The sequence below is a fragment of the Centroberyx affinis genome, unplaced genomic scaffold (genome assembly GCF_046629955.1).
Source record: "Centroberyx affinis isolate AG114_WGS23_722 - 3 ecotype Tasmania unplaced genomic scaffold, CSIRO-AGI_Caff_v1 ptg000254l_1, whole genome shotgun sequence".
NCBI classification, from domain to species: domain Eukaryota; kingdom Metazoa; phylum Chordata; class Actinopteri; order Beryciformes; family Berycidae; genus Centroberyx; species Centroberyx affinis.
Window position 1 is genome coordinate 1 of NW_027278936.1, and position 139989 is coordinate 139989.

The window sequence follows — 139989 nt, forward strand, 5'->3', positions numbered from 1 at the left end:
TCGCTGTTTTAAAAGCCTTGTAACTCCGTGCAACTTTAATGCTTTGTTTGAAGGATTACCTGCTCCTGTATGGGTTGAGAAATTTCTACAAGCCTTTCAAAACCCCACTGGATAAAATCTAAAATGCATTGTCATCAAGCTAAAAACAAGGGTGTTTTCTTAGTTCCTGAAAAGTTGACATTTTGAGAATACAAGGTTTTCACTCGAGAGTGATGATATGTCATTTTGGAACTCCACAAATATGCACAGCACACGTGTATATGTGCCATCCTCAGCCTTTCCTATTCTCTGGATGCAATCTAACAGTGTTTTACAGCACACACACACACACACACACACACACACACACATACATGTGCCTCTCTATGCCTGGTCAAAAGCAACAGACAAGGCAGATCCCAGATACGGTACACACAACTACAACACAAAGGACTCACATCCCATGAAAGACTTGTTAAACACTGAATCAAAGCTGCGCTGTCTCTGTCTGAGAAAATGGCCAGTAAGGATAATCCAACATGAGGAATGTCCAGCCTCCTCAGAATTGAGCCGAATCCAAGTTCGCTGTTCTTTTTATTATTTTATTTGTGATTTTTTTTTTTTTTTTTTTTTTTTTTTGCAGCATCTCTCCTGAGTAAAAGGGAATGGTGCTCACTGTTCTCAATTCAAGTATTGAGTGCTTCTGCAGTCTGACTCCATGTTAACACTGGATGTAATGAAGTATGTGAGTCTGGGACTACACATGTTCACGGCTCACAGTACGGCTATGTTATACAGGAGGTCTGGGAAGTGTAGTTTTTAAACCATAGAAGAATTTTAGAAGGGATTGAAGAATTTTTTTTTAAGATATATACGTATTTTGGAGGAAGGTTACATGAAATCAAAACTGACTCAGATTAAAACATTGAAGGGGAATATTCTGAAGACAGATTACACCATCTGTTCCTTTTGAAAGTGACTTTTTATGCCAAGTTCTATGTTCACACACGCACATACACACACACACACACACACTCAGATAAACACACAAATACAAACTTGCATACATTCACCTTACTGATGAATACATGAACTTGACACGCATGCATCCAAACCGAGCTGTGATCCTCTTTCTTCATCTACGGTTCAAGGAGTGTATGAGCAGAAAGAGTTAGATGATATAAATAGTGTATACTTATATATTCTTTTACTCTGTGATAACATTGTGGCGATTTGCTGCAGTGGAAGAGATTCACTTTAAAGTTTTGACATATAAATTATTGGAATGTGATACGTTTTATTTTCTTTTACTTGATGAACATGATATGAAAGTGTACAGTATATTCACGCGTATTTATGCTAGAAGTGTAAAAAGGAGAGGACCACACATATTGCTATGCATTAAGCTTTGAACATCCACCGCTACATACAGCGTACATAGCTTGTTTCCCTTTGGCCGTCAGAAAATAGCTGCAGTTCTCTCACAGCTAAAACTCAAGCCGCCCCCCAGACATCATGTTTCAAAAAGCCAGTTAACGGTAGCAGTCATTACGGTTATACTGTACTGAGCTTCTGTGTGTGAGCAGCCCGCTTCTCACAGTGGTGTATGCAGTTGTAAAAATGCAAAGGTAATGTCTGCATTTCCTGATTGTACACTTTTCCTTCACAGTGGATATGAGCACCGAGGTTCAGATGCTTTTGCAACTGTAAGATGGAGATTACAGATAAGAAATGTGTATGATGCAAACTGGCAGGGATTTAAAGCACAATTTAAAGCACAATTACATGACAATCTGAACAGAACAAAACCCTGCTGCTTAGTTTATAAGCACTGAAGTTGGTAGCTAGTAACAGCGATGTCCCCCAAACTTGGCCAAAGTTTTTGCAGGACTACTGAATAGCTATTTACTGTTTCCCACCTGCTAACACACTGCCTAATTTACAACATCAGATAGTTTCACAAGTGGGGAAAAAAAAAAACATGCAGTTGTGAATTCTCCGGGCTTCTCCACATTTCAAATAGCTGATCAGGTACTTCAGTCCCACATTTCACACAAATAGCATCTTGTGGTCAAGTGCCAAATGTAGACAAATTTAAAAAACACAGTATTGTATCCATTTATACTGTACAATTGTTATCTGTCGAACAAAAAAACCTTTGTCACTGTATCATTTTGTAGATTTTGTATTGTTACTTGCATTATGTGTTCCATGTAGGATGTCCATTTTGTTATTCAAATAAAGACAAAATGGAAAAATGGCCGATTGTGTTATTGATAATTCTTTTCAGACAATGGAGCATCTTAAGCGGTGGTTCTCAACATGGGGTCCGGGGACCACCAGTGGTCCTTGAGGGGGTTCCTGGGGGTCCCCAGCAAATTGATGAATTGTTACATTTTAGCATTATTTCATTTATTTCAGAAGTTAACACAACTAGAGAAGGTATAAGAATCTATTTTGATCATAGTTTAACTGTTATCTCTCTAGCTACAATATAGATAGTCATGGAATTCTGGACAAAATCATATCTAACAACAGAAATACTCTCAAATGGGGGTCCATGTGGACTAAATTAGGGGTCCTTGATATGAAAAAGGTTGAGAATCACTGATCTAAAGTAGTGTTAGAGACATGATTTTACCAAAGATGATGTCTGTGTATGTTCAAATCTTTATTCAGTTTTCAACACAGCCAAACAGAGAGGAGATCTAAGCAAGCAACCAACCAACAAGTGCTTAACCCCTCAGACGTTGTTTACAGTCTGTCTGAATGATACTATTTCATGTAAGACCCTACATATATACGCTGGCACTTAGGTTATTTGTTGACATGCAAATGTTACAACATAGCTGAAAGTGGAGATTGGGCACTGGAGATATACGAGTAGGTTCACAGAGGGACTTAACTTTTGAATAAACGCTACAGGATACGTCACTGAAATGTAAATAACTTGAGACGCCTCGATAAATCGCTAAAGAAATGCAAAACGTTGTCATTAAAAGCATTAATAAATAACACAGCTAACAAAAGACATAAACAAAGACGGGCATGCAAAGAAGCTGCTAAACTGAAACCGAGGACCTTTTAACACATTCCAGCTAATTCAAGATGCTATGTACACCAGGCGTTTAATGGAGCTACTCCTGACTGTTATTTGGCAAAAACACAAGTCTGTACAGAATGAGATTAAAAGTACAAATTCTTTTATACAGTAAAAATATTCAGCAGTAAGTGGAAGGGGATGGATCTGTGGTCCCATCAGTTTGCTACAACGAGGAAGTGAATATGACCAGTTCATCAGAATTTAACTGTCCAACATCTTTTCATTTTTCTCCTCCTCTTCCTCCTGGACAGAAAATCCGGCTCGCTTCATATTGTAACAGTGTCGGAGAGGGAGCGCGCGTCCTCATGCTAAGTCAGATCCAGTAAATTTGCCATCAGAGCCACGGCGGAACACCACCAACGCACTATCCCCCAATACAGTCAATCAGCTAATCAGCCGATCAATAGCGGTCCCATAGATTATCAGCCAACCGGCAGTCACGGGGACTCTTGAATCTTAAGTCAATGAGATTCTGCCCGTCCTTCAGCTCAGCCAATGAGCGGTCAGATCTCCGTGAGCGTGATCTTGTAGGCGTCTGCGTAGCTCTCGATGTTGAGGATGAAGGTGTCTTCGTTGGAGTAATGCTCGATGATGTTGTCATCCATGTTCACCAGTATCCTGCCACAAAACAGAGGGAGTAGAAGATGTAAATGATGCGTCGAGGTTCATATATAATGTAGAACGCTTTTTCCTTAAGGCCTTCTTCATCCGGACAAACAGACCACATGTTAGACTCTTATTTCTTATTCTTTCCTCCCATATAAGTCATCAAGTTCTTCTAAAATCGTTTAACTTGCCTCTAATAAAAAAAGGAAAATCTGAAATATTTGTCTTGCAGAAATCACATTTTTCCTTCCTTTATCAAAACACTTTCACAAAACACTGTTGAGGGAAAGAAAACAAGCTCTTGCTCACTCACCCTTTTTTACTTTTCTTGTATACTTTGGCTATCCTCTCCGTGGGCACGCCATATTTCTCTGATATCTATGAAGAACAAATGACACCAAGTATGTGAATACGTGCTGCAGTTTTAACAAGCGTAACATTGCTCATTCCCATGTGCTGACAACACACACACACACACACTTGAAATCGCTCTCACATACAGAGACACAAACACAAACACTTGAGCTGATTACTCACAGCATCCATCAGGCCTCTGAGTGTGGGAGACTTGAGCATCAGAGCGTCGAAGACCTCGTCTGTCTCCTTCCTCACATACAGCAGCACTGCGGAGACACACAGGGATTAGCCTTGACCCGCCGTGACTGTTAGCTATCATTAAATACAATTTTTACGCCTTTATTTGGAAAGCGTACGGCGTAGCAGTTAAGAGAGAGATGTGAACATTAGCTGCACTTCGGTGTCAATTAGACTGTCTGGCCTTTCTTCACCTTGCTCTTCTCTGTTACACATGAACGTTCTCGGGCACAAGGGCTTTTGTCACTTTCATTGTCTGGCCGCTGTGGCTTTGATCCTTGTGCTCCTAAATATCGGTTGCTTATAATGCTGGCAATCTAGGAATTTAAAGTAATAATCCATGACATTTTTATAGAAATAAATTCCCATCTTGCTGCTACTCTCTATCACTGATTGATATAACACAGTAGTGATTCAACCTATACCCAGTTCATGAAAGTTACATTTGCTGTTCATAAGCTGCATTTCTTTTTTCAACTTTTTATTTTATTTATCTATTTATATTGAATTTTATCTCATTTATCTAAAGTCTGATGTGTTGGATTTTTGATTTTTGCACGTAATGTAGTGGGCAATAAAGATCTATCTATCTATCTATCTATCTATCTATCTATCTATCTATCTATCTATCTGTTGAAATGTGGTAGCAGGTAAGACTTTACAGGGTAAAATCCCAGGGAAAAATACAGGAACTCATGTGTTTTATGCTTCTGACAGCAGCAACAACAGTTTGTTTGGAATAAATCGAAGAAGAACTGAGTTAGCAAGAGCAGTGATAACCATGTCTGAACAGACATAGAAAAGAGCGCCACCTACAGAAACTCAAACTGCATCAACAGAAAATCCAAGGAAAAACATGTCACAGTACTGTCACAGTTTGACAAGCAATCCCTGGGAAGTGCAATGCAGAAACAACACAGCAATGAGCTGTGGCCTACTGAAGGTGGAAGGGGGGGGGGGGGGTAGCCAACCTACCTCTCTTGTGGGTTTCCTCTTTGATCTGTTTGTGAGGGGAGGGGCACATATCTTCATCTGACGACCTGAACATCCTCTTCACTAGCACACTCCTGATGACACACACACACACACACGTCATGTGCCGTACACTTATGCATTTTGTTTGCATCTCTCACTTGTGGTGTGTGTGTGTTTGCATGTGTATCTTCTTTCATTTACATAACTTGAACTGATGTGAATGCATTGTTTTGAATTTGCTGATTTGCTGGTGATGCAAACTCACCCCTCTCTCTCAATCTCCTCTGTGTTGAAGGCAAACACCTGAAAGTGAATGGTACAGCACACTGTTGTATGAAACTTTATGTACAAATACAAAAACATAAGTACAATATAACAAGCAGTGACAAAATTCTTCAAAGACTGGAACTAACACAGTAGAGCTTCTGGAGACTCAAATATTCTTGATCATGTGTGTAAAGAAGAGAAAACTAGAATCAACACTTAGAACAAGTATGAATTCTGCATAGTCTTCCAGTTTTGTGAAAATTAGCAGTTTAAGTGTGAGGAGTCACATCTAAATTTACAGCTAAATTTACATTTTGATTTCTATTTTATTACCTTATTTTTTAGACACTGCTCAATAAAGAGAAAAGTGTTGCACACTATGATGAAATTTGATAGTGAACAGGTATAGTGAAGTGTTTTACATCTGACTGGATTTGCCTCTTGATGGCACTGTGGCGATAGCACAGCGGATAAAATAGCAAAAACCTGTAAAACGTTAGAGTTGAAATGCAGCTATATGGGCAGTTTGAAATTATACTGTGGCTTCTCTTGAATGTATAGATAGATGAAATCAGCAGATATGAAACAGGTTCTTTCAGTATTTGCCTATAGGAGAGAGTCAGCAGGATGAGCGGCTACCTGTCCGGCCCTCTGCAGGTTTCCAAAGTGAACATCAGGGATGAAGAGGACTGGCTGGGCCTCCAGGTCTGTCATGGTCTTGAAATAGGTGGTGTCCGCCTTCTTAGGAACTGTTATCACTCCTACGCCTCCATCCTTCCCTGGGACACCAATGAAAAAAAAACAATATTAGAACAGAAAGGAATAGAATTTGTTCAACAGAGAATTTTTCTGCAAAAAGGTGATCAGGAAAATGTAGAAAGAGAAATCAGTGAAACATATTTGAAGGAAGCTGCAGTCCAAATTGATCATGTTTTGTTCATCCACAATTCATTTTCAGTGTTCACAGGCATTCAGACGCATTTCGTTCTGATGTGTGATTTGCTCACACACAAAGGCGATGGCAGGTGGCTAAATTAATACCTTCCAGTCACAGTTCTCCACAATTTACACTTTGATAATAAAACGATGCGAGGGAGAATGGACGCATTCAGCACTGTGTCGCGTAAACAAGAGGGACACCGTTTCTATTCATCCACCCATCCAGCCCTCAAATTGCACCCTTGATCTATAATTTGCCCAAATATTAACGAAAAAACAAGGCAATTTTGGTTTGTTTTTCATGCAGCTCAAACCTTTAGACTTCTTGCGGAACTGTTTTCTCTCCTCATCCCTTATCTTCCTCTCTGCTCCCTGAGAAGGACAGAAAGTGAAAGAGAGACACATCAGTCAAAGGAAACAAAATGACAAAATGATGCAGTGGCAAAAGTCTAAATTTCCGGAGAATCAATCTTCATATAAAACTTGATTCTAATGATCAGCTGCATATGTTTATGTATGACTGCATGTGTGTGAACTGCATACAGTATGTGTCCAGGTGTGTCTGGTGGCACACTGTGCAGGTGAAACCACTAGAGGGAGAAATAATACTGTTGTGAATAATCTCCCTTGCTTCACCTCCAGAGTCTTCTGTCTAAATCCTTTGCGGTCACACACACACACACACACACACACACACACACACACACAAACAGTGTCTATAATATTCAGAATACACATTAGACAGAGGGAACTTCAGAGCAAACCTCCTCACAGTTGAACACATATTTGAAGCACTGAAGGGGAAAAACACCCAATTTACAAATGCACATAATTTACTTCTCTAGCAGTTCTAGCAGTTTCCAGAAAATGCATTTTCACCAAAAAAAATCACCATGAATACTGCTGCAGTCACTTTTTCTATTTCATGCAGTTCATTCTCTACTTGTGTGTATGTTGCATTTGACATCACAGAGTAGGAGAGGAAGTTAAAATTCAGTAGTATTTCCCTTTTAGCACGACACGTTTGAATCCATTCACAACACAGGTTCATAATGACAATAGGAAGTCATAACTCTCACCACAGTGGCTGTATAAGTGCAAAATGAGATCTCCACTATTGACACAGATAAAATGTTTGCTAGAACAAAATGTAAACAAACCATTGGTACTCTTTAAATGGTAGCAGTTAACTGAAGGTCACTGGTTGAGAAAATGACAACATCTTTACAGACTGCATCTTTATTCCCTCTACAAATCTAGGGGAACTGATGGGTTTTGTAGTTATTTTTTATTTTTAGCCTGGTGGTTCTCACCTTGTCACAGAAGACCTTGATCTGTGAGTAGGCCCTGTGCAGCGGCTTGTTGCTGCGGTTGTTGTAGCTGTAGGTGTCGATCTGGATCATCAGGGGAAGGCCCTTGACCCCCTTCTGAGAGGAGAAGTCTGTGCTCAGACAGTTCACTGTGATGAAGATCTGCCAAGAAGGAGAGGCAAGGAGGAGAGGAGGGGAAAGAGGAACCTCATGTTATTCATGACCATTACCAAAGACACTTACTCTCCAATTTAAATGGTAAATATGAATTTAGTGTTGCTGTAAATAAGAATGCATCCTTAGACAACTGGTTAAATAAAGGTTGCAAAAATGGACAGATATTTGGCTTCAGTAGAACATTTTCACTCTTTTACACACAAACCCAATACATGACCTTGGACACAAAATTAAATTTGGCCATTTTTGTATATGTGTTAGAAGTATGAAGTAGTAGTATTTGATGAAGGAGAGCGGGCAGTCCACTCCCAGTGGGGAATCTTTATTTATTCAGACATCTGGAAAGCAGGGAGGGAGACACAGGGAAGACAGTTCCTAAACCAGCAGGGGCAGCAGCCTTTACCACTTGACTCTCAAAGTTTTCTATAATGAGTTTAGTAGTTTATTTGCTAGTTAGAGAGTCATAATACTCAGGCAGGACATGCAGCAACATTATCATGTGACTGGTGACTTCAGCTACAGCTTTGCCAATAAACTGGGAACCACCGTCAACACTGGCTTCTTGTCCTGGAGTCGCTTGTAGCGTGACAGTGTTTTGTTTGGGACCTCCTGCCCAAGTCTTTGAGGTTTGTTGTTGAATATTAATGCGTTCCTACTATACAATCCAAGGCATTTCAATCAACCACAGGTGGTTGGTCATTAACTTGAACCATAAAAACTCCATTAGCAACAGCAGCCATAAGGAACGCCTCATTCCCATGTCTCCCACCCTCTGCCATGAGCTCCTTCCTCAAAATATACATGAGAGTAGTTTATCCAAAAAGACACAGCTTGTAAATTCTAAGCTGTGATACTTGTGTCGACTACACTGACTGCACCTTTCTGTTTATGTTCATCCCAGAAAAATGTAAGAAATCCCTGAGAAACATATGAAATACTGAAGAATGGCCATTACCTTTAAAAAGAATCCCATTATTTTTTACACAGTGCCAAAGAACAAAGACAAAATGTTGAATGGAAAGGACTTCAAACTACTTTACCTTCCCTTTTCAGACCTACAACAGGAGCAGCATGTACAATAAACTGCCTAGGCAATACACCTGCCCCTATACTGCTCTCACCTGAAAACAACAGGAATACTCAGGCTCAATAGGCCATGTAGAATAGACCAGGGAGGGACAGAAAGAAAGAGAGAGAAAGAGACAGAGGGAGAAATAGAGTGAGAAAGAGAAAAAGAGAGAGGGTCAATATTAGCCCAGAGAAGTGTGCTTGGATTTCCTCCAGCAGCTTCTTTGTCCCCAGGCCGCTATTACAATGAAAGAGCCAAACAACACACACAAACACACACACACACACACACACACACACACACACACACACTCACACACACACACACACACACACTGAGTCACTCACACACACACTGAGTCACTCACACACACACACTGAGTCACTCACACGCAGCAGAGTCACTCACATTCACACAGAAATGAGGGCAAAACAAACAACAGTGGGTGGGGATGGGGATCGGTGTGTGTTGGCCCTTGGGGGCCTATGGAGTTCAAACAGTGACAGGGGCTCCATTTAAGGAGCGGCCACAAAGGAGTGGGCTGCACGGGACAAAGAAGACAAACAGACGGAAAGCACACATCTGCGGTTTCGAAAGGCTGTCCGTCACTTTTTATGACGGACAGTCAAGTGCTACAGTCGAAAACAGGTGATTTGGGGCAGTGAGGTAAATCCTGTTGACTCAGTTAGAATGTAATCTGGGGTTTATAACAAAAGATAAATACGACATAACTAATAGACTGATAGAACAGATTTGTCCTAATTTTGACAATATATCAGTGAGACAAAATAGAATGTTGCGTGTCCAGAATCGACACAAGAATTCCGGAATCCTTTTGGTTGGAATTCTACGATTCCAACACAATCCCGCTGATTGAATCCGCCGTGTTCCCAGCGTGCTCTTGTGTGTGTGTGTGTGTGTGTGTGTGTGTGTGTGTGATGTCTGCGGGTCAGGTGCATGCATCACAGTCAAACGCCGGTTAATTTGACAAGCCAGTGCGTTTTGTTTGGCAACACCTGAATCAGCACGAAAACTGGATCCGCGGCTTTTTTTTTTTTTTCCCATCCGCGACACGCCTCCAGTGAGAGTAAACAAGACTGTCAGAAAATACGGTACAGAGCTGCACCTTCTTGGGAACAAGTACAGCTCTAGTGACTTTGTACCATATTTTCTGAGAGAGCATAGTGGTCCAGTTTCTGGGAAAAGTACATCAATACATATATATATATTTTACCTTAGCTTCTTCATTGACGTCCCAGGTGAAGGAGATGGCGTTGTAGGCGATCTCCTCAATGTTGCCGATAGTGTTGAAACTCTCCTTGTAATCGGCTGTGAGGGCAAGCAGGAAGGTGTCAGGTGGTTTATTTCTCCAATCACATAATAACTTCTCATGTCTAACAAGTCACACATCACATGTAAAGGACCCTTCCCTCCCTTCTGAAAAAACAAAAACACCCCTCCTCAAACAAAACAAAGCATGGGTTGCTCAATAAATAACACAAGCAGGTAGCTATTGTTGAGTGAGATAAGCAATCAAATGGCACGCTTCAATTTTATTAGATAAAACCTTATCTGCTTTGGTAAACAAACTCTCAGGCTTCAAAGGCAGCAAGAGGAAGCAGGGAGGCTATTTGGCTCGGAGGGCCGTATTAAAAGCCAGACAGGTGAGGTGAGCTCAGCGGCCGGCTGTTGTTGACCTGTGTGACTACAAAGAGAGGGACTCTGCGCTCATGGGGTCATGTGCACTGGAGTGTCGTGGAAGAAGCTCACATGTGTATTTTATTGAAATGAAAAGAAAAGCAGCGCCAAGCAAAATGACTGGAAGGAATTATGTGTGAATTAAAAATCTTCTCTTTATATTCTGCTATCTCCTCTCATACGATCAAACTCGATGGGCTTTATGTGGCATTTGCCCACTACTGATAATGAGATGTAGCTTGAATTTTGTGTCTCACTGAAGTGCCACGGAAAAGAACCACTGACTGAGCTATACAGCCTAGCCAAATCAACAAATCATCAAATCAGCTGACATCAACGGCAGCAATAGTCAAGTCAAGGCTCCAGCCAAAAGAATTTCACTTTGGTTCTGTAGTGGTTTAGGCAAAAGCAGGGCTTGCTCAGGGGAATGTAACATTATACAGAGCCAGCTGATTTAACGAATTAGTTCCTCCTCTCTGAATGAAGGTAAACAGATTAATGAATTCGGCTAGTGTCCTGTTTGGTTGGTATGAACGCCTGCAGACTCTTGGGTCTCAGTGGCAGATGATTGGAAACCACTGATACACTGGCTAAGATGAGACTCAGACATGATGTAGGAAAACGTCTTCCAGGTTTCAGAACGTTTCACCTCCTCCAGTGACCTCTGACCCCCCCCGCTCCCGGGACGCTTCCTGGCTTCGGCAGGTGCACATGTAGCCAGGCAGCAACATGCATGTCGGTTAGTTTCCCCGCTAAATAAGCCCATTCAAATGATCCCATTCTGTGACACGGCCCCAGGCCTGGTCCCCCCTCCACCACCCCCTCCACCCCAAACTGCTATTCAAATCCTTCTCTGGCAGTGTCGGGTTACAGGTACAGCTACATCCAGCTACAGCCTGATCTGGCTTAGAGCAGCAGGGTGGAGGGCGATTTGTCATTTGACCCAGAGTCTAGGCGGACGACCCCCACCTTGAGGCATAGTTTAAGACGCTTATACATGATGCACACACACATTCACAACAACGACAGTCAAACTATCAGGTGCAAATAGGAGACTCTTCCATCCCCAATCACTAGACTCCCTGTCTGTTTTCTCAACACCTCTGATTGCCCATGAGGTGTGTAGAGCGTCTTGGGGGAACCGTGTGTGTGTGTGTGTGTGTGTGTGTGTGTGTTTGTGTCTGCATGTGAACTAGATGCAGATAGATGTGTGTGCATTTTTGTTTGTGTGTGTGTTTGTGTGTGTGTGTACACATACAAGTTTGAGTGTGATGAAAATCTATTTCAGTCCTGTGAGTCAGTGCAGATACAAGCTCTCTCTCTCTCTCACACACACAAAAAAACACACACACACACACATATACACACAGACTCATTACACTGGCAAATCCCACAGGGAATCATACCGAAAAAGATAGCACACTTCCTCATAACATGATCCGCTGATAAATCAACGACTATACAGCTGAAGCCAACTGTCTAAAGAAAAACTGAGCGCTGTATTTTTTTCATCTTCAAAAACACGGGGATAGTGTGCTGCTATTTGACCATAAAACAACGCAAAAGCTTTGATTCAATGGTGAAGTTACTGTAATACTCCTGGAGTGTTTCACTTCAAAATGTATACTTGTGTTTGCTTTTTCTGACAGAGTGAATGAAGAGCAGGTTGATGAGGATTAGATTGGTGCATCTAAATACAAGATTTAAGATGAAGATCTAAAACACTGTATGGGCAAGAATTACTTTAAACAGACCAAGACCAACAAAGGTAACAGTGTGGCTAGCATTCCATTCCCTGTCCCAACAAGCTGTGTATAGGTGTGAGTGTCTGTGTGAGTGTGTGTACATCTCCCATCCACCCCAATTCTCCCACATACCTCTGAGGCTCTGCCTGGTAAGCAGGCCCAAGCTTGTCAAAAAGCAAACCGCCTACAAGCTTCTCACACACTCATTCAGCGAGGCTGAGAAAAGCTCAGTTCAAATTCAAATCCAACAACTGAAAACACTGGCAGCCAAAGGTCATACGCTTCAACATACAAATGTGGGGCAAAGACTCTCCAGCACAATAACACACACACACACACCCGTGGGACACGACCAGGAAGAAAAGTCGCCATGTTGGGGTGGAAAACCTGAGATTTCCAAATACTCACGTTTTCACAAATTGATGTTTTGCTCAATCTCCCAGACAGTGTCAAGGAGATTAGGGGATTTATGTTATGTGTCCTAGCAACACCTAGACATTATGTGAATCAGGTGTGTGTGTGTGTGTGTGTGTGTGTGTGTGTGTGTGTGTGTGTCTGATGGTGGATGATGATGGTGGGCAGCTGAACAGCCCCAGGCAGACAGTTGGGTGGGGGCTTGTTTGCTCTTAGTTTGCTCATGCCTTGTTTATTAGCTTAGCGCATTCCAGCATTTGAAACGCAAGCACATAGATCTGTCATTGTCTTTTGGTTTGTGTGTTTTGATTCTTTTGATTATTAGTGAATTTGCTGTAATTTTCCTAAACATGGGCGATGACAGGGAAGTGGCCTTTTGGACCAAGGGAGGAGCAGTACAGTGATATCTTACCGATGTCAAGCACTCTTTGTTTGGCTGTGTGCTGCCGAGAGTGCCAGTACTTCCAGTATTTGAGCTGCTCGTCTCGGTTCTTATCTTCACTGAACACGACCATGATCACACTCTGGGAAGGGAGAGAGGACAGGAACACAGTCAAGAATGAAGCTAGAACCAAAGGCGGCCAAGTTTGAGATCAAGGCTGAATACCTTGCCTGTCAATGCCTGGGTTAGGAACTGAGCTATTGGGTTGGTCAACTTTCTTTGTGCGGTGGTTAAGACTCCTGCCACTGGATCAAATCCAACCAGACCTGTGTCTCCAACCTTCTTACAGTCTTACAGTTTTTCTCAAATGATTTGACGCATTTCTCCAAACTAAGATCCATACTCTCAAAACAGTTAACACAGCCATCTAAACCCTTGATAATTCCGCAAAACTATTTTTCACTTCACTTTTCACTGTTTTCACACAAAATACAAAACTGGATATATCAGTTTTCTAAACGCTACACACAAAAATCTCCAAATAAAACTCCATGCTCTCACAATAGCTCACACAGCTGTCTAAACCCTTATAAAACTAACAGTACCTTCAACTTATACTCTAAAAAATACCTGTTTGTTGTTTTCACACATACCATAAATCCTCTGGCCTGACAGCAATGAAGGAGTTAATGAGGAGTAATGTCATTGGTTACAACAATAAACTTGTTTGTGGTTTCTTTTGAATCAAATTGTGATTCATCACGTTCATCAACACTTCTGCCTCATTACCGAATCACACAGACAGACGTGTAAAACTGTCAGATGTGACATCACCAAAATTGACTAATCTACTACATGTGAAACTTGTGTGAATATATCTGAATGTATTATCTTATCAATGGATGATGTGCGTAGTTTTGATGCCAGTATTTGGTTTGTATAAAGATGTGGTTTGAAAGGAAAACAGCACTTCATTTCACAGTCTGTTACAAAGGCTGTGTTAACTGTCTTGACAGCATGAACCTTAGTATGGAGAAAACGTGTAAAATCAACGGAGAAAAACTGTAATAAAAAGTAAAGTGATTGCGGACTTTCCTTTGTAAAGAAGGTATAGGGTTAAGGTTAAGCTATAGATCACAAATGCTGAGTATCAGTGATAGAGAGAGTTTGGGCTGTTGCATCTTTCAGTCACCTGCTTGAACGTGAAACTAGGAAATAAAAACAACTAGTTTGTATTTGTTTTGGTGTTTTTAATTTTCTTTTTGCTCTAATTGAATGTCTATGCTGTATTTTGTATACTGGGTTAATTCCTCACCTCTTTCCTACTGTCATAAAAATAATTAACATATGCTAAAAGTGAATGGCCTGCCAATCTCCTATTTAGAAGAAAAGAAAGCTGTTGTTTATTTGTTTATTTGTATTTCCTCTCGCTCCCAACCAAGTTTATTATGTTGATTAAAACTAAATCTGAGACTAACTCTAGGGTTATAATAGCAGAAAAAATGAATAAAAATTAAAAAAATTAAAAAAATACTGAAACTAAGCCAAAATGGAAATAAAATGTGTGAATAAAATCCAGATAAAAACTAATGGACTGTACGCTCGCTCCCTGCTCACCCGGACTTTGCTGATTGGGTGCCGGAGGCGTTTGTTGGCTCCGAGCTCGTTCAGAGTCACAGCGTAGAACTGGCCTTTGTTCAGGTAGGTCATCGGTCCCTCGCCCTGCTTCTGACGCAGCGAGCGGGTGGCATCCAGTGTGTACTGGAAGCTGTCACTGTCCACACACACACACACACACACACACACACACACGCATGTGAGCGCGCAAGCACAAGATTTTATGTGATTAGATATAACAAGATATGATAGGGGTGGAACAACACAGAGAGGAATAGAATACAATAGAATATAGTTCATAATCCATACAGTATGTGGAAAAATGTCAACTTTACACAGTTTAGATTGGATGGACACAGGCAATGTTTCCTATAGACTTTTGTGGGTGCATCCAAATAATATATTATAATAATGCTGGATATAATTCAAATAATTCCCATTTAAGAATGTCTCTTATTTAAGAATGATTTGAATTATATCTGTATGTATTATTATTATAATACATCTTCTAATATACATTTTCAGAGGCCGGACTAGCAATAAGTCCAGATGATGAATTTTCATTGTGTTTACATTTTTTCTAGCTGTGGGGGAAACACACACAGGTAACTGTCAATGCTAAACATTGAATATATGGTATATGATTGATTGTATTCAGTGTTTTTGTTGTGGTTTTCGCCGGGTGACTTACACTCCTTCCTGGTGGAATAAGAAGTCATCTGTGGCCAGAGAGGAAGGTGTGTGGTACTTCTGCTGAGAAGACAGACAATACAGAGAAAGAGGAAATGATTAAGTTAATTTAGTCCAAGGGGAACTGATTTAACAATGTCGTAAATGGGAGAATGTACCAGCGTTTTAGCAGTAATATTTTCACAACAGGATGGAATGCACACACTCATCCAGCACTTGTAAATTCCTGTTTAAACATCTGTCCATCCTCACATCCCATTAAAGGAAAAATCCACACTCAGATAAATCATTATATATTATCAATCTGTGATGTTCAGTGCATTCCAGGAGATATTTTGTGATGGGTTGTGAATTAGTTTTTTGCACTTTAGAAAGTGTCTTCGTCTCTTCTCACCCCGTCACTCTCCTCTTCGTAGGGGCTGTCAGGCGAACTGCGCTGGTCCTCTTTCACATATGAACTGTGACTGACAGTGGTCACCTCGTACGGGCTCTGCTCATAAATCACCCGCGCCGACTCCTCCGCTTCCACCCTGTAGTGAAGCCCCGCCCCCATGAAGACGGGAGCGTACACCTCCGCCTTCACCACGGCCACAGCTGGAGCGCCTCCGTCCCCCGGCCCTGGCCCTGGCCCCGGCCCCGGCCCCGGCCCCATCGAGCTGTACTGCTCCCGTTTGGTGTCCAGGTGCTCCGTGTTGAGCGACAGGTTGACGGGGACGGACTTGAGGACCTGAACGCGGTTGTCCACTGTCTCCGCCTCGCCTTGGCTGCTGGGGTTGCTCACCAACGTTGTCCTGAACAAACACAAGGAACAAACAGGATGCATGAGATATTTCTGTGGTCGTGTGAAAACCATGTGGGAAATGTGTTGGTGTTTTTAATTTTCTTTTTGCTCTGATTGAAAGTCTATGCTGCATTTTGTATACTGGGTGAATTCCTCGCCTCTTTCCTACTGTCATTAAAATAATTTGCATATTCTAAAAGTTGCTGTTGTAGACTTTAAAAAATGTGTTGTTTCAATCTGAAAATAACGAAATTTCGCCCCTTATTCTGGATTGCCAGATTGCCAAATTGCCTTTTTGGAGAGACACATTATGTCATGAGATCTTTTGTATTTTCTCTTTTCTGTACGGCTCAGGTGGTTTGACATGGTGCCATTTATTCCAAAAGATCCAGCCCAGCCAGTGCTACTTTCATTTACTCAGAAACAGTGCTTGAATAGGAACAATACTCACTGATGCGGCAGCGTTTCTAATATTTTGTGGATAGCAGAAAACAGCACTGACAGCACAACAGTAATCTCATTGTGTTGTAATTCTTAGAAAAAATTAGCTTTTCATACTACATCATGTGATATGAAAACGTCTTTAAATGCTCATTACCACCGCTGAGTCCCAAGTCCTGGTCTAATTTCACACACAGGGAACATCTGCTCTCTCACTCACTGTCTAGCTAGAGTAGCCTAACTGGAACTCACTAGCATGGCTTAAAAAAAAGTGAGAAAAGAAAGTAGCTGAAGCCAGAGACTGAGAAAAAGATAATCCTCCTCCAGACCTGACACCCATCACTGAGCCTGTTTCCACCACCTCACTGTGTGATCCCGGCCATCAGAGGCTGTGGATGACGCTGGTGATCAGTTTGTAGCACTACAGGGAAATCTTTTGAATGTTTACTATTGTTAACGTTACTGTTTAAAAAACCAAGCTGTTTTCATGACAGATGATGTGTATGAAAATCAGCTACTGGTAGAATTCAAAGTACAGAATATGTACCGTCCCACAATGCATTTGTGGCGATGGCAGACAGGTCTGCTTCTCCGTTGATTTGAATGTGATCTCAGCTCTCTGGCTCCCTAGTTAATCCCTTCTATGCAGAATACATTTGCATACCAGAAGAGAATTGTGAGAGTTGTGTGAAAAATCACAGATGTGAAGATTTATAGTTCCATTTTCACAAAAAATCTACTTGTAATTCCTTCTCTTAATTAGACAATGCTCATTAAAGAACAGATATTATTTGTAGAAAGTTATATTGTACACTGTGATGAAATTTGACAGCCTCCAGAAATAGAGAAGTGAATGCATGAGGACTACTGTGTAGTAAAAATAACCCACATGCATATACAGTAGCTGACATAGACAATTCTGACACCTTTTCTCCTTCAATTGAAGCACTGGTGAGAAAGGTCTTTTGTGTTTTGTCAACTGGAAATTATTTAAGTATTTATTCAGTGATAACTACTCTTTGAATCTGCTCATGCATTGATATTGATTGTGCTCAAACACTCACTATCAGCACATAGTCATGTAATGTTGTATATGTGAGACAAAAAGAGCATGTGTATCCTCAGCCTTTAAACACACTGACCTCTTCTCCTGTTCCTCTGTAATTTCAACGACTTTAGTAACAGGCAAAAGCCTCTTTTCTTTAGGAACCTGAAAGGAAAAAAGATGAACATTTTAAGTTGGTGAACATAAAATGACATCAACCAAAATTTAAAAGAGGATGACAATACATGTCCACAACAAAAGAAAACTTTGTGCCGGAAAGTAACACAATCCGCTGCCATTTGCTGAAGGCAAAGCCACCGTGGCAACAGTGAGGACGGTGACAATTATACTCATACACTTGTATAAAAATAGAATAGGGGAATACACACCATGCCTATATGGATAGATATTTCATAATGTAGTTGATATAGCTCCTTGCATGTAAACTCACACCTTAAAGTGTACCATTTGGTTGAATTCTTTTCATATTTGAGTCATGACAAAAGCCTCATGTCTGCACCTCACTGGGTGTGCGTCATATTCAAGTTTAAACTAATTTATCTATGCCAAATCTACAAGCATTGTTGGCAGTACATTCAAATTTACTGTTAGGAAGTGTAAACCATTAATTGTGTCAACATCATGCTCCTTGACATACATCCTTGAATTTGACTGGTACAGCCTATGGGTGCAGCTCATGTGGGAGTGAAAGAGGCTTGTTAATGTCCAACATAAACTTCAACCATTTAAAAATGTAATTATACTTTATAGGTGTTCAGCTAATATTTTCAGATGGAGCAACAGAAATGCAGCTTGGCTTAAGGAAAACAATCCTCATGCCGAGAGAATGCTTCCTCTGTCTACTTATATTTTTCGCTTTGTTCCTGGAAAAGTTTCAGAGTTTTAAAACGTTTTGGGGAAGTGGGTTATCTCCCCATCATCTACCATCTTTGATGAAACGGTTCAAAACAAAGATGGCTGCACAGGTCAAACGGCAAACATACTGTCACCTTTTTACTTCCAACATCTGCACAATATTCTTATCACTGGTGCGGTTTGGCATGTGGTGAAATGTAATAATAATCAATATGTTGCGTATTCATTTGTCGGCCTTGGAGTGGACTAATATAATGAAGAGCGTGACATTCCCCTTGTAGCTCTGAAGGCCTTTAAAAAGAGTCATCTGCTGAACCAAATAATCACACGTGTAAAGACTCATTTGATCTAATCCTCAAGGTTACCTACTGAACACACAGGTTATCTCCAAAGTAAATCTGCGGTGTCTGCTCTTGGTCCCAACCCCAGACGGACTGTTGTGTTATGCGCTATTAAAATCCCATCTGAAGCATTCAAGTTAAACCTATTCTGTCTGTTCCAGCTCCCATTTAGAAGTCAGGTGAATGAGAACAGGCTTTACTCGATTAAAGTAAAAATGAAGCTGTCCAAAAGTCACTGAATATCATCTTTCCTTATATCAACTTGATCTTTGAGTTGTTGAACTAAGGATCTTGAAACATTCCAGCTAAATTAGTTGAATTTCACCACATCGCATAATATTTTCCACACCTTGTAGTAGTCGTAGAGCAGGCCGAGGGCGTTGGCGCTGTCCTCGTCCCCGTTGATGCTCATCATGGCCTTGGTGGCGGCTGTGAGCGGGTTCTCCAGGTACGACCTCCAGGCCTCATCCTCACTGGTGTAGGCCCGCCGCACCGCTGGGAACGAGCTCTCGTTGGGGACCACCACCACCAGCCGCTTACTGGGACACACACACACACACACACACACACACACACGCACACACACACACATAAACATTTGAATTCAGAAGCAATTGGGCAGAAATGTGTAAATGGGCACAAACACATATGTATGCAGACAGGAAAATACATTCATGCTTACTTCTTCACATGAGAGAGATAAAACAGTGTGTGTGTGTGTGTGTGTGTGTGTGTGTGTGTTGGGTGGGTGGGTGGGTGGGTGGGGGGGGGGGCAGCGTTGCCTCTCTACTCTGTAGGCACACTTAAGTCAAGATCACAGACCAGTTAAACACACAGTGTTGTCACAACATCTCTTTAAACTCAGCCAATCACAAGCGAGGCTCTGAACGTGGCAACCCCCGGCTACAAAATCAGGGTCAATACAGATTGGGTGGTATCAGCGTAATGTCACACCTTCAGCAAAACAAAACACACGGAAGGTGCGTGCATGCACATACACACACACACACACACACACACGCACACATTGTTGACGGTCTGTAGACTGCAAAAGTCTCAGTCACAGTGATAATGTCATTGCATCATACAAGCTCATTTGACTTTTTTTTGTTTTTTCTTTAAGTTTACAACAAAGTATTCATATCAAGTTGACATTGTGTTTAATCTTTCAAATCAATGTGAACAATGTGGAAGATTACATGTCTCTTTCCATGGAACAACATGCATAATTACATGGAATAGATTATTTGTATGCCCCGTTTGATTTGCATAAGCGACATTAACCTCTGTCTCCCATCTGAGATGTCACACTGATGCAAACTTTGATAGAGACTGAGGTGGAAACCCAGGCTGAACCAGAACAGACAGCGAGTCTATAACATGATGTTTTTTGTAAAAGTTAAAGCTGTAAAACAAGTCAAAGTTGAAGCAAGGATTGTATGAATGCATCAACTGTCTGCCTTTCACTGTCAGTGATGCAGCACTCATTTGTACATGTATATCACATCAAGCATTTTAGTCTCCAGTCTGCTTTTTCTATGGCAGAGAGCTGTTGTTCATGTCCATTAATATTGTCCTAGGATAGATAAATTGGAATAATAAGTGAATTCATAATTTGGGTGGTATTCTCCTTTAACTAGCTGCTAATCACTATAACAAGCTCTCACTCAGTCTTCTAAATCCAAGTCAACTTTTGGAAACTTTTCTACAGAGAGCACGACAGGAACATACAATACAGTAGGAAGAAAGCTGACATGCTCTTTGGCACAGTAGAAATATGCCACAGGCAAAGTCATCCACGCAATGTTTGTGGTTTGCACAACAACTTTACTCCAGTGGATTTGACTAAATATTGCCACAGTATTTCATAATAGTGGTAGGTAGAGGGTGTACACCTGTTGTTTTCACCAGCCGTGTCATGATGCAGGCTGCAGGGCATCAGGTGACTGCAAAATATACAGCCACAGTCCACCAGGGATTTTGTATAACATTTTGTTGCTTTGTATTTAGGAACACAACTGGCACACTGACACACAACTGACCACAACCATATTATTATTATTATCATTATTATTAATATCGTGATTATGAGTATTATTATGATTATTATTATTGTTGTTGAGATCAATGGCCCTATTTGGATAATAATCATGATAATTGGTTGTAATTGTACGTTTGTCATCAAAAAGTTATTGGCGACGCTGAAACAAATCCCATCAAATAATTAATAACTTGGATGCAGTCTTCTGTAGGCCAAGGCGCACTATGTGCTATTTCTGATAAATATTCCCAGTAAAACATTGGAAATGATGTATCACAGCATAATTTGCAAAGTATTATTTTAGTACAAGCCTTTATATAAAATTAAAACCTCAACAGGCTTTTCTGTAGGTCTTAGGTGTGCAGTCCAAAAGTTATTATTTCTACTTTAGTATGAATAAAGGCAATATCTAGTGTTACAAAACTTGGCAGCAGCAGGCCGATAGGCTACACAAACTATTCTACTTTACAAGCTAAGCACAGCCATCAAGCTACGAGTAAGATATGAAAAAACACTAGCAGAAGTAGGACTAAAATTCTTTATTTTCATTCAAATAATTAAAATGTATAGAAAATCCAATCCGTGCACTTTGTAGGCAATTCCATCAGTCAAAAATGGCGAATTCAGCAACGAAATCCACGGCGCCAAGTTTGCCTGTCACCTAGTCCTGACACAGGCCTAATAATTCAACATCTGGCTGAAATATCAAAAGCAGTACGAGCAGAAAATGACGCTATTTCAGCTTCGGATACAGCCTAACTCCAAGATTAAATCATTAACTTTTCTTTAATTACAGACTATAAAAAAAATGCACTTGAAAAGTTTTCCCTTGCAAGTTCAGATCATCAGAGATCCTCTCCGCCGGCTTGATCACTTACTTGTCTGTCTCCTGTGACATATTTTGCTTCCTCTACGATTCTTCCTTGTGAAACTGGACTTTCAAGTCGGAGCAGGTAATAGAGTGAGTGAGTTGCCAGAAGTTGGGCTACAGGTAAGTCGACTTTTCTTGCCCCGCTTCTTTTTTCCCAGCCCCTCTCTCTCTCTCTCTCTCTCTCACTCTCTCTCGCTCTCTCTCTCCCTCCCTCTCCCTCTCTCTCTCTCCTCCACTCCACCTCACAGGTAGACACAGCGCTGCACCTCCCTTTGCTTTTGTCCCAACGCGGAACGGCCAGCCACTTATCTTGCGTTCATTAGTAAGTAAATTATTAGAAATATCAACATTGCCTGCTGCCACAAAGCATGTATTTGCCTTGGATTACTAAATGGCAGCGGGTCAACTTTGGCTGAAATTCTTTCACTGTAAAGAATTGAGGGTGAGGGCGAGCCGGTCGCTGATTGGCTGCTTTGCTGTGGAGCTGCTTCAGTGATTGGCTGTGCGGGCAGAGCAGCAGGTAAGACCCACCTCACCTGTAGGCCACTGCACTGAAACACCGCAACAACACATTTCCCCGGAGCGCAGACCAGACCAGGCACATTAGCAATTACTGAGGTTATACATTTTGAAAAAAAAAAAAAAAGTATATAGATGTGTTTTTGTTTTGTTTTTAACAAATCATCCAATCAAAAGGGGATTTTAAGAGATAAATGGGCCTCTTGTTGGCTAAATGGCAGAATAGCAGCATGGAGAATGTGAAGACTTGTTGCATGACTGCACAGCTTCATAGATGGCCCCACTCTGACCAGGCACTGATAGACATCAGGGTCCTGGTCACACACACACACACACACACACACACACACACACACACACACACACACACACACACACACACACACACACACACACACACACACCTGGATGTCAATAGACTGAGATTACGTTTCTAGTGCCTTCTGCTTTATCAAATTGTGGGGTTTTTTTTGTTTTGTTTTTTTTACAACCGCATGTCCACTGATTTAATGTTTTGTTCTGTGTGCGTGTCTCTGTTTCAGATGGTCTCGGAGCAGAGGGCAGGGAGGAGCCCTGTCATTAGTCCACACAATGCTATTGTCCCCTTAATGAAGCCATTGTATGGGGAGATTTCAGTGTTTGGGATTACCCTGCCAGAGCAAACAATGTGTGTGTGTGTGTGTGTGTGTGTGCATGTGTGTGTGTGTGTGTGTGTGTGTGTGATACAATGGTGGCACTGCTGAGGTGGGACTCAAATTGATCCACTAATATCCTGTGACTGCTAACCCTAAATACTCTCCTTCTGCCTTGTTTTGTTTTTTTCTTTTTTCCTTGATTTTTTTTAAGCATGGGTGTCATCAAATTTTGATCAAGATGCCAGCCTCAAGATTCAGTCTAGAGTTATTCACCAAGAAGAATGACCGCCAGACCACCAGACAGAGATGTCACCACTTTAATCATCGATACAATGGTTTAATGTAGAATTTGTATTAAAAAACCAAGATATAGAAGCTACTGAGCAACATTTAATACATAGAGCTGCAATACAAAGTGCTTCACCATAGAACAGACAAACTTGCCACGCTTGGGATGCAATTTCCAAACAAACTGGTTTGATGTTTTATGATGGTGTTTGCATGGCACAATGTGGGCTTTTGCTTATGAATGCCTTAGGGCACTCTTGTATGGAAATATAAAAATAGGCTTCGGATTCAGTTTAACCGGCTTTAAGTGTTGTCTATAGTGTGTGTGTATTTGTGTGCTCCGCTGATGATCACTGTCCTCCCTTGTCTAATTTGTTTTAGAGAGCACCTGGGCCTTTTTCTAAGCTGTGTGTGTGTGTGTGTGTGTGTGTGTAAATGGAGCTGCTAGATAAATACAGGTGGGGTCCTTTTCTCTCCAAACACCAAAGACAGACAGAGAGAGAAAGAAAGAGAGAGCGAGAGAAGAAAAGAGAGAAAGACATATTTCAGTTTTTGTTTGGCACTTTTTAAGCTGGTATGGAGATGATAGTCCTTGGATAGGGGGGTCACATACCGGCATAAAATGAATAAATTCCCCAAAAATAGATGATGCATAGCGAATGGATTCCAAGCATATTTTCATTTCTGTTCAACTTTAATGCCACATTTATCTATTAATGATTAGCTCTACGTACAAAACTCAGTGAGAGGAAAGTTTTGGTAGCTTTGGCAAAAAATAAAGGTGATGTTCAAGCTTTATTCTTATCTGTACCTGGCTCTACATGACTTCTGCTCACTGGAATGTCTGCCATGTGGCGGTATGACAGCTGAAGTAGTGCTAGGACTACCGTGTAACCCACCACAGGCAGGCATGGGCAAGACCGGTAAGTCAGGGGCCAAGAGCCACAGAATTCCTTCCCTTGTGTGTGTGTGTGAGTTTGTGAGTGTGTGTGAGTGTATGTCCCAATCTGTGAGAGAGGTGAAAGGTGTATCCCTACATACCAGGCGTTTTTTCCCTGGGAGAAGCTGCTTGTCCGGACTTGGCTGGGATTGGGTGTCTGTGTCTACCTGTTTGGCAGCTAAGAGAAGACCACGAGTGTGTGTGTGTGTGTGTGTGTGTGTGTGTGTGGGCGGGGGGGGGGGGGGGGGGGGGGTATGACTTAAGTCACTTTCAGGGACACACACCAGACTTAAGACCAGTTGATTGGGGACGGCTTGTGCAATTGGGGACAAAAGCCGTGTCCCCAATTGGTAAAAAGTAGATTTTTGGGTCAGTGGTTAAGGTTAGGGTTAGGTTAAGGTTAAGGTAAAGGTTGGGTTTAGGCAAGTAGTGGTTATGGTTAGGGTTAGGGTAAGTCTCCAGGAAATGAATGTAAGTCTATGTAAATACCCCAAAAGTGACATAAGTAAGACTGTGTGTGTGTGTGTGTGTGTATGTGCGAGAGAGAGAGAGAGAGAGAGGGAGAGGTCGTATTTGTTGCACCCCAGATGGAGGGGGTGGACAGTAGTGGTGAAAAGTGGCGGCTGGGATAATAATACAGTAATACAGCCTGTTATTTTATATATATATAGGCTACATCATTAACAGTGAGTGTATTATTAAATATTTTCCCTGTTTCCAGGTACACTTTAGGTCATGACTGGAAATGTGATTATTGAGCAGAAGATGCTGAAGCAGTATTGGAAAGGTGAAAAAAAAATATTGTTATTCCAAATTGTATACCTACTTACCATCCGATATATAGGCCTAAATATGTGATTGGAGCTTCAGATCTGCGGTGCTGCTGTTGATTGACAGGCAGGTCAGTGAGCTGTCAGACCTCACTGTCAGCCCTGTATGACCCCAACCCTCCAACCCTCACCCTAACCTATATATGTGTGTGCGTGTGCGTGTGCGCGTGCGTGTGCGTGTGCGTGTGCGTGTGTGTGTGTGTGTGTGTGTCAGGGTAAGAAATTAAGTAAGATTAAAATTTCAGATGGCATTTTTTGCCCCCTTGATCTTGTTTTTAGGGCCATTTATGGGGACGAGTTTATTGAACAATGAAACAATGAATTGAACATTTACATTGCATTTTGGCAAATAAACACTTAATTTGTACTGCAAAGTTCTGTTTTGACTTCTTTCCCACTGCTGGAAACTGTTGGCAGGCCTTACAGAAGAAGCCGTTTTCCCCTCTCTGTCCCCAACCGGTCCATCTTCCACCCCTCGACTATTGAGCTTTTTACGATGTTGGTGGTTTTACTTTTTGTTGACGCAGTGGTTTGTGTGTGTTTTCTCCTACTGCTGCTTTTCTACTGCTTCAGGCTCCTCAGTTGTTTTCAGATCAAAAATCTCTCCATTTGCTTGCCTAGAATGCACCGGATAGACACCCAGGTCAGAGGCTCCCACAAAATCCTGTGTGTGTGTCATGTGACACAAGGCCTCTGGACACAGCAGTGAAAGCTCCCGGTGTGTGTGGCTGTGTTGTGACTGTGTCATGGATTGTGTACAGCCCAACTGGTCTGGCAACATTGTGGCTTGTCAAGGTGGTGTAGTACGGGGACGACAGCACTGGACTGTGGCGAAACCTGTTGGTTTGGAAAAGAGGGATACCGTCAGGGAGGAGGAGGAGGAGGAGGAGGAGGAGGAGGAGGAGGAGGAGGGGAAAGTGAGCCGCTGGTGTGAGGAGAGGAAGTGGCTGACAGGGAAGATGAAATCCAACTTCCTCTTCCCTCAACAGCCTGTAGAGAGAGGAGGTCAAACCACTTCCTCTCTCTTTCTCTTTCTCTCTCTCTCTCTCTCTCTCTGTAAACTCTTTGGATCTACAGACTTAAAGTTTAGTTGCCAGACAAGTTTCAGGAGCCAAGCTAGCGTGGAATATCTGTCTCTTATGGCAGTTTCTTGACCCCGATTTATCATTTCAAAAGTAACTGACCTCATAAATCTGATCATATATCTACACATATGAACCAGTGAAGGCAAGCAGCTCAAAACTACTAAAGACAGTTTCTGACAATAGGATCCTTCAAAACCAGAGGCTGGGTTGAGCCGAAAGTGAACCTGAAAGCCCTTGTGGCAGGAGGAAAAGGAACCAAATGGGAAAAATGGCAGGCTGTCTGCGGCAAACCCCTGCTTTTTCACACAGACAATGGACAGCCAGATAATATTCTCCTCCACTATTGAATAGCTGACACCTGGAAGATTTGTTTTCACACGGGCCCTCGGGCTGGACAACCCCACCCCAGCCCAGCAAGCAAGTCACTGCACAACAACCTCCAGGGTGGGGGAACTTGAGCAATGTGTGGCCTTTGTCATAACAACTTTTTTTTTTTTTTGGTTTATGCCCCCTTCTGAAAGCATAATCGCATCCTTCTCTCTTGAGAGAAATTTCCCCCTTTCACAAAAGACTAGAAGGATTGTCTCTCTTTTCTTATGATGTGAACAGCAGGGAGGGGGGTGGGGGGGTGGGAACACAATGCCCGCCGCTGGCTGGAAACTTTTCTCACAATGATAAGATTTCTAGCAAGAAAGTCACAGCACCTAACTGACAGGAGTATTTTCTACAGGAATATGAGTCCTGTAATGACTATAAATGCATAAATAAAGACACACACACACACATATGAACACACACAGACACATATATACACACACACAGACACACACACTGGTTTCAGGATTGAGGCAAGAGGATATTACTTCGACTAACTGTTGACTTTGTTAATATTTCTGCCATCCAAATGCAGTGAATTATCACAGCCTGCAAACAAATAGACAAATGAAAACAACATTTTTAACCATCTATGATTCTTGTTGTTGTTTCTCTCCTTGCTTCACAGAGATGGCCTGTCAGCTACCATGTCCATCTTTAGATAACTGCCATTGCAGTTCATTTCCATACAAGGTGAATGTAGTCAAATATGGAGCGAAGGTGAACGACTCCACTGTTCCCACCCGCCGGCATGAGCCGCAGTCCAAGATGGGACAGATAAATGAGATCTACTTCGGTCGTCTGAACCACATTATGGTCTGTGCGGGTCATAAGGCGGCAGTATTTGTATTGTTGTGATAATAGTAATGTTAGATAGTTCAGACAGGCCAGCAGACCTCAAGTCTTCCCTTAATTCTAGCTTCTTCTCGGCTTGTGAAGATCATTACCTGCTTATAACTGTTATTAGTATTAGTGTTGTGTTTCTGTCAGTATCTTTGTCATGGAGAGTGTGTTCAGCTTTCATGGTCGCATGTTGCTGGAGGGGAACCAGTTGGAGCCGGGGCGAAAGTCAAGCAGTGAAGATGAAGAGTCTGCCGGTGGCCGCTGACCACCAGTCACAATATGATGCAAACTTGATGCTTCACTGATTTCTCCCTCTCATAAGACTGCCACACCTGCCCCCTAGTGTTAGTCTGAGGTAACAGGACTTTGTCACTTACTAATACCTTGGAGTTGATGTTGTGTACTGTGGTTTGGATACTAAATGCACAATGCAAATAATGACTGGATGTGTACAGCTAAAAAACCCAAAGAAAGTTGGAAAAGGGCTAAAAGAAAACGCAAAAAATGAAGAAAAAGGCTTGAATATTTAAATGAATGTACAGCTTTTATCAGCGAAGCCAACAAACAAACTGGCACAGTATTTGAAAAAAAAAAAGTAGGAGCTGAGGGTTTGGCTGGACTTCAAGGACTGCCCACTGAATGGATAGACACTGTTTGTGTTGTAACCAGGAGAGGATGAATGGACTGTTGTGTTTTTTTCATCAAATTAACATATTTTAGGACTAGAGACTTTGGATTATTAGGTGAATCGGCATGGACGTCCCAGCAGATATACCACAAGCTTAGAGTTGCAGGTAATTAATCTTTATTCTGTGAGCTGTGTAGATGATTGAAAGCATCCTCAGGTGTTTTGGTGTGAAAGTGGGTGAAAAGAGTTTGACCATATAGGATAATGGTAGCTCCATTGTAAGCGTATAGCCATACAAGAAGCTGACTCAAAAAGATACTCATAATGAAGGGTCCATGAGCAGCAATGCTTCCTCGCAGTCTTGTTCAGGTCCTTAGAAATAGAGGCGTAGGTGGAGATGAGCCTGGTGGAGGTGTTTGCCTTATTATTGCTTTTAGGGTGCAGCAGAGAATAACACACTCTACTGTCAACTCCTGTGAGATAGAAATCCAATATCTTGTCTCTACAGCCTGATGCAGAAAAATGGTGAAATGCTCAATCTGCATTTTTTTTCCCCAACTCACAGCTCTAATATCGTCTGCACCCTGTGTAACTGGATGAGGGGAAGACCGTGCATCATCGTGTGGGTGGTTGCTGAGAAAGACCAAGAAATTAGATCTATCAGTTGTCTTGCAACAGACTGCGGTTTGAACAATGTCAGCGTTTTTTACAAGAACATACAGGAAGGAAATTCTATTTAGATCAAACAGCCAAGTGAATTAGATTGTTTCAGTCCTACTGTTCATATAATCCCTGACACCAAATACTTCCTCTGCAGTAGCTTTGAAAATGAAAAAAACAAACAAAATTAGCAACATAAAACAACATAAAATGCATAAAACCGTTTTATCTTTGTACAAAGTCTTTCTCAAATTTCCACATAACACAAGTGCTGTAACTGCAAGCACACTGTCTGTGCATCATAGTCCCATGGCATTGTAGCCAATATGTAATTTCACACCTAAATAAGCATGTGTCAAAAATGTTCGGTTAGCTCACAAACCTAAGAAACTTAACCTAAGCACTATGTACTGCTGTATCAGAGATTTGATTAAAAACTGGCCAAGTCAGAGGGTTTTTTCTCAGACAAAGCTGACTGTAGTTTGCTCAAAATTGTAGTGGAAAACACAGCTGCAAGGTCAGACTGCAGCGGGCAAAAGGAAATAATGTCAGTTGGTTTAAGTGGGACTTGAGGTGCAGGACTGAGGAAATCACAGCATCTCCTTTGTCTGTTAGAAGGCAAACAAGCCTTGAATAACAAGGTAACTTGTTTGTTCTCCATTCATCATTATTTATCAAATTAGATGTGAAGGAGTGTGATGGAGGTACCAGTTCTAAAAAATGTTGATACGGGTGTGTTAATAAAGGTGCCAATGCTTTGGAAATGTTGTTTCCTCTTTCTTCAGTTGTTCAGCTTAGGAAACACAGAAACTCCCTCCAGTTCAGAAATCTCTATTCCTACCAGCATGTTTGTGTAATTTTGTCTATTGCACGATTTGTACCAAGGCCAAAACACAAGCTAGGGGAGAAAAACAATTCTGTTGGACTGAAATGAATCAATGCATAATTTCACTGAAAGCGCCACAATTTGCAGCCCCTGTATTCCAGTAGGTGTAACCATCATTCTTTGGGAAACCTGAAGACTGGATCAGCACAGTAGCATTATGCCCAGCAATGTAATGGTAATAAAAAGGTTGGTAACCATGACTTCCAGTTGGTGATTATCATAAAGAAAACAATCACCAACATAAATCAATTATGTTTTCAGAAACCTTTTAATTTATGTTTTTTTCTCCTTAAAAGATCATATTTTAAACCTTACATCAGTTTGATACCATACTTCTTATGTTGTGTTTGATAAATTCATGTCATAAGGATTTCTGTCAGCCTAACATCCTCTAACATCATCATACCTCTGTCTTGGCTTTGCAGTTGATTCATAGAACTGGAGGTTAATGTGTGGAAACGTGCTGACCAAACTCCGCCACTTGGGGGCGACATTGTCGTCATGTAACATCTACTCTGTAGTCTGTGCAGCACAGTGAGCTCAGATCAGCTGCCCGGTGCCAACGGCGCATTCAATGACTCCTCCTATAATAGCAAACTAATGAACGAGCCCAATATTTATTTGATTAGACAAAAAAGTAATTGCTCCATGCGAGCAATACTACCATATGAAAACTTCCACTACGCTAGTACTACGCTACTTGCCAATTTACCTTTCGATTATTCATCAAATTGGTAAATGCATCCTCAAAAATCGGCATACCTACCTCTCCTGTGAATGATCACGGTAACCAAATAGCTATCCATAGCGATCCATATATTGATATCCAATATTCTCGTCATCCTTTCACTTGATAAAAATCAAAGCGGTGACACTGATTTGTTGAGAATAATACTACATTTTGTTGTAGGCCTAGGCCATGTACAACTTAACCCAGACACATCTTCACAAAATAGACCGGTGAATTTACCAGTTTACGGCAGTCCACTGAACGCGGCACAAGTTGCCGTAACGTTGGTTATAAGGTACTGGTATTCAGCGCAGCTGTCACACTTGTGTGTGGGTTTCAATTAAACGGCACATACTCTCACTTTTATAAGGTAAGAACTACTGCGCTTTTGTAATTGCTATTATGTAGCTAAACATATCGCAGGTAACGCCCCTCTTTAACTTAGGAGGTTAAAGAGTCGTAGGTTGAAGCGAACTGCACCATATGGTTAGCTGGCTAGCTAGCAAGCTAGCAAGGATGTACCACAGGATCCTGTCCACTAACGCTAGCTAACATTAGCTTAAACGAGGCTCCCAAACTGTCTCATGTCAAGGAGCCATAGATAGATACGCTTTAGACCACGACACAGACTCCATTTGATAAAGATTTCGTCCCAAGCCAAGGACCCTAACCTCAGATGATTTTTGTTGTCTGCCTGTGCTGTAGGCGGTGGAGAGAGTGAAACCTCGGAGAAGAATACAATTTTTTTTCTACATTCTCTTACTGTACTAACATCTAGATAATGAAACCACGCGGAAATTAAACTATTAATCATTTTGCTGGGGAAAAAGGACCTTTAGTAGTTCCTGGACCCGAGGGTGGAAACCACTGGTTTCATTAACGTCCTGGTGTTAGAAGTTACTGACCTGCTTAGCCCGCGTACCAGAATTGGCCTAAACGAAAGGATGTAGGATATTAGCGTTTGCTAGCTAGCATGTTAGCATTAAATAGCTTGCAGACTAACAGCAGACTCTATTTATATCCGTTGCTAGTAAGCATTCCGTCCACCTCGAGTGTCTCCATTTCCACATGGCAGGAGTAGTTTCCCCCTGCACTGTCCGGGGTCATTTAGCTGTCTCTTTCGCCAGTGTTGTAAGTTAACTGGATAGTTTGCTAACATTGACCCAAGTCGTGTTAAGTTTGCACACTGAACTCGAGCTATATCAAGGTAGGATAGTATTGGCAATGCCCTTCGTGGAGCACATTCAGGACAAGGGAAAACTAGCCTATTAAACTACACAACAAAATCCATACCGGAATGGTTGTGTAAGAGAGGTTGACCCCCCCAAAAAAACAAACCTCTAATTAAGAACCAGCTCCCAAACCAGTATTTCTATTGATTGGTTTGATGTGGAAGGGATTAGTCATACCCTGATGTGACTCAATGTTTTGTTGGCCTGCCTGCTAAAAGATTTTGGTTTCACCAGAGCCACTTGCATTTCAGTCCAAGTTAGACTGGGGCCTTATCTTGTTTACTTTGCCTGACCCAAGTTGAGCGGCTTTGATCAGGTGTTGGTGCTCTTATCTCGCTTCATACAGGGTTTCTCCCCAGAAAACCAAAAGACTGATGGTAACACAGTAACACAATCACTAAATATTCATTTGAGTCTTGCATCAGTGCAGTGCTAAAATCTAATGGGGGATTCAAAAACATAACATCAGGCATCAGGGCACCGTGGTACACTGGTGTTAAAAAACCTCACACTGACCAAAGCCTACTATACAGCAAAGCAGCTAATCCTTAATAAAATTCATGGAGGTACATGGAGGTACTACTTTTGCTGGAATTCCACTAGTGTTATTGCCTCCAACAATATACGCTTCTCTGTCTGCCTTATAAACCATACATTGTTGCATGCCTGATACTCATCACAGTAATTGTGGTACTGTGCAACCCTTCTTCAGGTGGGGCACCGACATAATATATCAAGGAACTGTGTTGTCAGGCTTTTACAGACTGACTTGTTTACAGTGTAGCTGCATAACAGCAAACATTAAATCCACTGTTCTTGTGTCCTCCTCACTTGGCTTGGGCAGCATGGCGCGTGGGCACCAGAAGATTCAGTCGCAGCAGAAGAATGCCAAGAAACAGGCAGAGGCCAAGAAGGCCAAGGGCCACGATCAAAAGACGGCAGCCAAGGCAGCGCTAGTGTTCACCTGCGCTGTCTGTAGGGTGAGTATCAAGCCTCGACCAACTCAGAGGCCACGCTTTGGCTCAAGATGGGAAACTGTTTTTATTTTTATTTTTAAACTGGTTGATTCGTCTGCCATTGGCCTTCTTTTTAGATTCGTATAAGATACTTTGACTGCTGAGATGTCATGTTTTCAACTTGTTAGACAGTAAAGAGTTATTCTAATACAAGAGTTGTCATTTCTCTTCATTATAGTTAAGTATTTCTTGGCTGCATCTTTGCTCAAGCTTGACCAAGCACTTGCCCTACCTCCACTCCACCAAGCTTAGAGGATCCAGGGGGCATGTCCCCTTTTATGTTACCTAGTCATTGCACATAGGGGGTGGCAATATTCTGATCTTAACATCATCACTGGTTAAAATGATGTCACGATTTGCCTTCACGGGGAAACTGTGGACATATTAGTGATACATTAGTCTACAATCCACCTGTAATTTCCAGTCATAACTTCTCTGCTTTCACCAAACTTTTCACCCGAGTCACTGTGCAACTTTCCTTCTAACCCATCCCTCACTAATACATTCAATGGCGTTACACACAGTCACAGTTTACTGTGATTGATTTTCCCCCTTCTTTTCTCCGTGGGAGATCTCAGAAACCCACGTTAGAACCTGAACGGGCCTGAGGTTATTTTAGCCTGCTGCTTGTGTAAACACAGATCTGAGCACAGCATTCCATCAGCTGCAATCACGGCTCAAAACTCTTGTCATTTTCTAACATTTGTAAAGAAAGGATTGGCTCAACAGGTGGGAATACAACTAACTTACTTAGAAAATCACCAAAGGACACAACCAAAAGAACATATTGAAAGTTTATAAATGCGTGGCTCATTATCTCGCTCAAGACCATTGTTGAGAACAGCCAAAGCAGCCAATCTATGTTGCCTTAAAGTGCTGTTGGAAATATAATAATTACACATGAAAGAACATATGAACACATATGAACAAACCTTTTGCTGTTACTATTAAGACAGAGCTATGTCTTTACTGGCTTAATCACTGTATTTCAGAAATTGTCTGATAAAGTGTGTTTCACTTTGTTGAATGTTCCCTCCCTGCAGTCCCAGATGCCGGACCCAAAAACCTTCAAGCAGCACTTCGAGAGCAAGCACCCCAAGTCCCCCCTGCCCCCAGAGCTTGAGGGAGTGGAGGCATAAATGGCTACAATCACTGGAGTCCCACCCTGGATGCCAAACCGTGCTCCTCAAGGCCCCGCACCAACTCTGCACACTCAATCTGATAGGATTGGATTGATGCAAGCAACACGGCAAGCAACAGTTAGCTTCATTTAGCCTTTTGACAGGCCCGGTTGCCTTTTTGACACAATGCTTCCACCCATCCAGTCCTGTATTCTTGTGTATAAATCCATAGGGGCTAAACCTAAAGGCCGGTTTTGTTTTCAGGGCCACCGAAGACCCGTATGATCCTTGAACAATACAAGTGGTCAGTGCAGATTTCTCCCTTTATTCATGCGGTTTCTTGGAACAGACTTGTAACTGACCTGAAGTTAAACCACTAGTCACTCTGTTGGGGCTTCTTCAGTAAAGGGCAAATTTGATCAAACGCTCAGAATGACGTGCAAATATGAATGTTTCCAGCTGCTAGTTCTGTACATCATCTGAAACCTTCTGAGGAATGAAATGCGCCCTGCAGCTAACATGCCACTCTCTCTCTCTCTCATCCTCTTTAGTAAGATGAGGTAAACACACTGTGTCCTCGCAAAACAAGGATTTTGGCTCGGGTGGGAGAAAAAAACAAAACTTTTTGAAATAAAAATAAAAACCTTTTCCTCCTAATTCAAGGTTTGTCGCCGTGAAATGAATGGAAAATGTGAACAAATCTAGTTTATTAGTCCTTCAGTTTTCTTTTGCTTTGAATGTTGGGTATTATTGAATCAAAGAGGAGATTGTGTTGCTTGTTGTCACATCAGTTGACTTCATTCATAGTCCTGTCTGTTCTGTTTTGCTGTAATCTTTCATCTAGCTAATCATTAATTTATGTTGGGTCTTAAAAATGTGAAATCTTGCCAGCCATTTCCAAGCTGCAACATGACTTGCAAGCGAATAAAATTCTACCGGAGCTTGTCGGCAACATTTGTATGCTTGGGAAATGAATGTATGCCCCAATGATGTAATATAACATTTTAATAAATTTTACTTTGTTTTATATCTGCTTTTTCCTCTTGGTGAGCTTTTGTTTTCCGTAACAAAGATCATCATGTTGTAATTATATGAAACAGGATGTATGGTGAAACTGAATAGAGCAAGTCGTACACAGATAAAGTTTCTTCATAGTGTTTCTTTTTATAGAGCTTGTTCTTTGAAAGAGTTCACTCGATCTGGCCTTCCTTTTCTCAAGTGCGTTATAGACTTGTGTGCTTTCAGCATTGCCTGTGCTCTTATTTTCTCTGTCATGTTTCACTACACTTTTCCTCTCTAGATTTCAAGGTTTTGTTGGACACATATTTTTATTCTCCAGATTTACTTCTTATTACTTCTGTGCTGCTCTGCTCACATCATGTAAATGGATCATTAATTGATAAATGATGCCAAAAGCTTTTGAGGTAACCACATAGCAGAGTATCTTTTCAAGGGCATTAGCCATCATCTAGCTTGGCCTTAGCAGATTTTCTAGTAGAATACAAAGAAAAATTTCTTGCATAATTATTTGCAAGTGTCTTAATATCGCCAAAAGAACAGATAGTTTTTTTTCACTTGACCTCTTACTTTTGACTGTTTTTACATAATCCTTACTTTCTGGATCCCCAATTCTTACCCCAAGGAACACAGGCTTTTCACACAGCACATTCTTAGCCTGGGTTTATCTTAACCCTGGGCTAACAGTTGGCCCAGGGTTAGCTTAACCCCTGTTCACACACAGACATTTAACCCATGGCTAACTCTTAGCCCAGGGCTAACGATTCACACAGCATTCTTGTTAGCCCAGGGCATACATGTCTGAATATTCTGTGGTAATAAAAACACTTCAGCCCAGGAATGCCATGCATCGTTGCTTAGCAACATTGTGAAGGAGAAGTTTGATTTGATTGGACAACACACAAGCGACACAAAAGTGTTCTAACCCTGTTCACACAGCCAACAGATAACCCTGGTTTTAAACAGTTGTCTGGGGATAATCCTGAAAAGTTGGGGTTAACCCTGGGCTAAAGTCGGGGTTATCCCACTTTGGAATTTGCCTGTGTGAATCGTTCCTGTCTGAAAACTACTGACAGAGAGCTAAAAACTGTTCCAATCTCTGAGACAGACCAAGGAAAGCCTGACTAGTCGTTCTTAATGGACAGATACAGTACAACAGTGACTTAAGTCTTCTATCAGATAGGCAAACATGTCTTGATACCATTGGCAAACTGGCCATTTTTACAGGTGCATAAATATCTTGTTTTTTCTGGCATGATGCTGTTGCCTGTCCTGCTGTGCAAACAATTCATGAGTAGTGATAGATATTGCCCTGTCAGTTTGGAAACACTGGATACATGGCGTGGGTAAATATAACTGATTTAAATTCAGCTCACTTCATTGTCAACGAGGGAAATTCAGGTTGCAGCAAGGCCCAATAAAAACACCATGACAACACATACAGTGCAAATAGAAAAAAACAATCCTAATACAATTAAAAAGGATAAGGTGGAAAATATAGTGAATGTACAAGAAGAGATCAAAAAGATATTTGTGCAAAATATCCACATTTTTATATACAGTAGTGTGCAAATAAAGCATATTTATTGGGATAAATGTGTAATAATGAATGAATAATAATGAATGTTTGTATCTATTGCACTTTGCCCTTCTGAGCCTGAACCTCCGGCTGAGTGGGAGAAAACTCCTCACAGAGAGGATGCTCTACAACTACCACTGGCATTGAGGCCATGTTAATAATCTGTGACATTTTCATACAAATGAATTTGCTGTCTATTGCCAACTGATAAAACACAATGCTGATTCAACCTATACCCAATTCATGAAAGCTTTTACATTCGCTACATTTGCTGTTGTAAACACCCGGTGTCTGGTAGGCCGTTCCAGAGAAAAATCCTCTGACGCAGAGGAAGTGATGTGTTTTATGTTACTGGATGATGTGTTTTCTGTTACTGGAAGCAGCAACAGAATTTTTTAATAAATAGAAATTGGCATAAGCAGTGATGGAAGTGTAGTGCAAAAACAGCACAGCAATGACTGCTTAACACAAAAGATATCGGCAAAATAAAGAAAATAAAAACAAGAATCTCACAGATCACCATTGATTCTGATCAGTTTGTCATCACTCTGACTAATTTACATATACTGTATTCCTCTAATGAATTAAACTCAATGGGAAAATGGTTGCAGATGGAAACTGTGACTCCAAGCGACGGCAAAGGATACCAGTGTCATATCTCCAAAACTGATATTCTAATTCTAATTAGACAAATACATCAAGGGTGTGATGATGAAGCTGACACCTATTGTCATGGAAGCCATATCTCCGTTGGAGGGCTGACAGCAGGAAATGACTCAAACTGCAGAGCTGTGTGACTCTAATTAACAAAAACAATCAATCCTGTCAAGAGGCATAAGTCACACGAGCAGCAGAAAATGCGTTCGACTCCCTTTTCTCCTCCCAAATGGATCAGTTCTGCTCAAACAATAACTGAAAGGACTTGTGTACTGAGTCTTTAAGTCACAAAATAGGCTACATGTTCTTTATCATATTTGAACCACGGGAGGGAAAATAAGATAGATTTCACTCATTCTGGATATTCGGCTTTTTGAATGGTTTAAAAAGCCAATAGTCATGCTGTCTTTTCATCGAAACCAGTGATTCAAGCAGGTTATCCAGCGGATGTGAATGAGTCAGAGCCCACACTCTGTTGTTCTTCTGTCTCCTCACACATAACCCACCTCCTTCCTCCTTCCATCTGCAGCGTACAACCTTGTGAATGAAAAAAACAACACCACATGTTCATTCACAGAAAATGCCCACCTCCCAAAAACACACACATCTGCTACATCTCCTTCTCGATGCAATGGTTTATTGTAGTTGTGGTAAAAACAAGGTGTTTTTGTGCGGTCTGGCCTACCTGTTTGAATTAGAGCACAGGACTGACAGGAAAAAGAGGGGACATTTGTACTAAATGAAATTAGGTGAATGATCAGAATCCCACAGACCAGAAAAGTGTCAATTTCCAGGTAGCAGAAACGTCATCGCAAAGACAGGAAAACAACTGCAGACCAGAATCTGCTCTCAATGTATTGGCGATACTGAAAAAGTTGCAGGATATGATGTGGCTTTCTGTTTTCATGATCTGTTTCTGTTTTCTGTTTCCATGATCTTGATGATTTGGACCAAATTGCTCACAAACTGTAAGCACCGCTTATAACCAAAACTAAAATTAACATTTTTGCGATGAACAGTTTTTGAGGAAAATAACTTTGTTTTGGTTCTGTACCATATTTGCCACTATAGTAACAGCATTATACATATGGTTCTGCCATCTCTGCCATGATCCAAAACTAGCTTCTTTTTTAAAGTTAACGTAGAAGTCCTGAGAGAGACAGTCCCTCTATTACCCTCTACTGTCTGGCTGCAGGACAACTTGAAACTCCACCCACCTCAGTGTAAGTCAATGGGACCAAGGCCCATCTTCAATGTAGAAATATATTCAGTAATTTTTTTACAATATATTATAGCTGGAACAGCTAATTTCATTCCTTCTAGTGTCTCCCCTAATGGTGATTTTTAAGCTGGCCACAAAGTGGAGAGCTTCCATACGTTAGTTTGTTGGTTTGGGGGGACAATTTTCATTGACTTCCATTCATTTTGGATACTCATTTAGTTTCATTCACTTATATCTGTGGCTGTTACCTCTCTGGGTCTGTAAATGGTGCTATATATAAATGTGATTGGGGACAGCTATAATTTGGGAAAAGATGTAATAGGTAAGGGAATCTGCTTTACAGCGTGTTTATGTATCATAGCCTATTCATAGTATTCTGTTACATCACCACATGGCCATCTTGGTAGGAAAATAACAGGTGATTGTAATAAATTAACAGGTGATTACAATGAAATGACAAACACAGCCAATGAGCTGTGTACATTGTAAAGCGCCATATTGGTAGGAAATGCATGTGACATCATGGGAATACTATGAATAGTGTGAGATAAACCATTTGTATTCAAGTTTATGTTACATGTTTAGGAAAAAATGAATCAAATAGAAAATGCTGATGACTTATATAGCCTATATAGTCATCATGTCACAGGTTGACTTATTTTTTCACAATGATTTCACTGTAAACAGAATGCAGATTGCTCTGTGTGTGAGTGAGGGGGTAATATATTTCCAGTTTTTCATTTCAGTTGTAGTGACTGTGAAATCAGTTGATGAATGTCCTATCTAAAGCCTATTCTTTTAGCTTACCCCCCTCCAGGAGACACTGTGTTTCCATAGCAACGGACAGCTGCTAGCGCACAGTAGAAAGGCCCACAGGACTCTTCCACTGTAACTATGGCGACGACGAGATCACTTCCTGAAATCGCCTGTATCCCTTCTAGAGACCACCGGTTGCCTTGGCAGCCCCCTCTGACGTCATTCGTCCCAGTGTGTCCCTGCTGCTGTGTCTTTGATTGGAGGGAAACCCCGTGGACGCGAGCGGGAGAGAGACGCTGCAGGAAAGATCATCAGCTGTGAAGCCGGATCGGGATCAACAACGTTTTCCTCCACACAGAGGTTAGTTTGCATTTATTTATCGGTGTTAATTAAATATAGTTTAGACGGTGAACCGTTAGTTTGCTCTGTTTGATTTGAGGAAGCGCGTAATCTCGTCGTGTGTCCCGGTACAAGCTGCTAACGGTTCTGAGTGGAAATCAGTGATGCTCCGAGGCTCAGTCATTGTTTGGCGCTTATTGAATGGGAATCGCCGATGCACTTTGCTCATCTATTTCTTTAACTTACTGCGTATAGAGGACGCTTCTCGGATGCCCAACATCATCTACCGTGAACTAAGCATCCGCGATTTAATACTTAACTGGTGGCAAAACAAAGATTTGTCCTATTTGTACCGGTAAACGAAAAAGGGCGTTCACGTTGGACTAAACTAGCCTCCCTCCATTCAAGTTTCAGTGAGTCAGTGAGACTATTATTAGGTCTCTCTTTCCTTCTACAGCGGTTGTGTGCAATGATGGTTTACCACAGAAAATCTTAAAGCCAACTAGTCTTTTTTCTTTTTCTTTCGGCGGGGCCATCCTGCCCATTTTACAGTACTATACAGTATAGGCTGCTCTGTGGGCAGGTGTGTGAAGCTGGGTGGCAGCCATTCCTCAGAAAGGTGCTTCAACACAGGTGACCGTGTGCTGGTCTGGATTAAAATACACATTTTAAAATATTAAACTCACAGGTTAGGTTTTATTAATCTGTACAGGACAGAGTTGAAGATCAATGATCTGCAGTTACAGTTTTTTTAATGATACACTACAACAGCAGTTTTTTTTTCCTGCAGCTATCCTGGGATGCAGACAATACTAAGTGCATAGTTGGTGAATAGCAGAAAGAAATGCTTAAATAGAAATGCTCAGATGCCTCTAAGAAATGAGCTTGTGTATTGGGTGTCAGCAGGGGTGACCTGGCCCTGGGACATGTCCATTGATTAGAACAAGACTAGTATTGACTCCATTTGATTGGCTACTATACAATTTATTGTTCACCATTCTTTTGGTTCAGAATGTGAGCTTCCTTGCCTCTGGTTTTGCAGACTATAAACCCACCTGAATGAAACAAATTCCCATTGGGTCATTTTGTTTTGCCTCACCTGTTATGTTATCTTTTTAAATACAGCAGTATTTCTGTCTTACATTTGAAATCATTTTGCCTAAATGCAACATTTGGCCTAGTATTAACCCAAATTATTTTAGTTAGGCTATTAAGTGTGTAACATAATGTTATGGACACCTCCTTTTTAATATGGGGGCCCTAAGGAAACAAAGGACCCTGGTACAATCAATCTGCTGCCATCTACTGTGTGTTGACAGTGTTCAATTCATCACTAATGCTATTTTGCAAATTTTTCTATTGTAATGATAGGGAGATTAGTGTAGATAAATCTCATTATGTAGCCTAAGGAGTGCAGTGCTTTTTACAAATTTATATACATATATAATTAGTTTGGCTGCTTGTGTTGCTAAGGATTTGGACATCAAGTGAATTATTAAGCCATCAATATCAATATATTTCACACTGTGCCAGAGTGTTGATGAGCCAAGTTGGTTCGTATCCAAAAAAACCATTAAGATGCAATGTAAAGAGCTTTCACAAACACCCAAAATACAATTATGATTATCCCAAGCATTGTGAGAAACTGAACCCTGAAAGGAAACACTGTGACAGGGTCATTGCTGTAAATAATATAACTGATCCTGAACAATGGGTACACCCACTTCATCTGCGCTAAATGTTTTATTTTTTTGAGAAAAGTGTTAACATTTTGAATTTTCAATATTCTTCAAGTATATTAGAAGGTAGTTGCTCAAAGTATTCACTCCAGATTGACATTTTGATATTGTCTTATGCTACAAAAGGATTTTAAAATACACCTATTGGGGTTTTTGTCCGAGTTCTTAAAAATGTACTGATTCATCCAAGTTAAATTATCCTCTCCTCCCCCCCTCTCCCCCTCCTCTCCTCTGTCCTCCTCCTCCCTCTCCTGTCCTATTTGACCCGTCCCTCCCTGCTCCCTCTCCTCCGCCCTTCCTTCCCCAGCCCAGACAGAAGCCATGGCAGACAAGGAGGAGCTGGTACAGAAGGCCAAGTTGGCCGAGCAGGCCGAGCGCTACGATGACATGGCCGCAGCCATGAAGGCTGTGACCGAGGAGGGCTCGGAGCTCAGCAACGAGGAGCGCAACCTGCTCTCCGTGGCCTACAAGAACGTGGTGGGGGCCAGGAGGTCCTCCTGGAGGGTGGTGTCCAGCATGGAGCAGAAGTCCGAGGGCAGCGAGAAGGCCGTGATGGCCAAGGAGTACAGGGAGAAGATCGAGAAGGAGCTGAAGGAGATCTGCAATGACGTGCTGGTGAGGAGCAGAGGAGAGGGACCAAGGGGATGGATGGGTGGAAGGAAGGGAGTAAATGTTTGAGTGGGAAGAGGGGTGAGAATGGGAGGTGGCAAAATGAAGGAAAGATTTGGATGGTTTAGAGGAGATGGGTATTTTCTGGTGAGGATTGGAGAAATCTCAGGGCTTTAGGGAGGGATGGAAGGTGGGAAGCAGGAAGGCAGCAGCTGGCTGTTAAAATGTTGAATTTTGCTGTGAGGGAAACCACAGGGTAAACTCTGCTTTGGAACCAAGAAGGGATTTCAAATTGGAACCACTTCCAATTTTCTTTGTACCCTAAGATAAACATTCAACGAAAATTGGCAATTCAGCTTTTTGATACTCAAGTGTATAATTCAAATGTGTTATTCATATGGCTGATCAGCTCAGCTTGAGTCTAGGGCTGGGCGATATGGTTGAAATCAATATCATGATAATCATAAGGATTTTTCTCGATATCAATATATATCACGATATGGTTCATGTATGCAAAATCATGTTAAATAATAGAATTAATGTTCATCTCATTGATCCGAATGGCAATGTTAGGTGTGGTGTCAAACAAAACAGAAATATTCAAATAATATTCCTACCATACCTCATTTTATCAGAGTTTTTAAGTAAAATTTGCTTGTCATCATCAATTTAGACAGCAGAAATGTGTGTCATGATGTCAAAATATCTTCATATCATCACGATATGATTCCACTGAAAGACGATAAACGATAATATTGAATTATCGCCCAGCCCTACTTGAGTCACATCTATCTGTTCGGCTGCATCATCACTTTCTCACTGATTAATTGCCACGCTTCTTTATATTTTTTTAAAAAGCGAACAAACCATGATTGCGAACCAACATACAAGCTCTCTAAAATTTAGCTTACTTTTGCTAAATAGAATAACTAAAGACAACCGACTTCAAATGCCAATGCTTCAATATGGGGAATGGAAGAGAATGTTGTTTTAGTTTTAGTTTCTATGTGAAAATCCCACATATTTGCTATTGATTGAATATATTGCTATTACTTAAATAAATGACAGTGAAGGAATATGTTGTGTTTATACATATTTTGCTTAGATGGACAAGCAGATACAGCTTCCCAGGGTCCCTGTCCTCCACATAACCCTTGAGAAGAAGAACAGTTTACTTTGGCTGTTTGCATGTTTTTATGACACAACACCTGACCACATGTGACTGAAGAGTCCATTAGATGGACTCTTCTCACAGAATGAGAACAAATCAAACAAAAAGTTTGGGCTTACTATGACAAGAACGTTTAAAGGCCTGATCTATAAGTGGTGTATAGCACACAATTTTGACCCAATGTTGTATCACTAATATCTTGATTTATTTATTTTGTTAAATTTTGTTAAATTGGAGAGTGGAAAAAAATATCTTAACATTACAGTTTAGTTTTTTGGTACAAGGCTGACAATAGATGACTGCAAAACATTATTTAAATGTATTTTTTTTTTAGCTGTAAGTGTTATATTTGTTCTTTTTGTTAAAAAACAAAACAAAAAAAAGGATTTAATTTGAGTTACAGAAGGAGATGTTTTTGCAGACTATAAACCCACCTGAATGAAACAAATTCCCATTGGGTCATTTTGTTTTGCCTCACCTGTTATGTTATCTTTTTAAATACAGCAGTATTTCTGTCTTACATTTGAAATCATTTTGCCTAAATGCAACATTTGGCCTAGTATTAACCCAAATTATTTTAGTTAGGCTATTAAGTGTGTAACATAATGTTATGGACACCTCCTTTTTAATATGGGGGCCCTAAGGAAACAAAGGACCCTGGTACAATCAATCTGCTGCCATCTACTGTGTGTTGACAGTGTTCAATTCATCACTAATGCTATTTTGCAAATTTTTCTATTGTAATGATAGGGAGATTAGTGTAGATACATCTCATTATGTAGCCTAAGGAGTGCAGTGCTTTTTACAAATGTATATACATATATAATTAGTGGTGGGAAGGGTAATTGCAAAAAGACTGTTTTCCGTCAGCATGTTCTTCATGTCAGGTGGAACAGTGTAAATAGTTGCTATCACAGTAGTATTCCACAATAAAGGCCTTTCAGAGGGAGGTTTGTCAGCATTTCTGAGGGTTAGTGTTCATTTCCATTTCAAGCCTGAAGTACAGTGTACATTCTGTAAGTGGTTGAGGTACCAGAGCAGTTGTTGTTTTGTCTGTTAGACTAGCTCGTTGTTGGGATCATACGCGATGTGGAGAAACAGGAGACTGGTGGGAAATGAGAGCCTCCAGTGGACAGATATTTGAATGTTATCTGGATAATTTGGATACATATACACACTTGTGAACGTAAAACCAAAACGTGTAGGATATTCTGTTACAGGGTCATATTGCACACATGAACACACTTGCTTCAAACACCACTGTCACCTGATTGTTGTGTTAATTGATTGGCTGATTCGTCCCTATTGGTGTAGTTTGTGCGTGGCTTTGAGTTTGAGTTGCACATGTTTCACCCCCAGGTCCTGCTTGACAACCATCTGATTCCCAAAGCCACGCCAGCCGACAGCAAAGTCTTCTACCTGAAGATGAAGGGAGACTACTACCGCTACCTGGCTGAGGTCGCCACCGGAGAGGAGAAGACCTGTGAGTAGAGCAGACCCTCTCTGTTTCCCTGGACACATCTAATCGACAAACAGGGTTTCCGTTCTCAGAGAGCGCATTCCTTGTTCCTTGTTGTCTTTACCTGCTTATACCTATTCAAGGCAATTTAGAGTAGCAGTTTCAATTATTTAGGAGGGAAGTTATTGTTATCCTCTGCATTTTCTTTGAATGGTTTTCCAGTAAATTTGACCATTCTAAAATATAATTATAAGCAAGGAAGTGATATGTATACCTGCTTAAACTATAGTTTTATTGCTGAAATATAAGTCTAAACCGATATCCAAACAGCAGTGTCAGTTGATAAAATCAGTACAGTGATACATCTGTCAGGCGCCGCGTCTCATTTTCAACCCCTGCTGTTGACCCAGGACGCTTCATCAGGGCTTCATTACCATCTCATTGATGATCCAAAAGTCAAAACTGACCCCGGATTAATATTCCCACACCGAGACGCCTCCATCTCCATTATGTAGGCCTAATTTAGGTCAGGAAAGCAAGTTCTGCATCAACATGAAGCCCATGTCTAATGAAATGAAATTGAATACTTGCTGCAGGGCAAAGCTCCAACTTCGGGAAGCCATGCGTCGTTCTCAAAACCCTATTGCAATGCATTTGACCTTGAACACTTGGCAATGGAGCTATTTGTGTTAACCCTGTTTTTGCCCTTGATTTTAGCCTAGGCTCTCTTAGTCTTCCTATATTTGTATCATCTCTGAGAATACTTTCAGGGCTATACGTCACACTTTCACCCCTCATATGGTACATCTGCTCTGTACTGCACTGGCCTTGGGCCTCCATTACAAAACCATGTGGAGATTCCACATTAAAGGGCTGCATACAGGGCAGAAAATCATCTTGACATCACTGAGAAACTAATCTCGGAGCTGCTCCATTTACACTGAATGAAAGACCATTACTAGTGATTTTACAGGGAAATGGTCACATTCTATGGTTCGCATTTGTTATCATTACAGTAAAATAAAACTCATTTGGCTGATGATGCAGTAGGATCTGACTGCTTCTCTAATAATGCTCAAACAAATATTCTGACCCCTCAAAGTCAGTTTTTAATTCCCGGTCAACAGAGCAGTTCTAGGTTTTGTCCCTTGATAACATTACATTAGACCCTTGTTTCTCTGGTTGCTGGCTTTTCTGTCGATTTTGTGTTTATGTTCACAAAAATGTATTCAATTGTCTAATATCATAAATACCATATCTGAATTCTATTATTGGTGTTTATTTCTCTTTAAAAGGAGTAGCCTTGCCTAACGTTTACGGCCATAAATGTCACACAACTGCTTAAATTTGAACTTTTCTGATATTGTGACAGTATTGTGACTTAAATATTGTATGTACTGTGAACTTGCCACATTTTCTCACTTGGTTATCTCTTGGTTGACTGTGGAACTCAGTGTGGTGCTGCGGACTGTGTGTCTGATAGACCCTGATCTGAGAACTATCCTCCCTCCTGACTGACCAACTCCTCTAGTGTACAGTTGAGGTTATTGGTTGCTTATAGACTCCCTCCATCCATCTCCCGAGCATTTCCATCGCTTGAAAAGCAACCCAGTCGGATAGCACACGCAGCAGGGGATAATTTCGTTTCTATGGCGATAGGCCATCACATATCTGTTAAAGGAAGTGATGATTGTGCTCTGATGAATGGTCCTTCAAATCCTCTTTGGGGCGGATGGGCCAACTTACTTCAGGTGCTGTCTGTGGCCAGAATACTGACACACTCACAGCCCTTGACCTACAACTGTCAGCCTAAACATGGGCTGCTGCTGCCACTGCTGCTGCCGGGTTGCCATAGCAACAGCAGCAGCACCAGGGTGCTGGCTGTTGCAGGTTGCCAGGAGGCATTTTTAGAGTCACTTTTGTGGCCGTGGCAACCCAAACTGCTACTGTCTGCCTGGGTGATGTTTTTCTTCTCCTTTCTCATTCTGGGGTTGTTCTGTAGTTTTTACTATGGCTTTTGGTAGCACATTTACAGAAAAAATCCTGCCTTAATCCCCCCGGGTGGTCTCAATCACTTCGGTTTTTGAGCCATAGTTCTCTATGGCTTGACCTTGGGCAGAGTTGTTAATGTTAACAAACATTGAATCAAATGTCCTAGATCATATGAATAACATTACCAGTCCTACCAAACACCAAATTGAATTTCGTCTTGATTCCATTCATTATAATTCGTCATGCATAACATAAGGTAATGGCAGCTTTATTGTCTTTGCTGTCTGTGTTTCATGATGCTGAAATAATCTGCTTCAAAATCTGCTTTTAAATACTGGAATATTTTACCTTCCTCACCCTTGGCAAATGACTGGTTTTGGCTGATTGAATTCACAGGTAGGGCTTGGGTCTCATGTTTGCAGGAGTTCACTTTTACATAAGTGTATTATTGCTGTTTTACAGCCAAAATATGTGTGAACATTGCTAATGGTGATTGTGATTTCCAACAGCAGGTTTGTGCAGTAATAACATGCACCATTATGCGCACACAGATGGTGCATGAGTGTAGTTCTATCCAGGGCAGTTACACAGTAATCATCGTGTCTTTCCCATTTTAAGTATCTGCTGTCTTTTTTGTCTGTGTCCTGTGTGCAGCCATCATCGGTAACTCCCAGGAAGCCTACCAGGCGGCCTTTGACATCAGCTGCAGCGACATGCAGCCTACACATCCCATCCGCCTGGGCCTGGCCCTCAACTTCTCTGTCTTCTATTACGAGATCCTCAATTCGCCTGAGAAAGCCTGCAAACTGGCCAAGGGGGTAGGAGCTTCTACTTGGGTTATAAGTCAGCTTGTCTTTATCTGTCACTCCTGTTCCCTCTTTCTTTCGCTCTTTCTTGATCTGTCAATTTTCGGTTGTCTCCCTGGTTTATTTTTCTTCTAAAACACTAAATGTCATTAAATTGGTGCAATTCATGTAGCGTGGTGAATATGGGTGTGCCTTGTTATATAAATGTGTAAATGTGGACATCAGGATGGCCTAGTGGTCAGAGAGAAGCTGAAGTGTCCTTGAGCAAGTCGGTCCCTACGAGATCAAAGAGCTGGCCCTGCACACTCACCTCCCTGAAAGAGGGAAGCAAATTTCCCTATGGGGATCAGTACTATGTTACTGTTATTATTCTGTTATTTACATGGTCACTTTGAGTGTTTGAATCATACAAATGTACATATATCAATCATACAATTGTACATATATCAAGACTACCACACAACTTATTGAATCAATGTCCCTTTCACTATGAAAATTGTTGCTAGTATCAAGCAGATTTTATTTTACCTTTAAAGCCTGAATACCTGCTTGCTGTTGTGTTGTGGCTCTCCTTTGATTTATTCAGGCCATTCTCTTTGTCTTTCAACTTGTCAGTAGTTATGCCCTCTTATTGGTGGATTTGCACTCCGTTTTGGAGACCTACACTCTGGTTTGAGTAGTATTGACAGCTGCCTCTATCACCCTCAGGCCTTTGATGATGCCATCGCCATGCTGGACTCCCTGAACAGCGACTCCTACAAAGACAGCACCTTGATCATGCAGCTGCTCCGTGACAATCTGACAGTGAGTGTCATCTTCATTTGCCTGCCTGTAAAGTTCGACCGTCTCTGATGATCTCACTTTCTGCAGAGTTTTCATATTTACCTCTGGAACCTCATGCATATTTGTAGATGCAAAGGTTTTCCTGTGGTCCCGACTGTACGCTAATCCCCTGTGTCCCATGCTTTATTGCAGCTGTGGATGTCAGACGCCCAGGGTGAAGGGGAGGAGACAGAGGAGGCGACCGAGAACAACTGAGTTTCAAATTTGTTAAAAAAAAAAAAGACCTTTTTTTACCTCTCACCAGCCTAAGTTGTGTGTGTGGTTGTGTGCGCACATACATGCACAGCTATGTATGTATGTTTGCACTTCACTCACAGTGTATACAGTATGTGTGTGCAGGTACATTGATGTGTGTGTGTGTGTGTGTGTGTGTGTGTGTGTGCGTGCGCACCTCTCTGAGCCACAGAGGATGGGATGAACTAGTTGATCTGTTTTTTATTGAGCATTACTCATCATGTGAAGCAACTGATGTGTTTTACCCGCGTCCGTGGTTTACCAAGAAGCCAACATGAAATCCCCCCTTCAGACCCAAATCCGCCCCGTGGTCTTTAACCTTCTTCACTGTAGCAAATTACTGCTATTGCAGAAAAAAATTTTTTTTATGTTTTTACTTGAACTGAAGGTTTACAGGTAGAGCAGGTTTCATGACGCTTGGGTCCAGAAAACCCATTGGAAGCCCATAGTAAAAACTCAGAAGTGGAAGAATGGACGGGGCAATCTGAAACCGAGGCCATTTGACTAAATTTTAGGTTTCATCCAACAGCAGTGATCATATAGATGGCAGAAGGAATGAAGATGGTACAACACCTTGATATTTACCTCGGTGAGGGTCTGTTCCCATCCGGCCCTCTCAGATGTCCAGTGTGACAGGTAGTGTTTTTATTGAAGATACGTTAGTCATGGATCAGTGGGTTCAGTGTGCATTTGGGCTTAGAATTGGAAAGGTTTTATGTTTGAAATTCCATTTGCCAAAACCATGGTCCCACTATGGTTGATAGTTTGTGCAGACTGTAATTTTCCACACCATGACGACAAGGTATAGACAACCTAAGAAATGAAGTTAACTTAACAACTTGATAAAATGGCTTGATACTGTAACTTTGATATTTTATCTTTTCAGCAGTGCAGAGAATACCTTTTGTCCATTTGCTTTTATGTTGTTAGTTTGTACTATTTTCTATTCAGGTGTTTTGTATTTTTATTTGTGTATTTTATCCCCTTTGTCTCCTTGTTTTGATACCTGGAATGTATGTGGTTCTCAGTAGTTTGGGGTGAGGGTGAAGAGTGTGTTGATATTGGCAATTTTTGCTTAAGATTTAGCTTGTACCAGGTGGTTTGCAGTTATATTTACCTTTATTGGAAGTTCATCATGAAAAGGCAAATAAGCTAAAACAATGCTACATATTAATTGATTTAAAAAGTAGCACTTTGTAGAAAGCTGCACTACAACCATTCACTACACACAAAGTAGTGCCAGTTTCTTAAAATTATGTAACACTTAGTTAAAAAAAAAAAAAAATGGGATGCAAAATTAAGCATTCACAAAAGTTAAACACTTGAGTATGTTATTTGGTTACGTGCTTTCATGTAAGTGGAATTAAACATTAAAACCAAGTGTGCTGTGTGTGCTTGTTTGCTCCTTGTATGTGTAGGATGATATTTTTACAGTATGTTGAATGCACAGCAGAAGCGGTGTGTGTGCCGTCTCTGTTGGGGCATTTTTAGTTCATCAGCTCGGTCCACCACCAGTTACCATGCGAGGCGGGAAGTGGGTCGGCTACTCTCACTGGGATCTCACAGCGATATGAGCATGTGCCCAGGGTGCAGCCTTGAACTAAATATTGAGGAATGAGGACTCTCACATTAAGCAGAATTCCCTGCTAATGAATGTCCTCTTGCACACAAAAGGCCTTTATGATTCACATCAACTATTGGTATATATATAAATTTCAGTTCATAACCCATCAGAACTGAAAATACAGATTTGTTTATTGTTAATATTTTCAACAGTATGGAGGTAAACAAACCTTTTACATCCTCAAAATATGTAAGACTCATGTTAACCTGTCAGCTCTTGTATCACAAGCTCAATCTGAGAGAACAAAGTGTTTTCAAGCCATGAGCTCAAAATGTAAACAAAGCAAATAGTGGGGCCACAGTGTTTCAGTAAATGGAGGCCAAACATTTTGAAGGTTCATACGCCTGCGGCATTATGGCCCAGTAGGAATATGAAGAGGTGCTTACATGAGATTTTGGTAACTAGCTGAAAGAACAGTAGAATGATAAAACTGACTGTTTCATGAAACTATATTTTTGCTCCGTCCCCTGGTAGTCATGAATTTAAAATGGTACTTTAAGCTGCATAATTTAAATGATCAGTGGTATAGCAGCTTGATGGAGAGTGTAGGAGCCACAGTGTTTGGTTGCAGATGGGAACTGCAGTCTTCTCTGACAACACTGCCCTCTGCTGGAGGCTGGTGGTGGGGAGGCACACTTTCTGTTGCATGCTGTTTCTGAACAAGGATCAGCTATTTTAGGCTATAGTGTGTTCTATGTCTTTCTGCAATGCATTGAAATCGATATAGATATTTTATGTTTCACAGATAATTATCATAATTTGGTTAGTCATGCTCTGTCCAATCCCAAACCAAGCCTTAAGGGATAGAGCTAGAGCAGTTTGTGAGCCCAAACTGAGTGGATCATGAAACAGCTAAGCATTTTCAAATAATCCCTTAGGTCCCTTGAGTCCAACAAGGTTACACTGGATTTTGGCATGAATGTCAAATTCTCTCCATTGTAGTTTACCTCACATTTATATGTTATAGGAAGAAAGCCCATCATGTTATACAAGAGTTTTATGTCAAGGGGCCAGTCTTCAATCAGTAGGCCTATTTCATTTGAAACAGTGGCATTTGTTGAGCTATTCAGCTTTGATCATAGGTGGCCCTTCAAGCCAAAACAAATCTTCTGGAGTGAGGAATGTGACTCTGTCCTCCACTCTCACTCTGATAGCATCTGATGAGAGGCTCCTCAGGAGTCACAAGACAAGACTGTCACAGCATCTTTAAGGCTGAGCATGATCCAACCACGCTTCTGAAGAAAAATGTCATCAAATACAAATCCACATGTCATATAGTTGTCAAATGATCATATACATATGAATCAAACCAAGACATCTAATGCCTTGAAGTGAACTCAGTAAAGGTTAAGCTATTCTAGGATTCAATAGCAATCAAGTGTTTTGCAATATTCATTCCTAATCCATGAGTAGTCATGGACATAACATTGCCAATCTAGATGGTTATGTGACTATGGGAATTGCTCACTAGGTCCTTGGATCCCAAACACTGGGACCCAGGAGGAAGGTAAATCTAGCGCCACAAAACATATAAATAAGTATAGTTGTCAATATAAGTCAACTTCAGCTTTAACTACGTGTTTTACATGATTTCATCGTCATGTATTGAGTTGCGGTCAACTCCTCTCTGCCGACTTTTTCACTTGTGGTGAAAGACGATTGGCCCGTTTCCGTGACGTTGCCGGCAGTATATATACAACAACTTCCCAACTCTTTCCTCCCCCTCAACCCCGGCTGTTAGTGCTGTGTGAGTGCGTGTGTGCTCCTGAGCTCGCTCGGCACACATTCTATAAAAAAATAAAAATACAAAAAAAATTTAAAACATTAAAAACGCCAAAAAATCATTTTTTTCTTTTTTTTGTAACAAAATCGGTGAAGCTGGAGTAGACATTCGAAGACTGGACGGTACAAGAAGGGGCGATATCGAACGACAAATTTTCAATCGACGTTTGTTGCTGGTTTACTAAGAAGCAAGGCCAAGTAGATTTGCTTTTATCGTTTTATGGTTAAATTTGAACGACAACGTTTTAATCCTAACAGAAAATCTATACATTATATAATTTTAATATTTAATATATTCATCTTCTAAATTTTAATTGCAGTTGTCAAGTGAACGGTTGCTAACCATCAGGATAGATTCTGCCCCGAACTAAGCTAGAGTGACAGTTAACGTTAGAAAACAAAACATTCGCATTTTGATCGAGAACTTTTTCTTTAAAAATTAAGTTTCGTCCCAGTAACTTTACGAGCCTCTACAGTCAACGAAAATGAACCCCAGTGCTCCTAGTTACCCCATGGCCTCCCTGTACGTGGGGGATCTGCATCAAGATGTGACTGAAGCCATGCTGTACGAGAAATTCAGCCCTGCCGGAGCTATCCTCTCCATTCGGGTCTGCAGAGACATGATCACACGGCGTTCCCTTGGATACGCCTATGTCAACTTTCAACAACCAGCCGACGGTGGGTGATCTCTCAGATATTGGTTAAAGTGCAGTAAATGAATGTCTGTTTTTAAAATGACAGCTAGTGACAAGCATGAGCTGGCCTCTTTCCACTCCACGTGACTGCGTCCGACATATTGTCGGGTCTCCTCATGTGAACCTCCCATCAGTGGCGTAGTAGAAAAGCACCACGTCTGCCCTGCCCACCCCAATAATGTAGCAGTGGGCTGCTAGCATCCAACTGAACGGTCATTGCTTTTTCACGCACTAAAAAACGCCATTGTGTCAGCACAACACCCCAACTGTCCAGCCGAATGTGATAACATAAAGGTCTGAGTCGTCCTGGATGGTCGCCGGTCAGTGTCATGTGTTGTGACATGGACACTGTCATCTGTTTGGCAAATGGTATGACCATTACTGGAAGTTTCAGGTTAAAATGTGTCCGGCCTGCCTATCCCAGATGCTAGCCTCCGCCAAGAATTGTCTGCATTCCAGTGATAAGACAGGTCCGCATTTCTCCCCTGGGTGTCTTGGGTGGGTCTTGGTGTGTTTACTCTGATAAATTCTGTTCATACTCACAGCAGTAGTATCTCAAAATGCCTAAAATTTAGTCATTTTGTAGCCTCACATAAATATGTGTAATTTGAATTGGGATTCTCCACCGGTACTATCCTTAATGATAAAGACTGCAGACCATTGCATCTTGAATATTCAACATGCCAGTCAGATGACATTATGGGTGGAGCAGTTAACAAAACCCTGGGTCACTGTTGTCATGTCATTACCATGTTCACTTCCTCTACAGAGGTATTATAAAGTTATATGGATGTTATTGGGGTTACATAAAATTTCAGTTGAAATGGCAGAGAATATAGGAGGGGAAAGTAACAAAGTAAATTTCTCCCCTCCCTCAGCACCTACTGTCAAGCTGCCCTGGAGCAAGGAGTTTAAAACAATGTGACACCCGGAGGGTGACTACTCAAGAATACCCATTTACTTAGGTTGCCACTTAATGCATACCTGAATACATATAATAGGGCTGGGTGATATGGGGAAAAAAATCACAATAGTTTTGGCCCATTTGTTACAATAACGATAAATATAATTTATGGAATTATGTGCTTTGTTCTTTTTGCTTTTGGTCATTTCTTTACCATAAATCATTATTTATTTAGCCTAAACATTCACAAACAACTGAAATTTTTCTGAAATGTGTGGACATTGCCTCCTCCCATTTCAGCCCTATTTGGTATGACATAACTCTCCTCTAATGTAGCCTGCAATAATTGTCCAGAGATATAAATACAATTTATCTTGTGTCAAAAGTATGTTACTTTTAATCATGTCCAAAACTGAATTTGGCAACAAAACATAACTAACCTAATTGCAGTAAAAGGTGGAGCAACACTGGAAACAGGTGTTTCAACATCATATTGCTGAAATGAAAGTAAGAGTCATTCAAAACGACATCATTGCTGCAGTCGAAAAAAGTCTCTCTTTCTCTCCAAAGAAAATAGGAACTACAGGTGAGTACAGCAGATAATATTTACTATGTTTAAACGGAGAACAGTAACACAGCCTACAGTAACTTGAACTGTAGGCGTATCCAGATAGGATGTTCCCATTTTCTAATACAGAACAAATTGCGGTCTCATTAAGGAACACAACATCTTGCGGTTCATTAAGTGACGATTCCATTTATATGGGACGGGTGACAGCCTTAGCACTGTCTAACAGTTGAAACAATTATACCATATATCCCAGGTAATGGGCTAACTGTGAGTGCAGGTTCTTACGCTAACTACCGTCTGGAGAAGTTGGTCTGTATTTTCAGAAAGACAGTGCTTTGGGAGAAAATCCACAGTCTGTCCTTATTGTCTATGAGCTGATCTGATCTCATCATGTAAGGAAAAAAATGAACCTGAATGACAATCTTAACAGTGAAATGCTGTATTGTGACGGCCCATTCCACACAGTTCCTGGTCTCCTTCAGGGTTTTATGATCCCTGTCTGGTAAAGAATACTGAAAGACTGCAGCTTTGTCAAATTCAGTGCTACCTCCTCAGTGGGTTGGACTGGCCAAAATGGCTGCAACAGTGACTCTGTAGTTCATGGGCCCCACATTTCTTCACCATGAACACTGGGGATAAATATGTACTACAGACAAAAACATTCGAGATACAATGATGCCAATCTGATCTCATGTAGGGAAAAAATATTGTGTTTTACCCGATGTGTTTAGAATAGCCTTTTTACTTTGCTCAGACTGAGTCTTGCTATATTTTATGATCCCTGTCTGGTAAAGAATATTGAAAGACTGCAGCTTTGTCAAATTCGGTGCTACCTCCTCAGTGGAGGTCCTCAGAGCAAGGAGTTTAAAGGAATGTGACACCTGGAGGGGTAACTGACATAATGCTGACATAAAGAAGCGGCCTGGGGAGAAACTTGAAGAAGCTGAGTAGCCAGCTTCCTGAAATTGTTTACTCAGTTTCCCATCATGCCTTGAGCTACACTCTGAGCGCTAGACACCCTCAGGCCACCGGCATTATGTCAGGGTGCGGACAATTCAGAAAAGGGGCATGGCCAACAAAGAGGAGAGAAAAACATTGTTTGCCAGCACAGTAAGTTTGGTACACTAGGACTACGCCGGACTAGGTCAGATAATACATAACCGCTTACTATTACTAATGTTTTGTTTTTTGTTTTGTATTGTTGGTCCAGCTGGTGTCTTTCTTTTTTGCCAGTTTATCCTGTTGGTTGTGCAGAGGATAAGATGCCACTGTCCATGTATATTGAAACTTTGATGTGCCCCCCCCCCCCCCCCCCCCCCCACCCTGACCTGTTCCTCTCTACCCCCCCCTCAGCTGAGCGCGCACTGGACACCATGAACTTTGACGTGATCAAGGGGCGGCCTGTGCGCATCATGTGGTCCCAGCGTGACCCCTCACTGAGAAAGAGTGGCGTGGGAAACATTTTCATCAAGAATCTTGACAAGTCCATCGACAACAAGGCCCTGTACGACACCTTCTCTGCTTTTGGCAACATCCTGTCGTGCAAGGTAAAAGACCAGAGGCCATCTCCTGCCTGCCGTGTCTAACTTTGAAGCAGGGAGATGGTCAACCGTCATCGGTGTGGTGGGGCATGTGAATTGTATGCGTAATGTGCATGTGTGTACTTTGTAAATGTCTGCAAGTTGTGTTTGCACTGTAGAAACTGCAGAACACCTCTGCTCCCCGACTAACAGAGAAGTCAGCCACCCAACACAGGTAGATGCTGTTGCAGTGGGCAGTTCTGACCCTAGATGAGGGGTGTAAATAATAAATCATAGTTGGGATCTGTGTCTGCTGACATCTCGGTTGGCATAAACATTTGGGTATATACTGAGAATAGTGAAGAAAGTCATATATTGCACTGGGGAGAGAGGGGGCTCCCACTACAGAGGAGGGAGTAACCCTTTTACCAAATGACGAGTGTGTTTACATTCACATTAATATTTCAAACGTCAGCCTTACATTATGCCTCTCAGAGCAACTCTATAAACATAGTAAGTAAGTAAGTAAGCACATATAGTAAGTAAATATGTATTATGTTCTTGGGCATCGATAAGCAGAAAGAAAAGTCAGGTTTTTAACAGTCCCACAGTTTTAAGATAGTTGGAACTGTTCATTTCCCAATGCTAGCAATGAAAAAGGGACGATAGTGAACCAATTTCATTTTGTAAAATTATCACAATCGGAGGGAGACTAACCTTTTTAGTATAAATGTGTGATCCCGCAGCCAGTTATGGTTTAATGCATTGGTATTGCATGTGTGTGTGTGTGGCTTAAGTCCAGCATGTATCTTCTTTCTCCAAGGTGGTTTGTGACGAGAATGGCTCTAAAGGCTACGGCTTTGTGCACTTTGAGACTCAGGAGGCAGCCGAACGAGCCATTGAGAAAATGAATGGCATGTTGCTCAATGACCGAAAAGTGTAAGTGTATGTTTTCACTAGTTTTTTAACTTGTCATTTGCTTTGGTTTATACTAATGTGTGAATTGTTTGGAAATACTTATATTGATCAACTTTGTTCAAGGAATGTTAGATCTGTGCTGGATCATTGTGTGAAAGTTGCGTATTGATACTGTACCATCCAGTCAAAGTTTTGCTTTCCAAAGACAACTAAATGAATACAGACTTTTTGGCAAATAAGCTCTTTGATCACCCTGCTGTTGTGGAATTAGAAGATGGGCAGCATAACTATTTAGTGTGTATTAAGTATTTAGTGTGCTACATTGTATATTAATACTTTTGAGATGGTGCTAAGGTAGCTTATACAGTTGACTAAACATACACAACTGGCTTAAGTGTCGGCATGCACTGTAGCGAAATAGTGGATATAGAAATAAAGCTGCTCTCAATCTTCTCATTCCACACAGTTATGTTCACCAGAGTTTATGTGCTAAATGTTGTGTTATTCCTGTAATTTGTAGTTAGGTGTATTAACATTTTGCTAAATGTCCATTTCAATGCAGATTCGTGGGTCGCTTCAAATCTCGCAAAGAACGCGAGGCTGAGCTGGGCGCCCGAGCCAAGGAGTTCACAAACGTCTACATTAAGAATTTTGGTGAAGACATGGATGACGAGAAGCTGAGAGAAGTCTTCAGTAAATATGGTTAGTTTCCATATTGAAATATCCTAGAGTCCAGAATTAACTGTTCAGCTCATCTGTAAGGGGGTGAATTGGCAGGTACATTAAAATCACCCTTCAAAGAAGTATTTTACTAGCCAGATAATAGGTATTTTTAGACTACCTTTCATCTTCCATGCAGATGCAGAACGCCTGGTTTATCCAGGGTTAGGGTTAGACAGGATGTTCCCGTTTTCATTTTGTAGGTCTAATACAGAACAAATTGCGGTCTCATTAAGGAACGCAACATCTTTCTCTTCATTAAGTGACGATTCCATATTATACAGGACGGGTGACAGCCTTAGCACTGTCTAACAGTTGAAATAATTATACCATATATCCCAGGTAATGGGCTAACTGTGGGTGCAGGTTCTTACCTCCAACCGCCGTCTGGAGAACTTAGTCTGTATTTTCAGAAAGCAACACCGTGCTGTGGGAGAAAATAAGACAATCCACAGTCTGTCCTTATTGTCTATGAGCTTATCTGATCTCATCATGAAGGGAAAAAATGAACCTGAATGACAATCTTAACTTAATGTCATATTGTGACAGCCTTTTCCACACAGTTCCTGGTCTCCTTCAGGGTTTTATGATCCCTGTCTGGTAAAGAATACTGAAAGACTGCAGCTTTGTCAAATTCAGTGCTACCTCCTCAGTGGGTTGGACTGGCCAAAATGGCTGCAACAGTGACTCTGTAGTTCATGGGCCCCACATTTCTTCACCATGAACACTGGGGATAAATATGTACTACAGACAAAAACAATCGAGATACAGTGATGCAAATCTGATCTCATTATGTATGGAAAAAATATAGTTTTACCCGATGTGTTTAGATTAGCCTACTCACTTTGCTCAGACTGAGTCTTGCTATATTTTATATTTTATATTTTAAATGCTTGCTATATTTTAAACTGGCATGAGATTTGTGTTGGGAGTGTGAGACGGAACCTGAAAACGTTTGGAGCAAAATTCACTCGGTAAGAAGACATGTCGGTTTCAATGAATGTTCGGTTTATCACCCAGCCCTAACATGTACAGTGTTTTGATCCCCTGCAATAAAAAGTTACGGGACAAAATGCAGTCACTAAAGGGTGTATCTTCCTGTCCCCTAGGAAACGCCATGAGTATCCGAGTCATGACGGACGACAGTGGAAAGTCTCGAGGCTTCGGGTTTGTCAGCTTTGAGAGGCACGAAGATGCCCAAAAGGTAAGAGACGAGGCAGCCCGGGTTAAGGCTGCGCACAAGACTACTGTATTTTCTCATGGTCGACTCTTCAGTGTGTGGCCTAAATAAATGTTCAAGCATTTGGTGTATCAAAATTTACATAGGCTAAAGCAGATTAAAGGGCAAAAATAATTACTTCCAGCTCTGTCTCCAGTACTGATCAGTCGCACAACTTTAGCAAATATATTGGCATTGAGGGTAGGGTTGGGCAATATACATTTTTCTCTTTCACAGTATCCTCTCCATATTTTACCAGGATATACATTTTCATCTTGATATTGTTAAAACGATGTCCCGGCGATGCAAGTCGCTCATAATGCCTTGCTTATATCATTGTAGATGCCGAATTCCTGCTACATTCTTAATAATTAGAATAGAAATGGCTTTTACAAAATCAAATATTTAGTGCATCTAGGCAGCCAAAACAAGCTTGGATTAAACAAGATCGCTGACATCACAGAAATAAGGTTTACACATTTGCTCACTGTAGTTTTGAGATGGAAATAGACTAGGCCTGTCTAAGCATGCCCAAATATAACAGGGCTCTGGCTGAGTCATTTCATTAAAGAAACACTTAAAACATCTGCTATAGGCCACTATACCTCCAGGTTTCTGACCAAAAACACAAGCATGTTGTCTAATTACTTGCAAAGCCATGCATAGCAATTTCCTGGTGGCGCACTAAGCCATCAAACTGTGTTTTCCCTGTTTGCTACAGGCAGTGGACGAGATGAACGGGAAGGAGTTGAATGGCAAGCTGATCTACGTAGGCCGTGCACAGAAGAAGGTGGAGCGACAGACGGAACTCAAGCGCAAATTTGAGCAAATGAAACAAGACCGCATGACTCGCTACCAGGTCTGTTTGGATAATTTCTTTTCCCCCTAGTAGTGCAAATGCACAACAGACAACCCCAGCCTATATTAACGCCAAAATATGCACCATAGCCCAGTACTAATGTCCTATTACATATTGATTCTGAAGTATTGTACTGGTCTAAGCATCATTAACAAGTAATTTTCTCTAATTCCTGACATGTTATCATAATAGTTGGTTTGGAGTAACAGTCTTAGAGTAAAATGTTGTACTTTGACAGCCCATTCCACACAGTTCCTGGTCTCCTTCAGGGTCTTATGATCCCTGTCTGGTAAAGAATACTGAAAGACTGCAGCTTTGTCAAATTCAGTGCTACCTCCTCAGTGGGTTGGACTGGCCAAAATGGCTGCAACAGTGACTCTGTAGTTCATGGGCCCCACATTTCTTCACCATGAACACTGGGGATAAATATGTACTACAGACAAAAACATTCGAGATACAGTGGTTGTATGTTGTCGTGCATTCAATCGTGCATTATCCCTCATTAATAAGCAGTTTGTTTTCCAAAGAAGGGACAAAAGTTTACATTACGTTTGCCTCCATATTGTGTTTTCAGGGTGTCAACTTGTACGTGAAGAATCTGGATGATGGAATTGATGATGAACGCCTGCGAAAGGAGTTCACGCCATTCGGCACCATAACCAGTGCCAAGGTAGGCCCCCAGAGCTGTTTACTCATCCAGTTGATAGACACCTGAGAAACAAGCTTCAATTTCCCAGTGCTTGATTGTCTCTTTCATCTCCTTATCTTCACTCTTTCCTACAATCTCTTCTGTCCCTCTCTCTCTCTCGCTCTCTCTCTCTCTCTCTCTCTCATGGTCATTCTCTCTCAGGTCATGATGGAAGGTGGGCGCAGCAAAGGCTTTGGCTTCGTCTGCTTCTCGTCTCCAGAGGAGGCCACCAAAGCGGTAACAGAAATGAATGGGCGCATTGTAGCCACCAAGCCATTGTACGTGGCTCTGGCCCAGCGGAAAGAGGAGCGTCAAGCCCACCTGACCAACCAGTACATGCAGCGCATGGCCAGCGTGCGTGCTGTGCCAAACCCAGTCATCAATCCCTACCAGCCAGCTCCTCCCTCGGGCTACTTCATGGCAGCCATACCCCAGGCCCAGAACCGTGCCGCTTACTATCCAGCTGCTGGCCAGATGGCCCAGCTGCGCCCCAGCCCACGCTGGGCCACTCAAGGGGTCCGGCCACAACGTGAGTATCCGTCATGTTGTAACTTGATCTTCCATCATATGTTCTCTCATGTTAGTAGCATGTTAAAACAATTGTTGGCCATTTGATTTCTGAATTACCCAGTGTGTAGATGAAGCCTCTGTGTTGGTGTGTGTTCAGACTTCCAGAACATGCCGGGTGCCATGCGTCCCTCAGCCCCACGCCCTCAGACCTTCAGTACCATGAGGCCTGCCTCCCAGGTGCCCCGCATGATGTCCACCCAGCGTGTCGGTCAGTCACCTCCACACACCCAACACAGCATGTATCGCAGATACAGCCCAACTACATATGACTGTTACTTGAGTGTCTTGATTACTGATTTTTCTCTGTCTCCATGTTGCCGCCTCTTGCCAGCAGCTCAGAGCATGGGCCCCCGTCCAGCCACAGCAGCTGCCGCAGCAGCCGCTCCTGTGCGTGGGGTTCCCCAGTACAAGTACGCCGCGGGGGTCCGCAATCCCCAACAGCATATGACTGCTCAGCCGCAAGTCGCCATGCAGCAGGTGGGAGCACACACTCATACACTTTAATGAGCTAGCTTATACCAACAGTTATTTTGGACTATCAGACAGAAAGCTTTGCTTGAGCAACATTTCAGCCAATCTGTGACCTATTGACTTGTTGTGTCTGATAGTTAATTGTCTTCCTCCCTCCCCTCAGCCGGCGGTTCATGTGCAGGGACAGGAGCCTCTGACAGCCTCCATGCTGGCCGCTGCTCCACCACAGGAACAGAAGCAGATGTTGGGTAAGGCCCAGCAGAAGCCCTCCATCATCACCACACACCCTATTAGACTGACATAATGTTAATTCCCCACCTTTCAGGATCCAGTAGTGACAACCCCCCTTTCTACTCAGACTTTTACTGTTGACAGTCCACTTTTTTTTTGTTCTTTTAACACATTACGCTCTATTCCTTCTTTGCACAGTCAGTGTGTGCTACCTCAACCCTGCAGCTACCACTACACCCCCCCCCCACTGTGCCTAGAATAATTTTTACCAAAATAATGATTAGACATTTTCCATAGATTTGTCATATTTTTCACATTTTCCATATTACCTGTTTTCAATGCTATTTTGTGTATAGTAACAGCAGGGAAAGTTAGCAGAAGTTTAGATGCTACTACTTTTGTTTGATAGTCATTGTTTTGCTTTGATTTGCCCATGGTCATAGATGTGCACAGTTATCAAAAAGGACAAAGTATGAGAACATACAAAGACCAAAAACTGAGGCATTCAAATGTTAACGTCGTGGCAGGTGACCTGTACTGATTTAGCTGCCAAAGACACATTTTATCAGCATTTTGGCCCATGATGGGTGTTAATTTCATAGCCTTCACCCGCCCTGCTCTCCCTAAAGTCTTCTGTGTCGGTCACTTCCTCCAGGTGAGCGTCTGTTCCCACTGATCCAGAACATGCATCCAAGCCTGGCGGGGAAGATCACCGGCATGCTGCTGGAGATCGACAACTCTGAACTGCTCCACATGCTGGAGTCCCCCGAGTCTCTCCGCTCAAAGGTCAGCACTTAAGTTAATGCTCACAACTTAGCTTAGTTCTTTCTCAGGGAGTGGACCAGGCTTCAGTATAGAAAGGATGGAGAACTGCGGAGACTACTTTCTGGGCTTGTGAATGCAATGAATTTGGTGCACACAGTGTGATGAGGTGCAAGTATGTATTTCACTTGTCACTAGTTCATTCAGTGCGGTGTTGATCCCAGCCTGGTACTGTGGAGCTGCTGCCACTAAACAGTTTTGTTGTTGTAGGTGGATGAGGCGGTGGCTGTGCTTCAGGCCCACCAGGCCAAGGAGGCTGCACAGAAGACTGTGACCAATTCAACTGGTGTCCCAAGTGTCTAAACCCAAGGTACCTCAGTTGCATACTGTCTCCACAGTATATTACTACACAATTTACCAGTTTACATGGCTCATATTACAGCTACTGTAGCCTTATATCTAAAAACTTGGACTAACTTGTACCATAAAATGCTGGTATTTTTTCGAAGGAGAATGTTAATGAAGCGCTTTTTTTGTCTTAATATATTGGTGAAATAAAAAAAATGTAAATTTAAATTTTGGATGTACTGTAAATTGATTGTGTTCTAATGGCAAAAATATTCACTAATTGTCTTTTTTTTGTGTTGTATTCACAGGAAAGGGGATCCTTGAGACTAGCTTCACCGATGGGAGAAAAGAATTAAACATTGAAAAAAGTAAAAATACACAAAACAAAGTAAAAAGAAGAATAATATATCAAAAAAAGGAAAGAACTCTTCCAGGCCTAGAGAACAGAGCGCTAGGTCTTGTTTGTTTTAAGTTAAAAAAAAAAAAGAGGAGAAAAATACATTAAAAAAAAAAATAGGAAAAAGTCAAAATAAAAAATGGATGAATATGGGGGTTTTTAGAAGAGAATTCCATGAGAAAAGAGATTAATGAAAGCATTCCTTTATGGCATTTTATCCCTTTTAAATGTTCAAATGTTTGGGCTGTGGTAGAAGTCCAAGGACAGCCCAGCATTGTGAAATTTCCCTTGACCTTTGCTTGCTTGAATAAAACTCATAAAATAACTTTGTTCTTGTATTGATTTGTTTTTGATTTTGCTGTAATTTTAAATTGGACAAACATAAGCCCGTTGGTAACGTGACTGTGGTAGTATGAGTTGTTGTGGGCCTGTTTCTGGTGTCTACCAGGCTGAATAGAGCAGTGACTTGACAGAACAAAGGCGTCTTTGAACAGCTGACACACTGATACTCTACTGTGCATGCCACTTAAAATGGAAATGCAGTTGAATACACAAGTTTTCATTGGTTATAAAGTCAGTAAATTTGTTTCTATTGTTTTCGTGTTACCTACTAATGCTAGTTGTAAATATAATGGCTAGCATCTCTCTCAATTCCTCCTTTTTCTCTCTCTTTCTGACTGAGAGTGAGAGAGAGAGACCTGTGTGTGTGTGTGTGTGTGTGTGTGTGTGTGTGAGCAGCACACCTGGGTCAGTGTTGCGTGGCAGTTGATGATGTCACCTGCTTTGCTCTGAACATTCCACCATTCATGTGTATGTGGAATCGGTTAGCAATAAGTTAAAAATATCTTAAAGTAAAAGTTGTATCAAAAAGTTGAATACAAGTGTGAATCTACCCAACACTACAAGATGAAAGTTCTAATATAAGCTATGTTGGAGGCGATGGTACTTAAGTTTTTGGGAAGGGAAAAAAAGCAATATTACTAATCCACTAGGAGGAGTGGAGGGTATGGAGGATACAGACAAGAAGAAACAACCAGCGTGAAGCACAAGGTGGTTTTCTTCTGTGGACAGACACCTTGTTTTCCTATCCATTCTTGCAAAATGTAAAACTGTTTATTGTGATGGTGTGAATGTAATAGTGATAATGGCTTTCAAGATTAACTGGGACTACAGCAAGATAGTGGAGTATTGATTGATGCAACTATAGGTAATATGAAGATTTTCCAAATGGGCATACTGCACTGTTAGGGTTCAAGAGTCATTTCCCCACAAAAGAAAAAGAAGCTTGAGGGAAGAAAATGTTTGTCAGAGCAAGAAGCAGACCCTGCTGGTGAGCTGAGGTACCAGCTAAGCTGAGGTCAATTCAAAATTATCTTCCTGACTTGAAATTCACTGGAACTTGAAATGGTGACATGATCAAAAATAAACAACACTGGCTGAAGAATAATACATGAATAATAAACAATATTGCTGGATGTTGTTTCAGGTTTTATTTGTGCTTTGGTACAAAGGTAATCTTTGCATATTGACGTCAACAAGCACTGAAACACATATCTTGGGTTATGGCTGGAATCAGGGCTGCTGTGCTTCAGCTTTCACTCTTTTGAGGAGCAGGTATTAACTGTAGCTCCATTAGCTCAGTCCAAGACAGAGAAGACTGGTGTCACGCTGGGATCTTTGGAACAACAGCTGGTTTAGTTGCCGATCGCCTTTGCCCTGTCCATCAGCTTCTGAAGAATGTCCTGCATCTGCTTCTGGAAGTCGTCGACCAGTGGCTGGACCTGGGCCTGCATGTTTTCAGCCAGGGGTTTGAACTGCTCCTCAACGGTGGCAGCAACAGTCCTCATCTGATCCTGGAACTGAGTAGCCACTGGCTCCAGCTGGGTCCTCTTGTCCTCCAGGAAGGTCCTGTACGGAAGAGGTGAGACAGCATGATAAATAGCACTGTCACAAGCCTCCTCATATCAGAAAAATCAGGAATACACCTGTCCAACCTGCATGTTATAGTCTATATTAACTTGTTTTTTCCAAGTCATTAGTACCAGTATACTGAGGTGCTTACTGTTTATGTATAAAATGGTAAGGAATCACAAGGGTTGCCCCAGAAAAATGACTTAAATTTCAATATTTCTTTCACTGATAACCAATTTGAAAAATGAGATAATCTATAGAGAGAATCTGTATTCTAGGGTTAGGGTTAGTAAGTTTTAAGGTAAGTTTTTATTTATCGCAAGCCTTTCATTCTACCTCTTAATAATAAAGCCCAAATCATTCCATTCTGTGCTAAATAATATATGCAAGGTTCCCAGTGCAATGATTTTCTGTGTGTGAGTCTTTATTTTGAGGCTGAGAACCTGCCTAACATGCTTATAGACAGGCAGAAGTTACAGCTGGTTGGTAACTTCCAACTACTGTACTAACATCACCATACCCAGGTCCAGGTAAAAGCAACAGGTGATTGGATTAGATTTGACTTTACTTAATGAGTGGAAGCGAGGTGTGAGGCGTGTTACTCACTGAGCCTGGTTTGCCATCTCCTGGACCCGGATGTTGTCAGTCAGCTCCTGAGTCAGTTTGTTTTTCATATCCTCAAAGTACTGACCAATACTCTCAAGGTCAGGAACCTCTGCTGATAGGCTTCCTGTGGGTTTCCAAACATTTGCCAACTTTAAAACAATCAAATTGACTTTTTTTAAATAAAGAACTTTAGAGAGAACTTAAGAGAATGAACTGGAATTACTTTATTTGTGTAAAGGTCAAAGTCAGCAAGTCAACTAATGGCTAACAAATGAGAGACGGTGGCGTGATCGTACCTTGTGCCAGAGCAAGCACAACAACAAGGGCTGCGATGAGGGAGAACTTCATGGCTGCTGATTGGAGGGGGATACCTTAGAAAATAAAAACATGTGGTTATTCCCTGTTAAAATGTTATACACCAGTTCTGGATCATTTCAAAAAGTATCAATCATGGGTATCACTGAATATGAGCACAGGCTTATAACACATTCATAACAAGTGAACAATGCCTTATAACAGCTACATGGCACATTCGTTAATTATAGTTCAATCGTTTTGCCAGCTCTCATTACGTGTTAATTTACTGAGTGAATATATTATAAGTGTCCTGACAATTTCCATATTTAACCAAAATGACATGCCTTGTTTGTGCCTTGTTTAGTGATTAATATGTTTTGTTAAGCTGTTTGTAAGAGAGGACCACCTTTGCCCAATCAAATGACTCACTGTTAAAGGGTTCAAATTATCTGGAAAACCCAGCCAGGCTTTCTGCCAAGTAGTGATAAATACACAGTTTAGCACTGTTTGTCCATCCCCACTAATTAACTTGTGAACTTTATCTGGCTTATCAGAGAAATCATGGCAACATAGATGTTACTCCCTGTTTTATTGCTTTGATTGAAGAGCAGGAAAACTAACATGATTTTAATTTGGCTGCTCCCCCTAAAGGATTTAGAATGAAGGATTTAATAGTTTGATAATAAGATAATAATAAATAATAAAGTAATAAAAGTTCTAATAAAAATTCAGTCTGTCTTCCTCAATTTTCTGACATCAGTTCCTTCAATACACCTCCATGTGATTTTGACATTTGTCACTCTTTGTAGCTCTGTGCAAATCTTTTAAAAAAAAAAACAACAACATAAAAACAAGGATGTTAGATTGGTAATATATATATCTACTGTATATATGTATATCCCATAGAATAATACATTATTATTTTTACATTTAGGAAAAAGTAATAAAGTACAATTCTTGTGAACTCTCCTTAGAATCAGCTGTGACATTTACTGTAAAATCCATTGATGCAGTAATTTAGAGCTAAAACCAAGTATCAGTTGGTTTAAGTATCAGAGTTTATCGAAAGAATTTCAAAATCCAAAGGAAAAACAGCAACAAGCAGAGAGAGACTCACCTGTACTGCAGGATACTGTGGACCGGATGGTGCCTTCCTTTAAGATTCTTCAGCTTCTTATAGCCAGCGCAGGTGACACAACCCGGTCATACTCTGCATCTGATTGGACAAGACAGAGTTGCAAAATGTAATCGGATGTTTGTGCTGGTAAAGGTGACACAGCAGTTTGACCCTTGCTGCTGAGCCTGCCACCTGGGCAATCTCTATCAAAGTCCAATAGTCCCTCTGCTGTGTAGGAGTGCTGACTGTCACCCTGAGTGAGTGTCTTATCATACCTTTGATTAAATAAAGCATTTAATCCTTAGTAAGCATCTGTATGTTGATCCAAACAAGATTAACAAAAGTTTAACTTAAAATAAATTTTGAATGACAATCCAATGAGAGTCTAAAATTAACATACTGAAAAAGCCCCACATTGGAGTTTGAAAAGTCAAATTTTGGCTTTGAAGCTCTAATCAAAACCAGATGTGGAAACATGTGCCATGTTTTTGACCAGACACTATACTCTCCTTCTGTCTCTCAGTCCAGCATCCATTGGCCTGAACTCACTGACATAAATGACCTAGGCTGGTTACATTCCTCAAGGCCATCCCAGTAAGTGAAAAAACATGCTCCAGATCTCTAGCGTGGAACTGTTCTTCTTCTGGGGAACATAATGTAAGGCATGCAAGGACGACACAGATCTGATGCAGGTACGACATAAACCACTTAATGTTTCCAAAAGTATTGCAACAAGAATAGACAGGTGGTAAGAGCAGTTTGGTAGAACAAAAGAGAAAATGTGAAGCTAAGAGATGGTTTGCTGCTGAACAATGGCCAGGGGCTTTTATTGTGAAAAGGGGAGAACATAAACTGGGCAAGAGACACAAAACGCCCCAAAACAAAATGAGTGAAAGTTTATATATTAGTCTTTAAACCTACATTGTTTCAACATTTTATAGAAGACTATAAGACTAGATTATTTGAACCTATAGGAAATTTACTTTTAAGCACCCCCCCCAACCTACTTATACATACTTATTAAAGAAAATAAAATTAAGCTAAATTCCACATCTAGCTATAGTTTGCCCCAAATTGCAGTTCTCCCACACTTCCACTGCCCAAGATGAAGCAGGTCAGGTCTGATATGTGCTGACTTACCAGTCAACAATGTGCTAAGCCTACATAAAGTTGGACTTGACACACACACAGAATCTTTAACGTACCTTTAAATAATCTTTTACAACGTTATATGGTTGTTAAATTGTTCAGATTAGTTGTCATATCAGCAATGGTAGAACTAATGTTATGATTGTGGTTGTTAAGGTTATGACACTTTGTCTATTAGCCTTGTTGGCCTTGACGCAGGTTGAGCAAATGTTTGCTGAGTAAGAGAATGTAAACATGCAGGTGACAGGCGATGTTTTCAAATGTTATGCTCATTTTTGCTCATTTCTGTTATTTAAGATTTAAAGTCTCCCACTCAGCTGTGATTTGTCAAAGCAATTGACTTGCAGTGGAAGCTGGCAACTTAAGGATCCAAAGCACACAGTGACACAATCTTTATTCTAACGCAGATTCTGTTTCCAGATTACACTCCAGAGCTCACTCAAAATTGCTGTACTGTAATGTTAGATTTCATCCCCCTTTTCTGCATTAAATTCTAGCTAATGTAATGTACTGTAGTTAACACTAGAAAGAACAACATGTAGGCCTATATGTCCCCTCACATAAATCTAAAATCTAGCTTGCTAACTTAAATTAAGAGGAGAATCAAGCACAAGCTAACAGTTAATTCAGTGTTCTGTTCAAAAAGCTCTAGCTGGCTTCATCATCCCATGACTCAGTTTATCAGTTAATTACAGCTTGTGCAGCCAGAGAGGTTTTGGTGGCTGGAAATGGAAAACAAAAAGTTACACATGTGCCCATGTGTACTCTACAATAGGACTATCAATATTCAGCATGTCCTGACCAAATGTGTGTGTGGTTGTGTGTGTGTGTGTGTGTGTGTGTGTGTGTGTGTGTGAGAGAGAGAGAGAGAGAGAGAGAGAGAGAGAGAGAGAGAGAGGCATAGCAGAACATGGCTGCCAAGAGAAAGAGTGGATATCAGGAACACATAGTTTTCAAAAATCTCTGAAAAAATACAGAATTTTCAAGATCTAAGTACCAATGAAAAACTGTGTATCCTCCTTGGAGAAAGCTTGAAACAGTAGAACTCTGTGCTCAGTGTGAGCGAGAGAGAGAGAGAGAGAGAGACAGAGAGAGAGAGCGAGAGAGACAGAGAGAGCGAGAGAGCGAGAGAGACAGAGAGAGAGAGCGAGAGAAAGACTCCACACATGCTCTTTAAAAATTATATTAGAATGATGTTTCATGTGTAAACTCATCTTTGCAATACTGCCACATTTTATCGAGATGCACAATTGGGAGTTTTTTCTTTTTAACTTAGAAGCACACTGCAGATTTGTTTCTACTGTCTATGATGAATGAACTGACACAAACACAAACAGTGTGTGTTTGGAACACAGTTTAGACTTATTTACATTGAAAAGGGGAAAGATTGACTCATTTGTTAGTCAAATGATGCTTTGCTTCCCTTTATCATCTTTCAAAATGGGCCACACATCTGTAAACTCCTTTCTCAGACAAGTGGAAAAGACAATTCCAATAATATTCTTTTTTTTGTAAATAGTTGGAACATCAATTATTATTTGGAAAATATGACAAAGCTTGTATCTTACAAGAGCAAATGTAAGCTCATAGGTAGAGTGCTGCTGTGTAAAAAACACTGATGGAGATGCTCACAGCTAAAGGAGGAACCAGTGTGTTTATGGCATTCATGTGAGAGTTCCCAGTTCCTATTAGAGGAGAAACTCTGATGAAATAAAGCTGTCCTTGAAAAGGATAATTTCAGTCAATATATTTTAAGAAATAATTTGCAGTTGCCATGTACAACAATCAGTGCCAGGACAGCAGGCAGCATAGCAGCACAAACACCAGCTTCTCAATCACAGAGCAAAGGAAGAGACTTTTGGTCTCTTCAAATGCACACAGACTTTTCGCAATGCTCAACATTTAGAAAGAGAAATTTGCTTTTCAGAAATTACATGACCCATTTATGCTCAATATATATATTTATATTACCACACAAGTGAATAGAGTTGTTTTTGTTTGTTTTTTAAAAAACATTCTCAGGCTTTTTTTTTTTAATATATATTTTTTAAGGCTCAATAAAAAAGCCAATTCAAACGTCTCAAGGGTCAGAAAATCATAAAAAACATGAGAAGTACATGAGGAGGCAAATTAAAAACATGCTCTGCTCTTTCTTCTGTCCACGGTTCATGGTCCAGTTTACCTCACACATAGGCTACTGGCCACCTTCACCTTGCATTGCCTGTTTGGTTTTCTCTAAGCAGGACCATCATGAACAGTTGCATGTTTTTCACCGTGCTGAGTTCAACGCAGCAGACTGGAACGAGGTAAACACAGTTACTCATCTGCTAAGTTTTAATAACATGCTAGACTCCAGGCTGCAGCTGTGTATTGTAGTTTTACTCTGCCTGTGCCAGGAGGAGGAGAGGAGGCGCAGGCTCGGATTTCTTGGCTTGATGTTTCTCCGCCTATCAATTGCTGCCTTCAAGTCCTGTCGAAGATATCGTAATTATGAATTCAGCACACATACAATCCAACACACTAGTACATAAAACTGGGAAACTGGGAATTTTCTTTGATCCCGAGTTGCTGAAATGTGACTTTAGGGGGCGGGGATCGTGGAAGGCATGCGAATATCTAATAAAAGTGAGGTATGTTTCATTATTGTTTTACATTCTATGCAAATAATTAGCACAGTTGTATTTATTTCCATATGAACTCTATAACTTATTGTTGTCACGCATTTTTGTTTTTAATAGATGAATTAAAGCATCTTTTGCATGCCTGACGCTCATTCTCTCCTCTTCATTCTGGTTGACTTTAATCGACCTCTACTGGTGACCAAGGAACTGCAATAAAATTGACAGGTCTTATGGTGGCCTGTAATTAACATAAATAATAAAGTCTAATTTTCACAATAGAGGCGAGTAAGCTAGTGCCCAAGTCGGCACCTGAGCAGAAATCCAGTATAAGTGTCTAGTCAAGAGATATTTTACTGCAATATAAGCCTATTGTAATTATAATACAGCTTTGCCATTTGCTTTTTTGGCTTGAGTACAAAATATGGTGCTAGTTGCTCGTACCACTGTCTTCCTTATTTGAGCAGTTGAAAGTGCTTAGGGGGTTAGTCTGGTAGTTTTTATTCCTCACATACATATTATGGTAATTTTGTGCAATGGAATAGGAAAAGTGTTATTACATATTCTAATTAAATTATCAAAAACACTTGTAACATGGTCCATTTTGTTATTTTCTGCGACCAAAAGCACTTGAGAAGTCTTTCACGACCTTTAAATTCAGGAGCAGGAGAATACGAGCAGCACTTGAAGGCAGCACCTGACTGACACTCCAGCAGCCTAATCCAGAGGGAAGATGCATAGCAGCAGTGTAATGTTTCGGAGGGACATCGGATAAGTGCTTGTTTCGCCTGTATCCGTCTTTGTCAAAAGCCTGCAAACACTTTTGTCCATAAAGCCTGCTGAGCCCGTTTTTGAATCGCAAAACCGTCGGCTGATAACTGCAGATTTCAACCAGATCCCGGTTTCGCAGACGTTACGTTGGGACAATGGAATCTATCCCGGACAGTATCCGCCCTCAGAGACTACAGCCAGGCATTGGATTCGGTTCAGGATCCACCGGGACCCTCCGCTCCTCTCTCCGGCCCGGGGTTACAGTCCCCATCGCCCCGCTGCTTCCCTCCCCGGCCTCCCTGTGCGCTTCGTCCGGGCCTCCTCCCCCGCCGCCGCCGCTCCAGCTCCACAGCCTGTACGGCAGTATGGGCGGTATGGGGCTGGGACCGGGGGCTGCCGGGCTGTGCAACCCGGGGAACCCGACGGTGCTGAAGGAGGCGGTTGAGGCTGTAGTCCGTAGCTTCGCCAAACACACACAGGGTTATGGCAGAGGTAGCGTCCAGTGGTAATAATGCCTCGTTTTAATGTGCAGACATGCTGTTAGACCTGTGTCCAGTTCTGTCAGTTATGCTCGGAAGGGGGATTTGGAGCCACACAATACCAGAGAGCCACTTTTAGCTACGCCATTTGTTTGGAAGTAGTCCCGTGCTAGCAACGAAAAAAATCACTATAACATTCCTGTCATATGATATAGGGATCAATACTGTTTATATGGCATTCAATAACGAGTTTATAGTGACCTTATCGTGCTTTATGGTTTCATCTACTGTGATATCGCTATAATAATTCTTCATGGAGTTTTAGTTTTGCTGTGATTTTTGCATATTTGCTGTCCCTGTTACAGAAGTAACGTTAACTAGGCTACTAACGTACAGTTCTGTTTCGTAAGGGATTGCTAATCCCGAACAATAAGTATCACATCTCGAGATTTCCCATGTTAAAGTATGCACTTCTGTAGTATATGGCAGGGTATTGCTCCCATGAAAACGTTAAAAAAAAAAAAAGATTAGTAACAGTGAATAATACAGTAGGGGAGAGGCAGGGACTTTACACGAGGCGAGTAGCATGCTTGAAAACTAAAATCAGACGAAAACTACGATAATGCTGGCAGTTGGAGTTAATACAAGTGGCCTTGCCCAATGCTAATAGGATTTATTATCAAAAGACTGTCCCCCCGTGCTCTGATTAACAGTCTCTTCCCTGCTCTATCCCATTTAGGCTACTTAACACCCTCAGCACTGGCAACGCCATAAAAGGTTGTTTTATGAGACTATAGCTATATAACCTATTACATGTTTTTAGTGTTGTTCCAATTTTATGTGGAAGGGGGGCGGGGAGGTAATTCAAATCAAATTTTAAGAGGAAGCCAAATGTGTCATACATTGGGCCTTTTCCAGTGCTTCCTTTTTTCCCACAATATGATACAATTTTGATTTTCCACATGGTTTTCTATGATATAATTATCATTAGGCTTAACCTAACCTATATAAAAAAAAGTAAATTTAAAAAAGTAATTAAAGCAGTGCACGTCTGGCTATTACCAGGGTATTAGAGGGTATTGTAAAAACCTGGCTGCAGAAAAACCACCAATGTGTTAAGACAGACAGAAAAGACAAAGTCAAGAATTTTGTCTGTTATTTATTATTCTTGAACAAGTAGGCCTATTTCCTTCAATCCTTCACATAATTTCTCAGAGGGATGATAAGTCTATTTTTTAACCTTCGTCTTTGATACATTTGTTACATTTGTCAGAGAGGTGGATATAGTTTATATCCAAGAATTACACTTTTTCCTAAAGGAAATTAGTATTGCAAGAAAATTAAGTGCCATGTTCATCCTTGCTCTCTCTTATCCGGGCAGTTTATGGTGAATACAGTTCTCACAAGCAGTTTTGATCACATGGCAAAAGATGCAGGTTTTGTCACAGGACCACAGTCAATAACAGTTGCCCTGTTGCCCTGCATTTGGTTTTTGCTGCTGATGGTTCATGTACCTTGTTTTAGACCACATGTGGACAATTAACAATGTAAGGCCAACGGCTGCAACATGAATGCAGTGCCATTAGCCAACAAAAAAAACCAAAACATTTGAACATTGATTAGTTAAAAGTGTAAAGTAGATATGAGCTCTTTAGACCATATGTTATGGTATTTTTAATATGTAGCTCAAAATCATTCCTCACATGCAGTAAAATAGTCCAAAAGGAGTATTTTATCTCTCTCTTAAACCCTTTGGAGGATAAAAAAGGACTTTCAAGGTCTGAGTTTATTTAGTATCACCTACTTTGTGTGGACCTTGTTCATAAGGTTTTTTTTTCAGATACTAACTACATGGCAGCATAATGGGATGCACACTGGATATCAGCAAATAGCACTTAACTCAGTTCAGTAATACAATCAATTCTTACTTGTTGATAGGCTAACAATAAGATCAAAGTTAATAATGAGGATTTTGACTTTCAAACAGTAAGAGTGTTAACAAAATTGTTGGGATTGGTATTATCCTGAAAGTGTAGGGATTTATACATAGCTGATCTCAGGACAGGCCTCTCAGCCTGTTGATAGAGGCCTCTAGTCAGGGGCTGCGGCACTAAAACTTACTGATCAGTCTCCAGAAACTGTGTGAGCAAGAAGCTGCCTGTGTTTGTATCCAATAGCGAGAGCTGGGAGGCAAAGGAAAACAGAGAACCTTGGATAAAGTTGGCTGCGCTCACATCTCTCTGCAGACCAAAGCCCAAATAATAATTTATGACAGAACTGTAACTTTAACTGCTTTTCTTTGTTGTTGCTTCTCTGTGGAGGACAGAAATGTTATATTGACAAAATGAGCGTATCAAGCGAAGGGTTCAGTGAGTGTTTCTTTAAGCAACTGAGGTGATGGGGGATTTCCACCAGGCAGCCACCTAAATATTTTTTCTAATCAGGAAAAGCCCCTTTCCATCCTTGATATGACATTCCCCCAAACCCTTTCCATCTTCGTAGTTAGAGAGGATATTGCACTTCCCGGTCAGTGGCTACAGGCAAATGATGCTTTCAATGCAAACTGCAGATAATGGACAGCATTTTGATTTCCGGAAAGAAAACAATAGTTTCTTATCTGTTAAACGTGATAACCGCTAATTTAAACTTGCATTTTAAACCATAACTCTTCTTATGTAAACAGGGTGCATGATAAAAGGTTGATCAACCACAAAGTGACAAGGCCTCTTCTCTCTCTGTCCTCCAGTTAATGTGGTGGAGGCTTTGCAGGAGTTTTGGCAGATGAAGCTGACCAGAGGGGCGGACCTGCGGAACGGGGCTCTGGTGGTTTATGAAATGGTCCCGTCCAACAACCCACCATACGTCTGCTATGTTAGCCTTCCAGGAGGCAGCTGCTTTGGAAGCTTCCAGGTACAGTATGTGTATTCTGTTAGCGTGAGTGTTATTACACTGTTTTACCTACCTGTTTTATTGAGTAATGTTCTGTGGCAGCGCAATTTGATTACAACAATGACTAAGTGCTTTATAAGACAAATAAGCATTTTTTGTCATCATCATCATAAACTTTTAGGTGACACAATAAACTCATCAGTTTCTGTTTTCAGAAATATATTTATAATTCAGTGTTTTTTGTGCCAAAATATTTGCACTAGACAAGAAGAAATATTCACTTCTTTCCTACTGTACTCTCTACTCTCTGCTAGATTGATGGCATGAAAGTAAAACTCAAATTGGTAGAATTCAAATTAGGTATTACAGAAGTTATTAGCTATCTTGTGTCCGTTACTTACAAAACAGCTACAGTCAAAAGATGTAGCCTAATCATCTGTGATTTTAAAATAGTGAGAAATTAACATCAAGTAACATTTTTTTCTTTTGAATATGGGTTTGAATATTATTCATTCAAACACCAAGTTACAAGCTTATAAAACTCAATATGTGAAACCTGCTTGCAACCACAGGACTTCAAATATGGCTACGAATTTGTTACTACAAAACACCAAATTCCTAGTTCATTAATTTCACTCCATATATAGCACTGCCAGTCCTTACCCTATTGATTCTATCTGTGTATCTGATGGTACCTGAAAGCTAACAGATACATTTTCACTGTTGACAGTTCTGTCCAACCAAGGCAGAGGCAAGACGCAGCGCTGCCAAGATTGCTCTGATGAACTCTGTTTTCAACGAACATCCCTCCCGTCGCATCACAGACGACTTCATCGAGAAGAGTGTGTGTGAGGCCCTGGCCTCCTTCAACGTAAGTTAGAATGACACAAGGTGGAAAGTCACCAATACCTTAGTCCACACCACTGGTACTCACATTGAATCACTCAAGTAGAAAAGACAGTAAAGGGGACTCCAATTTGTAAAGTATACGCAATCAATACACAGGCACATGAAAATGAAGATATTGAAGTAAATGTGTAAATGTTTCTCAGTAAATGTGACACCAAACATGCCAAAAGCCTATTTTGTGTTGAGAAAACCTTACAAGCACATGGATTTCTAGAAGACCTGTGGAAGTTCTGTTGGCTTATACAAAGTACACCAATAGTTGATGCTTTCAAAAGACAGGGGTAGGCAAAATATCATCCCTTTGAACTGGGCTGGACAACCAAAAATCACTTAATTTGGCCAAAGTAGCTCCTATTCAAAAATTAATGAGGAAAAGAGATCAGAGAGGCCTTTGAAAACCTTTCAAAACAGTTCAATTCTCGACAAAATATGTATTTTTTTAAAGCCAAAATTGAAGGATATTCTGCAAGGAGATATTTCACATACTTATACAGATAATATTCACATAATCAAAAAAAGAAAACATTATTGCAGATATAGAAGATATTTTTAGTCATCCTTCTCAGTATCAGCGTCTGACCCCAAAATCCAGCCCATTGAAGCCCCACTTTGAGCCCATGTAGCACACTGACTTTAATTGCTTGTTGTCCTTCACAGGGAAACAGAGAGGAGGCGGACAATCCCAGCACAGGAATTGGGGCATTTCGCTTCATGCTCGAGTCCAACAAAGGAAAATCCATGCTGGAGTTTCAGGTGCATAAAATATGGAGTGTGTATGTTTGTATGGACATAAGAACCAGTGAAGACCAGTCTTGGCTGAACTTGAATGTTGTGACATATAATGAAATATATGTACATGGATACTTTTTTTAATAGTTTTTACGCATGGTTGTAACAAATATGGAGACAAAAACATTAGCAGCTGGACAGAACCACCAGTGGTTTTTAATTTGCATAGCTTTGGCTTACTGATGACTCTCCTCTTCCCTGAAATGTATTAGCATTTTATGTGGGGAACTGCTCAGAGACCTCCAATGGGGTTCCTTGGTTCGGTTCGGTCCCAGATGTGACCAGTTTATCTACAGCTAGCATGGGACTTAAGGCTAGAATGGCTTTACACTGTTTCAAAATGGAAATGGAAATGGAAACTCAAGGCTGCATGCATGGTGTGCAAATCTTTTGAAAGTGGGTTCTGTCTCTTATTCCTGCCTGCTTAGCTGTGTTTTTGTTTCAGGAACTGATGACTGTGTTCCAGCTGCTGCACTGGAACGGAAGCCTCAAGGCCATGAGAGAAAGACAATGTTCCCGACAGGTCTGTGTTTTTTAGACTATCAAAGGGGAGAGCAACACTTAACCTTCTTACTCTTTGATGCATACTATCTTCACCACTGAACTTATTTAATAATAATAATAATAATAATAAACTTTATTTGTATAGCACCTTTCATACAAGAAATGCAGCTCAAAGTGCTTTACAACAAAGAAATTACATGCATGAAAATAGACATAGAATGAGCATAACATAAGATGGAAAATAAAACCCACTGAATAATAATAAAAATAATGTTAAGAAATAGAGTACATAGAATGCATAAAATCAAGTAAAATACAACATTTTAATAGAAGTGCAGTAGTGCATAAGTGCGAAGCAAGTGCAAAAAAAAAAAAAAAAAAAAAAGTTTAAGGCCTGTATCAGGAAAGTCATAGCTAGTTAAAGGCTAAAGTGAAGAGATAAGTTTTTAGCTTTCTTTTAAAAATATTTAGTGAGCTGGCTTCCCTGATATCTATAGGTAGTGTGTTCCATAGCTTTGGGGCGTAATTGACAAAGGCTGCACTATTTGACTCGCAGGAGGTGCTGGCTCATTATTCCCATCGGGCTCTGGACGATGACATGCGCACCCAAATGGCGGCCGACTGGGTGAACCGGGAGCAGGGGGTTGCGGGCACTATCGGCCAGGAGCTGGCCTCCACGGAGCGGGAGCTGGAGGAGGCCCGGCTGGCAGGCAGAGAACTGCGTTTCCACAAGGAGAAGAAAGACATCCTGATGTTAGCTGTGGGCCAGCTCAATGCCGCCAACACCGCCACACTCCCCTCACACTAAATCAGCAGCTCCTCGGGGAAAAAAACGCCTTCACGCTCCGTAGGATTCTTGGTAACAGTATTCAACACTTCCTAGATATAACGGTAACTTTTGTATCTTATATGAAGGTATGAGGTTCAGATATTCAAGCCTTGTTTTATGCACATCCATCCTCCATAACAAGCATTTACCGCTATAGCCGTTACCTCTTTGTGCCTAGTGATTACAGGACAATAGTGCTTTGTTTTAATTACCTGTAAACGCGCTTGGCACACCAGCTGACTGGGGTTTACGCCTTTTAATGCGTTTTATTTCAAGCTGTCCTCACGCAACGTAAATCTTACATCGTAGACCTAGAGAGACAACGCCTGCCTTTCATCAGCGAATGTACAGGGCATATAGTGGTATGACCCATCAAGCCAAACAGATCTGATCAAGGTATGGATCATTCTGAGGTCAGATCAATGTGTTTCTCCAAAGTGTTCGGTGTGTTTACTTGCACATAGTGTTCTGGATACTGGGTAGTTGTTGTCGTATTCAAGATATATGAATCTTTAAAATCCTGATAGTAAATATCCCTGTGTACATGAAAAAACAGAATAATTCAAAAATATTACCACAGAAACAGAACTTACTTAGACAGTAAAAACCAGCGATGAATGGGATAAAGTGTTTACATGTGTCAGTATCCCGGCTAATATCAGCATATCCCAGAAATCCTAATCGGGTTTCTCATAGTGTGTGTATATGCCCTTGTATTGGGAATATGGTGTTAAATTGTACCAATGGTATCCTTGAATCATGTCAGAATTGAAATGTGCATGGAAACACACTCATTGGCTTTTGTAATGTTGTTAGGGTACATTGCAAAAAATATCAGCTGGTTACTGATTGCTTTGACAAAAGCTCAGGTATCTGAAAAATCAGATAATGGACCCTCGCTTTGTTTTCAGTTTTATTTTTTTATTTTGTTTTTTGAAGGCTTATGAAAACTACTCCAGCATTCTTTTTATGTTTGGTGACTATGAGACTGGCAGAATGTATATTTTCAGTGTGCTACAACTAAAGGACCTTTAAAACAATGCTCCTCTATATTTAACATACTCTTTAAACAGGAATCAGTGTTATAATACTGATTCTGTTGGTTCTCTGTGGTCAGGTGCTTTTCACAGAAAGGAACGTTTCTATTGAAATTCAGAAGGATTAATGCGTGGCAAACTAAAATGTAGGTGGGGATTTCAACAGAAACATCCAATAGCCACTTGCACACCGCGGTGGTAGAGGGGGGATCTTCTGTTAAAAGTACAGTTTGGGTTTTTAAGGATCTGATTCATCACACATCGTGAATCATTGTAGTCGACCCAAACAGTAGCTGCACTTGTGGTGTGATTTTCTGAGATCCTGGAAGCAGAAATTGTTGCTAGCAATGCTAGTGTAAGTCCATGGGGCTAAAAACTGTTTCTAAAAATCTCATTTATCACCGTCCAAACTGTTTCACAACACAGTTAACTATGTAGAAGGACCTAATTTTTTTTTAATTTTGTATAAATAGTATTTCCTAGATATTTCTCTCTCTATCTAGATTGTCTCTTAATGCAGTATTGCTCTCTAGATGAAGGCATTTTCAGTGAGTGGTTCTTTTAAAGACCCCATGTAATGGAAATCAGACTTTAGTTGATAATGTGTGGCTCTGATGAAAAAAGGAAATGTGGGCAGGAGTTATGCAAGTTAAACAGTAGGAGGGCACAGCTTGTTGCTGAATGTTTTATAGTCAACAGCAGCAACTGATTACACAAAATGTGAGGAGACAGCAAATAAAAAACAAAGAAATATGGGGTGGAATATGGTTGAAGCTAGACAATTTTTAGATTATATTGCTGTATTTATTTCCTGGGATCATGGTGCCTTTTTTTTAATTGCTAGCAGGCAATGGTTAGATACTTTGCTTAAGAACTCAAAAGTGTTTTTTCATTTCATGGAGTCTTTAAAGGAAATTTTAAGTCTTTAAAGTTTCACTCTGCTTTTCAAGGTCTTCTGTCATAAGCAGTCGTTACATCTAAAAGTTATAGATTATATCTTGGCTTTAAATCAAAGTTACATTAATAGGTTACATTACAGTTACAGTACCTTAATATGTTACATTATATTAGGTAATGAAGGATTTACTTTGTCATGTTACCTTTGATATACTTTCACAAACATTTTAGATAGTGTTAAGTTTGGTACTAAATTGTGTGTGCTTCACTTTTAGAAATATGACTCTACGAGTAAGTTTGTGTTACTTGTAATTCTACTCAGTTTTAAAAGGAAATGTGTTATATTATGTCTCTGATTGAAGTGACACTTGATTTCTTTATTGTAACTTACTGTTACATAATTAGCTGCCCCCCCTGCACGAAGTGTGATATACAAGTCTGCCTGACAAAATACACAGACAAGTTGAAAAAATTAATCTTAAGTAATTTCCACAGACTTTGCAGCAAAAAATGATGCAAAATTGAACCCTTTATTCTAACTGAAAGGTTAGATCAAAATCTTTAACACTTCATGCTAATAAAATATTAAAATGTAAATATGGCCATTGAAGTGGTCCAGCAGAGAACACTGTGACCCCCTGTGGCTTGGTCACCTGGATCTAGCATCATTAATCTCTTGTTTTCCTTGTCACTTGTGTTCACTTGTTAACCACATTTTGAATTAAGCAACTCGTGGGTCTGGCCTGGAAACTCAACTGTGGATACATTTCCTGAAGTCATCAGTGATTGTATCGTCCCCCTGGGCCAATTCCAAGTCCATACAAATTCAAGCTGAATGTGGTTAACAAGTGAAAATGAAAACAAGCAGTTGAAGCTTGTTCTGAATGAGCTGGATTCAGGCAAGAGGCTGGAGATCTTGCATTGTGTGTTTGTGCATTTTTCTTCTACTTTAGACACTGTTATATATATATATGCCACAAACCTCAAGCCATTAACTTCAGAGCTCTCTTGTTATAAACACCTTTGATACCTTTCTTGACATGTTTCTTTGTGATCATAATCAGTTAAGGATTTCTTTTATACAATGTTAAACAATGGTAGGCTTATATAAGCTCATATATTTTTTTCTTGTTACCGTCCATTTTATATTAAAAAAAAATCTTTGGCTTTTCATTTTTTGGCTTTGGTGCATGATGTTTTGATCAAATTTTGTTTTATATGTTTCATATTCTATACAGTATTATTTTATAAAAATGTTTCTTAAGGCCCCTATTGTATGTATTTTCTATGAACATTTTGTATTCCATGTTTATACTTTCAGTAGATTTATATACTGTAATAAATCAGCCAATACAACTGTTTATCAAGTTGTCTTGTTATTTGTTTCACTGTTCAGTAAAAGGATGAATACTGAACCTAGGTAAAGTATTGATAGGTAAAACCCTATTTACACTAATGAAAATGTGGCTTTTCTCAGCTGTTTTAGATTGAACTCTACACAGTTTCAGTTGTATAACCCAGTGGTTCTCAATGTGGGGTCCGGGGACCACCAGGGGTCCTTGAGGGGGTTCCAAGGGGTCCCCAGCAAATTGATAAAGTGTTAAACATCACCAATACTCCATTTACAAGATGTTAACACAATTAGAGAATTTAGAAGAATGACTGATTTGGTCATAGATTCACTGTTGTCTCTCTACCTACAGTACAGATAGTCATGGAATTCTGGACAAAATCAAATCTGACAAGAAAAATATTCTCAGATTTGGGTCCGAGATGCCAAATTTCATCAAATGGGCGTCCGTGGCCCTAATGTGCACTAAATTATATATGAATATGAAAAAGGTTGAGAACCACTGATGATAGTTTGCCTCTGCTGGCAAAAGCTAGAAAAAAAAAAAGCTCACGGAACTTCCGCCTCCGTCACTCAGTGGAGGAAGAGGCGGAGCTACGTTTGAGGACGCTTCCCCTGCGTTCATTCAACATGGCGGCGGGGCCAATTTCGGAACGAAACCAAGGTAGGTGCATCATTGGATTATCGTGTTCAACCATACCTTTGTAGTTAATTCATACTTTTCCCAAAGTATTTGCAAGACTACATGTGTAAACTTCGAGCGCTTTGTAAAGTTGCTGGCCGCCTGGTTAACGGTTTGCAGGAAGCCGGTCAGACAGAGAAACACATGGGACTCGTTTGTTTGGCTTGCCGCTAAGCTCAGCCATTCATTTACAATTTAAGTGATTTAAGTTTCATTTACTCGCATGGTGCCGTTACCAGCCGTGTATTGGGTGCTTCTAAACTTGGGTGTGATGCAGTTCCTAGTGTAGGGGCCGCCCTGATAGAGGAGCTATTGTTGTTAGCCACATCACACCTGGGCGCAGTATCAAGTTAGCTAACATTAGCCTAGCAAGCTACATAACTTACCATAGAATCTATGCGGGTTAGCTGACTGTCTTTCCCAAACAACTAGAAAGCTAACAGCTTTTTATCTACATCTGCATATAGAGCCATAATTTATTTGCTGGTGGCAATGGGTAACGTCTGCGGATTCTAACGTTTTATATCTAGTTTAGTTAATTTTGGCCATCTGAACGTAGCTGTTTTCTAGTTACTAATGTTAGAAGATGGGCCGGAGGTTTGGTGTTGGAGAGTCAGGTGATCTGCCATCTGGAACGGGTTGAAACAATAAGGCAGAGTTGTAGTAGTAATGAAAAGGAATTGTGTACTGCACCTTGAAGTGAAGGATGAGAGAACCAACGTTGACAATTCAGAAGACCTAATTTTATTGGTGTCTAATTTCATGGTGTGTATGGTCAGCAACAGCCAGACTATCTCATATCAAGTCATTCTATTTCTTTTTTCTTTTTCCAATCTATCCAGAACTATAGCGGAACCAAAACTGTGGTAGAATTTAGACACCTTTCTCTGAAATATCTCAATGTACCTTTCTTGTTTGTGTTCTCCAATAGACGCCACTGTGTATGTCGGTGGCTTGGATGAGAAAGTCTCAGAGCCGCTACTATGGGAGCTCTTCCTGCAGGCTGGCCCTGTGGTCAACACACACATGCCCAAAGACAGGGTCACGGGCCAACATCAAGGTGAGTATCTTCAAATATGCTTTAATTCAGTTGTTACCATCAGGGTTAATATTTTCAGTCTCACTTTATTTGGATAGTCCAATGTTTCTAGTGATACTCATAATTGTGTGAAGGTTGGGATTAATGGTAGAAATAGGGTCAGTTTAGGGTTGGGTTTAGGTTTAAAAATGGGGTTAGGGTTACAAAGACTGGAGATGCACCAAATAAGCAACAAAGTTATTATCTAGTACTATCTGTATGTAGTAACTATCCAAATAAAGTGTTACCATAATTTCCATCACTATGACAAATTAGTGAAGAAAGAGAATGGTACAGCCAGGCAATGTTGGATTGCAACACAAAATAGTTTGATAACACAAGTTAGCAGAACTTCAGTGAGACAAGATAGCAAGGTAGTCTGACAGGGATACACAGACAAGAGTTGATGAGCCTGAAGCTTGTACTCATGTAAGATTTTCACTCCTCCCCAGGTTATGGCTTTGTGGAGTTCCTTAGTGAAGAGGACGCTGACTATGCCATCAAAATCATGAATATGATCAAGCTCTATGGCAAACCCATCCGAGTCAACAAGGCCTCGGCGCACAACAAAAACCTGGACGTGGGTGCCAACATCTTCATCGGTAACCTGGACCCGGAGATTGACGAGAAACTGCTCTACGACACATTCAGTGCCTTTGGCGTGATCCTCCAGACGCCCAAAATCATGCGCGACCCAGATACCGGCAACTCCAAGGGTTACGCCTTCATCAATTTTGCCAGCTTCGATGCGTCAGATGCCGCCATCGAGGCTATGAACGGCCAGTACCTCTGCAACCGGCCCATCACAGTGTCCTACGCGTTCAAGAAAGATTCCAAAGGGGAGCGGCACGGCTCGGCTGCGGAGCGCCTCTTGGCCGCCCAGAACCCTCTTTCCCAGGCGGACAGGCCTCACCAGCTGTTCGCGGACGCCCCGCCTCCACCCTCTGCTCCGACACCGGTCCTGACCACACTGGGGGCCGGGATGCCCATGCCTGGTAAGACCGAAACACAATGGTTATACAGGGTCGATTTAAAGGGTCTGGGGTGTTTGTTCACAATTTAACTTTTTCTGACTTATTTTGAGTATATCTCAGCATAACGTTTCTATATTTTTCCAGTTAGAGAGTCATATAAACATTTAACAACTAATTGCCTATGACTTTGATCTTCTGGGTTAAGATGATTTCCAACAACCACTATCCATCACTGTGTGGATGTAGAAATATTCTACTGACAATGAATCACGTCTGATGCTATATTTTAGGTAATATGGTTATAAAGATAATAACTATAACTATAACACATAGTACAACATCTGATATCTGCTTAGTACAACACACAAAATGGCAGCTGTGCTCCTAGCTTTGTTGGTTTGTTGTGTTTCTAATACTGTGCTTCATATCTGCTACACTGTCATAATCTATACATTTCTGCATCTAATAAATGTCTTGGCATGAGTATCTGAATCTGGCGAGTGCTATGAGGGCAGACAACAGGTTGAATTACAGGCTGAAGATGGAGTAGGCCCTTGAAAATGAGAGGTGCTGCTCTGACTCATGTATCCTTTTATCAGTGGGTGGTAATGAGATTGATTTAATTTAATCTTGGATAATGTCTGAAAGTAACATCAAGTCAACATGGCAGCTGAGAAATGAAACCTTTTTATGAGTTACTAATAAAATTACGAAGTTATAACATTGGGTAGGATAAATGGAATGTTCCATTTGTAAACCAATCCATCACTCTCAGCCGCACTGCATCATGTAGCCATACTTTGAGCACTAATAAGCAGCACAAATCGATAATACATTTTAATGGGAAATGATGCTTTTTTTCTGCAGGCATGCCGCCTCCTGGTGCGTTTCCTCCCGTCCCTCCCCCAGGATCGATGCCTCCAGGAATGCCCCCTGGTATGCCCATGCCCCCAAACGCAGGGGGACCAGGACCACAGCCTGGTGGCTCAGGACCTCCGCCTGGACCACCGCCCTTCCCCCCAGCCGGCATGCATCCAGGTAACAGCTTGTTCTGCCTAGGGGTGAAATCCCTTCAAGCTCACAATGCTTTCCCACAGTGGCTGCAGTCACACCACTGGGAGTGGGGCTCAAATTATATGCAGTTATTTTCCTGAAACTGTTTTCTGATAATAACACCACATTTGTATTGCATATCAAATGAATCCAAAACACAAGCTTGGGGTTGGAAAATATTTTTCTCTGAAATTGACAGAGCATACTGACTGACCGCTTAAAGTTGAGTTTTAAATGTATTCTTAATAAGTAAAAAGTTATGCAATGGAATGACAAAACCAGTTAATTAATTAGCCTAGCTTTGCCACCTTTCACTGTAAAATCTCAACTTTTTCTGCATGGAAAGATATGCATGCATATTTTCGTCCACACCCTCTACACATAAGCCCCTGATCTTCCATTTTCTGCTCGGAGAAAACTGGACAGCTTCCAGCGAAAATGTAAGCTGATGGAACCCACGAGATGCTGGATACTTGCTGGAGCACGCAGTAAAGTTTGTTTTTATCCCACAGGTATGCCTCAGATGCCCATGCCACCTCATGCCCCCCCTGGCATGGTGCCCCCGCCTCCTGGTCCCCCAGGATCAAACCAGCACCGGGCACCACCGCCTCCTGGCATGCCCCCCCACCCACACATGGGCATGCCACCCAGAGGACCATATGGACCCCCCATGGGTAAGCACTGTGCCATCTCATTACATGTTTAGTATCAACTAAAATGTCTAAAACTCACGAAAACTATCTTTTTGAGGGAAAATTGCCATGTCCTATTTTGTAAGTGAATCTTATAGTGTAGCCTATAAGAGAACATCTGAATTGTTCATTCCATAACCTTACCTGTACATCTATAATATCCAGTGGTATAAGTATAGAACCAATTATTTGTAATGCTGAAACTAGCCCATATGGCCACTATGACTATGGCCACCATGACTAACAAATTTCCTGTGAGAAGGCCTACTATTAATTAACAGAATTTTATAGATGGCTCATCATAGTACAATAAATTGTGATGTTCTTTTTGTCAAGAACAACACCCTCACTATAGTCATGAACCATACCTGATTAATTTCATTTCAATACATTTGAGCCATAAAATCCTTGTTTATAAGTCTGAAATGGCAACAGATGCATTGTCAGATCTGGTATGTTTGTGCTATTATTTACACTAAGCACATTTAACAATGGCTATGGTCAAAGCATGGGTAAGATCCCCCCTTCTCCTGTACTCTAAGCGTCTTTGAGTACCTACCTTGAGCTCTACACAAATAAAATGTATTATTGTTATTTTAATTTACCAGGTCCCCCCATGCATCCGGGTATGAGAGGGCCGCCTCCTCCCATGCCTCCGCCTGGCTATGGCAGCGGCCCTCCTCGCCCGCCGCCCTTCGGCTTCCAGAGAGGGCCTCCCATGCCCCCGAGGCCCCCGGGTGCCCCGCCGCGGGTTCCTATGAGAGGACCGATGCCCCCGTAGTCTACTTCAGACTGCAGCGAGGGGCTCTCATTTTGCTTTTTTTTAACATCCCCATATCTGCCCTAGATTATAACTGTGAGACTAATTTAACCACCACTTTGTATCTTTTGTTGTCATTGTACAGATGCTGGACCTGTGAGGAATAAAGGTTTTAATACAAGTCTTGGATCTTTCCCCCCCCATAGAATATACCTGCTTTATGATCATTTTAGCCATTTTCCCTTTGAAAAGCTCAGACAGGAGACCTGATTTTCAATTGAACATTCAGCCTGAATAATGAAAAGGGAAATGGCAAGCCTCCTTTAAGGAATACAGACAAAGGCGAAATCTTCAAAGTGTCAGTTTGCGGCAGTGGCCTAACATACACTATTTTAATTGGTAGTTGCAGATGGTTAAAGGCAGAGTTGGCTCATTTTGTCCTCATTTCATGCAAGCGTTTTAAGTATTTTGATCTCAAAACAATTTTCTAACATCACTGTCCTTATTAAAAATGATTTAGCAGCTTGGTCAATAAAATGTACAGCAGTCTCGTCCTCAGGATAGAAAAGGGAAGAAAGAAAGAGGAGAAAAGTAATCATTCAGCGACCCCCTCCTGCTGCATCATCTGTGCAAGTTATATGACAGGTATGGTCAAAATGAAACAGTCTAGCCTCATTAATGGGTTCTGTTGCTTCTATAGTGGTACAGTGTTGTTTTTTTTTGGGGGGGGGGCATGGTTTACACCTCTTAGAAGACATAATCATGTTTATTGCCACTGCTGTAGAGAAATCACTGCCAATAAAAGTCAGTCAGTTTTTAACCACTGAAATATTAGATGGCCTATATAGGTGGAAATGGGCTGCTGCATTTTACAGGATTGGTGTCAAACTGGTAGGAATATTTAGTACAGTAACACATACACTCATTTTTTTAATCTAAATACCCTGGCGCACATGTACTAGGCAAATGGTTAGCATTTGTTGTGCATTGGCCCTGTGACGCACTGGTGACCTGTAGAGTGTGTTTCCCTGCCTTCTGCCCAGTGCATGCTGGGATAAGCCCCAGCACCCTGTGGCCCTGAAAAGGATTAAGCAGGCTGAGGAAATGAATGAATGCCTCATCTTGCCCAATGCAAAGCAATGTCAAAATGCCTGTTTCTTCCCACACAAAGAAAATCTATATGGCAGTTTGCGACTACCTGTAAACTAGTCAGCATTTCTGTGGTCAGACAAATCATGTCGAACCAACTTAGTTATTTTGCAACTGTGACAAATTTTCAATTAAACCTGTCATCAAAATACTGCAAACTGCATCATAGCTGTCAAGAGTGAAGCTATTTAACAGAAGACTAAAAATAACATTTTTTTCCCCCCAAAATTTGTTGGGTGTAACCTTTTTTTTGTCATTGCCACTGGCAAATGTCCAAATATGGCAGACTATTGAATTAATGGCCTATAGATTAAATTTATTTCAGCACCTGGGACAAATAGGTTCCCTAGAATACATGCTGATTTGATTGGTTTGATTGCGTTGTGTGTGTGTAATGTGAAAATGCACCCTGTTTTATTTTTATTTTATCGATAGTTAATGGGAGCATTTCTTCATGAGATACAGCATGCACAAAAGAAATCTACATCACAAGGCAGGCTCAATCACAAATATCCCCAGAAAAACAACTTAAGACAGATTTCCCTCGCTCCACCCCAAACGCACAATCTCTCAAAAACCATCTGCTCCACTCGTAGTTTATCACGTCTTTTATAGCCCAATAAATTTTGTCTCCATGGTCCAATACTGACAAATGTTTCTTGGAAAATTGACTTCCTTCTGTCAAGTGAGAAGCGATGCCTTGGTGGTTTTCATTCTCGTCCACCACCCAGATTTGTGCAGCTGGAGGCTCAAAAGGATGAATGCTTATCTCACATGCAAACACTTTGAAATAAATATGTACAGCCTACAGAATATGGGATGGTAGTTTATCAAATAGCTAACAATTATTTTAACCAAACTTCAAAAAGACCAAGAGTCTAAAATGAATTTTGTATTGGAAACACAAAACATGAAAGGGAAAAGTAAATGAGGTATTATAATTAATTAATTTTAGTTTTTGATTCAGACAGTAACAATTTGTTGAAAGCCAGCAGATTACTGACCTAATTGTGGGAAAAAAAGTTATGCAAAAAAACAATAAAAAAAAAAAGTGCATTCATCTCTATTTGGGTGACTTAGGGTCTGCCTGTCCTCTCCCTCTGTATGAATGTCATGTGTATTAATTTTCTTCAGTACAAGGCACACACACACAAACACACTGTACATACAGAGACACAAAGTTTTCTCACTTCTCTTCAGGTTCAGAGGAGTGGAGCGCACCCTGCTGTGCCATCACACTCAAACCTACCAGTGTCTGTGCAATGACTTGTAACAGCTATGAGGATGTGAGGGGGTCGAAGGTGTTGGAAAGCTTTTTGTGTGCGTGTGTGTCTTGTAGCTGAATTTGTAGCAAAGAGGGAACAACTTTCCAAAGTGATTTAAACCACTAGAAGAAGCACTGAGCTTTGATTTACTACAGTGACTTAGTGGCATTATCTACTCATTGGTTTGTTACACAATATAAACTCAAAAAATCACATTTCTAATCTCCACAGAGAAGTTGTAGCCTATTTATAGGACGCGGGCGATGACCTCATTGACTGTCAAGAAAGCTCACGTTTCTTTGTAGCAGGTCTTGTTGAAAGGGATCAAGAATGGCAAGTGGTTGGCATGGCAACAAGAGTCAGGTGCGTGTGTGTTGCGCGCGTGTGTGTTGTCTGCACACAATTTGATATTCATGCATACAGACAATTATCTACTTCTCAAACCAGATGGATGAAAATATGGTATGAGGGCGCATGCGTGCGTGGGTATATATATATATTTAATATGAATATTTCTGAGCCGTTTGATGCAAAGACTTATAATTAATTGCCTGGAGATATACCTAAAAAAAAAGGCACGAGAGATGCGAGGGGTCATGTTTAGGAATCACGAGCTTAAATGAGCAGGGTGCAGCAGCCTCCACAAAGCGGCAGGTCAAAGAAATGATCGCAGATTGTGTGCAGATATGCGCCAATCCGTCCAGATAGCAAGGCGTTAATGTGTTCCTGCGCTGAGGGTTGCATGGGGGAGGGGACCCCTGCGCTTCACTGTAAGTCACTGTGGATGGCGTGGACTTCTCTCTCATAAATTGCAAAGCATCACTCCGTTCACAGCAACAGCCTCGGACGCATCATCATCACCGCCGCCGCCACCGCCACCATCATCATCATCATCATCTCTGGGAAATACACGGGATCACTTCGCGGGATCAAGGTGAGACTGTGTTTTGCGTGATTCATATTAGGCTATTAGTGGTGGTTGCCGTTTTTCATCATTTTAAAGCGAGGCATTATGCATTAGGTTAAGACATCCTGAGGAATAGACGATGGGCGTGTTCTCCAACCGTTTGCTTCATACAGCAATTAAGATCGATTTGTAAATCAAGCGGGCCTATAATCCAGTCCAAGTCGTGACAGGCTCCTGGCAGTGTTTTCTAAGAATTAGCACACATCTCAGGATACAGGCTGGGACGCATCAGGCTGCTGTTTGTGATAGCTGATGTTTTTATATTATATTTAAGGTGGTCTATTAGCGACAAGGCCTTTTTTCTCATCATCACTGAAGAAGTAGCATATTACATCTGACCAATTAACGAAATATCGGGTTAACCTATTCGCCAGGTCAGAATTAAACCCATCATAAATGGGATTGGGGGTTTATTAATTTGCTCATTTTTTTGGTCAAAATCTTTAGCCACATTTTTGCTGCCCGCTCATAACCAATTGCTGCGCGTGCCTCTTACGAAAAAAAAAAGCTGTAACAAATCGTAGACGGATAGGCTACTATACAAATATCACAACCTAACCCTATAGGAATATTATTGTGACATCATACAAATATCATTAAGGTTACTATAAACTCACTAATGAGTAGCACAGACACAATATAGGAATATTCTTGTGATTTTTGGCTCGGAGGAAGCTCGGTCCGATATTATCTTCAGGTGTCTCCAGATTGTCAGATTCATCATGACACTTCACGCCTAATAGAAACCTTCCCCTGCTTCAGTAAGCTTGTCTGCATCTGATGGCTATCTGCTGTGCTTGACCTTGCAAAGAACTCGCAGAAAATGATGCAATCTTGAATGAAAATAGCCATGGAAGACAAAAAAGGGGGTTGCTCAAACGAGAGAGTAGTAAATATCCCTGATCCTCAGGCCTCCCTCCTCTTTACAGGGCCTAAGAGGGTTGTGTGGTGCAGGCTGAGGCTATAGAGACGTTTCCAAATTGACAGCAATAACAAAATGAGAAGTAAAAGCTTTTGTTTGAGTCCACTACTCCTCTCCTTTACCTTCGTTTTTTCTGTGAAGAAAACAGAAGATTGGTAGTAAGGATTGTGCTTATAGCCTACCTGTTGCATAATGGACACAGTAGTCTATTGTCTTAATGAAAAAATAACTATAATGTTCCTATCATATTCCTAAAGGCACTTATGGTGTGTTTGTAGTATGCAATAGAGAGTTTAAAGTGACCTTATTGTACTTTATGGTGATCTGCATGATATGATGATATCTGCATTGTATTCCCCTAAATTTTATTATAGGACTACTATAGAGTCTGATGATTTTGCCGCAAATGAAACCTGGAGTCTTGCTTTTTCCTCCCCATCATCTTCGTTTTAAGCAAAACATTTTTCCACAACATGGAGTTTTGTTGTTTACTCTTGGCTCAATATGCCTATCCGTTTTTACACAAGCCCAACATTTTCTTCAGTGCATGATTTTGTCTTGTAAGGGTCAAATAGCACAGTGGGAAATGGTCTGCAGTGCCTCATCCCAAGACATTATTAGGTTAGCTTCCTGCAGCTTAGCCTGGCTGACACTGGTCCTGTGAGACACGGGGCCTGGTGGGGCTCCTTTGATCTTTGTCAGTAAATATCCTGATCATGCTGATAATGAAGGGTCTGCCTCATACTGCAAGATGCTGTTTGGATGAACACATTTCAAATTGAGCAAATCAACCTCTTGATTGCTCTGAGCAGGATACAGATGCTGGCATATATCACACATAACTGTGAATATAAAACAATTTATCCAAAACCTAAATCACAAGTGCTTCACAGTTTATTTGCCTTTTCTTTAGGACCTACATGGTTTACTCATTCTACTCATTTGCTGCTAGTTTTCCCTGTATACATTTAACACTTGCATAGAAATTATGTTTCTCCTTTTATGGCTGTAGTTTCAATGTGTACATTGTGTCACAAATTCAATGTGGCATGTTATTTTATCTAACATCGACCCCAGGCACACAGTAATGCTCTCTAATGCAAGCATATGGATCAGAGTATCACCAGTGAACAAAAAGAAGCCGGGGCTCTATATCCATTTACTTTTAAAAAAAAAAAATCTATTTCAAAGGGAAATGCGACACTGCAGTAGACAGGTAAAATGGACTTCAACTTTCTGGCTCCTTTTTCTCAATTTCATGCATAATTTGTTATAGCAAAAGTAGAGAGCTAATCTAATACCAAATTAAGGCAGCAGTTGTTCAATTAAGGAACATTTTCAAGCTATATTTGATTAATCCATAAACCTACAGTATATTTTGTAATTTTCTTAAGTATCATTGAAGTATCATCTCCAACCTGACATTAGTGATTTAAGATATAATAATCTATTTAGGAATTTACATTTTTCTACAGGATTTTTGTAAGCATTAGTCAACTGGAATAGTCAAGAGGCCTTAATGTGATTTATGGGATGTGCTAGACCTGTCACATTTAAAAATGACCCACCTTCAAGTCAGTAGGAGCTTAGATGATGACACCACAGTGATGTTCTTTTATTCCTAACTAGCCCGTCTTTTGGAGCGTATCACTATCACATTGCCTGTGTGTGAATCATGGCCATGTAGCTTTCCACAGTGAAGTGAGGCATTTAGGGCAGTTCCGCCCCCTCAAAAAAACACATACACTGTTGAAGGCTTGTGGTCTCGCCCGTTAATTATTGCTTGAGTCCATCTGTGACTGTGCAGAGAATGCACGCTGTGCAGATATGCAATTGCAACAGGTGTAGTCTTGAATTATATAATTACAGTCTAGTGAGGACTTTTTGGCTAAAAACCCCCCAATATATCTGTCCAAAGAAAAAGACATGGGGCACTACAAGACTGTAACAGATCCTCTGAAATGTGCATTGTGATTCCTTTTGAAACTGCCACCAAATGCCTCCCTTCATCACAGAGAGCCTCTTCATGCATCCATTCCACACATAGCCTAATTGAATGATTGCGAAAGAGACCATATGATGGGCTTATTTCAATTTCCATTTTCTTCCTAGGCACAAGAGGAGCTCTTTATCGATCGAGTGACCGAAAATCAACTCTGTGAACTCTCTGAAGCCTGACACCAACAGCAGTTCATTCAGGAGGCCTCTCTGCTAAGTCTTTGACCACTTTTGCATCTCCTGAGCCTCTTTTAAAATGGAGGACGGCTACCAAAACCGGACTGCCTTCATAAAAGGTGCCAAAGACATTGCCAAAGAAGTGAAGCGACAGGCCTCCAAGAAGGTCGGCCGCGGGATGGACCGCGTGAACGACGAGTACAGCAGGCGCTCCTACAGCCGTTTTGAGGAGGACGATGACGACGACTACCCCATGCAGGGCAGCCAGGACGGAGGCTACTACCGCGGGGACAGCCAGGCCGCCAACGACGACGAGGGCGGCCACAGCGACTCCACAGAGGGCCACGACGAGGACGACGAGATCTACGAGGGAGAGTATCAAGGAATCCCCAGGGCCGATTCGGGCAAAGGAAGCCTGGCTGGAGGTCCCGGTTCGGTCCAGGCCGGAGGGCAGCAGTTCAGAGATATAGGAGCGTCGGAGGCCGAGAGACGCAAGGACCAGGAGGAGCTGGCTCAGCAGTACGAGACCATTTTACAAGAGTGCGGTCACGGAAAGTTCCAGTGGACCCTCTACTTTGTGCTGGGCCTGGCTCTCATGGCGGACGGTGTGGAGATCTTCGTGGTCGGGTTCGTCCTCCCCAGCGCCGAGAAGGACATGTGTCTGTCCGAACCCAACAAAAGCATGCTAGGTAAATCACTCCGGAAAACTCTTTTATCTGTCGTTGTATCTCCACCATCTGCTGTACAGGTTCTATTTTCGGTGTGTCACGTTGGATTTTTGTGTTGCTGAGGAGAGGAGAGGAGAGGAGAGGAGAGGAGAGGAGAGGAGAGGAGAGGAGAGGCTTAACACTCTCCATATTTAAATTGTCACCTACCTGTGAAGAGAGAGCTATTCAAAACAGGGTGAGCTAGAGCTTATGGTTCTCATAATCTCACAATAGGAATACAGCAGAAATGGAGAAAGAGTGGAGGAGAGGCTCACATCTGAAACAGTGTCCATAAGATCCTGCAGTGGATAAAACGATTGACCAAATCATTTGTCCGGGGGAAACTGGGCGTTTTTGTTTTTGCATTTAAAATGGTAACAATTAGATTTGTGATGTTACAGTTCAATGCTATTTCTGTCCTTGTCTCTGCAGGTCTGATTGTATATTTAGGGATGATGGTCGGGGCGTTCCTGTGGGGCGGCCTGGCTGACCGGATAGGCCGTCGGCAGTCTCTTCTCATCTCTCTCTCCATCAACAGTGTCTTCTCCTTCTTCTCCTCCTTTGTCCAGGGCTACAGCACTTTTCTCTTTTGCCGTCTCCTCTCTGGTGTCGGGTAAGCTAAAGGATAATTCTGGTTATTTTCAACCTTGGGCCTTATTTTCCTAGTTTTTGCCATCATGCCAATCGATTCTGATCCAAATCCTTGGCTGCTCTCCAATACAATTCAATGTACAATAAATAAATGAATGAAACCCAATCACTGATCAGTCTTTAGAGCTGTTATTAGTTTATTTTAGCTTATTTGTTGTTTGCAGGTTTCAGGGTCCATTCTACTACTTTTCTATAATTATTGGTGGAAGTTATGTGAGTAACTAGAAATAAATTAGCCAAACATTTCAACCTGTTATAACAATAATGACAATGAAGTCAAAAGACTTACTTTCCATCTGATGTCATCTTCCCATCCCATACTCTAAATCCAGCTGCACTATTGCAAGTATAATAGTTGGAGGACAAATTTTAGACATATTTTGCTGCTGTCCATTCAGTTGTCATTCTCTCCCATGGCTGCTCCCCGGCATGTAGCTGAGGTCCTGACCTCTGCTTTTCTGGCACCAGTGTCATTACATCATTAGCAGCAGTGCTCTGTTACTGTAGGCTACCTTCTGCTGTGGTTTAGCAAAGTGGCAAATGATCATGTTCCCACAGAGCCTCTGTGCCTTAGAGCAATGCTTAATTTGTAAGTGATGAGGTCCCAGAACACCAAGGGGACGGTGTTCCTGCGAGTCGGTGTGTAGGGAAAAGATTCCAGAACATATCAAGACAAGAAGCGCATTGGAGGCACGGTGGTGCTCAGTGCAGCCATACAGCTTACTGTAGACCTAACAGCCTAAACATTACTAAATGACCGACTATATGACCTTAGAGCTCCGACTACTGGGGACCTATAACAATATTTGATTATTGCATAGGCTACCTAATGCTCATTTTTACAAACCTGCCCTTCAAGTAGTAGACTAAAGATATAACTGCACTGTGCACAACATAAAATGCCCACATAGGCTACTATGAGACATCCTAATCATACGTAAAGGAAACTGCAATGGCTTCAACCATTTACCAGAGAAATTCTGGTTTGAGTATTTACGCATCAATATTCAATACAAATACTTTCATAGGATATCGATTTTGAATGTAGGGAACAATGTCAGTGAATAATGCAATAAAATGTGTCGTGGTGCAGCTAGAAGTCGGCCTAAATGCGACACTCAGCTGGACCGCGCTGGTTTTGAAATGCCCACAGTGATGTGGCTTACAGCCCTTCACGTCAACCAATTCTCATGTTATTACCAATTATTTCTGGACACTCAACATAACATGTGCAATCGCCCGCATATTTAACTGTGGGACTTACAGGTCCACACTCCAAAAAATGTCTGTTTCGCAGTCATCTAGGCAAATATGAATTTTGATTGTCCCAGCAGAGACCTAATAGATTACATAATATGCTAACACGTTTACAAACAAACAAAATCATGCTTACCTTGTCTAATTTTCCAAAATAGTCCACACAGCGGACATATGGACATCAAATTCAACTTTTAGCCGACGTTATCTGAAGTTTACCATAACACACTCTGCAGAGCAGCTCACTCATGTGTGAAGTGATTACTATGTGCTTGTTGTTACTTTCTAATAGGGTAATCACCTGTCTTCATATGGAAATGAGACAGTTAGGTTTTTGGAAGGGAGGGGAAAGGAAAGAAGAGTCAACTATTGGGGGTATTACATGGCAGACCAAAAAAAAAAAAAAGTTTCATGCCACTAGGTGCCGGGTCCACGCAAATAGGTACTGGAATGCAGGGAGTCCAAAACCGCGAGGTGCCGGATCCTGTTCCGGCAGGATCCAGCACAAATTAAGTACTGCCTTAGAGTCTAACCATGGTGACACAAGAGCAGAGGAAAAAGAGAATAGTGTTAATCCTTTATTGACCAAGATCAAGTTTTGTCAAAGTCAATAAAACAACAAGTGCCGTAAATTAAAGGTTAGTGATTTTGGATTTGAGCTAAACTGTTGTTGTGTGTCATAATCTGCCTCCTAGCTGTGGTATCAGACAATTTTATCTGGTCATGATGGAAGGTCTGATGTGCAGTTCCTTGTGATTGGTGACAATTGCTCTTGCTTTATACAGTTTTGAAGTATTTTTCCCTCATGGCTCATGGTATAACATCATATATATACCTTTATTCCAAGTAAACATGTGGCTTAGCAGGTGCATTAGCAGTTTACTAACTCATACACATACAACCAGGAAGTGTTTTCTGGGTATTTAGTCTGAAACAGCTAATACGTACCTCTTGCTAAGTACAGAATGCAGCTGTAATGGTTGTAAAGATTCTGGATACATTTCAGTATCTTTGCTATAAAATATGGGCAGTGCAGCTCTGGACTCAGTTGGTGTCTGATCTTTGCAGGATTGGCGGCTCAATTCCAATTGTGTTTTCCTACTATTCTGAATTCCTGGCCCAAGAGAAGCGTGGAGAGCACCTTAGCTGGCTCTGCATGTTCTGGATGATTGGGGGAATATACGCATCTGCTATGGCCTGGGCCATTATCCCTCATTACGGTAAGTACAATTACCTACTACCTGAACTTATGAGTTTATCAATTCTACCAGCCACACTGCACTTTCTTGGCTCCCTGCCCTACCTAGTTGATCTTCTTCACTGTAAGGTAGATGGAAAATAAAATATTTGCAGCAAACAAAGTGGGAGCACACAATTTGGAGCTTCAGTTTTGACCTACTGATTACAGAGAATCTTACAGTGAATCTCTTCCAGCTCCAGGGCCGCTGCACTGTGGCTGACTTCTGACCTCCCTGGAGGGGGAGAAGATGTCTCTCCACTTACAGAGAGAGATAGTTTGACCTCAGTCTTGTTATTGATGATCCAATTTGACTTGACTCTAATTTGTAGGGCAAAGAAAAGTTCATGCAAGAAATTGAAAGTTCTGAGTTGAAATGAAACGGTATCAAAGTGTAAGGTGTAAGCTAATTTCTTCTCGCATATGTTTCTGTCTTTTCCTTCCCAGGATGGAGCTTCCAGATGGGTTCGGCGTACCAGTTCCACAGCTGGCGCGTGTTTGTGTTGGTGTGTGCGTTTCCTTCTGTTGCAGCCATCGCTGCCCTCAGCGCCATGCCAGAGAGCCCTCGCTTCTACTTAGAGGTCAGCAGATGTTATTTCCCTTGTGCTTGCTGGGAGTAGAGTCTCTGGTTGACAGTATTTACTGAAACCGACCAAGAATGCCTTTCATTCTCCCGTCATAAATATATGCAAATGTTGCCGCCGTCCCTTTGGTTTTACCCATGTATAACAACATAACCCCAGCATAATACACACACCAAGATATGAAATGTCTTCATAAAGATATGTTCTTCTATAAGTGTTTAAATCAGTAAGAGTAAACATATGCATGGAGATGTAGAAAGGTTATGCACCGTGTATGTGATACTATATGTAACCTGTGCCCCCCTTTCCACACAGAATGGTAAGCATGACGAAGGCTGGATGATTCTAAAGCAAGTTCACGACACGAACATGAGAGCAAAGGGATACCCAGAGAGAGTGTTTTCTGTGAGTATCTATGAGACAAACAACTAACAGACATGTTTTTTGATCAGGTCAGCGGACATTCAAATAGGCCTGCACGATCAATACTTCTCTTATATTCATTTAGCAATGGTGGAGCACCACAGCAAGAAATCCAAATACAGTTTTAGCACTGTAACCTGCACTGAAATCAAAACTGGGAACAAAACAGAGACAGACATTGAACCAAAACTACAACAAGGTTGCTTCAGAATATTGGGGAAACACTGACAGGACATGATTTTGCTATGTTGAGGTTCCCTGTAATTCTTTACTAGACTATGTTGAAAGGTTATAGCATGTTTCTTGTATCACATTTTGAACAGGGAATACAGTTATATGACTTTTCCAGTATATTAGATTTTATTCTAGTGGGTCCATCTACAAGCAATGGGCTGCCGTATAATCCATTTAAAACATGTTGAATTGGGTTTTGACTTAGTATTTAACTTAATAGAGCATGCGCATAGAAATGGTGCCCATTTGGCTTGACATCATTACCTTTCTTACAGTGCAAAGAGTCCAAACAACAACACCTGCCTCCACAGTTCTTATCTATGTTTCTATGTCTATGTCAGGATGAAAAGAATAAAATCAGTAGAAAAAGTGTCACATGGTTTAAGGTGCAACATGTAGGATTTCCTACAAAATATATTTCTGTCAAAACTGTGGTGGAATTAAACAGTGATGATGCACTCTGATGGGGAAAAAAGTACCATTGCTATTTTAAATGGTAATGCCCAAAATTTGCTATGTGTTCTACATCTCACTGTGTCATCTACCTGAAATTCCTCTCCGGTGGACTGACAGGTAACAGTCGAGGGGAAATAATGAAATCTACTGTGAGAAGCAGCTCAGAAAATTTGGTGGCCATCATCCAAATTCATTTGAGTTTAAAGTCATACTGGCAATAGGCTCTACCTCTAAAGGAAATCTGTCTTTTTTTCATCCAAGGTCACCACAATCAAGACTGTGAAGCAGATGGATGAGTTGGTGGACACCGGCACAGACACACCAGTCTGGCAGCGCTATAAACTGAAGATTATGAGCCTCTCCCAACAGGTGAGAGAAGTGAAGAGAAATAAAACTGATTAGATGCAGAAAATATCGACATATTGTTGATGTCAGGGGAAAACCTAGTAACTCCAATTTTGGTGATTTACATGTTTTAACTTCAATCAAAAGATTACATGCTCCTCTATGATTTTGAAAAAAGTCTACAACCCTTGGGTTGATAAATGTATAAATTATTTTTCAAAACCAACTAGATATACTCAAATATACATGGTTGTCAAGCTAAGAACAAAGCTGATTTTCTACCCTAATTCTCCCTTGTTGTTTGCATTATCTTGGACAGTTCACAGTGAACATGAATGGCTATGTGGACTCCTGTGTGTTTTGGTTGACAACTAATGAGATTTTGCAGTAGCGCTAGCAGTCCTGAACCAAAAATGTCACCAAGTCGCTGGACACTGACATATTTGACGAGTTCTAGCTGTTTGAAACAAAATGGTCCTGAGATCAAAGGATGACCCAGGCCTCATAGTACCCAAAAGAAGTATAAACAGGCACATAGGCGTATGGTGTAGCCTACCTGTGGGCATATATCTGCTTTGTGGTTGGTGCTGAGGAAGCTTCTTTAAAACTGCAATATTAAAATGGTTTTTCATGAGTATTATTGTGGCGTTTCACAGCTGGCTCTCAGTGGCATCAGTGACAGGATTTAACGCAACAGCGCACCCTTAGATTTCCCCTTCAGCAGCTTCAAAGATAGAAAAATCTTTTTTTCCATTCGATATGACAATGACAAGAACATATTCTGTATCTGCTCTTTCCAGCGCTTCACTGAAGCTATATCACAATTATAAGGACTGAAATATTCAAACACAAGATACCATTTTTTATGGCTGTGCAATTACATCAAATGAAAGGTATTTAGACGTCTTGTGCATAATTTTATACACATTTCCCTGTAATTCAGCATGACATATATGGTATCTTTGGAAACCTTGGGATCTTGTGTAAATTTAAAATAAACTTCTGTGGGTTTGAACAAAGCTTGGCCACACAACACGCATTTGTAATGATGGAAAAGGTTAAAATGTCAACTTTTAGCCTTATTATTTATTCTGTTGCTTCTGTGGCCTGCTGATGATTTTATGAGTATGAATTAAATGCCCTCTGTAAATTAAACTAATTGTTACACATTTTGCTCAGGCCATACCCACATATCAGCTCTCTCTTTGTCCCTCTCCCTTTCTCTTTGTCTCCCACTAAATTAGGATGTGAGGTCACTCTATACCGCATTAAAGCTGCATCCCATCTGGTGAAAACCATCTCTCTCATTTCCTGGAAAAAAAATGTTTTTTTGCTGGTAGATTATAATCTGTAATTGTTATCCTCTGCACCAGTAAAAGTGTCTGAATTCTCTTCTGTTTAAACTTGTTTCCCAAATGTTTCTTTCAATTTTGAGCCTGATTTTAATTTGTTTTCAGCCTACGTTCTGCCACCACTCGCCTACACTCTCTCCACACCGATCTCTTCTGAATCTGCTGCTGTACCGCCTGGTTATTACTTATTGAACTATCTCTCCTCCAATTTTTGTATTGAAGTGCTGTGTTTGTGGGACTAAAATTGCAGTTTTAAGCTTTTGAAATGTCCAACTTCATGGGAATAACATATATGATCACATGTGTTGTGTGTTATTAATGTGCCATTTGGTCATCTATTTTACATCACAACATTGCAGAGTTGTGTTTCTATATTGGCACTAAAGTTAATTGAGTAATTACATAACAAGGAGTTTTACATCTTTGTCTCCCAGGCTTTCTGACACGGCCATCTTGTTTTCTTGTTGACTTGTTACAGATGCGGAGTAACTTCCTCGCCTGCTTCAGCCCAGAATATAAGCGAACCACTTTCATGCTGATGGCCGTTTGGTTCACCATGTCTTTCAGGTAAACTAAAGACACACATTCAGTGTTTTGTCGCTATACTGTGATTCACAATCAGAGTTATCTTAACTTATCTGCTCTTTCCCGACTCACTCAACTTTGCAGCTACTACGGCCTGACGGTTTGGTTCCCAGATATGATCAAGTACATCCAGAAGCAGGAATATGAATCACGCACAAAGGTGTTCTCTAAGGAGCGAGTGGAGCATGTCACCTTTAACTTCACCCTGGAAAACCAAGTGCATCGCCAAGGACACTACTTCAATGACAAGTAAGTGTTTAGGGGTCTGTAGAGCTTTTGTTCCCCAACATTTAAAGTAGTAAACTACAATGGAATCATTTTGATATTGTACAGTTACAATTTGAGTGCTACTGTCATTTTGATTCTTTTTCTTTTTTAGTTGTGATGTTTTTGGAAGTCCCTGTTTTTTTTTGTTGTTATTTTGCATCTCTTCATGTTTTTTTTGTCATTGTATTTTAGCACTATTTTTGTATCACGTCCCTTTGATGTTTCATTATTGTGCAAATAAAGTAAACTAAAAACAAAAATGTGATATATCCACAAGGTTCCTCAACCTCAAGATGAAGTCCATGGTGTTTGAAGACTCTGTGTTTGAGGAGTGCTACTTCGAGGACATCACCTCCACCAACACCTTCTTCAGAAACTGCACCTTCATCGCAAGCTTGTTTTATAACACAGGTAAATACCAACGGAAACTCAAAAGATATGTCATAGGTACTAAGTAAGGGATAATGTACAGTGAGTCATCGGCTTGAAGGGGAATATTTTGAAATAACTACAGATGTTGTGCCAGAATTTGTATCCCCTGTTTCCCCTTGTGGTGTGTGTTCACCTTGATTTCATGCCAGGGAAGAAAAGAATAAAATCATTTAATTTCTTGCAGATTGTTTTCCATTATCACAAAACACAAGCATCCATTCATTCTACAAGGAGTTTGTCAGACTATACATTAGTTTACTATATTTATTAAGTGCATTTCCCCATGCTAATTTCCTTGTGCAGTGGCAAAGCTGCACCACACACTGCCAGGTGAAACACAGTGATACTATTAGATGTGAAACAGCGGCCTGTTATTCAGGAGTAACAGACCTCAGACTGTGTTCATTGGCCAATCAGAATTGCATATTCGACAAAGCTGTGTAATAAATGTGACTATGGCTTCTTTTGGATACAACATGACATGGGTCTTTGAGACAAAGTGGTCTGTATCTTCAGATCTTCATATAAAACTCCATTTGTGGTGTTTTTTTTGGCATGTCTTGGTAGTTTGGGGGTCTTTGGTGTGAACAGGGTTTTGCTCTGGCAGTAATTAGTCTGTGTATCAACGACTGATCGCTGTGCAGCTCTTGCCATGTCTTTCTATACTCTATATGGTTGTAATTTGGCTTACGTGTGTGTTACACCTGACATTTCACATTCTCCACAGGTCCATGTCTGAGAGGCTAGAGAGGAGCGGTAATAGTTTCATATCTATCAATCCAATGTGGGATTGTATGAGGTAGTTTGATATTTAAAAACCTCCACAGTAACTGCCTCGGCAGCTTATAGAGTGGTATGTTCTGATTTCCCTGAAGTCAGCAAAACATTCTTTTGTCTTTATGTCATCTGGGCATTGAAAGTTGTGGTTGTTGAGCACTATAATCACGTCCTGCCCAACTCCCTGTAATTAAATTCTTATTGTTTTTCGGAGACCAATTGCAGCGGTGGCATCAGAAAATGTAATAACGAAGCTGATGCTGTGAGAATACAATAGCCTGGCTTGTGCTCCCATCCTTGAGGAGAGCTTGTTTTGAGGAACCTCTTCTGACCTTTTCTGCTGCTTGCCCATTAGGAAACAAGTGAGCAGTTTCATAGGGACAGAAGTGAATGTGACGCTGTTTTCATGTTCAGAGTCTGTCTAAAAGGAATTTTGATTAAGAGCAGCCGCTGACAGATGATTGGTTGCGCGGTTTCTATGCAATGCAAGTTAAGTTCAGGCTCCCTCTGCAAACGGGCCGTTTGATTCGCTCATGCCATCTTTAATATGCTGGATACGTAGTAATTGGCGCTAATCAATTCCCCATGGCGTTATTGAGTTACTATAATTCACAGATTCTTTTGATTCAGTGTAATAGAGCAATAACAACCCTTTCTGTTTCTCCTTCTTTCTCTCTCTCTTTCTCTCCCCCCTCCTCGCCTCTCATTAGACTTATTCAAATACAGGTTTATCAATTCCAAGCTGGTGAACAGCACCTTCCTCCACAACAAAGAAGGCTGCATGCTCGACTTCAGCGATGACAACAATGCCTACATGATATACTTTGTCAGCTTCCTCGGCACGTTAGCGGTGTTGCCAGGCAACATTGTGTCAGCTCTGCTTATGGACAAAATTGGCCGTTTAAGGATGCTGGGTAGGTAACAGATTGTGAACTCGAGCAATGCAGGTAATTCACCTATGAAGATAATTATTGAAACCACAATTCAGTTTTCTTACATTCTTTTCTCTCACTCCTCTGGTTTCCAAACAGCGGGATCCAGTGTCATATCTTGCATCAGCTGTTTCTTCCTGATGTTTGGCAACAGTGAGTCAGGAATGATTGCCCTCTTGTGTCTGTTTGGCGGCATCAGCATCGCCTCATGGAACGCCCTGGATGTGTTAACGGTGGAGCTCTACCCCTCCGATAAAAGGTAAGAGAGGAACAGCTGGTTTCGCTGTTGGCGTGACAGGGAAGATCTTATTTTGTGTTTTCTCTCCATGTTCAGACAGCAGTGACAACAGCACATCTGGGTCTCATACAGCAGGCGCTCTCAGATGTTTTCATGTCATGGTCCCTCAAACAGACACACGAGGCCACAGACCGTCATTTGATTTTGTCCCATGGGCCAACCCATATCTGAAGATTTTAATTGATTTAATTTGGAATTGTGAAACTGTCTAAACTCTAAATGTGGGGAGATATTAGTGGTGAAAACAAAACCTGTTATTTCAATAGTCATTCTTCTGCATTCTACAATTGGGATCATTTCTAATATATTTATATTATTAAATATTATATATATTTATAATTTCCTTGGAGGTCCCTGGACCACACTTTGAGCACCACTGTCACAGAGGGAGCCTGCAGAATTTCACTGGCACCTTTGATGAAGTAATACAAAAGATTATAATGTAATTTTAAAAGGCATTTTTTTGCCTCATTATTCTAAAAAAATTGTCACAATTACCAGTTGGCATGATTGGTTGCTAAGCTAATTAAAGTGCTACCAAGCTTGGGTTGGTAAACAGTTTGACAGTGCAGACAAAGATGCCAATAAAGCAACACCCATCTTTTTCATTTATTATATATTGAAAATAAACTTACAAATTAGCATTTAAAATAACAAATTTAATCACCTCACTTTTCTGTGTGTAGAATATTACTCAGAAGTTTTTACTTATTAACTTTTACCTTTCACATCCTATTTGGGCTCATCTTTAACAAGGATGTCAATAATACTGAAGGACACCTTGTACCAAGAATTGTGTACAAAAAATCAAACACATCTAATACAGAACAGTATAAAGTAGATAAGTAAGGATCAGTATTACATTACATAGCTTTCACGTAACTGTAAAAAATCTACAATTATTGTAGCTGAGATGTTGTGTTTCTGTGTTTTTCTGTTCAGGACCACAGCGTTCGGCTTCCTTAACGCCCTCTGTAAGCTGGCTGCAGTCCTGGGCATCAGCATTTTCCAGTCGTTTGTGGGCATCACCAAGGCCGTACCGATCTTATTTGCCGCTGGCGCGCTCGCTGCAGGTAGTTTCCTTGCAACGAAGTTGCCTGAAACCCGGGGCCAAGTGCTGCAGTAAAACAAAATGACCACCAGCGGGCAGCAGAGTGGAGCCAGAGAGGGAAAACGACACCGAGAGCACGAACACCCCGACAGACAGCTCCAGCCTGCCCGTCCAACACCAAGAGAACAGACTGACACCCCCATTGTAAGCCCAGAATCCTATGAAATATGGATTTCATCGTCCTAACACTACACAGACCCATGGTGTTTAATAGAAGAGCATACAGGTGTAGAATATGACAACACCACTACAGATCTGATCTTTTAAATCCAGCGCTGCGGTTGGATCCAGAATGATGACACTTTATTTCAACTGCACTCTCACAGATTATGCATTGTTAAATGTCAAACATCTTACAAAAGGAGTCATTTACACTTGTTGATACTATACAGATTGTGATAGCAAATTATATTGTGGTGTGCAGTTAGGATAAAATGTTAATTTCTGTCTCTGGATATAGAGGAAACACTGGTGTGAGAGATTCTTAGTGTTCTCATATGATTTACACTGTCGAATGCCATTGACAAGATAGAGTGATCAAATGAAGAGATGAGATAAAAAAAAAAAGCCATTTATGGGGAAATGTGTCAAAAAAATTAGCCGTGGATATGGTCTCCGTATTTAAATATAATTGCTTTCCTTTTGCGTCTGTCCTTGGCTTACAACAACTTTATTCAATTTTCCTGTGAAATGCTAATGGTACAATCTGATTTGTCACATTTCTGAGCAAACCGACACTCTTAGATGAATTAGATGAAAGTATATCGTAGCATATTCTTTAAAATTCAGGGTGAAAATATATATGTATTTTGTAAAAAACTACCCCGGACCAGTTCATTGGCCACTTCCAAAGGAAAAACAAAACAATATTCCTACTGCCTATTGAAGCCAGACTGACCTTAGAGCTGCTGAGAGCTGCTACTGTCGACCAAATATCAACCATGAAAACATTCCAGTGCACTCAACTCACTTAACTGAGGCTGGATTTATTCAGAAACAGAAAATGTACAAAAATTCTGATTCCTTGTTCCTGTATAAATCCAGACTAACCCTCCACTTAGCCTCAAAACTCAGACAGGTGAAGTATCAAGATGCATTTCACAGGATTCTCTGTTGTAAATGGGTGTATTTTGATCCAGTTCTTGAGTGTTCAGTGTTCTTAACGTCAAACTATTGTTTTTTCCCCCTTCCCTGTTGTTAAACCATACAGCTATGGCAGTGTCATGACGTTTATGTCTGTGTTAATAACACAGGAACTTCTGTGGGATGGATTTTGGTCAAGTGCTAAATGTGATAGCATACATTATGACGCAATGTTTGCCTAAATGTGTGTGTGTGTGTGTGTGTGTGTGTGTGTGTGTGTGTGTGTGTGTGTGTGTGTGTGTGTATGTTAGATGAGGGAAGATAAAGCAGCTGGTTTATTCTTTTAATCTCGACCATTTCATAACAATCATTAGATCCATTGTTAAGTTTTGTATTTCTGTCCATTGGGGGTGTTGTTGAACAAACAGCAGAATGTACGGAACAGCAGTAAAACATCTTTAGATCTTTAGGCCCATTTCAAACAATTTCTACTAATTTCTGCTACTTGCGCCTTTGAAACAGATTCAAATATACCTTGTGAGAACTTACAGTCGCTCTGGTGTAATGAAGCGTTTAGATTTTAGCACCATTGCACCATATTATAAACAGGATCATTCTTTATTACTCAAACATAAGTCCCATTCCATCCCGTGTGCTTAGTTGTGTGAGCCTTAATATGAAGACAAGTCACATGATGACGTCATTTGATTGTTTCACCATGTTTTTTATTTCGATTGTTGCACCGCTTTTCCTGTTGTGGGCTTGAAACATATGCAGTATACTGTAGACTGTTTTTGTTGTGTTGTGCCCCTTAAAGTCATGACATGACGGCTTTGTAGTCTTAAGCACAAATCGAAAGCGACCAAAACAAGCAATTGTCCTTAAAAGTCAACAAAGTCCTACTGATCAGGCACCGCAGCGCACAAGAGACAACAGAGAACACTTTTTGTCTCATTTTTCTTCATTTTAAGGGCTCCGACTCGGTCATTCCTTAACTGCCTCCGTTTGTGCAAGAAAGGATGAAAAAGTTATTACCTACTGAGCTCCTAAGACTCCAGTGCAATACCTTCCAAGAATCAAATTACCAGTCGTGACTTTAATATCAATCGGATAGAAGCACACCAAAAGGAAAAGTGCAGGGTCACTGTATTAGTAACCATTACTTATACATATCATGACGTCAGTATCATTTCTCCAAAGGTGTACATCACATGTGTGGTGACAATCAGTTAGTGAGTGCGTGGGTGTTTAAATGCTGTGTGTGAGTGTGGTGTGTGACTGGAAGATGTCCTCTTGACTGTGTGTGTGTGTGTGTGTGTGTGTGTGTGTGTGTGTGCATGTGGAGGGTGTGTCCTCCAAAATAGACTGATCAAGCTAATTCAGAAGCGCGCTCTTCGGTTAGATGACAACTACAGAAGTTAGTCTGACCTCTGCAACCGTGTGTGTGTGTGTGTATGTGTGTGTGTGTGTGGTGTGAAAGAAAGAGAGACTTTTAATGTGTCAGATCTAGATTGCATTCGGAGGATCAAATCTCTCTTTTGCTGTTTTTGTCTTGTTTGCGTGTGTGTGTGTGTGTGTGTGTGTGTGTGTGTGTGTATATCATATAGAACCAAGTTAATTTGGTGTGTCTTGTCCATGTTTGAGGGATTGTTTGGATGTTTCGTTCATGTGTGGACGTGTGTAGACCGACTACAAACGGTACGTTGTGCTAAATGTGTCTGCCACATATTTTTCTACTTTTTTCTGTTGCGGTGTTTTCATCCCTGTGATGAATACAGCTCAGTTGGGGACCACGGAAAACATTAACACTACGAAGAGAAGAAAAAAAAAAACAACTAATGCAATAGCAGAATAGACTTCAATGTGTTGTTCTTTATAATATCAGACTTGGGTGCTCTTTTGCTGATACAACTCAATCGATGAAGAAAAATGTCACCAGACCTCTTACAGCTGATAGTTGGAAGCGATAACATGCAGCCTGTTCTGCTGTTTTGGTAAAATGGAAAAAATGATCACATCTTAAATTCACAAAGCCAACTTCACCCCTAATTCCTCTATATTCAACCGATCGTTACGCATGTTTGTATCGTATTGTCTGATCTCTTGGACGTCCCGTATGCCAGGTGTTTTTGTCTAAAGCAAGAACTAGTGTTTTCATTGTTGTTGTATGATGACACATAGATTTGTTGCTTGCAGTGGTTGTTCTTGATCAAAGTGGGGTTAAATTGGTGCAACTTCAGTTTGTGTTTTGAAAGTTAGTGGTGACTGTGCTCCTCGTCTACCTTGGACCCAGGTGACTTTTTTTTAAAATATATGCCTGATTTTCTGAGGAGGATGCTTGTAATCGTTCACCTCATCTCGTCACAGCAGTAGAAGGCGTGGCCAGAAAAAGAGGCGTTGCACTTCGGCGAAGGGAGCCAAAAAACGTGCATTAATGTACTGATGTAGAAACAGTAGAATTTGACACAAACCTGTTTGTCCACGTGAGTCCGTTTTAATGGGGGAAGTGTGAGCAATAAAGTGGACCCTTGCCCCTCTGTGGAAACCCAAAATCAGTCTTTAAAATTTGGAAAGGACCGCGGCTTGTCGACTCATCAAAAGAGCGCCCTCTGTCAATTGAAGCTCCTGTCCAAAATGTAAAAGTTTACTATTTAATGTTGCTATGTGTAGGATTTTCATTCTATATATAACTATCAAATGGGTTTGAATTTTAGTTCTATCTGGAATCACGACGACAGTTGATCTGGCAGTGATATGGGATATGGTCAAAATAAAGCGAACACCGGCCTGAAGGTGTCTCTCTCAGTGATGGGATAATGGGCGGAGAACTTTTTATGGCCTGGTTTTTGTCCAATCAACTCTTAGAGGGCAAGATCACCACTAATATATCTGTCCTGAGCGATCATCTGGGTCCTCCATCTTTACAAGGAGTGGTAAAAGATTTTAGATACTTGAAATTGGGATCATATCTGGTTAGTTAGATATGTAACTAAGAGGAGAAATGTATCATGGGATGAAGATGATCTCTCAGGTTCCTCATATTAACAGTGAATACAAGTTGCCCACTCTCTCAGGGATGACTGGATCAATCCAAGCCACAAAAAAAACCCCTCACCAGTAAAGAACCTGCAAGAATCCTTCACTGTGGTGGGACCGAAGGAATTTATGTTTGCGTTTCCTTTAGTTTGACTCTAACCTGTACATTAAATGAGAAAATTCTACTCTAAATGTGACTTTCAATTCGAAATCAATGTACCGTGTTTAGAAACTGTAGATGTTTGTACGTGCAAGTATGGAATTTGTGGAACAAAAGATCAAGGAAAACAATTTCAAAAAAAGTTCAATATGACACAACTCTATTGTATGTTGTCTTTGTGTTTTGTAAATGAAGACTAAAGATGTTGGTAAATTCAATATTTATTACTTCTGGATATTGAGAATATTTTAGTGATGCTGAAAAGGTGCTGTATTTATTTTATGTGAGAATTGTTGATTATGCTGGGTTTTGCACTTTTGTGCCATTTATCTATCCAGTTCTATGAAGAAAATGATAAATCATAATGGAAATAAAACCCAAAGAAAGAAAACCTGTCGTGGTTTGCATTATGAAGCATTGTGGTCAATTCACTTTCAATTCAGGGTGTGGGATTTTCTTTAAAATTCTATTAATGCAACATATTAGATAATTGTCAATGCTCTATCATCACTACTCTTTACCTCTACACACTGAATCTCTACCAGCTCATGCTGTGCTTGGACCTCTGTGCTCGTAGGGATTCTGTGCCTTGCTCAAGGACACCAAGCAGGGTGGATGCTTTGCCCACACGACTTGAACCCACATCTCCCAGTTGAAGGACAGACTCTACACTGTTATACAGCTGCACAGGTTTCACTCCCTTTCTTGTGAAACAAATGCAACAAGTCCTGTCCACACAGGTTAGGTTAAGGGTAACTGTGGGGAGAAGAGAGTAGTCAAAGCAATTTGTTCATCCACTCACTTTCCTTAGTATTCTAATTATCTAGTGGACCAGCATGTCCGCAGCTTAGTTTGTTCAGAGGTTGCAGGTTTATTTCTGGTACCAACAGTGCTAAAAAAAAAAAAAACTGCTTCAGTGTCCTTGATCAGAGCAACTGACCTTTGTTTAACAAGCTTGAGAACTGCAACAAGGATGTAGTGAGAACCAGCTAAAGTTTAGCCCAATATAATGACAGACAATGGCTTGTATGTATTCTTAATCATACGCACTGTATATAAATTAGTGGTTTTGAGTCAGCTTTTTTGGCCTCAATACCATTTCTTTAAGTTACCAGTAATTGCCTTAAACAAGAGCAGCTGGAGACATTACTTGTAAACCATATCTTAGATTACTCAGTAAGGGCACTAGTGCAGCTTTTTCCATCATGTATCACCTACTTAAGCTGATACATGAGGGCCTCAACCATTTGTATTTAAATAGTTTGACCTTTACAGGCAAACACCAGCCACTGAAGATGTTGCCATACTACAGTACAGACATGCTGCCTATCCAAGACACTTCTGGCACAAAAACCTGAAAAATTGGTCAACCTCAAGGTTTTCAAAGACCACCACACAAGTTGCACAGATCAAGTGATTTATTTCAATTTTAAAACCTGGAATAATGCATCAACTACTGTAAACAGCATCAAGCACATCCAGCGGCTTCCTGAGGAGATCACATGATGGGGAAACAAGGGTAGAGAGCAATGCCACACTGGTTTCGGCGATTCCGAGCCATCTTGATGTAGCCTCCATCTCCGTAGTTTGTGCCCCAACTACAGTAAAAGCCAAAGCATAGTTTAAAACTTGTTCTTGCATAAAAAAAAAACAAAAAGAAAAAAACAATGACATTAATCTTCAAATCATGAATATCGATGAAGATGTGGAAAATGCCACACGTGCCAATTTCAAAGCAGTTTGGGTTTCAAGAAATCCAATTCAACATCCATTTTCCAAACTGCTTCATATTCCTGCCATTTTCACACTAAACCACAACACTTCCCAGACCAACCTGTTCTTGATCAGCCAGTAGTCGTGTCCATTTTCAGTGCCATACCCAACAGCCAGCACTCCATGGTTGATATTGTGGGTACATGTGTGGTCTATGTACACACCTGTTGAAGACAGTTACAGTTCTCCTTTCAGCCCATACACCAAGTCATGTATTGAAAGCAAAACTTGGCTAGAGTCTAAGCCACATGTATACATAGATTTTATACATAGAGGGTAAAATAATTCACTTTCTCACACCATCACCTCAAGTACAGGTTTGTTCCGCTTACATTTCAAGCTCAAACAAATACAACCTCTATCAAACTGCTTGGTTTGAGAAACAAAAAGCAGCTTTGTGTTTGCGCTGCCTTCATGTTCAATGAAAGATTGGGTGTGGGGCAGACCCAGACCCAAAACTACTCACCATGGCGGTAGAAGACAAACTTGCGCCGGGAAGCATCAATTGCAACCGAGATGGGACCGATGACAGCTAGGCCCACCTTCAACGCAGCTTCATCCCCCTCCGGTAAGAAGGCATAGGCAGAGCAGTTTGCAGCTCGATGCTGAGAGTTATACCTGCACTGACCAGGCTAAAAAGACAGAAAATAATGTTAGACCATGTGTTTTGCAAGAAGAATATTTCTACAAAAGGTTCAACGACACAGTGGACCTGAAACTGGCTGAAGGTGCATTTTCTTTTACATTTTAAAGCATCCATCCTACAGACAACTTCATTTTAGTGCAGTGAGTGATGTGGTCTGCTAGTGACCATGCCTGGCCTACACTGCATCCATGATCCAAGTCACAGAAACTTACCCTGGCCATGTAGGGGTAGGCTGCATCAGATTCAATGCCTTGGTTATTAATGACATACTGGAAGGCGTTTGACATAAAGCCACCATTACAGCCATGGTTGCCGTATTTCCTGGAGCAGTCTACCAGGTTTTGGGGACTAAGGGACGTTAAGGTGCCTGTAGTCTTCTTCAGCTGACCTTCCAAAGCCCCAACTGCACTGAAGGCCCAGCAAGAGCCACAAGAACCCTACAAATAAGAAATCTCATTCAGGCACAAGGAAGACATGGAGTTTTGATCTTCAAATTACAGCCACAGACAAAATAACTACTCCAGATGTTAAACCTATATTTTGGGTTAATGTGCACTGCCATTTGTACTCAACTCAGCCCTCACCTGCATTTTGACCTCTGTGACCAGGCCCTTCTCTCTCCAGTCTAGAGATGGCGGCAGAGCGGTTTGATTCACACTGGCGGAGGGGGGAGGACCCCTCTCCAGGTCAGATGGCACATAGGTGCCTGTGAGCGTACCACTGATCTCCTCGGTAGTCTGCAAGTGAGAAGGAAACACAAGTCAATTCTCTGCTAGTTTTTCAACAGTCACTAGCAATAACTGTTGAGCCCATTGCATCACTGAAAAAAAACCATGGAGCCACCATTGCAATAACCCACACGGTGAAATGAATATTGATGTTCACTGGCTGCATACACACAGTGGGTCAAGGAAGAGGAGAGATGACGTAGGCCCCTATACTCACCAAGTCTCCCAAGTGGTTCATTGCCAGTTCATAGGTGTGCATGCCCAGGGAGGTTTCCAGGTTGTGGACATTGATCATGTCCAAGTTCTCTTCCCATATCCGTCTGCGGCCGAACTCCTCGATCTGAAAGGAGAGCATTAACTTCATGTGATGCATACAGATCTTGACGACCTTAAATGTGTCACACAAAACGCATACGCTATTCACACTTAATGTCGGCTACAGAGCACAGGTGAATGAGTCTAGTTCTAACTATCCTGCAGAACTTGTTGAGAAGCGGCTGACAGAGTCAAGAATCAGCAGCATTGCCTGCACTTCATGGTGACCAGTTTTGCATGTCATGCCAATGAATCCCCAGCAATAAGTGCCACTTAAAGTGAAAGGGAATATTTAGTATACCCAATCAGAATTTCACGACATAATGTACTACATACACGGGGACTGGGCATTCTGGAAAACACATGGCATTGCCACAAAATCCAGGTAGCATGATAACAGTAATGTTTGAAATGACATAAGGATAGTCTCTTAAGGTTTAAGCCTAAAAGTCGACATGGATTCCAGGCTGCTGAAATCAGAACAAAAGCAGGCAATCTTTAGTAAAAAAACAAAAACTTAGATTTTGACAGTTCAAATCATATCCTGATTTCAGTAGCATGGATTCACACTCATTTAGACTATAGTCTACAGCTTTCATTAATTTAGACATCTGACTTTGCATACAGTGTTTAACCGTGCAAAAAATCCATTGTAAAAAGGAGACTTGGTTGACAAGGTTTAGGAAATTAGTGCTACCTGCTGAGAATACACTTTATTATGCATCTTCTTCCAAAGCTCCCAGTGTCGATCCAGTCCTGGGTTGACCAGGGCCACTGAAAACCCACACAGGAGGGTGAAAAGCAGGCTCACCAACATGTTTCCGGAGCTGAAAAAGAGGATTTGCCATTTGATAAAGACAAAGTTTCATAATTCTCCCGAACCATCTGACTAGTATAGACCAGTTCAGCCTTGGTTTCAACATCTTTTTCAGCAGCACCCTATGCAGATGACAGATTGGAAATATATTTTCGATGTCTAACATATTTTGGAAATACAAATGTAGGTGCAACAACATGCATGCAACGTTAAAAACACATAAGAACAGGCATTTCCAGTGTCCAGTTTTAGACATTATCTACATGTGCAAACACATTTTTAACTAATTTTTGCACATCTCTAAAACATGCATATTCTGAAATAGGCGATACATGAGACCTATTTTTACGAGATGGTAGGGAAATCTAGACTTCACTTGTTTAGGCTGCAACTCTGTCATTCTTTTAAAGGGAAGTGCACAATTTATCATATGTTATTGCTGAGTATATTTCAAGACTAGAGACCAATGACGTCAATGTTGCAGCACCAATCTCATACCAACTTATTTTCTTAAGCGTTTAGCCAAAAGCCGAACATAAAAGAGCCATAACTTGAGTCCTCTCTTTGGTAGCATAAAGACGCCAACATACCTGAACAGAAGACCACGACGACCAGAGGAGCGGCTTCTGTCGGGTTTTATTAACGACGCTCATTACGCACCTGCGAATAATTAAAGGCGGCCAATTTGGCCTCCTGACCTGTACCATCACTACTGTTACTTTTGCTGCTGCAGGTGCTGCTACAATACTACTACTACTACTACTACTACTACTACTACTGGTGCTGGTGACACTTCTACTACTTCTAGTAATAGTAATAATAATATAGTCTCATGTAGCCTATAGATGTAGGCCCACAGCTCCAGTACAACAGACCATTCTTAATGAATGGCCATTATTCCTTTAAAAAAAACAGTGGAGTAGGAAAAGCAGGATATTTTCTTTTAATCAAATGAAAAATAAACTAACTACACTAACTAGAATGTAGGCTACAACTTATTCATTGACCACCAGGAGAAAAAGGCATGACATTTTAACAGAAGTTTATTAACCACATAATCTTACCTATCCAATATTAATTAAATAACAGTTGTCACTAAAATAGGTTTTTGAATATCTTTGTTCCATTGCCCTCTTCAATTCAATGCAATTCAATTCAACTCATTAAAAACACAGAGTAAGGCCACCATTAAAATGGTAACACTTAAAGTAACTGATAAAATATATACATTTCAGTGTATAATTTATTTTAAATATTGCTAAAAGAACAAAGCAAACAAACAAAACATTGTAACAAAACTTGAGTAGTCCACCGCACTCAAAGGGAAGCCAAGCCAACTATGATTTATGAACTGTTATTTAAATAAAAAATAATATATAGGCTATCATAGTTGGCTTGGCTTACATTGTGTTTCCTGGAGTGTTCGGCCTACAGTGTTGTGCGCAGAGCAATTTGGACTGAGACAAACAACATTCTTCAAAATGGCACTGAATGGAAAATGACAGATCTCATTAAAGAAACAGAAGAAAATTCAGACAGCATTAGTCTAGGCAGCATTAGTTTAAAAATGTGATACATCACTGAGAAAGACTGCCAAAACAGATGTTGTTCAGTGATGTTTTTGAAATTTCTACCACTTTGTCATAAAATAAGACCTCAAATAGGATGACAAACTGTTTTCTTTCAGCACTTCATCTGCAAATTCAATGCTAAACATGCAAACAACAAAGTCACGTTGTGTAGACTTGTGTGACTAAATGAGTAACAAGTTGCCAATGACGATGAGGTTATAAGATGTATTTTACTAACAGATGTGATTAATTAGGGATTAATTTGTGTGGCAGCAGGGTCATTCTAGTATCCCAAAAACTGTTAATTAGGTTTCTTAATTCATTCCTGGCTGGCTTTGCCCTGGTTTAAGGTTAATTTTTGTAAGTTCACTATTGATTTGTATCTTTATGAGTGTCTATGTCATTACGTAAACATGTCTGGTAGTTCATATACGATTAAATAACCTAAATTCTATTGACAGATAATTTAGTTGACACACATTTTCACAGTGTAGGGTAGACTGCAAAGTTGGCAATGCCACAGAGATTCTTCTTGTTCCTGGCAATTCGGATGAATCCTCCTTCTCCCCATGCAGTTCCCCAGCTAGAAGCACAAAAACACTCACATTTAAAACCTGCAGACATAAAAGCATTCATATGCCTTCATTATCTCTTCCACATTGCCCAAATTGACCAGGTATAAAAATGACAGCCTTCCAGCTCCATCCCATATAGTAACATGCGGGCCATCTGGGTTCAGCCTGCGTGGGTTCAGTGCTGTGAAGTAACTTCGAACAACTTAAGGGGGAAATTTAAAGGAAAGGGTGGGAGGGGTAAAGAACCTTTTACGATAAGGAGATTAATCCACCTGTTTTTCACAAGCCAGAAGTCTTCTCCTCTGTCTGTCCCATAGCCCACGACCAGCACAGCATGATTTGTTAGCCTGGGATTGCAGCCTGGTGCATTGTATAAACCTGAATGATGAACACAGTTAGTAATATTCTACAATGGTTGTGTAAAACAGTATAATACAACGATAAAACAGTGCCAACAAATGCTTCCAACACTTGTGGTGTACAGGTTTTTGTAGTATATTGAGGTTTTGAGCCTTTTTCAGCCTCAGTCGTATTTACCCTTGATGCCTGAATCTGATGCTTTAGTTAGAAATCACATTCAAATTCCCTTGTGGTGTTTTAGCCACATGGGCCCTTCTTGTGCGATGGGGGAAGAGTAGCATCACAACATCAACTATCCAGTTACCAGGGACTTTCTACTGTAGTGGGTAAAAGTCCCTTCTGATTTTGTATTGATTTTGTTCTTCACTCCCAACAGCCTCCAGTCTACCTGAACATGTACTCTAAACACCTGCAAAACTCATAAAAATCACGTCACCTTTCCTTTTTTATGAAAAGTTGCTTCATTATGCCTTAAAGATACAATGAAGAATTTCTTTAATGGTGTTCATTTTGCGTATATTCGCATATATTCAGAAGAAATCTCTTAACTCATCACAACTCAAACTACATCTCTGTTTTGCTTGACCTTTAACACCTTCAAAATATGTAAATATTACAGATGTAAACCTCAGAACACTTGTTAACCTTTCAGTTTAGCTTTCAGAAACTTTCAGTCCTTTTACAAAAAAGCACAGACAGCAGTAGGGCGCTCCATGATGGAGTGTGGGCCTTTAATACAGACTCTAGGGAAGAGTAGTATTTCAGAAAAAGGAAGTGATACTATTATGTTTAGCATGGTATTTCCATAACATTTGTGGATTTTTTTTTAGTGGAGCAGGTGTATTACGGTATTTAGGTATTAGGTTTTTTTCAGATACACCATCAGAGTAATGAATCAGCTAATGAACAAAGGGACAATGTCTTTAAAATATTTCAATGATTGAAAAAAAAACCCAAAAAACAAATGTGCCAAAAATGCTGATGTTTTCCAAGAAACTTTGGGAGAGACTGTACTGTTATATATATTTAGCTGCTTTCATTCTCTACAAACACAGATTTCAGTTTTCTCAGGTGTTATTCAAAGCAGTAGAGCCCAGAGCTTCCCTTTCATCCCCATGCTGAGGTTTCCAGCCTCACCTCCTCTGTATTGATGGAACGATGGCAGCATGGCGTTCACAGCAACAGCGACCGGTCCCACTGCTGCCACCACAGCCTGCAGTGTCTTCTCGTCTCCCCGGGGAAGGACATGGAAACCCGAGCAGTAGCCGGCCTTTCCCGTGACGGAATAGCGACACTTCCCATCCTTGAGGTGGTGACAAATAGAAACAAAACTGAGCACAGAATACATCACATATCACATTTCCACAATAAAAGGTGGCACGTATCATGCATATCATATTATAAAAATAATTTTTTGTCTTAAATCCAGGTTTTTGTCTATTATATATTTTTGTTTGTTATATATCTGTACTATAATATATACCTTAATATTAAATATAATATACATATACATATAAATCTTGTATCTACATTAGAAAACAGATTTTTGAAAGGTAGATTGGAATGTTGGTGCTACACACCAGATACACATTTGTCAAAATACAATTCCCACTTCAAAATATAATAAAAATTCATGTTTCACTGTCACATACAACACGCTTCATAAGATTAGTTGAAATGACATATTGCTTGATGTTTCTGTCTGTGCTTTGACAGTCAGTGTGACAGTGAAGACATCTACCAATTCTATTTTGGTTTTCGGCAGCAAGACTACACTTTTCTTATGTTTAGATTAGGGATTGGGCCTGTAATATTTTGAGATCAGCATCAACAAAATGTTTTTTATTTGCATAAATACTGAGGATAACCTTGTGTTCGTAGGGGTAAAATTTCTCAGAGTCAATGCCTCCGTTGCGGATTATGTATTTGAAGGATTTAGAGATGTAGCCCCCTCTGCAGCCGAGGTTTCCGTCAGTGGTGCTGCAGTCCACCAGGTTCTGGGGGCTCAAGGAGACCAGGACCCCCGTCCGCTTCTTCATCTGGCCCTCAAGGGCTCCTGCAGAACTGAACGCCCAGCAGGACCCACACAAACCCTTTTTGTTTGTGTGTGTGTGCAAAAAAGAGACAGAGAAAAAGGAAAAAAATCAGAATCATCATGTGAAATGCCACATTGATTCCATTAGTATACTCACTATTCCTCTTATTTCATGGCTCACCTGGTTTCGGACCGGACCGACCATGTCCTTCTTCCTCCAGTCCACACTCAGAGGGACCGGCAAGCCGCTCGCTTGCTTGAAGGTCCAGTTTCTAAAGTTACCAGGGTCTTCCACCTTTAAACCGTTCAGCTTCTCATTGACTTCCTCTGCTGTCTTAATAGAAAAAAACAGAGGATTCATAAATGTATGAAATGTGTGTGACGGACAAAAGTATTACAGTTTCAAAGGTTGTGGATGAAACACTGAAAAGCCTCAGGCCTGTTTCATGTTAAAATATATTTAATGTGTCTCTACAGCAGGGTAAGGTCACAATGAGACACATACAATTTACAAAATTTAATCTACTTAAATTTTGAGAACAAATCACATTTATTTACATGAAACTGTCCTGAAGCTTTTTTGTGTGCCATGGAAGCACCACCTCAACTTCAACAACCTCTTTCAAAAGTTCTAGTCAGGATTTTCTTCAGTCCACAACACTGAAACGTCTCTACTATTATACTCTTTTGTGTTTAGATTAACTCACACCTCTATTAAAGTCCATGTTCCTTGACAAATGTGAGTTGAAGTTGCCAGAAAGACAGAATGAGGTTTACCTACACATTTTATGGCACAGCATGAAAATTATTGGGTGACACCTCAAGAATGCAGTTCCATTGTAATGTTACATTCTTAATATTCTATGCCACTTTACATGTACATATGACTTAATAACACATATACTATGTTTGGGAAAGCTAATAATCATAGTGCTCGATTGTCCAGATTGCCCCGGCCTATTCTGGATTAAATAAATCCGATTGTATAAAAGAAGATAACACCTATTCCAGGTCAGGGTTTAAATTAAGCCTCCATGGGGTCAGGTTTAACTTCAGATTAACAACCACCTCACAGCAACAGAGGCCAAAGAGTGTAAATGTACATTAGTCCAGGATGTCAGGAGTGGGTCTGCGGGTTCGGCTGGTGCACAGGTCCTGGAGGGGTGAGTGGGTGTAGGATGGGGTGGAGAGGGACTGGTGTTCAGGATAATAATGTTAACCATACAATCTGTTTCCACTAGAGGTCTCTCAGTCCCATAACTGTCCTAATGGGTGGTGTGGTGTTGCACTGCCGGACAGTTTGGTGCTACAGTTTGTTGAGTATTTGTAGTCTTGGATGTTTTATATCAATAGTGATTTTTTCTTAATGTTGTGCCTGCTAGAAGAGTCATTTATGGTCAACATCCATGAGGTTACATGAGTGAGTGATGAGCCGTGGGTTAGTGTGCTGCTTGATCTCATGTCCAGAGGCCATTCAAGAATCTGGAGAGCATATACAAAAGGTCTTAGGCGGTAAAATAATGATTTTGATACATTTCTATTTCATCTATGGTATTCTATTTAATCAGTGGTTTGGCTGATGTTGAATCTATGTATTAAACATCAAACAATTATCCAAACAATTTAGTGTTTACATGTAATTATCAAGAAGAGTTTAACAGAGCAGAATATAGAGGGGTTCTCCTCTTTGTTGCAGTGGGATCGAGTGAGCCTTACCAAATATCACCACCAAGTGGTGACAAAAAACAAATGGATGATTATGAAAAAACAATCTGCCAGATGACACCAGTGGCTCTGTGTAGAAATGTTCACAGTGTGACTAAATGAGTAACAAGTTGCCAATGACGACGAGGTTATACTGTAAGATTTATTTTACTAACAGATGTGATTAATTAGGGATTAATTTGTGTGGCAGCACAAAAACTGTTAATTAGGTTTCTTAATTTATTCCTGGCTGGCTTTGGTTTAAGGTTAATTTTTGTAAGTTCATTATTGATTTGTATCTTCATGAGTGTCTATGTCATTACGTCTATGCCCACTGCAACCCGGGCATAGGCGTAATGAGGATCTTAATGAGGATCTTCCACTAAAAGGAGTTGTCTGTTATTACAGTTATTAAAATCACAATAGTTTTTGTATAATATTTGTCACGCTGGCTAATATTTTCTTAGATTTGTCAGTTTCTCCAGATTAAGATCTATTCACTCTATGTCTTAATGTAACACATGTCTATGAGCCCTAAATTTCACATTCCTGCTTTCTAGGTATAAAACTTATAATACAAACTGTTGATTGATTGATTGATTGATTGACTTTATGGGTATAACAGTGGAGTAGAAGCCTACCATGTCAGTCAAGTGGTTGAGTCCCATAGTGAAGTTGTGCTGTCCTGCTGAAGCCTCCTGATTGTGTCTCAGCACCAGCTTCAGGTTCTTCTCCCAAACAGTCCTCCTGTAGACCTCAGTCTGAAACAAACACATTGACTGCCTGGTCAGATGGTGCACCAGTGTGTGTGTGTGTGTGTGTGTGTGTGTGTGACAGAGAGAGAAAAAGAAAGAGAGGTTTTCAAAATCTTACCTGATTATCATAAACCTTCTGATACTTGATTTTCCACTCTTCCCATTGTTCATCTAAGGCAGAGGAAGACTGACAAAGGACCAGAGAGGCCAAAAGCAACGCGACACACAAGATGTGCATTCTGCAAAGGCAAAAACAAGACTGCTCACATTAATGAGCACATATCTAATTCTCATGTTATTCTGACAATTTAGAAGAATCACTCACAATTTGAACTGTCACACTGTTAAACAGGGGTTGTGGTAAATTGTCTGAATACATCTCAACTATCTCAGTGCCTGTTTACAAATGAATATGACTAAAGAATCAAAAGTAATATTTCAAACAAGCTTTGTTCAAAAAATAGCTTGATTAACTTGACTTTTAAGGCTCATCTCAAACAATTCCAACATAAACATTTTACAGATTCATAAAAAGCCGACTTTTAGAATTGATGTGTTTGTAGTATCAGTCCCTGTATCAGAGCTAACTAGTTCAACAGTAAAATATATCAGATGCCGATATTAAGTTTTCTGTGGTGGGAAATATTGTTATACATTTAGGTTAAAGACTAATGTGTATTAAATGTATTCGTGCTAACAATGTACTCTTGAGCAATACACAATCTGAAAACACAATATGGTACTGATATTTTGAATGTTAAACACAGGTAGCAGTTGCTACAGTCTGTCAAAAATGTGTACCTTTTTCAATTTAAGAACTGTTTTGATATCACAATAATCAATACAATTATAATGATACTAGGCTGTCATGTTCTTCTTTTATGTTACAGTAAACTTATAGAGTAGTAAACGCTGCAAAAAGAGGAAGTTCAACATCTTGTTTTACTGTAATCTCTGACTCGCTGTCTCAGTAAATCATTTCTGTTCCCTGCCAGTAATCAATATGACGAAACTGCATTTTCACAGAATACTATCCATCCAAACCATCCAAACGCATTGCTAAAAATAAGAGAAAAGGGTTGACATTTACCTTGCTACAATCATCTGGGTTCTGTGTGTCCTGGAAAGAAAGTGCACTTCTCAGACTTCACATGCTAGAAAACCTTCACGCTTAAAAGAGGAAGTGTACTGTAGTTTCCGGATGAACTGGTTTTTTTGGACTCTGTTTTTTTTCCTCTCTGTTTATCTGCTGTCTTTGGACTCTGTTTTTTTTCTCTCTGTGTATCTGCTGTCTGGCTTGTCATGTGAATCTAATTTCAAACTTACTGTGCAGTGACCAAATATCATTATACCCTTCCTGCTGGTGGTTTGCCCAATACCTTCCCTGTAACTCTCCAAATACACTATTTTGGAATCTCTGGCATGGGGTTTTTGTTTTTTTTAACAGAAAGCCACAAAAACTTTGTTACAACGTTCTTTACAGGGTTAAAGGAAAAAGGATAACACAATGAGAACCAATCTAAAGAGACAAAAAAGACCCAGTACGGATACTGTAAAACACATCAGTCACACTGAAAGGCTATAAAGTGAAAGTGTAACTGGTTGAGAATAAAACAATTGATAAGCATGTATGCAGGAGAGCAGTCACTCTGCCTTTGTAAATCAAAATCAAAAGAGTCCTACTCAAACACTGGCATGTTCTACAACTCATGTTCTTCTCAAATGCAACGCCAAACCTCAGATTATCTAATACATGCCCAACCCAGCACCCTGGACAGGCTGCCAGCACCCACAGGACACCAGCCTTGTGTACACTGTTATTGCTCTATTTGTCCCTTTTCCCACAAACCTTCCAAACACCCCCAAAACCCCAGCACTGGCCAGACTATCAAATTACACTCTCTTACCTCCCAGGGAGTTACATATATGCCATCCATTGCCTCTGCTCCAAACTATATGTGGCTAAGACATCTCGCACCCTTCAGACACGCAGTATTGAAGTATAAGAGCAGTATAAACAGGAAGGACATCACTTCCCCACTTGCTTCCCATTTCATGGAACGTGGACACTTGGTTACAGAACTGAAATTGTGGGCCATACGGAGTGAGAAGTCCTCCGCAAGGGGAGGAGACTGTAACTGTGACCATAACCCAGTGGATTTTTAATCTGGGAACTCTCTCTCCTGAGAGACTACTATTTGTGTACTGTGGCTATTGGTAATTTGTTTTGGGGTGGTTTCAAGTGATGTCACATGATCTCCCCTTTCCCTATTTCTAGGTTCATCCTCCACTTCCATTCTATTCTTCCTGAGGAAGAGCTTTGAGCTTGAAACGCGTTGCATATAGCTGCATGTCCTACAGTATATAACCCTTATGGTGTTCGTCTCATGCTCACTTATGTGTTTTTGTTCATTTGTGCACTTATATGTAGCATTAAATAAACTTTCACTTCTTGCATTCAATGAACTTCCAATTTGTTTATTTTTTTTATCTATCTTTGGGCTCCCATGGAAGACCTTTTCCCACTGTTATTTATATGGATTTTTAAAAATTATTTTTAGGGCAAAACTTGCCTGATCAACCTCATGGCACCCCCAAGAAACTGTTAAATTATAGTCACGCATAGTGTTTTCATACTGGGCAGCTGTGTGACTTCTATCACTCCCAAATTGCTATAGCTCCCTCACAGTACCCAGTACAGTCATTATCAATGTGCTGGTTTTCCTTTCATTTAATATCATAAGCAGACATCAATTTCTCGGTGCATGATGTTGACAGAGTGAACAGGTCACATGAGATAGACTGAGATAGATAGATGCTCCACGCTTATGTTCAGATCATAAACCTAACCTTTGTCCACTGACCACAGCGGTCAGTAAAGTCAGAGTTTCATCAGCCAACTTAATATCTTAGCAGCCAGCGTTTTTAGAACAGAAAAAATGGGTTGTGGAATTGGCTGACTTACCAACCGCAGTGCAAATGTACCACTAATGATGCTAATTTCTTTCAGCGTCAGTCTGATTTCTTAATGAGAGTGGCAGTTTAGCTTGAACTCTCAGCAGGAATGCTTGAAAAGGCAACTTCGCTTTGGCTGTTAAACTAGAAATCCAAGGCTCTTCACATTCAGAGAATCGTTAATGTCGTCAGCACCAACCACAGCAGCAGACAGTTTGCCCTTGTTTGGAAAATACAGTGGTGGGTGATGACTGTACTGCAGAGCCTGCTGCATTCACCTTGAGTTACAGTTATATGACTACTTCTTCACCTATTAGTAAAGCCTTGAATCTGTTGCCAGGGCTTTATTTGGCTTCATACATAAATGGGGAATGTTAAGCTTGTCTCTTTATAGTCCTAAACTTCAACAACCTCTTTCAAAAGTTCTAGTCAGGTTTTTCTTCAGTCCACAACACTGAAACGGCTCCACTATTATACTCTATTGTTTTTAGATTAACTCACACCTCTATTAAAGTCCATGTTCCTTGACAAATGTGAGTTGAAGTTGCCAGAAAGACAGAATGAGTCTGTTTATAGGCCTAGACTGAATTAATTAATTAATTAATTAATTAATTAATTCATTCATTCATTCATTAATTCCTTCATTCATTTTCTTTACCTGCGTATTCCTATTAAGAGCCAGGGGGGGCTGGAGCTTATCCCAGCATGCACTGGGCAGAAGGCAGGGAAACACTGTGGACCGGTCACCAGTCCATCGCAGGAATAGACTGAATTTATGTGATGAAATGTTGTTGTGTGATGGCTGGATTAATTGTAGATGGACTAGTGGATGCGGTGTGATCTGCCAATTGTTTTGGAGGGTATAAAATCTCACTGTTGTGTTCTGGATCTGTGTGTGGGGTTCTGGGTGCTGGATAGGCTTTCTCATGGTTAATTTGTGTTGCTTTTGTGTGTTGATGCTTTCTCAGAATTTCCTTTTTGTGTGCGAGCTACTGGTGTGAACCTGTCAGCATAAAGAAATGTTTCCAGTAAGCCTATATAGAGTGTGAAATGTACTCTCTGATGCCTTGTACTTGCATCTGTTCTTGTGTGTGCATGTGTTCCCATAAATCCAAGAGCAAATTATAATTATGACTCATTAAATAATTGAGTGCTTCCTAAGCACAGGCAAGGAAAATCTCTGGCACCACTGATGTAGAAAAGGTTTGTTTACATCTGTAAACACACATGTTAAATAGACTATATTTTGAGTTATGATGGCAAGGATGACATGGGATCCATATGTAAAAAAGGTGTATTGTTGCATTAAGAATCTTTTAAGAAAATACTAAAAATGACCCTCAAATGGTTTTATACCATGTACATAAACTGTTATAATTTGTGCCTCTTCATCCAAAGAAGTATCAAAATACTTGATGTATGATGCATGGGTTAGCATGGGATGTATATTCCCAAAATATGCAGTGTCATTAAAATATTTCTGTATCTCACGTTACATAACATGCTGAGTAGTGCCGCATACCTTATGGACACTGAAAGCAATACTGAAGAATTACCCAAAACAGCAGCCGCCACCACAGGGGAGAGCAGGGAACAAAAAATATAAAAAAAACAAAAAAAAAACACAGAAGGTATTATAGAATGTGCAACTTTGATTTGGCTGGGACACGTTCTTGGTTTGCGTCACTGATCTTTTCTCTTCCTGAACCCGGGGTTGGACAGAGAATTGCTGATGAACGCAGGTTCCGAGGAACCAGATGGCAAATTCCTGACTCAGCGTTGGCCTCTCTTCAGCGGTGATACCACGCATCTCTCGACACACCGTGTAATCCTGCAGCCGAGGGCAGACGGAGGCTTCTGCTTAGACACCTCACTGCTTTTCATTCTTTCACTTTCGTTGAGTCTGGATTGAGTGTTTGCTTTTTCATCAATATTTGATATATACTTAACATGGCAGTGGAAGGCAGAGTGCGGTTGTAAATAGGAAGACTGGATCCAGGTTCAAGCCCCAGTGACAGCAAACATCGACCCTGCTGAAGTGTCTTTGAGCAAAGCACTGAATCCCCACCAGCTTCAGGACCACTACCATGTAATAGATCCTGACCCCCTGTGGTGGGCGGTGAGAGAAAACAAGATTTTCCTTCAGGGATCAATAAAGTATCACATTATCATTATTATTTCTACAAAGTTAATGTCCAAAAAAGGGTTTATTTCTTTTGTAAATGATTTGAACTCATTCAGGCTGAAGCATCAGCTCCACTCTGATGCCTTTACTTGATTAGAAATATATTAATATTATAATTAGAAACCTTCAACAACTGTCTACTATTACATATGGTTTTCACTTTCAACTAGGAACAATCAGCACAGCGGTATTATAATTAACAGCAGTTAAATTTTTCAAGCACATCCATAGTCAATTATTCAGGTTCAGTTCAGTTAGAGACACATCCTGTCCTTTTTTTCCTGTCTCATGGGACCCAGCGTGCAAGTCTGCTGTTATGTTGGTGGATGTTTTTTCTGTCATGTCATTTGTTGTGTTTTGTTTTGTGTAAAATCAATAATATGTCATTAAAAAAGGGACTCGGGAGGAGATTATAGGTTATTCAATCATCAACGGGAAAAGAAACCAAATGTGCAATGTGTTTTTCGTGTCATACAGTCAGCAAATTCTGAATATTTGATAGATGTTACACTTCTTACTGTTGTGACTTTACACTGATGGCATCACCTTTTTCTTTTTTTTTGCACATATACATTTCTCCATTAGCCTAGATAGCAGTAACTCCAGGACATTTGGATCTTAAAAAAAAAAGACAAAAGTTGTTCTGTTCCTTGACTTAATGTAAATAAGAAAGTAATGAATGATGCAATAAAGTCCAAACTGGATGTTGTTATATTATCAGTCCATGGTCCCCATGCAGCTTCAATTTGTTCGACTAGTTAAGCAGTGAGTCTTTTCACCTAAATAATACTAATACTAATAATAATACTAATACTACTGTACTAGTACTACTGTAATTCTGATGGGAAAATCTGACAGGTTGTACAAGACATTTTAACCTAAAACTCCCCTCTATTTGCTGCAAACCAGTAATTTACAAAACAATTGCAAAGATCTACAGTTATGTGTCTGTCTGTATCAAACTTCCACTAGAGTCCGACAGACCACAGAGCTATGAAGATATCCCTTTATTTATAAGCGTGAGTCCCTAAATTCATTCCCATCTGGTGTTACACCTAAATCTCTGTACTTGGCTGACCTGTGCTTGCCTCCTGTCATCCAATGCAGAGTGCTGGACCAGTTCCATGGGCTCGTATATAATCCCCCAGCATGCCCCGACCAGAGCCAGGTTGTTGTTGCCATGAGGACAGCAAAGTAATAGCAACACGCTTCCTCCATACAATTGACAATTTCAACAAGGGAGGATGAAGCATTCCCGTTGTAGTCCGTCTGCACGTTTTTCTCACATTGCACGTTTCATTTGGACATATTTTTGAGCATCAGGAGGTTTTTAAAAGGGGGAATTACAGGAATTTGAATAAAAAAAACAAACCAAACAACGCATCCTGCTTTTACAGTGTTTCTCCATTCTCTCTAGTTCTATCAACAATGATCCAGAGACACTTTCAGAAGGAAGAATTCACAGGTATTAATGCACTGGTGTGTTTTGTGCTTGTCTTCATAAAAATGTGAAAATGGAGCTATCACAATGGCAAGACTTCCACACCGAAGAGACGGTGAGTTATTAGATTTTTATTATTTATTTTGAGAGCAAATACATTATATCCCTCTTTTTTATCACCACCTTCAGTATCTTAACTTTTGAAACTGTCAACACATAGTGAAGGACTGTGATTTCACCGTTGTACACCATTCTCACTTTTTATTTTTTTTATTTTAGCATGCGCACTCTCATAGGAGTTCAGCAGCAGTCAGCCTCCATCATTCATGTCCCTGGGGATCTGCTGTCACCACCAGCACTCTATTTTCCCCAGCTCTCCATATCAATAACTGTGAAGAGACAAAATTGCTTCTTGAAAATATATTATCCTAGATACAGTAAGAAATCATATTACCTAGCTCTATACTTTGGTATGTTCATTTGATAAAAGTTTGATTATTAGACTAACTTTTCAAAATAAAAGTATTGGTGGTGACCATGAGTTCCAAAAACAGCCCATGTAAGCGTTTAACCATTTTTTAACTTATATGGAGATACATGCACGAAAAAGTGTAAAAGTTGTACCAAAATTAAATAGCACTTTAAGTCTGCTTAAGAATAAGAATGTAATAAAATATTTTTTTGGCTAAATGTGAATATATTTGGCTTTCCTAGCTTTAGTAAGCATGACTAATTCTACATTTCACATTAATATCACAGCTTGTTGCTCTTTCTAGTAGTTTAAATCTCTCTGGACTTTTGATGGTATTCTCTGTGCAGATAATGTCACAAATGTAAGAGAAACCAACCCTACTGTTGTCTCCCTCGCCCTCCCCCTGTTCGTATTCCCTCTGCCAAATTATAGTGTTGCATCTTTCAGCAAGGCAAAGGGTGTGGAGAACAGCCAAAACTGAGGGTGGCTTCACACTTCAAAGTGTCATTTTTTTTTTTTTTTTTTACCACTCCACTGGCAATTTATACAGTGAGTTTGGCCACTCACACATTTTTCTGATGACTTGTTTCCTTAGTCCTTTTCATACATAATTGGTTTGTTACCTCAAATTCTTTTTCCCATGTACAAAATGTAATGTCTCTTTTCTCTATGTGTTTACAGCACAGATGAAAATAGATTATGATTACATGTTACAGCAATGTTGACCAGTCACAGCCAAAATTCATACATTGATATATATATATAATACTTGTGCCTGGACAGCCACTACATTTTTATGAAGCTTTGTCCACTGTATACAGAAATATATTTTTTTGGCTTTTGCTGCCCCCTATTGGTGGATTCAGCAACAGTTTTATAAACATGAGTGCTGGCCTCTGATGAGCATGTTTACCAAACTTGATGATAATTGGACAAATGGTCATATAGTTAGAGTCAGTATTGGCTAGTTGGGCAGTTGTCATCCTTTAATTAACATTGTACAAAGTTGCAATATATATGCAGCATCTCATGGAAAATTGAACAAATGATGAAAAAAAATCGGGAGAAAGGCAATATGATCCCAGCCCTCCTGGGTCTGAGCACATTATTAAACCATCAGCAATTAAAACACAAAATGCTCTACATAAAGTGGAACTGTATTGCCCCGAGGCAAATTCCTTTTGGCCTTGAGATATATTTAGCCTCCAGACCTTTCTGCCAGTATGTTGTAGCCTCATGTTTGTATATTGTTATGAGGTTGAATAGATTCTTCCATTACCATACCTACAAGTCTCAGCAGTATCCAATTAAATAAAAAAGTAGCCTATTCAATGGAGTAATGAATGCCAAATACTTTAACATTATAAGAATCTGGAGTACCCAGTACACAGTCGAGCAAGTAAATCCACCACACGTGATGCCAAACGTGTTGCCACTCATGTGCCCTTGCTGTTCTGCCCTGTCTCTCCCTTTCCCTGCTTTCCAACTGTGTGAATAAATATAAATTTTAAAAAAAGAAGATGATGAATGGCCTCCCCACTCTCTTTTACAGCTGGATTTAATGGGAGTGTTCAATGAGACAAAATTATCCCCTAGTGACAAAACAACATCTGGTTGACTGTTTATTTAGCCTTTTCTCCAACAGTCCCCTTCAAATTACTGCTTAAGCTTTTGCCGGCCAAAATTAGCACTAGTTGTGTTGTAATGGTGATTGTCCATGGACCGAAAATTAAGGCATCTCCCCGCTCTGCAGATATTTACAGCCCTTCAGTCCTGATTAAGTTCAAGACGGCAGGTTGATTGAATTGCATTTAAGTACAAGATCTTTCTAGGTACAGAAATTGCACAGACTGCCACAGCAGCCACACAGTATGGCATTTTAGCAACTGCTGAAATTTTATATAAAAATTGGATGGTGGATGTTTCCTTTAAAGGGGAAATAAGTAAGGTTTCACTGCCCCATAGCACAAAATTACCATAAAATATCTGCAAGGGCTTGGTAGAGTTCTTGATCAATACCAATGATTCAACAGTTACTTTGGCAGAGATTTCTGACGCTTCTCAACTACAAAGGCTAAAAAGAGTTTGTTCAAGCCAAAAAAGCAAATGGCAATGCAAGCGGGCTGTGCCAGAGATTTGTGTAGGAAGAGATAAACTCTGCTGATGTAACCGCAATTCCTACTGGTCCTATAGAGGTCATAGATTACTTAATACTGGTTTAAAAATGCAGTTTAGAGGATTATAGTGCTCTCATTAAAGCCAACCCACTTCTGATCTATACAGCCTTTAAAAACAACAGGATCAGCAGTTCCATAAACCAGCTACAGATTGAATGTCCTAAATTAAATATACAACTGTGAAACTGACACTAACCAACTTGCCAGGGAAATTGCTAACTAAGCTAAACTCTCTAGCTTTTCCCTATTTTGTGCCTATGCTTGCACACTACAAATGCAAATAATTGGTGTGTGATTTGTTGTGTACAAAACGATATGGGTGCTTCGGTGTTGCTGGCAGTGCTATGTGCAAGTGTGCTGTGTCATGTTGCATCACTTTCGTATACATCATCACAGCAAAGAATATCAACTTTATTATTATTTAAAAAGTTGATATGTATTTGATATGTCTATATTATATGATTTTATGATTATCGCTATACAATGAATAGCATAATTCTAAACTGAAAATCATTGGTATTTGTAGTTTAACAGTGGCGATTCAGCATCACCATCTGACCACATTTTCCTTTGTTTTTGTGTTTCTGTTTCTTCAGCATTAATGGACCCAAGGAGACTGAACTCTTCATCAACAGGTTTCTGGTTATGAAAAGCTACTTCTTGCTGTCCAAGTGGTGAGTAAAGTCAACAACACTTTCTTTGTAAGGGGTTTATGTACAGCAGCACATTCATAACAGGCTCATGCCATGTGTGACGACATAAATATTCAACATTTATCACAGCTTCATTATACTGTATTAATGTAATATTCATGTAATATGATTGTGTATATGTCAAAATTCAGAACCAATATTATGTTATCCCTGCTTCTGTATTGTAGTAAGAAATATTACACAGGGTTTTTCCCAAATTTTGGGACATCACCAATTTTCTTTCACCACCTTCTCTCTCTCACACGCAGGCGAGCCACCAGATGTTTGAGGGGTCTGCTGTCCGGCGACGGCTGTGCTGGGCGGCGCTCTGCCTGTGGGCGGCGGGGCTGGCATGTGCAGCAGAAACACCCCGGCCTTGTCCGCCGCTCTGCCAGTGTGACGCTGAGCTGCTGCAGGTGAACTGCTCCCATCGCCAACTGACCGCAGTGCCCGATGGTCTCCCACAGGACTCTCGACTATTTAACTTAACTCACAATAAGATCAAGACTCTAGTGCATCAGCAGTTCAAGACTTTGACACAACTATGGGACTTGGATTTAAGCGACAACATTCTGGTAATGATCGAAGTGGAAGCCTTCCTTGGCTTGCAAAGCCTGCTGACTCTGCGTCTTGCGCGCAATCACCTGAAGATTATTCCTGTGGGAGCGTTCGTTGGCTTGACAAAACTGCAGCTACTGGACATAAGTGGCAATGAGATCCTGGTTTTGCTAGATTTTACTTTCCGTGACTTGGCGGCCCTGCAGTATATCAAGGTGGGAGAAAATGACCTAGTTTTCATCTCTCGTCATGCTTTCGCAGGCCTAACTAGTCTGCAAGACCTGCACCTAGACCGATGCAATCTCACTGCTGTGCCAACAGAGTCACTCACGCAACTTAGTGGGCTGACGAGCCTTCGTTTTGGGCGGCTTGGCCTCACGACACTGCCAAACAACTCTTTCCGTCATCTAGGGCGCCTCAAGGAACTTGTCATTTCCCGTTGCCCCTGGCTGGAGACCCTGGCAGCAAACAGCCTCTTCGGACTAAATCTTACATCTCTAACTATCTGCAACTGCAACCTTAGTGCTGTACCCTATATCCCATTGCATCACCTTGTATATCTTGTATACCTTGATCTTTCCTTTAATCCAATCACCTACATCCATGGGAACTTGCTCGGGGACTTGCTACGGCTCCAAGAGCTTCATCTGGTTGGAGGAGGACTGCTGCGCATTGAACTTGGAGCATTCCGTGGTTTGGGACATTTCAAATTGCTGAATGTGTCTGGAAACCTCCTAACCACACTTGAGGTGGGAGCTTTCCATTCAGCGGACAACCTAGAACTTCTGAGACTTGATAACAATCCGCTAGCATGCGACTGCCGTCTGCTGTGGGTGCTGCACAGGCGCCTGTATCTGGACTTTGGTGGACATCCGCCGATTTGCACTACCTCGGTCCAGTTGCAGGGCTTGAATTTTCTAGACTTTTCTGAGGCCGAGCTCCCAGGCCTGTTCACATGTCGGCAGTCTCGAATTTTGAACCGCAAACCTCAAGAAGTGCGAGTAGAACAGGGACACACTGTTTTGTTTTATTGCAACGCAGATGGTGACCCTCTGCCCTCCATCATCTGGCTAAACCCACAGCTAACACCTTTATCAATCATTGGTAGGATTCGGGTTCTGACCAATGGCTCACTGGAGGTTCGCTATGCACAGCCTCAAGACAGCGGTACTTATCTCTGTGTAGCATCCAATGCTGCGGGGAATGACAGCCTGCCTGTTAGCCTCCACGTCCGAGGCTTTCCATCGTCTTCTCGAAACCACTTTCGTCTTGAAAGTTGGTTTGACTTTCCCTCTGGCTCTCCAGCTGTGAATGGAACTCAACAATTCTCATTTGATGTCAAAACGCTCCTGATAGCAGTGACCATTGGGTTTCTGTCATTCTTCAGCTCTGTAACCATATGCTTCATCTTCATGTTCTTTTGGAGTAAGGGCAAAGGGCAAATCAAGCACACAGCCACAATCGCATATGTGCCACGAAGCGCCATGACAAATAGTACTGGAGGCAAGAGTATGGAAACAGGCAGGTTCACAATGAAGCTAATATAAGTCAATATGCTGTAAAGCTTTTTTTTTTTAAAGCATTTTCACTTAAAACATTTGGTATTTGCTGCCAATGTATGCATCATGTGGTACAACAAAAAAATTTCACTCGCAAAAAGGTAAAAGTACTACACCATAGAATGAGTACCTACATTCAATTAGTTAAAATATGATTTTGTTTTTACAAAGCATGCAAGCTTGTGTTCAGACACTGACTGTTGATAAATTCAAATGGAGGTGTGTCCAGAAAATGTTAAAAATACAAAATATGAATTGCCCTAGTATCAGTCTTGTAGGACCTAAAGAAGAGGGGGAAAAATGGAGCTCCCCTATAGAGCTTGAACATAACACATCCAAACTCAGCAGCAAAGGCACCGCACATGAAAGATGTAAAAGATGAAAAATATTAAATTAATTCTGCACCACTTTTGGAATGTCCTTGTACTTGTTTGTACTTAAATCTCATTAGAATGTACAGGGAATTTAGTTTGTATGCTGTCTTGTAAATAAGAGTGCTGAACTGACCTTCAGCTGACCACAAAATAACTGGAATGTTCACCTAAAAATACAAATATAATATGAAACGTTTATAACTCTGGAAACATGCTCAGCACTTGCATCAATATGGCATGTTTATGTTATTATGACCTCTTCATTTTTATTGTATTAATCATATTTATTTGTACTACTACTGTTCTGTACTACTGATCTTCTGATTCTGATCTATTCTGACCTTATTTACTGCTTTATTCATTGTCTTTAATGTATATATATATATTTTACTTTCCTGACTGTGAAGTACTTCATAAGTTTGCTTTTTAAAAGTGCTATACAAATAAAGTTAGTGTGTTTCCCAAAATGGGATACTTTGTTGTTTTGTGGTGTGCTTACTTGGTGCTCTTGTGTGTGTGTTTATTTTGTGACCATGTTCCAGTGCTAGACAGCTTTAACTGCAGGCTAAGGAATAACACTTGATTACACATAACAGCACTATTAGATTACATCAAATAACATGCTCGGAAACAGCTAGCCACTTGGCTGGCTAGTTGGTTAGGTAGGTATTAACTCATCAGACAAATGTAATTTGTGCCAAATCGTACCCGGAGTCCAATAAACACATAGAGAGCAACACATTGAATTAAACAATTTAGGCTACATTCTTCTCCAATTTCATTTTTCTACAGCCATTATAGAGAATGATATATTGAGATAACTAAATATATATATGTATACACACACACACACACACACACACACATATATATACATAAATATATATATATATATATATATATATATATATGTGTGTGTATATATATATATATATATATACTATACATATATATTTTTTATATATATGTATTTTATATTTTATATATACACACACACACACACACACACATATATATATATATATATATATATATATTTTTTTTTTTTAGTAGAGGTTTTAATCGTCTCATGAGTGTGCAGTATGCAGTGCTGATCAGGTGCTGATGAATATCTTGAACAGCTCTGGCCTGTAACCCGGAAGTATATCCTCACTGCTCTGGATGTGTTGTTAACAACAAGAAGGCAGCCCCAGCTAACCTTAGCGGTTAGACGCCTATATTACTATAGTGAATAAAATGAGTCGTGTTTATTTAATTGAAACCCAAATTGGCTAAACGTATATCGAATACCGGTAACAACAGACAGATGAGTAAGGACAGCGAGTAACAGAGCGGCGAGCGAGACCCAAACAAACCATATAGGTATTCAACGAGTAGCATAACGCTAGCCCCGGCTACCCTAACGTTAGCATTGTTTAGCTAGCTAACGTTACAATCTCAACCATGAGTCTTGCAGTTGGCCGAGAGCCCCGCAAGACTGCGGGAAACCGCATGTCAAAATTACTCGATGCTGAAGAAGAGGATGAGTTCTACAAGACTACTTATGGCGGCTTCAATGATGTGAGTGAATCGAGACGGATCAAATAACTTCACGGTAGAGCCCGACTAGCCACTTACCTGGCTGGTCGAAATAGGCTAACTGCAACACTATGAAACCGACGGTTGTGTGCATGATGCCATTAAATGGGCAAACTAGAAAAGTGTTTCGTGTAATCTGTTAGTAGGGAGGTCAAACGTTGTGTCCGCAATGTAAGCAGTGGGGGTTCCAAGCAGAAACAAAAAAAAAAAACGACAGAAATTGACATCTCGGCTCATTTTAACATATTATATAACAACGAATTTGGTGATATTAGAGTAAGTAAGCTATTAGATATTTTCATATGTGCATTTCCACCTCAAAATCACACGTTTTATTGTACAAGCCGGGCAATATTATGCTAACTTGACTGTTTACGTGCCTTTTTGCCTGCAGTGAACGCCGCAGCAGATGTAATGAGATCATTATAACAAAAGTCTATTCAGGTGCCTTGATCCTCTAGCGGCTTCGTTGTACAGTCCCCGCAAAGTTTGCCAGATGTGTGTGCTGCATGCTTCCACACCATCGCAATGAAAGCTGGCTTTAACATTGAGAATGGGGGCCTTGAGAACCAGGGGGGTAATGATGATGATAATGATGATAATGATGATGAGAAAAATCCACCTGCTCCACTTCATCATGCACTGACTTGATGGGAGGAGATTCGGTGAAAATATCATTCAACGTTATTTCAGTTAAAAAGATCTGACATTCATGATCACCTGTTGCCATTTTCTCTCTCTTGTGCTTAAGCGGCACAAAATAAATTCATAAATTATATAAAGTTGAGACATACTTTGGGTTGTAACTGTTACTGTAACTGCATAAAGTCCACAGGAATTAAGCCTAATATCCATAGATTCAATTATTCATGCTTGGTCTTTGTGCAATAGGATATCAATACTTTCAGCACCTTGTACAGCTCCCCGTTTAGGTGTAGGCTTTAGTTCAGCAAACAGGGAAGTAAATAAAGCATACACAAGAGCCACAAATCATTTGTTCATCTGTGAAGACAAAGAGCACTTTATTGGGTGTTTGCCTTGGGTTCAATGGTGGTTTTCTTTTTGCTGAGGACAGACGAAGGAGTGGACCTGCACAGCTTATGGTCGGGTTGTTCCTTCAAGGCCTGCAGCCATTCTGGTCATCAAACCCATCATGCCAGTGTGATTCATCTGAAACTGTGACTCACTCTGAAATATTGTGGCTCAGTCCAGCTATAACGCTAACCAACTGAAGGCTGGTTGAGAGTGCCAGCCTGTCCTGTCTCATACCTGGAAAAAAAAAAAGGCGTAGGCTGTATTTGTGTCAGAACATTAGGTGCTATTTGATGTTACATTATGTCTTAATTTAAGGCTTATATTTGAGGATGCTGATTTGGCTCCTCAACTCGACTGTGTGTCTCTGCTGCTCTTCAAACAGCTGCTGGTCAAAGTCAGCCTGTGTAGGCTGATTTGGCATCTGCGGATCTGGCAGGTCTGACGTCAGTCAGTTGACTGGAAGGAACTAAAATAAGTGGCACCATCAAATCCTCAGATGCTGCGGTCATTTCTGGTGGCACTTTGAAAGAATAGTGTGACCATAGCTTTGAGTAAACGCATGGCTTATTATGCACAGACCTACAGTTTGTAGGCTTGCCTGACTTATGAAATCAGTGACCCTCAGCTTACCTTTTTATGGGATAGTGGTGTCTGTGCCACCCTCCACTCACACCACTTGCTCTGACTAGAAGGCTTGTTCTGCCATCTCAATTGTGTAGTTTTATGTTGAGGCCCACCACCAGTTCCAACCATGTATTGGCAACTGTATTAATATAGGTAATAAAATTGACTCCACAAACAGTAACTTGACCTCAGCTTAAAAAACAGTTGTTCACCAAGAAGCTAATGTTCGGCTAGTGAGTTTTCGACCAATTGGAATGACAACATGAAGTTGCGGCAGTGAAAATAATCAGTTCTCTTGATTTAAAATGAATGTTTACATGTTTCTTGATTGTAGACCATCAAATAAGTGGAAAATACAGTTGGAAGAAAGATTGGATGTACCATGCATTTTTTCCCCTTTTTTTTGTGCCCCACATGACTGCAGAGTCATGATTGACCTCCCTAATATTAGCTCTGATGCATGCTGTAGTCCTTACTAAATCTGGTAGTTTAATAGCACCTACGCTTATCTAGTCTCATTGGTTTCAAGATGTTGCTGCAAGTCATTTGCATTAACTTGCATCTTGAGTCTGAACACAACCTACACAAAAACCTTTGTGGAAATCTGGTTTGCTGACCTCCAGCTTGTATTGAGTAAGGAGATTGTAGGAGTAACAGATAAACTGTTGGATTGTATGTGTATGATCCACCAGTGAGAATTGTAGTCTGAATCATTTCTTTTGCTTCCCCCAGGAATCAGGAGATGATGAGTATCATGGAGAACATTCGGACACAGAGGATGAGGTGGACAGCGATTTTGACATCGATGAGGGTGACGAGCCAGACAGTGACCAGGAGGAGGACGCACCTCGGAGGAAAAGTCGAGTCGTCACTAAAGCTTATAAGGTAGCAACACACATTTCAGCAGTATTTGAATTTAGTCTCTACCTTAATAAATGCATTATCTATGAGCTGAATTTCATTGTCTGTCAATCATGGATTCATACCGGGCCTTTTTTAACACTCAAGTATTGTTGGTGACAGACGCATGGTCTTAAAAAACTATGCCATTTAAGGACACTAATGTAGTGACTTTACGTTACGGACATTCGTTTTTCCCCCAGTAACAAGGCAAAAAAACTAAATTAACAATACAAAGTAATCTTTATAATGAAAAAGAAACAATAGTTGGCTAAACTGCCCAAGGATGACAGACAAACTTACCAGCCACAAACTAAATTTCTCAGCTTTTGTTCTGCTGGTTTATTTTTATCCTTAATTCGTCCTGTGAAGCATTTTCCTGAGCATGTGTGCTCTTTTTCAGCACCATTCACATTCATACAATTACACGCAGTAACGCCTGGGAGCTGATGGCTAATGGTTGTTAAATGCCTTGCTCAGTGGCATCTGCTGTTGAGGTAGCAGAGAGCATTACTGATTCATTTAGCTGCCCTCTTTCCTAGCTGGTCTTGTGATTACAGTCAGTGACGTTTTGGTCACAAGTGGGCGTCTCTAACCTTGAGCCTCCACTGCCTTCACAAAATGATCATTTCTCCTGCACAAGGTTGATAGTTATTTCCCTGGTTTGTCATAGAGGTATGAAAAAGATGGATTTTTGTCTTTGTTTAATCCAAGGAACCTATAAAGGTAGCGAAGCCCAAACCCAAGAGACCCTCCGAGGAATCGAAGAAGACTGAGAAAGCCAAAGTAGAGCTCAAAAGGAGGATTCCACAGGAATTCCAGGACTTTGCCGAGAGTAAGACTGATGCCTCCATGCCTCCATGTTTTCAACCCAGATACCTCTCTTAAATTATCTGGCAATGCTTTACTTCAATTGTTGGCTATAACACATAAATCATCATACACAAATCATAAGCACATTACAATTACAGCATAACTATGTATCAGATAATTAATAATAATGTGGCATGAGCAGGTTATGAGACTGTTACAGGCAATATATTTACCACAGGTATATTTGTATAGAACACATCATAAGCACATTACAGTTATAACATAGTGGCATCAGAAAAATTGATAATACACTGTAATACATTATAGAAGTATGTGCCACTATGTCTTATAGATATGAACTCATCATATTATCTAACGTAAAGTGACACCAAATGATCTATTATAAGAAAGCCATGACTCATATTGTTTAAAGTGAGATCAACTACATCATTAAAATTGAGACTTTTCACATTTTAATATGCATGTACTTTTATAATGAGTTGTAAAATAATTGTTGCATGACATAATATATTGTAATAGACAAGATTTTGTATCAGGTTTCAATAGCTCCATTAGTCGCTGCATTCATCTGAGAAATGAAATGAACTCAATTTACAAATGAAAAAAAGGTCCATTGGGGAATTAGCTGTGTACAAATAATGTCTAAATATATGACAGCTAGGCTAGAAAAAGAGGTATGTGAAAAAGATAATGGTGGTCTTGGTGTAGGTCAATTCAGTAACGGTATAAGTGAACCAGCTGCTGTAGCCTCTACTCTAAACCACTTTGCTTTGTAGCTTGAGAAGAGAGTTGAATAATTTCTGAAGACACTGTCAGAAAGTTCAAATGAACTTGATGATGATTAAATGATAAGAAAAGCTTGCATTTTAGATCTGCAGTGATCTGAAATTTGCAGAAAGTTAGTGTAAGTGTTGGCACTTATTTCTGCCGTGTTGGTCCAGCAGGATGTTTTTATTGGCACCATCAAGTTTTTTTTATATCATTTTGACATGGAGAGAGGGTTTTGGGATGTGTGTTTGCACCAGATTAATCCTCGTTGTTCGGGCTCATTTAAAAGGTATGCCTTAATCCTTCTGTAGCCCGGAAGTCTGTGCGACAGTCCACCAGCGAACACACTCGGAAGACCAATCTGCGCTTACAAGAACGGCAGGACGCCCCCCGGCGACGGAGAGGCGCTCACCGTGACCGGCCCCTGACCCAAGAAGAACTGCTGGCTGAGGCCAAGATAACAGCCGAGATCAACATTCGATCTTTAGGTGAGAGAACATCTTGAATTACTGAAGGTACCCAAGCTACCATTTCTCCCAGAGATGGTGTTGTGGTTAAGACCATTAAAGGACCACAGTGACTATTTGGGAGTTTGGCCCATTGGTCACGTTACCCAATATGTGACGAGAGGATTTGAACCAAAATCATCTCTGTGTCTCTGGTAGATGGTTGTGCTAACGCTTTAGCAGTATATTAAGTAATCGTAGGCGACTAACGTGATTGCACATCTGACTTTATCATTTTTGCATTTTGAAGTGCTTGTCTAATAAAAGTAGTAAAACTATTTCAGAGGGTTTTTATTATAAAGACAGCAAACATCACAAAGAAATGTTATTGCACAAATGGAATAAATGATGGTAGAAATACCAATTATATACATATTTGAGATGATGAAGATCCTCAGAATTAGCTTGAGTAGTCTTCCACTGAAACGGGTATAAGGCTTGAGGGAGTGGGGTGCAATGTAAATTCACTGGAGTCCTATGACAATTGGACACACATGACATAGTGACGGTTACAATGTAAATAGTGTGTTAGCTGTAAGTTTTTTGTAGGAACAGATAGCGATCATTGTATATGAAATAAATAAATGTAGCCTATATTCTTGGCAAACGGGCAACGGGAAGTAATACCCAAAATGCTAACAAACAATAAATATGAATATTACTTCACCAATACATTGTGTTTATGAAAATATTATGCTTTATAACAACATACTTGAAATATGAATTCCTCTATTTATTTTGTTTCTGAAGAGAACTATGAGCGGCTGGAGGCAGACAAGAAGAAACAAGTCCACAAGAAACGACGTTTTGAAGGACCGACCATCCGTTACCACTCGGTGCTCATGCCCCTCGTCTCTCATTCCATTCTAAAAGAAGAAAATGTGGATGTTGAAGGGTAAGTGTGATCTCTATCTAGACTCTCAGCCTTCATAAACAATTGGGCAGATAGAGGGCAGACCTCTCCAAACCTTTTATACACCTTTTGCGTGAAGTAGTCTTTCAAGGCTGGAAAGGATATTCCACTTCAAATGCATTGACCTAAAGTATTTGCTCATATTCTCACGGGGAACTGTGGGATTAGGTGACTAGGTTTGGTGTTTTTGTTTAGTTTCACAATTAATTGTTAATTAATTAAACTTATTTGTCCATGATTAATAATCATGTAATTCGGCGATATTTCTCAACAACAGTTAAAACAGTGTTGCATGTACGCCCTTGCCGACCTAACCAAAAATACAGTTCAAAATTTCATATAATATTTTTAAAACTTGTTTTTACCAGCACACAAGTTATTCAAATTAACAAAATTGTTTTATATGTAAATTGCCTGTCATGTTTAATTGAACAAACGAATATAATTTTAGCATAAAATTACGGACAAGTAATACAACCACCAGAGGGTGACATGATGATCAGAGAAACTCTAGCTAATTGTATTTAGCTGTGAAAAGCCTTCACAGCTCTTTCTCCTGTTGAATGGTGCTAATTGACTGAGAAATTACACTTTTCATTCAATAACACTGTACCATACAGTAAAGAATTTTAAGTGGTTGTGCTATTCATAATGCATCTATTTATCATGTAATTGCAGCATCCTAATAATATGGTATCTTAATAATTGGCACTTTAACGATACAGTATCCACATAATACAGTATTTCACTGATCAACAAACAGTACATTTATGTCAAATGGCATAATTTTTTGTCATTATTCACCCTTTTGCCACAGGTTGGACCAGGATGTTCCTCAGACTGCACCGCCAAACCCTACCACACCTTCCCAGCAGCCCGCCGGAGGCTTGT

The 139989-nt window shown here is 40.6% G+C and overlaps 12 protein-coding genes and 3 non-coding genes across 30 annotated transcripts in view; 11 read left to right on the forward strand and 4 right to left on the reverse strand.

Annotated features, from left to right (window-relative positions):
- Positions 1-348: 348 nt before the first annotated feature.
- On the reverse strand, positions 349-22147 carry grhl2b (grainyhead-like transcription factor 2b). 4 transcript variants are annotated; one of them, XM_071545194.1, is made up of 16 exons: positions 21969-22147; positions 19399-19588; positions 17924-17997; positions 15960-16341; positions 15567-15625; positions 14876-15032; positions 13289-13400; positions 10254-10348; positions 7777-7935; positions 6778-6835; positions 6164-6303; positions 5523-5560; positions 5258-5349; positions 4226-4311; positions 4002-4066; positions 349-3700 (listed from the first exon to the last, which is right to left on the reverse strand). In XM_071545194.1, exons 1-16 carry the CDS (start codon positions 21986-21988, stop codon positions 3586-3588), a joined length of 1842 nt encoding a protein of 613 aa, XP_071401295.1. In that variant the 5' UTR covers positions 21989-22147; the 3' UTR covers positions 349-3585. The 4 variants fall into 4 exon arrangements, with proteins under 4 accessions (XP_071401295.1, XP_071401286.1, XP_071401278.1 ...); XM_071545185.1 differs by having other exon boundaries at positions 15960-16356; XM_071545177.1 differs by having other exon boundaries at positions 350-3700; positions 15960-16356; positions 17930-17997.
- Positions 22148-30643: 8496 nt separating this feature from the next.
- znf706 (zinc finger protein 706) lies at positions 30644-34841 on the forward strand. Its single transcript, XM_071545219.1, has 3 exons — positions 30644-30750; positions 32457-32592; positions 33672-34841. The coding sequence occupies exons 2-3, from the start codon at positions 32458-32460 to the stop codon at positions 33765-33767; spliced, it is 231 nt and encodes a 76-aa protein (XP_071401320.1). The 5' UTR covers positions 30644-30750; position 32457; the 3' UTR covers positions 33768-34841.
- Positions 34842-37455: 2614 nt separating this feature from the next.
- On the forward strand, positions 37456-49528 carry LOC139666155 (14-3-3 protein zeta-like). 3 transcript variants are annotated; one of them, XM_071545295.1, is made up of 6 exons: positions 37456-37476; positions 41395-41673; positions 44198-44321; positions 46944-47107; positions 47804-47899; positions 48071-49528. In XM_071545295.1, the coding sequence occupies exons 1-6, from the start codon at positions 37456-37458 to the stop codon at positions 48131-48133; spliced, it is 747 nt and encodes a 248-aa protein (XP_071401396.1). In that variant the 3' UTR covers positions 48134-49528. The 3 variants fall into 3 exon arrangements, with proteins under 3 accessions (XP_071401396.1, XP_071401381.1, XP_071401389.1); XM_071545280.1 differs by lacking the exon at positions 37456-37476 and adding an exon at positions 39268-39340 and having other exon boundaries at positions 41366-41673; XM_071545288.1 differs by lacking the exon at positions 37456-37476 and adding an exon at positions 39290-39340 and having other exon boundaries at positions 41371-41673.
- A 2000-nt stretch (positions 49529-51528) lies between these two features.
- LOC139665991 (polyadenylate-binding protein 1A-like) lies at positions 51529-62623 on the forward strand. 3 transcript variants are annotated; one of them, XM_071545074.1, is made up of 15 exons: positions 51529-52256; positions 55102-55295; positions 56092-56207; positions 56749-56888; positions 57470-57475; positions 58016-58110; positions 58847-58984; positions 59559-59654; positions 59835-60201; positions 60340-60450; positions 60574-60719; positions 60877-60961; positions 61600-61730; positions 61977-62076; positions 62363-62623. In XM_071545074.1, exons 1-14 carry the CDS (start codon positions 52064-52066, stop codon positions 62067-62069), a joined length of 1911 nt encoding a protein of 636 aa, XP_071401175.1. In that variant the 5' UTR covers positions 51529-52063; the 3' UTR covers positions 62070-62076; positions 62363-62623. The 3 variants fall into 3 exon arrangements, with proteins under 3 accessions (XP_071401175.1, XP_071401167.1, XP_071401182.1); XM_071545066.1 differs by lacking the exon at positions 57470-57475; XM_071545081.1 differs by lacking the exons at positions 51529-52256; positions 55102-55295; positions 57470-57475 and adding an exon at positions 55359-55503.
- LOC139666201 (small nucleolar RNA SNORA5) lies at positions 54270-54406 on the forward strand. The gene has a single exon (XR_011696901.1). It is a non-coding gene; the product is annotated as a small nucleolar RNA SNORA5 (small nucleolar RNA).
- Positions 57526-57662, forward strand: LOC139666193 (small nucleolar RNA SNORA5). Its single transcript, XR_011696900.1, has one exon. It is a non-coding gene; the product is annotated as a small nucleolar RNA SNORA5 (small nucleolar RNA).
- Positions 59293-59429, forward strand: LOC139666209 (small nucleolar RNA SNORA5). The gene has a single exon (XR_011696902.1). It is a non-coding gene; the product is annotated as a small nucleolar RNA SNORA5 (small nucleolar RNA).
- Positions 62624-64145: 1522 nt separating the features above from the next.
- Positions 64146-65316, reverse strand: LOC139666177 (type-4 ice-structuring protein LS-12-like). Its single transcript, XM_071545304.1, has 3 exons — positions 65265-65316; positions 64969-65092; positions 64146-64359 (listed from the first exon to the last, which is right to left on the reverse strand). The coding sequence occupies exons 1-3, from the start codon at positions 65314-65316 to the stop codon at positions 64146-64148; spliced, it is 390 nt and encodes a 129-aa protein (XP_071401405.1).
- Positions 65317-70986: 5670 nt separating this feature from the next.
- On the forward strand, positions 70987-80599 carry lix1l (limb and CNS expressed 1 like). Its single transcript, XM_071545207.1, has 6 exons — positions 70987-71412; positions 74146-74309; positions 75019-75159; positions 75855-75950; positions 76432-76509; positions 77047-80599. Exons 1-6 carry the CDS (start codon positions 71076-71078, stop codon positions 77296-77298), a joined length of 1068 nt encoding a protein of 355 aa, XP_071401308.1. The 5' UTR covers positions 70987-71075; the 3' UTR covers positions 77299-80599.
- A 615-nt stretch (positions 80600-81214) lies between these two features.
- On the forward strand, positions 81215-86575 carry sf3b4 (splicing factor 3b, subunit 4). 2 transcript variants are annotated; one of them, XM_071545250.1, is made up of 6 exons: positions 81215-81268; positions 82218-82346; positions 82817-83359; positions 84206-84376; positions 84904-85074; positions 85692-86575. In XM_071545250.1, exons 1-6 carry the CDS (start codon positions 81235-81237, stop codon positions 85862-85864), a joined length of 1221 nt encoding a protein of 406 aa, XP_071401351.1. In that variant the 5' UTR covers positions 81215-81234; the 3' UTR covers positions 85865-86575. The 2 variants fall into 2 exon arrangements, with proteins under 2 accessions (XP_071401351.1, XP_071401344.1); XM_071545243.1 differs by having other exon boundaries at positions 84904-85065; positions 85692-86572.
- A 5825-nt stretch (positions 86576-92400) lies between these two features.
- On the forward strand, positions 92401-103984 carry sv2a (synaptic vesicle glycoprotein 2A). Of its 3 annotated transcripts, XM_071545102.1 has the most exons (13): positions 92401-93010; positions 93461-93641; positions 96005-96156; positions 96621-96754; positions 97073-97162; positions 98132-98218; positions 99064-99086; positions 100054-100134; positions 100237-100401; positions 100697-100830; positions 102339-102542; positions 102660-102819; positions 103801-103984. In XM_071545102.1, exons 1-13 carry the CDS (start codon positions 92401-92403, stop codon positions 103982-103984), a joined length of 2205 nt encoding a protein of 734 aa, XP_071401203.1. The 3 variants fall into 3 exon arrangements, with proteins under 3 accessions (XP_071401203.1, XP_071401187.1, XP_071401196.1); XM_071545086.1 differs by lacking the exon at positions 99064-99086 and having other exon boundaries at positions 98132-98248; positions 100046-100134; XM_071545095.1 differs by lacking the exon at positions 99064-99086 and having other exon boundaries at positions 98132-98239; positions 100046-100134.
- Positions 103985-109730: 5746 nt separating this feature from the next.
- LOC139666057 (cathepsin S-like) lies at positions 109731-112527 on the reverse strand. Of its 2 annotated transcripts, XM_071545150.1 has the most exons (7): positions 112408-112527; positions 111613-111735; positions 111252-111404; positions 110880-111104; positions 110488-110653; positions 110083-110185; positions 109731-109846 (listed from the first exon to the last, which is right to left on the reverse strand). In XM_071545150.1, the coding sequence occupies exons 1-7, from the start codon at positions 112525-112527 to the stop codon at positions 109747-109749; spliced, it is 990 nt and encodes a 329-aa protein (XP_071401251.1). In that variant the 3' UTR covers positions 109731-109746. The 2 variants fall into 2 exon arrangements, with proteins under 2 accessions (XP_071401251.1, XP_071401258.1); XM_071545157.1 differs by lacking the exon at positions 111252-111404.
- A 1027-nt stretch (positions 112528-113554) lies between these two features.
- Positions 113555-121480, reverse strand: ctss1 (cathepsin S, ortholog 1). Of its 4 annotated transcripts, none has more exons than XM_071545132.1 (9): positions 121435-121480; positions 120618-120647; positions 119646-119766; positions 119414-119533; positions 117250-117402; positions 116902-117126; positions 116171-116336; positions 114946-115051; positions 113555-114681 (listed from the first exon to the last, which is right to left on the reverse strand). In XM_071545132.1, the coding sequence occupies exons 2-9, from the start codon at positions 120629-120631 to the stop codon at positions 114582-114584; spliced, it is 1005 nt and encodes a 334-aa protein (XP_071401233.1). In that variant the 5' UTR covers positions 120632-120647; positions 121435-121480; the 3' UTR covers positions 113555-114581. The 4 variants fall into 4 exon arrangements, with proteins under 4 accessions (XP_071401233.1, XP_071401215.1, XP_071401224.1 ...); XM_071545114.1 differs by having other exon boundaries at positions 119646-119786; positions 121435-121479; XM_071545123.1 differs by lacking the exon at positions 121435-121480 and having other exon boundaries at positions 120618-120730.
- Positions 121481-125609: 4129 nt separating this feature from the next.
- lingo4a (leucine rich repeat and Ig domain containing 4a) lies at positions 125610-131554 on the forward strand. Of its 2 annotated transcripts, XM_071545268.1 has the most exons (2): positions 125610-125631; positions 129753-131554. In XM_071545268.1, exons 1-2 carry the CDS (start codon positions 125610-125612, stop codon positions 131552-131554), a joined length of 1824 nt encoding a protein of 607 aa, XP_071401369.1. The 2 variants fall into 2 exon arrangements, with proteins under 2 accessions (XP_071401369.1, XP_071401363.1); XM_071545262.1 differs by lacking the exon at positions 125610-125631 and having other exon boundaries at positions 129731-131554.
- Positions 131555-133114: 1560 nt separating this feature from the next.
- The window catches only part of vps72a (vacuolar protein sorting 72 homolog a), an 8048-nt gene continuing 1173 nt past the window's right edge, over positions 133115-139989 (forward strand). The window contains exons 1-6 of the mRNA XM_071545232.1: positions 133115-133500; positions 135910-136062; positions 136792-136912; positions 137991-138167; positions 138936-139080; positions 139916-139989. The exon at positions 139916-139989 is cut by the window's right edge and continues 1173 nt beyond it. Coding sequence (XP_071401333.1) covers positions 133384-133500; positions 135910-136062; positions 136792-136912; positions 137991-138167; positions 138936-139080; positions 139916-139989 — 787 coding nt within the window. The 5' untranslated portion in view covers positions 133115-133383. The remainder of the gene's footprint in view (positions 133501-135909; positions 136063-136791; positions 136913-137990; positions 138168-138935; positions 139081-139915) is intronic.

Coding starts and splice junctions, on each gene's coding strand:
- lix1l (XM_071545207.1), top strand. CDS start 71,076: ATGGAATCTATCCCGGACAGTATCCGCCCTCAGAGACTACAGCCAGGC. Junction 71,413..74,145: donor CACACAGGGTTATGGCAGAG/GTAGCGTCCAGT, acceptor TCTGTCCTCCAG/TTAATGTGGTGGAGGCTTTG. Junction 74,310..75,018: donor GCTGCTTTGGAAGCTTCCAG/GTACAGTATGTG, acceptor CACTGTTGACAG/TTCTGTCCAACCAAGGCAGA.
- LOC139666155 (XM_071545295.1), top strand. CDS start 37,456: ATGAGTCAGAGCCCACACTCT. Junction 37,477..41,394: donor TGAGTCAGAGCCCACACTCT/GTTGTTCTTCTG, acceptor GCAGACAAGGAG/GAGCTGGTACAGAAGGCCAA. Junction 41,674..44,197: donor AGATCTGCAATGACGTGCTG/GTGAGGAGCAGA, acceptor TTTCACCCCCAG/GTCCTGCTTGACAACCATCT.
- ctss1 (XM_071545114.1), bottom strand. CDS start 121,464: ATGGATGGCATATATGTAACTCCCTGGGAG. Junction 117,403..119,413: donor TCAACCACTTGACTGACATG/GTAGGCTTCTAC, acceptor TTTTCTATTAAG/ACAGCAGAGGAAGTCAATGA. Junction 116,337..116,901: donor TTTACCCCTACGAACACAAG/GTTATCCTCAGT, acceptor CACCACCTCAAG/GATGGGAAGTGTCGCTATTC.
- sv2a (XM_071545086.1), top strand. CDS start 92,401: ATGGAGGACGGCTACCAAAACCGGACTGCCTTCATAAAAGGTGCCAAA. Junction 93,642..96,004: donor CGTCTCCTCTCTGGTGTCGG/GTAAGCTAAAGG, acceptor TGATCTTTGCAG/GATTGGCGGCTCAATTCCAA. Junction 96,755..97,072: donor GCCCTCGCTTCTACTTAGAG/GTCAGCAGATGT, acceptor CTTTCCACACAG/AATGGTAAGCATGACGAAGG.
- sf3b4 (XM_071545250.1), top strand. CDS start 81,235: ATGGCGGCGGGGCCAATTTCGGAACGAAACCAAG. Junction 82,347..82,816: donor GGTCACGGGCCAACATCAAG/GTGAGTATCTTC, acceptor ACTCCTCCCCAG/GTTATGGCTTTGTGGAGTTC. Junction 84,377..84,903: donor CCCAGCCGGCATGCATCCAG/GTAACAGCTTGT, acceptor TTTATCCCACAG/GTATGCCTCAGATGCCCATG.
- LOC139666177 (XM_071545304.1), bottom strand. CDS start 65,316: ATGAAGTTCTCCCTCATCGCAGCCCTTGTTGTTGTGCTTGCTCTGGCA. Junction 65,093..65,264: donor TGTGCTTGCTCTGGCACAAG/GTACGATCACGC, acceptor GGAAACCCACAG/GAAGCCTATCAGCAGAGGTT. Junction 64,360..64,968: donor GAGATGGCAAACCAGGCTCA/GTGAGTAACACG, acceptor TCTTCCGTACAG/GACCTTCCTGGAGGACAAGA.
- LOC139666057 (XM_071545150.1), bottom strand. CDS start 112,527: ATGTTGGTGAGCCTGCTTTTCACCCTCCTGTGTGGGTTTTCAGTGGCC. Junction 111,736..112,407: donor ATAAAGTGTATTCTCAGCAG/GTAGCACTAATT, acceptor CTCTCCTTTCAG/ATCGAGGAGTTCGGCCGCAG. Junction 110,186..110,487: donor GTTTGTCTTCTACCGCCATG/GTGAGTAGTTTT, acceptor TGTCTTCAACAG/GTGTGTACATAGACCACACA.
- LOC139665991 (XM_071545074.1), top strand. CDS start 52,064: ATGAACCCCAGTGCTCCTAGTTACCCCATGGCCTCCCTGTACGTGGGG. Junction 52,257..55,101: donor CTTTCAACAACCAGCCGACG/GTGGGTGATCTC, acceptor CCCCCCCCTCAG/CTGAGCGCGCACTGGACACC. Junction 59,655..59,834: donor GCACCATAACCAGTGCCAAG/GTAGGCCCCCAG, acceptor ATTCTCTCTCAG/GTCATGATGGAAGGTGGGCG.
- znf706 (XM_071545219.1), top strand. CDS start 32,458: ATGGCGCGTGGGCACCAGAAGATTCAGTCGCAGCAGAAGAATGCCAAG. Junction 32,593..33,671: donor TCACCTGCGCTGTCTGTAGG/GTGAGTATCAAG, acceptor CCCTCCCTGCAG/TCCCAGATGCCGGACCCAAA.
- lingo4a (XM_071545268.1), top strand. CDS start 125,610: ATGTGTCTGTCTGTATCAAACT. Junction 125,632..129,752: donor GTGTCTGTCTGTATCAAACT/TCCACTAGAGTC, acceptor GGTCTGCTGTCC/GGCGACGGCTGTGCTGGGCG.
- grhl2b (XM_071545185.1), bottom strand. CDS start 21,988: ATGTCACAGGAGACAGACAA. Junction 17,998..19,398: donor TGCTCTACGACTACTACAAG/GTGTGGAAAATA, acceptor TTTTCCTTTCAG/GTTCCTAAAGAAAAGAGGCT. Junction 15,626..15,959: donor ACGAAGAGGAGAGTGACGGG/GTGAGAAGAGAC, acceptor TCTTCTCAGCAG/AAGTACCACACACCTTCCTC.